Here is a 134,537-nt window from a genome sequence, read left to right as displayed (position 1 = left end):
ACCATTTGTAACAACCTAAGTTCATCGAGTAGATATTGTCCTTTCTAGGCTTTTCCGAACACTTAGTTCCAGACACGATCTCACAGTATTTATTAAATATATTTTTTCAATTTATTTTACCTTTTCATGAATTTAAAACTACTTGGAAAGATATTTTTAAATAGTCATAATCAATTTCAATAAAAATAATTTAAAAAAAAAACTGAGCTAAAATCACTTACTTGTCCTCAACTGTTTAGTTTCTTCATCAAGGGGTTCTTCAATGTCCACGGTTTGGGTGTCGGCCGTGGCGCAGTGGCTATTGATCTGATCGGCAGTGACTTCCAATTGAAAGTCGTCACCGATAGACGCTGCAAGAATGAGGTTGCGTTCGACAACCACCTCGACTTTCTCACTCAACGAAGAACCATGTTCAAGTTTACGTTCTTGTTCTTGTTCTTGTTCTTGTAGGCTAAATTTGGCTCGAGAATCAATCGAATTGGAACCAGCTTCTGGGTCTTTTTCACTCTCCTTCCCTGGAATTGAAGCCACAATTTCCACTTCTTTTGTGCTGTTCATTCTCCTGAGCTCAAAGAAGGAGAAAATGGCGAAACTAAGGTAAGTTAATGTCTGAAGTTCAAGCTTTTAATGTGTTATAAAAAAGAGCTGAAAGCGGTGTGTGCATTGCATTTCATCCATAATCATCCATTGATCCAACACCTTATGTTTCTCTTTTCAATTCTGACCCACCAAACAGCTACCACGGTAGAAAACCTCCAATGTTGTGTTAATAGTAGACCCTACGAGACTGAAGTTAGTGTAGATGCATTCATGTTTAATAGCGTCTCTAAATTTTTAGAGCCTACGAAACTGAAGTAAGAATAGATGCATTCATGTTTAATAGCGTTTCTAAACTTTTAGAGCATGCAAGACTGGAGTAAAGATAAATGCATTCATGTTTAATAGTGTTTCTAAACTTTTTAGAGCCTATGGGGATTGTGGGATTAATTTCTTGATACAGATGCTTGTGAAAATAAAACGTAAATTCTATACGTTGATGGGAACAAATATTCATTATAAAGGGGTGGAAGCCTCTCCTTAGTATACACATTTAAAATCGTGAGGTTGACGAAGATATGTAATGGACCAAAGTGGACAATATCTGCTAGCAGTGGGCTTGGACGGTTACAAACGGTATTAGAGTAGCTAGGCACCGAGCGGTGTGCCAGCGAGAATACTAGGCCCTCAATGAGGTGGATGGTGAGATTTCACATCGGTTAGAGAGGAAACAAAGTATTCCTTCCAAGAGCATGGAAACCTATCCCTAATTGACCCATTTTATACGTAATAGGCCGAAACATACCACATTTACTAGGAGTGGGCTTGGACTGTTACAAAAATGCTCATTTGAGTTCTTATACTTTTAATAAGCGATCAACTCGGTCCACTTTTACAAATTTAAACGTAAATTTACACACAATACATGGATTTTTATTTCAAGAATATGGATACAATTTGTCGATGAAAAAAATCATCTCATTTTCATCGTCTTTAAAGATTTCACATTCAAACTTTTAAAGATGTGGCTACACTTCACGAACAAAAAGAAAAGGTCATCTCATTCTTTTCACGCTAATTATTGACCTAAATTTTAATTATAATAATTAAATTAATACTTTATTAAATTTTATAAATTTTGCATATCGAAAAAATTCATGTTAATTTATAAAAATAATATTTAATTTATTTATAATTGAATTAATTGACGATGGAATGTGTCTCACGTGGTGTGGTGTATTGGGATGGGATAAAGTAGAGGTAGACCTCGCCCACGTTTGAAGTAACACGTGGCGAAAAGTGATTAGCCAAGTGTCAAGGACTTGTAAATGATTGCCGTTCAGCTGGAACTCGACTTTCCACGTCATATCCCACTCATTTAAAAATGATAAATTTAGGTATTAACAACAAAAATTGCAAATTATAATTAAGTTATGATTTTATTAATTTTTAAAACGTGGATTAATAATTTGTGATTTCTTTTTTAAAGCAATAAAAATTATATATTTGTTTTTTTTTTTTTGCTTTTTTACTTTTTTTTTTTGTTGCTTAGTACACGTCAGCATCCACTTATGACTTTCGTGGCATTTTCCGGCTCCACCGTGTGTGACATATATTGTCCTTTTTTAAAACTATTTTAATAAATATTTAAAATTCTATCTAAATTCTAAAATGTATATAAAATTAGAAATAATATTTTGGAGTTTAAAATTAAATAAAACCATAGACTAAAAATAGGTGAAGCGTTCAATGTTCGACCGACACTACCTTATTGTTATCTCGTCTCTCGATCTTAACAAATTGCTCCATGTTTAAAACAATTACTGTCTCCATTATTATCTCCTTTACATTTATTGTTATCTCGTCTCTCGTTCTTTGCAACGAAATCATGTGATTCATCGATGCATTTCTTGCTTCTTTTCAAAAACTATCACTTTTCAACTAGATCAATTTTAAGCAACATAAAATTAGGGTTTTGCTCGGTATAAGACTTGACCAAATATCTCACGACACGTGCTGACGACAGTCATGGAACACTTGTATGAAATTACCATCTCGTTAAGGACAAATTTTATTGTTTATATGTCAAGGGCTGATAAAGTTTTGCGTGTTCCACGAACTCTTAATGTTTTCAGTAGTAAATTTGTATTTTTCTGGAAAAAAAACGTTGTCTAACAAAACAACAGCGTCTTAACCTATAGAATATGATTTAAGCCACTTTAAACGACAATTTTATAATCTTTTTATATGAGCATTGACCTCGAGATTTCTTTTCCTTCTTCCCAATAAGTTTAGTAAAAAGATGAACCAAGAAGCGGAAAGCTTCATTAGGCCATAGGTCCACCATGTCCATAGCCACATGTGCTCGACCCATCTAGACTGAACCTTATTCAACTCGACCCAACTATATCCGACGCACGCTTTTAGGTTTTTTGGCCCATTTTTGTATTTTGGCTTAACATAGGCAAACTTAATTGGCCCTATTTCTAATGTATTCATACAAATTTAAAATTTAAAAATGAAAATCCCATTAAAAAAAAAAACTTTAATAAATTTAGTATAATATAATTTATGTATAGTAACATAATAATAATAATAATAATAATAATACAAAATTAAAACATGTTGACAAATTGTTTAAGATTAGTTGACTTTCAATCTAATGTTGTGGACTTAGTTAATTAGAGAGGTAAACGCTGACGTGGACAATTGTATCCACTCCGTCGGTCAAATGTTGACTCTCCCGACGGCGGAGGTTCTCAATCACCGCAAACCCACCAGCCTTCTCATACTTTCCGGTCCCACCAACCACCGCAATTGGGGACTCCGGCGACCCTCTCCGGTGGACCCCAAAGAAGCTTATTGTGTCCTGGTCATCGTCGTCGTCGTTATGTCTACGTAAGATCACCGTGAATGCAACGGTATGGCTAGAACCATCCAAGCTGCTAACAAAGTAGAAGCCTTGAGCTCTACCAACAACAGCCGATCCCAGCTCCTCACCGTCAGTCACCTCGTCGTCGATGGCCGTGAGCGACCCAAACACGACAAACTCCGGCTTCTTGATGGTGGTTATCAGCGGGACACCGCCGGGGATAGGGAAATTGTTGTTTTTGGGCTTGGAGAATGGGAGGCCGGAGGAGGGCTCCGCCGCCTTGGACTTGGGTGTTGCTCCGGTGACCGTTCTTGCTGATGGGTGTGATCCACCCATAATATCATGCATGAAGAAAGACAGTGTAGGAGTAGGAGATTGTGGGGCCGACAGGTGGAGGGTTGTTGCTGAGTCAGCAGAGGATAGAGCTGTGAGAAAGAGGAAGAGAGAGAGTGGAAGTTTGGCCATTAATTTAGGGTTTAGGGGAAATGATATGAGAGAGAATGGTTATATATATGAAGTTTAGAATGTAAATGAAGTGGATAAGATGGAGTTGGTTGTTTTTTTTATGTTTTTTTCCCCCTAATGTGATTTAGTTGAATTACCTAAACCATTTCAACAAAACTATTAATCGGTATACGGTCAAAAAGTTATTCGAAAAACGTTATGTGAACCTCTTCCTAGTAGACACGTTTTCAAATCGTGAGGCTGACAACGATATGTGATGGGCCAAAATGGACATTATATGCTAGAGGTAGGTTTGGACTGTTACAACCGGTATAGAGCCAAATATCAAGTAGTGTGCTAGTGAGGACGCTGGACCCCTAAGGAGGTGGATTGTGAGATCCCATGTTGGTTGGAGAGGGGAACGAAGTAGACACGTTTTAAAATCGTGAGGCTGATAGTGAGGCGTAACGAGCCAAAACGGACAATATTTGCTAGCGGTGGGCTTGGGCTGTTACACGAGTCAGACATCGTGCGATGTGCCAGCGAGGATGTTAGGCCCCCAAGGGAGTGGATTGTGAGATCTCACATTGGTTGGAGAGGGGAACGAAGCAGACATGTTTTATAATCGTGAGGTTGACGACGATATGTAACGAGCCAAAGTGGACAATATTTGTTAGTGGTGGGCTTAGGTTGTTACACGAGTCAGACATCGTGCGATGTGCCAGCGAGGATGTTGGGTCTCCAAGGGGGTGGATTGTGAGATCTCACATTGGTTGGAGAGGGGAACAAAGCAGACACGTTTTATAACTGTGAGGTGGACGACGATACGTAACGAATCAAAGTGGACAATATCTACTAGCAGTGGACTTAGGTTGTTACGTCACGTTCTATTTCATTTCTTTCTTAATTAATATTGATAATCGTTTACCTAAACATTAATATCAAATTTACCGTAAGTTCTTGAGGATTGTTAGAGTCTCATGTTGGTTAATGTGAGGTCCCACATCGGTTGTAGAGGGGAACAAAACATTCCTTGTAAGAGTATGAAAACCTTTCCCTAATAAATGCGTTTTAAAATTGTAAGACTAACAGCGATACGTAACAGACCAAAATAGATAATATCTATTAGCAGTGAACTTAGACTATTATAATTAGTCAGAGAAAGAACATAACTTTACGATGAAACTTAAATAATTCATATAATGTTTCAAGTCAAAGTCACGTCATTTCAAGTAACAGTTATGTTGACTTTTGAACCGTAAGTCCAATAAAAAAATATTAAATTGGAAAACAAAGGGTAACCTACTAAATTATTATACATGAAAAAAAAAAGAAAAAATATTAAATATAAAATTAAATATTAATTAAAGTTGCATCAACTTGACCTTCGTTTTCAATGAATTATAACGAAACAGCCATTTTCAAGTTGCATATCGTGATCCTTAACAACTACTTGAAACGTCCAAGCCTAGATAATCCTATCTAATAGATATTCTAAATCTTTTTAATAAAAATTAGATTAAAAGCGTTTTTGAGACGAGTAGTTCAGGCAACTTCCTTTGAAATGGGTCTTTCAAGGACAATACCGAAGACAAGGGTGTATCGATATTGCACTCCAGCTCATGTGTTGGAAGTTGGATTATGTAATCCCATCTGAAACTTATGCCATAAATGGTTTAACATGGACATAGGAGAGTCCGAACCAGGATGGATAGATGTTCGGGATGTCTTAATGAGATGACAACACATGAGTCAGTTTCCGATAGATGTGTTTGAACAAGCCAAGATGGTTGATATGCCCCGAGACATGGAGACGACATTACGATGCATGAATCATGTTGTTGAGAGCCAATATGACAATGAAATGAGACGAGACGTTGTTGTATCGCATGCAAATGTTCGCCATTTATAAATCACAACATATACACTAACATAAAACATTTATAAATCATTTGATTTGAATTGAAGATCATCACATTCAGTCTTGAGCTGTTGTTCAATCCTTGAATTTCCCAAAGCACATCTTTCATCCAACCAACCAATTATGTCTGCAAACACAATATCAATGTTTTCAACTGTCTCTCCATACAGCAATCCATGCCACATCTCTGGATATTTCTTCAAGCTCTTGTCCCAGCTCGACGCCTTCTCGTGGAGTTGCTCGCTCACCGATATATCGGTCACTCGATCGGCTTCCCCATGGAGAATCATGAACGGAAACGAAACCTACTTATTCATAACATATCAATCGTTAAACCACCACTGAACCCAAAAGCTTAAATGATCAATTAAAACAATGAAAAATGGCGAACCTCTTCGAGTCGTTGCTCGAGATCTAAGCTGATTCTGAGAAGTTCATGGCCAGTGTTCAAGCGAGGCCGTCCTTTGTAGCAGTAAGGATTGGTTCTTATCTGTTGGTGGATTAACATGCTTGAGTTCTAATGAACATGTAACGGACCCAGACCCACCGCCAGTAGATATTGTCTTATTTGAACTTCTCCTTTCGAGTTTTTCCTCAAGGCTCTAAAACGGGTCTGTTAGGGAGAGGTTTCCACACCTTTCTAAAGGGTGTTTCGTTCTCCTCCCCAACCGACGTGGGACATCACATAACACTTATGTGCTAAAAAAACAGAGGAGATTAAGAAATATTACCTGATGTCGGATCTCAGGAGCTTTGAAGGCAACATCAATGATATCTTGGGTTGGGATTATCTTCCATGTGGGTATCAAATTGCAAAGCTTTGTCAATATACTTACAACTATTGGGCTTGGCTTTACATCCTCTGCTATCTACCAAAAACAGGGGAATTTTCAAAAACAGGGGAATTTCTTACCTTTAAATTCAAGAATCATTCAAAGTTCTAAACATAAATTCAGCTAATTTTGAATGAGAAAAAGAATGTTCATACCTTACACATAGGTGCAACCAAGACAGCACCATCCCAATAATCTGGTTTCTTTCTGTGCAAAAACAGAGCCACTGCACCTCCCATGGACTCCCCTAATAGATATCTCATTTTCATCTTGTTCTCTTTCATTTCTGAGCATTCAAAAACATGTTTTTAATGAAACCCATATGATAATTTTGGATTAAAATCATAAAGATGGAAGATTTTGGATGAAGAAGAGACCAGAAATGGCTGTGAAGTGATTGGAGCAATCATCCACTACATGATCAAAGCTTGTAATGTAGCCTTGTAAGCCGTCTGACTTTCCATGGCCTTCGTAATCGATCCCATGAACTGCAAAACCTGCCTTTGCCAGACGAACTGCGGTGCCTATGATTCAAATTGAAGTTTATAATTTAGTCTCAGTTTTTGGGTGTTTTGTGGAAGGAGATAAGTTTATGAGTTGTTACTGTTCATGGTGATGCTGCATTCCATTGCGTAGCCATGACAGATGAAGATCAAACCCTTTGGTTCCTGATTCTTTGGAACCCATTTGCACGTGAAAAGCTTCAACCCTCGTGTGTTCAATATATATTCCTGCAAATCCAAGCCAAAATTTAACCCGAAAACTACCACAACCCAAACACACAGCTAATAGATATTGTCTGTTTTGGCCGGTTATGTATTCAAAGTCCACCGTTGGTAGATATCGTCTGTTTTGGCCCTTTAGGTATCACCGTTAGTCTTACGATTTTAAAATATGTCTATTAGGGAGAGGTTTCCACACCTTTATAAAGAATGTTTCGTTTTCCTCTCCATCCGACACTACCAGCCTCATGGATTGTCAGTTTTGGCCCGTTACGTATAGCCGTAAGCTTCACGATTTTAAAATGCATCTGTTAGGGAGAGGTTTCTACATCTTAATAAGAAATGCTTTGTTCCTCTCTCCAACCAATGTCGTCAGCCTCACAGTTTTAAAAGACGTCGGCTAGGGGGAGCTCTCCACACTGTTATTACGAACGTTTCGTTCCCTTTCCCAACCGAGCCGTGAGCCTCACAAGTTATCCGTTTTGGCCCGTTACGTATAGTCGTCAACCTCACGATTTCAAAACGCGGCTGTTAGAGAGAAGTTTTCACACCCTTATAAGGAATGTTTCGTTCCCCTTTTCAACCGACACCATCAACCTCACAGTTTTAAAAACGTGTCTGTTAGGAAGAAATTTCTACACCCTTATAAAGAATGTTTTATTCCCCTCTCCAACTGATATCATCAGCCTCACGGTTTTAAAATGACACCCTTGTAAAGAATGCTTCGTTCCCCTCTCCAACCGATATTATCAGCCTCCTGCTTTAAAACGTTTTCACTAGGGAGAGGTCTCCACACCCTTATAAGTAATGCTTCGTTCCACTCTCCAACCGATATGTACTTTCACAAAACCCGTAAACCAATAAACATCCTAATCTTAACACAAAAAACAACAACAAACTTAAGGGCTAACCTCTTCATAAGCAATACCATCAAGTGTTTGAGCAGCCTACAAGACATTCAAGAACATGTCAGAGAAAGAGAGAGAAAGACACAGCACAGAACAAGAGACAGAGACAGAGAAGGGACAACCATGGAGAAGAATCTGTCAGAAGAAGAGGAAGAAGATGATTGAAAACTTTTGAGCTGAAAAGCGCAGAAGATTAGATATTTTTAAAGGCAGCCATTGAAGAACAAGAAGTGTTGAATGTGAAAGCATTTAATGCATCAAACATTCAAAAAGAGCAGGCGAGTTCGTCCACATGTCAACTTGTCCGTGACAACTTTTCCTTGTCAGCTTCAAATGGGTTTGGATTCATTAGCCTTAACATAACCAAAGTGACAAATATCTCACCATGAAAGATTGCTCTGTTTACGTATACCTTAAGGGACTGCATTTCTTTTGGCAGTGACCGGTCGCGACAGTTTAGAGAGCGGGTGTAACAGTTCAAGTTCACTACTAGCAGATATTATCATTTGGGCTTCCCTCAAGGTTTTTGAAACGCGTCTAGGATTCCACACCCTTATAAGGAATGTTTCTAGTATCTCACAATCCCCCGTCCATTACTAGTAGATATTATTTTCTTTGAGCTTTTCCTTTCGTACTTCTCTGATTTTTAAAAAACGTCTACTAGAGAGATATTTCCACAATACAGAGTTCGAAAGGAAAGTTAGGAATAGGATATTTGGTAATGAATTTGAGATTATCCAAAAAAAAAAGGACGATATTTGTGGGGGATGCTGACTTTGTAGCTGCCCGCCAGCATTGACTATCACTGATTAATTAGGCATTTATTGTGGCTAGAAAGTAAGGATGATCCAACCGTGTATGAATTATTATCTCCATGTTGATATGATTCATGTTTTGCTTGAGCCTTCCTAGAAAAGGTGATGGATAGGCACGTTTAAGTTTCTTATGAACACTCCACCGACGTCTTTCTTCTTCTTCTACCCAAATTCGACTGTGGATTAAAAGTGTGTGAGATTTCACATCGGTTGGAGAGGAGAATGGAGCATTGTTTTTATAAGGGTATGGAAACTTCTCTCTAGTAGACACGTTTTAAAGTCGTGAGACTGATAGCCATATCTTTGTGTCTCTTTGTTTAATTTCTGCTTGTGAGTGTGTGAGTGTGATCGATTTTGCTTCCGTTTCCGCTACAACAATTGGATATCATAACATTTTTTGTTGTGACATTCTGCTACAACAATTGGATATCAGACCATTTTAATGGTTGTGGCATTTCGACACAACAAGTGGTATTAGAGCATTTTGGTTGTGACATCTAGATACAACAAGTGGTATCAGAGTATTAAAGGTTGTGGCATTACGACGCATAACAGGTGGTATTAGAGCATTGAAAGTTGTGGCATGTACAACACAACAGGCGGTACAAGAGCTTTGCGTACAACAATTAGTATCATAGCATGGGTATCAGCTTCCGCTACAACAATTGGGTATCAGCTTTTTGGTTGTGGCATTACGCACAACAGCTGGGCCTCTAAGGGGGGTGGATTATGAAATCTAACATTGGTTGGAGAGGGAAACGAAACATTCCTTATAAGGGGTGGATTATGATATCCCATATCAGTTGGAGAGGAGAACAGAACATTCATACGGTGGGTGGATTGTGAGGTCTCACATCAGTTGGAGAAGAGAACGTAACATTCCTTATGAAGGTGTGGAAACCTCTATCAAGTAGATGTATTTTAAAACGGCCAAGGTTGACGATTGACGACGATACGTAACATCCTTATAATAGTGTGGAAAACTCTTTTTAGTAGACGCGTTTTAAAACCGTAAAACTTACCGACGATAAATATTTTAGATATTTTGGAATCAATCCAATCCATTTTAAGGATTTTTATTCAATAATTGCTTGGAGCTGCTAGTATCATGGCTCATGAGCGTCATCATTGAGGAGGCTCTTAGCATGTGAGATCAACACCAATACATCGTACCAAATGATGATTTCCTTAGAACAACAACTTCTCACCATGATAGAAACTATGAGATGCATCTTGTGGCAGAAAATGAGGGAGATAGATGTCCTTAACTTAACCAAAGAAGTGGACCGAAATGTCGTGGACGACACTACAGCGCTACAGAAAGATATGAGCAGCAAGGAAGAGGCACAACGTGCACAACACAAACAGTACCAGCTCAAGCCCACCGCTAATAGATATTGTTCGCTTTAGCCTGTTACGTATGGTCATTAGTCTCACAGTTTTAAAACGTGTGTGTTAGGGAGAGGTTTCCACACCCTTATAAGGGATGTTTCGTTCACATTTCCAACCGACGTGGGATCTCACAATCTACTCTCTGGAGGGCCAACATCTTCGCTGCACACCGTCCAGTGTCTGGCTCTGATACCATTTTTAACAACCCAAATCCACCACTACAAGATATTGTCCACTTTGGCTCGTTACGTATCGCCGTCAACCTCACATATTTAAAACGTGTCTGCTAAAGACAAGTTCCCACACCCTTTTAAGGAATGTTTCGTTTCCCTCTCCAACTGATGTGAGATCTCATAACAACAAAACAGTCCACACAGCCCTCCAATGTTAGAATAGTTTCGCTTGGTTGCTCTACCAAGCGGAAGATGTACCTCAAGCTGTAGCTGCTCTAACACTAAATGGACAACTTTGAAAGTGCTTTGGTTGCAAATATTTTCGTTATCTAAGAAACTCGTGTGTTCTTACGTTATAGTCTCATCTCTCTTTTCAATAGAGCTTATCTTTATTTCATTTGTCCTTTAGTTCTACAATCGATCGAAGGAACCAAGTTGCCTTTAACCTTGATAAGATAAGGAATCAACTACAAGGGGAATAAGATTCGGATTACCTTGTTGATCGAATATCTCAAGGCAAGAACATTGTTTGAGATTCGAATCACTCCAGAAGCAAGATCGATCATGTCTAGCTTCAATGATTCTTGTTGATCAAATATCNAGGATCATTCTTGTTTCGTCTTGACTTTCCCTTCTTTCACTGTATAAGGATAGGTTCATGAGCTGCAAGGAATTTACTCTCATGTTCAGGTTCAAGTTTTCGGTTTCGTCGTGACTTCCGAAAAAGAAGATGAATCCACAGGTGTAGGATTGAATGAATAAGGTCATATCGGCTCAGGTTCAGGAGATTGCTAAAGGAAGGTTCCGGTTCCGGTTTCACTATATCTAAACACTGTAAACTCGTTCAAGAAGGTTCCTTCAGTAAGTAATTCAGGATCATGAATTGAATATGCTTTACCTTGTTCAATCAATCAGGGACAGGCAATGCAATTGTGAGACCGATAGGTTCATGGGACGGAAGGGAAGGTAATTGAGTATAAGGGTTTGGTTTCTTCTTCTTGCATTCTCTTCTGATTCTGATTTATTCTCTACTCGTCAGGTTACGGAGTTCAGGATAAGGTTCATGAGCAGCAAATCTTTCTTTCATTTGTTTTCCCTTCCTGTAATTCATCTTCTCTTTCATTTTCTTGTTTACAGGATTGAATGAATAATCAGGTTCAGGTTCAGGCAATGGAATTAGGCAATGGAATTGTGAAACTCATAGGGATCAGAGAACAATAAATAGGTTCAAGAAGAAGACGCTTTACCTTACTGTGAAAGAATAATAGTTCAACCCTACCTAGTTCAAGCAAGATGAATCGTACAGGATAGAAGATTGATCTTGTTTGAGATTCGAATCACTCTACAAGCAAGATTGATCATGTCGAGCTTGAATGATTCTACATGCAATCTAAACTACATAGAATTGCAAAGAAACTTAGCCATTAGCTAAAGAAAAGCACAAATGCTTCTTTTACTACATTTTCCAAGTCTACCTTACAAATACAACATACATGGCTTTATATAGCCTCAAAATGAAACTATTAAAGACATTCCAAAAGTTGTAACATTCACACTTTATGGCCATAATTAGCCATTATGTAAATGTAACCGAAATTAAATAAAAAGTCTTAAAATACAATAACTCTAAATTACTCTAAATTATAACCCACCCAAAATTTACAACAATCAAACTTTATTCTTCTTCAATGTAGCATGAATTGAAACATATTTTGATAATTTTGACAACCTTTTCTTCACATCTTCATTGAAGTATATTGTATGATTGATGTCTCTTGGTTCATATCATTCTCCACTTCTTCAAGAGGATTCGTCCTCGAATCTATTTGTGTAACTTTGCTGCAAAAAATAAGTTATGGAAATACGAAGGACCTCACAACACTCTCTCACGAGTATATGCTCAAGGAATTTTAGGCCACTCTTTTTACACTCATTTACACAAATGAAGCTCTCATTCTCACCTCTCAAAATTTTAAATAGAGCAAAGATTGAATTTTGAACTCTGGGTCGATTAAAAACTAAAAAGATGAAAATAAATAAAAATCAAATTGAAAAGAAACGCAAAGGAAACATATATCCGATCTTGAGCCTGAAGCTCTGATACCAAATGATAAGATAAGGAATCAACTACAAGGGGAATAAGATTCGGATTACCTTGTTGATCGAATATCTCAAGGCAAGAACACTTGATTGAGATTCGAATCACTCCACAAGCAAGATCGATCATGTCTAGCTTGAATGACTCTTGTTGATCAAATATCTCAAACACTTGTTTGAGATTCGAATCACTCCACAAGCAAGATTGATCATGTCGAGCTTGAATGATTCTACATGCAATCTAAACTACATAGAATTGCAAAGAAACTTAGCCATTGGCTAAAGAAAAGCACAAATGCTTCTTTTACTATATTTTCCAAGTCTACCTTACAAATACAACATACATGGCTTTATATAGCCTCAAAATGAAACTATTAAAGGCATTCCAAAAGTTGTAACATTCATACTTTATGGCCATAATTAGCCATTATGTAAATGTAACCGAAATTAAATAAAAAGTCTTAAAATACAATAACTCTAAATTACTCTAAATTATAACCCACCCAAAATTTACAACAATCAAACTTTATTCTTCTTCAATGTAGCATGAATTGAAACATATTTTGATAATTTTGACAACCTTTTCTTCACATCTTCATTGAAGTATATTGTATGATTGATGTCTCTTGGTTCATATCAAACCTTGTTTAACGAATCATACCCAGAATTCAGATAAGGTTTTAGAATCAAAATTTGACACCTGATAGCTCCAGTATTCCTTTACGACACGGTCACGATACTTACTCTTCTCTATGAAGAACAAAAACTTTCCCCACATACCAACACAAATATTTTTAGTATGGTATGTCCTCACTCACATGTATCTTAGGAGGTCATCTAACATAAAATAGCTCCAAGTAAAACACGCTTCACTATGAAGTTTCTATGATTGAGCCAACGAAAAAAAAAAGTGCACCTTGTTAGTATAGACAGTGACTTTCAATTTTTTTTAAGTCTTTCTTCTCATTCAGACATAGTCTCGGTTCATTTATATACCTGAAACCGAAAAAAACAAAAGAAAAAAGAGGTGGATAGTGTATGAGAGACGTAGGTGAAAGCATTACAACTTGAACCTTGAAGAAGCAGTTTGTTTTGGATTTGAATTGAATGAAGAGAGTCTTAGCCCATTGGAGAATGAAAGTGCTTTTAGAACCAATTTTAGCCCTACCCATTGCCTAACTCTTGAATATATCCTTCATTCCATGTACTTACCTATATTATTTGCTATGCCTTCTAAGCTCTTCTTTTCTAAGTTTGCAAGAAATCACATGGTTTTATATGGACAAACAACCAAGTAATTAACCGTGTTAAGAAACCTAAATGACTCAAAAAATCGATCGATTCAACTCAACCTATACATGGGTTGAAATTTGTCCGTTGAACTAGTTAGGGCTGAGAAAGAAACGGATATATGGGTAACTATATATCTAATTGATTGTTTTATGATTTAGGGTCAGAGTAAGAAAAACGTGGAGTTTTTTAGTAAGTAAAATAAAATTTACGAATGTATGGTAAGATTGAACCCTATCGAAAGCTAGCTAAGCTCAAACAATAGAGATAAAATATAGAACTTTTAGAACTACGACGACTTTGATGAAGCTTAGCAAACTATGGACACGAAATTGGAACTTTCAAACCCGTAAAAACCTAAATTAAAAAACAAAACAATTTTACTTCGATTAAAAATCCAATTAGTAGGTTCCCTTCAATCATTTAGTGTTAATCAAATCAAGACTTCTTGACCACTAATTTTCTGAACCTTGCATTTTTTTATGATTGTGAGATCTCACGTCAGTTAGAGAGGAAAACGAAACATTTCTCATAGGGGTGTGGTAAAATCGTGAGGATAATGGTGTTACGTAACGAGCCAAAACAGATAATATCTATTAGTAGTGAGCTTATGTTATTACAACGATCGGTATTAAATCTTCTCCTCCTCCAAACTTTGAGGCAAAAAGGGCCAAATATAATAGGCCATTTAGATGCAAAAGTAAAAGAAAAAAGGTGCATTGAGTTGAAACGTGGCATACAACACATAAAACCATAGACATAATTAACCCAACGTTAAAAGTTATTGTCTTGTTTCTTTGCCTCAAATTTCAAACATTATAAAACTAAAAGGTCAATCAAAAAGCTAAATGCTTTGCTTTTCCAATTGCCTTTCCGTTGACCCTTAAATAACACATCCCAATATGGCAACATTTAACCCTACCTCAAACTAGGGTATTTAAAAAAATTCGATCACCCGAAAAATTTCGACCATGGTCGATTGGGTTTAAGTAAATAAATGACTCGGACAATCTGAATCAACCCAACCCAAAAAATTTATGGTTGGATTTGAGTTGGGTTAATACGGGTTGTTTGGGTTGATCGAACAACTGGGTTTGGTTGAAAAACTATCCCAACCCGACCCAGTTCAACACACGAACATTGCCACCTCTGCTAATTAGTTATTAACTGATCTTCGCCTCATAATTATGTTGTTTAATACATACAAGATCGTGTTAGCACGAAGAGAAGAAGAATTGGGATATGAATGTGGATCATGACCAAACCTTTCTCCAAACTCCCAAAGTCTATACATATCTCTAACTCTTTGGAATTTCTAACTTAGTCAAAAACCTAACTCGTTTTACCTTCCATTTCTTATAGTTGCTGATTTAGACCATTCCACTATTATTCCACCTTATAAATATCGTCCTTCATGCATCCATTTTCACCATCCCAAACCCTTCTCTTCTTTGATATCTTTGTGTTCATAAAATGAAGCTCTCAAAGCTATTCCTTCTCATAGTTTTGATACTCATCTCTTATTCCACAACCCATGGATCCAAAGTTGAACCAAACAACAAAGACAACGACGAGCGTTTCGATCATCTTCCTTCAACAGATAGCGACAATTCTCCGCTCCGTGGCCTTCTCTTTAACTTCCAATCTCTACAAAAGGCTCGATTGACATGCAACATGTATCCAAGAGTGTGTCGAGCCAAGGGTAGCCCAGGGCCGGATTGCTGCAAGAAGAAGTGTGTGAATGTCGAGACCGATAGGAACAACTGCGGGATGTGTGGGAATAAATGTAAGTATTCAAGGATATGTTGCAATGGAAGGTGTGTGAATCCGATGTTCAATAAGAAGCATTGTGGAGGTTGTGGCAATGAGTGCAGCAAAGGAAGCTCTTGCGCGTATGGGATGTGTGACTATGCGTAGTTGAGCTGCAGCCCTTTGCATGGCTACGTATAGATGTGTATCATTTGTTAAGATTATGGATTAGGGTTGATATCATTTGATAGGGTTTGTGCATGCATGGCCATTCTCAGTTTGGTGTTTAATATTTTATGGAACATTTGAAAAGTTTGTATTGATTATTTTTAAGTTAATTGATATTGTATCATACCGTCATATATGAATGAAAATCGTTTATCTACGTTCTATAGACTATCATAAGTTCTATCAATTTCAACTTACGATTCAACGATTTCTCATTTCTCTTAATTTCTTTTGTTCTTCCTCAATCTCTACAATTTTTTTTTTCAAAATATCATAACTTTAAATAGAAAAATATTTTATAGTTCAAGCTAAATTTTCAAAATAAATCCAACGTTATATAGGCTTCTAATAACGCTACTAAAAAGTATAATTTCTCTTTGTATCGAAATGTGAAAATATGTCAACACATTGTGTTCGGACTTTTTAAAATAATTTCTCATCACTCATACACATGTTTTGGCTCGTTATATATCGTCATCAGCCTCACGATTTTAAAATGTGTCTACTAAGGAGAGGTTTCCACACCCAGTTTTCTCACAATCCACCCCTTGGGGGCCAGCATTCTTGCTGGCACACTGCTTGGTGTCTGACTCAGATACCACTTGTAATAGCCCAATTTCCACCTCGAGTAGATATTGTCTGTTTTGACCTATTATGTATGAGCGTCAGCCTCATGATTTTAAAACACGTCTGTTAGTGAGAACTTTCCACACCTTTATAATAAATGTTTCGTTCCTCTCTCTCCAACTGATACGAGATCACATTGAAGATAAAAATTTAAACTTTAATGCTTTATTAAGATGTATTAACAAAACTAGTTGATTTAAATCTAAGTTGAGAATGGTAGATTTGTTTAGAATGTAAATAAATGAATAATAAAACTGATGAGAAAGTCATGTTCATGTTCCTCCTTGGTGACAGGTGACTTCTGAAGCTACAAGAATTAATATCCATTTAAAAACTGGTTGACTTGACCCTAAAATCCTCCATTCCCACCGTGTAACAATTAGGAAATGGCCTCATAACCTTCCATGAAATGCCCCAAACTTCATCACTGAGTTCACCACAAAAGCAGAGAAGAAACAGAACAAACCAGCTCTGTTTATTAGCTCACAATGGTTCGAGGCATTATCAGCCCCCCAAGATCCCGATCTTCCCCCAGAGAAAGCAGACCATTCAACAACAATGGAGCCACCAATCCACCGTCCAGACCCAATTACATGTCCCCACGCCGCCGCCCGACGACACCCATCAACGCCAACGAGCTGCGAACCCATAGAAAAGAACCCCAACCCACCGTCGTGAAACGCCCAACCAAACCCACCGATAGATCTTCAAACCCTCCACGCATCGACCCATCAAGACCCAATTCAAAGCTTGTCCCCTCAAGGCCAGCAGCCCCAAGCCCAAATGAGAGGAAATTAGACACCAAAACAGCGCCTAAAACCACCACTAGATTCTCTTCCCCTCGCCCAACCAAACCAATAACTCCACCGCCGTCGAAGAGCAATGGAAAAGGAGCAAGTGGGTCTGGTTCAAGATCCGATTTTTCTCGTGCCAAACCAAGCGATTCTCAAAAGGGTACTCCCAAAAACTTGCGGAGCGGTCGGTTGAATGATCAGCAAGATGAACAAATTGTTCGTAGTTATTCGGATGGATCTTATGGTGCTCGTACTCTTAGCGACCCTGATGTTCATAAGTTACATCAGCTTTCTCTTGATGGTAAGCCTTTACCCATTTTTAGATTCAAAAGGTTTATGTATGTATTTGTGTCAAGGATTGTTGGTAGAAAGTCCCACATTCGCCAATTTAGAGAATGTTATATCTTCGTTGGTATGAACAATATCGTACCAATGTAGAGATCTGTGATTCCTAACATGGTATCAAAGTCATGCCTTTAATATAGTCATGTCAATAAAATCTTGAAGTGTCAAACAAATATATTGCTAGTCTAGAAGGTGTAGTCAAAAGTGACTCATGTGTCGAACAAGGGGAAGCTCTTCGAGGGAAGCATAGACTTCAAGGGAGGCTCTTTGGTATACTTTGTTCGAGGGGAGGATTGTTGGGAGAGAGTACCACATTGACTAGTTTAGGGAATGATCGTGGATTTATAAGTAAAAGAATATATCATACCAATGTGAAGATTCGTGATCCCTAACGTTCTTGAAAATCTTGTGTAGATAAGGATCTTGCGAACATCGTTCTTCATGCAAATTTGGTATACGAATCACTCGCCTCAGAAACAAAGGAAGAAGAATGTTCTTCCCAAGGCAATAATAGTTCAAGAATGTTTCAAATTTACAAGGAAATTGCATCCCATCATCAAGGAAACTCATCCATTACATCTTACATTACAAAGCTGAAGGCTTTATGGGATGAACTCGAGGCCTACATTGACATACCCAAATGTTCTTGCGGTTCAACACAGAAACAGAGTGAGGAAATTGAAAGGGAAAAAGTCATGCAATTTCTTATAGGATTAGACGATTCTTATTCCACCATTTGTGCTCAAATTCTTCATATGAAGCCATTTCCAACGGTGGAAAAAGCTTGTTGTGCAATACTTCGTGAAGAAAAACGCAGGGAATTGGTGTTGTCATTGGAGATTGTTGCAGCCAAAGTGATCCAAAACAATTGGCTTCTTCAAAATGGTCATTCGATCAATGGTGATAATGAAGAAGTTGATCATATGAATCTTCAGGAACTGAAAGCTGATCAAAATGAAGCTATGAGTGTTCCCATTGAGCCATTGCTCATAGACCTTGGCTCTCCTGTTCGATGTTGAATGTTTTCAGCTCAAGAGAGGTTAGCTCCATGACTGGTGAGTAGCAGCTTGTACTCATTTATTAAATGCAATAGATATCGTTGAATTAATGCAAATAACCCATATCTTGAACTGAATAGCTATTTTTTACTTTCTAAGGTAGAGGGACGTTTAGTTTATTCTTCAAAAGTATGTAATTATGTTGAAAAGTTTCAATTATCTCATCTTCTTAATCATTCGTAATCGTAAGTTGTTCCTGTCTGATCGATTATCTCATCATCTTATTATCTGATTTGGTCAATTGTCTCACAATTTTAAAATGCATTTTTCATGAGCAAACATATCTTTGCCCAAGTCCACTAATATTGTCTGTTTTGGCTCATTGTCTGACGGGAGAGGTTTCTACACGATCATAAAGAATGCTTCTTTTCCTTCTCTAACTAACGTGGGATATGAGGATCTCATAATCTACCTCTCTTGTGGCCCAGTGTCCTCGTTCGCACACAGCCCTGTGTCTGACTTTGATACCATTTGTAACAGTCCAAGCTCACCGCAAGATATAGTATGCTTTGGCTCTGTTACGTATCACCGTAAGTCTCACAGTTTTAAAACGCGCATGCTAGGGAGAGATTTTCACACCCTTATAAGGAATGCTTTGTTCCCCTCTCCAACCGATGTGGGATCTCACAATCCACCTCTTTAGGGGTCTAGTGTCCGTTGACACACTCGCTCACTAGTAGGGAATTTGACATGGGCAAGGCTGTAGAATATAGTTGATGGGAAGAAATCTATCTTCGCCCCAAACTATTTAAGTAGAAATTTTTTGCGTCGTTGAAGATAAATCTCGAGACTTAAAAGTAAATGAAAGTACAAAATTGTGGGATTGTAAAAGTCAAGAAACATTTATAATTTTTCAAAGGAAACAAACAAGTTGCACATAAACAAGCAAAATCCAAGGCTTAAGAACAAAATAATTGTTTATAGGCAATGAAGCCACATGATCAAGCAAGGTTAAAGGGTTAGGTGAAGCGAGGAAGGCACGTAGTTTACTGGCTCTCACATGTCGAACCCAATTCCAATTAATACTTTATGATAACACAGAGTCAGTAACCTTTTTTGCACACAATACTATAGAACAATGTCACATGCATAATCTTATACTTGATAATATTTAATCACTTAATTAATTAGTACAGATGATACAGATGCATTAAAATAATGTATGTTTTTTTTGTAAGTTTTTATTTCTTAGTTGTCAATAACCCCCTTTTGCAGGAGCGTTCATACGATTTGATAATCTAATCGGCTCGAACTATTCAACCAAAACCATAAAGGTTAGATTGGGTTGGGTTAGATTTTTTTTCGAGTTTGAGTTGAGTTGAATTTTTGAAAAAACTGAAATTTTGGGTCAATTCGCACATTGTTTTTGTCCGGTCAAACGGATCAATGGCCCTAGGAAGGGTTATAATGTCCTGATAATGTTGTAGTCAACGGTAAGCTTCGGTTGAGCACTTTAAGATTGTTTTGACCCCATAAAAGGTATGAACACGTCCGAATGAAGTTCCAAATTGATATAGAAATATGTTAGTCCGAATGAAGTTCCAAATTGATATAGAAACATGTTAGTCGTATTGTTAAGATAGAGTATAGGCAAGGTTAAACTTTAGAACTTAACCTAGATTGGAGGCAAGTGGTTTAGAGTTGCAATGGAGGAAAATACCTAGATCGGAGGCAAGTGGTTTAGAGTTGCAATGGAGGAAAATACATGTACGAGTGTAACAGCCCAAACCCAAACTCACCGCTAGCCGATATTGTCCACTTTGACCCATTATGTATCGTCATCAACCTCACGGTTTTAAGAGTGTCTTCTGGGGAGAGGTTTCCACACCCTTAAATAGAGTGTTTCGTTCTCTCTTCAACTCATGGAAAATCTTACAACGAGTTATGTATATGGTGGAAGGATACTTAGCTCCACATGGGTGATCAAGTTCAGTCGAGGAAGGAAGAACCTCACCTAACGTCTGACAAAGCCACAAANAAAAAAAAAAAAAAAAAAAAAAAAAAAAAAAAAAAAAGTACGTGATCATAACTGAATGTAAGTCATGATGCCGCCCACACGGTTTGAAAAGTACGTGACACTACCCATAGTAATTCAATCTTTCTAATCATCTCACCCCCGTTCAATGGTAGTTTGTGCCGGCACGGTTCATACATGCATACACCCAACTTCATAAATGATACAAGAAAAACTTTGAGATCCAAATTATGTTCATGAAACTACATACATCATTACATCAAACGTTTGATAATCAACATTAAATGTTCATAAAATGTTAGTAAAATTACCCGTTGATGGGCATTGACAAGCCACCCATTGCACTAAAACAGCCTTTTCTCACGCTGCCTCAAAGAGAACTTAGACCAATAAGCTGATCGCATTATGTCCACTACAAGTTTAGAATGAAACACACAAAAACACCCCACTGGAAGGATCGCCACAGCTCCAATGCCCAATGGAATCTTCGCCTTTGTCTTATCATATGCAATAAAGAAGGCTGCACTGAAAGCCACCACCATGCATGCAATAGAAACGAATAGCGTCAATAGCCCAAACAATAGCTTGCTCGGCAACGACACTAAGAAATCTTCTTCTGCATAGCGGGACGTCAAGATCGATAAGAACGTGAGTATAGAAGTTGTAGACAACACTAGAGCTGCAACATCGGATATTACAAACACCGTAAACGCTTGATTCTGTCGAAATATAGGTATCCCTTCCTTGTCATCGTTGCCTCCTGGAACTGTGAACGCTGCTGCGAAAACTACCGTCGCTATCAGCGTCGCTACTAGCATGCATGAGTTTGCTGTGTTTTTCATCCATTCCTCGCCTTGTTTTCGTAGTTGTTCGTGTTCTTTTGTAAAGAGCTCGCGAGGTGTTAGTTTATCAACTGGGTCTTGTGTTATCTTTACCTGGGAAAGCTCTGGAATTCGATCACATCTCATTTGAAGATGGGAGGATACTACGATCTTCTCTACTTCCTTCAAGTTCACAAAAGTTTAATTTTTAAATAATGTGACCAATGAAACAAGTAAAAGAACAATAATAACAAGAGAATTGAAAAGTTAAGGGTTTAAGGTTTCTTTGTTTCAAAAGATTCCTTCCCCCAGGTTGTCATTTATTGTTGTGACTTCTAATCCGGTGACTTTGTATGGTGACAGTATTTGTTTTGACATACTGACTCTAATACCAAATGTTGGATATGGCTCACGATCGAAATATGTCGAAACAAATAAAAGAAACAACAACAACAAAGAGAATTGAAGAGCTAAGTGTTTAACTGTGAGATCTCACATGGGTTGAGGAGGAGAATGAAACATTCTCTCAAGCATACGTGTTTTAAAAACCTTGAGGGGAAGTCTGAAAGAAAAAGCCCAAAGAAGACAATATCTGCTAGCGGTGGGGCTTTGGTGGTTACAAATGGTATCAGAGCCAGACACTGAGCGATGTGCCAGCGAGGAGGCTGAGCCCTGAAGGGGGGTGGGCACGAGGCGGTGTGCCAGCAAGGACGCTTGGTCCCGAAGGGGGTTGGATTTGGAGGTCTCATATCGATTGAAGAAGGGAACGAGTATCAACGAGAACGCTGGACCCCGAAGAGAGGTGGATTGTGAGATCTCACATTGGTTGGGGAGGAGAACGAAACCTTCCTTAAGGGTGTGGAAACCTCATATGCGTTTTAAAAACCTTGAGGGGAAGCCCAAAGAGACAGACACGTTTTAAAAATCTTGAGAGGAAGCTCAAACGGGAAAGCCCAAAGAAGACAATATCGGGTAGCAGTGGACTTGGGCTGTTACAAATGGAATCAGAGCCAAACACTGGACGATGTGCCAGTGAGGACGCTGGGCACCGAAGGGGGGTGGACACGAGCCGGTATGCCAGCAAGGACGCTGGGACCCGAAGGGGGTGGATTGAGGGGTCCCACATCAATGAGGAGAACGGAACGAGTGCCAACGAGGACTCCAAAGGAGATGGATTGTGAGATCCCACATCAGTGAGGAGAAGTGTGGAAACCTCTCCCTAACGTCAAGGTTTCTTTGTTTCAAAATATCCCTCCCCTCAAATTGTCTTTTTTGCTTGTTTTCGATCGTGGACTATATCCAACAAACAATAATATAACGGTGTAAATTTAAACCAAGAACCAAAAACAAAAAAAAACAAAAAAAAAAAAAATCATACCTTGAACCATAGAAGCTCACGTTGCATTTGTAAAGCTGCTCCTGAAACTCTACTCAAGTGATCTGGAGCTGCTAGTAATCCAGCTAAGTGTAGCATGTTGAATTGTTTTTTTCTATCATGAAAGTTGGCAAGAAAGTCCTTGAGTCCTCCTATCTCATATATTAAACTGAACACACTTTCTTGTCGATTTTCAACTGCTATATGAAATATGCTCTTGTCGTCATCATCAACTTTCCATAGCAAATCAGGATATGAACGAATGAGTATTATCAAGAACTCGGCGTTTCCAACTCTTGCAGCATCGTGCAATAACCTTGAAGGGTTTTTTATAAAACTATATAGCTCTCGTTTTGTAAGTTCCTTGACAACAAAATTCCATAGACGTTCCACTGTTTGATGGGCTAATGTCTGCATCAGAGCTTTGTTGTAAAGTCCGTGAAAGCCTAGCAAGCACACAAAGATATAATCATGTCATTATATACGTAACAGCGTAGCTCAGACTCGCTGCTAATAGATATAGTCTGTTTTGGCCCATTAAATATAGCCATCAGGCTCACAGTTTTAAAACATGTCTGCTAAGGAGAGGTTTCCCCGCCATAACAAGAAATGCTTCTCCAACAAATGTGGGATCTCACAATCTACCCCTTGAGGGCCTAACGTCCTCGCTAGCACACCATCTAGTGACTGACTCTGATACCATTTGTAACAATTTAAGCCCACCGCTAGCAAATATTGTCCACTTTGATTCTCTCTTGAACTAACGTGAGATCTCACGATATATATATTCTTATACATTCAAAAGAAAGCAAAGTTGATGCCTTACGAGAGTTTATGGATGTCTTCCAAAAGCTAAGCTCGGCGTGGCTACCAATAGCAGATGGTTTTCTAGCAAGTACATGCAAAGCTGTGTCGCCATTCTCCATTTTCTCCTTTGCTAATTCAGGTTTCTTTTTCAGAATTTCTAATGCTATATCTGAAAGGAAGAAAGAAAGAGTAAGAAATATATTAACAACATTTGCGAGTAATTTAGAATGAAACTCTAATATCCCATCACTGGCGGATATTGTCTGCAAGGCTGGGTACGTATCACCGTCAGCCTTGCAGTTTTAAAACATGTCTATTAAGAAGAGGTTTACACATCTTTATAAAAAAAAATGTTTCGTTCCCTTCTCCAATCATTGTGGGGCTCACAATCCACCCCTCTTAAGGGCCCAGCGTTCTCGCTAGCACAATGCTCGGTGCCTGGTTCTGATACCATTTGTAACAGTCCAAGCCCACAGCTGGCAGATATTGTTTGCTTTGGCCCATTACGTATCGCCGTCAGCCTCACGGTTTTAAAACGCGTCTACTAGGGAGAGGTTTTCACACCTTTATAAAGAATGTTTCGTTTCTCTCTCCAACCAATGTGGGATCTCACAATCCACTCCCTTTAGGGGTCCAACGTCCACACTGACATATCACTCGGTGACTGACTTTGATACCCTTTGTAACAGGCCAAACACACCACTAGCAGACATTGTCCACTTTAGCCCGTTATATATCACCATCAGCCTAACGTTTTAAAACGCGTCTACTAGGGAGAGGTTTCCACACCCTTATAAAGAATGTTTCATTCCCCTCTCCAACCAACATGGAATCTCACAATCCACCCTTCTTCGAGGCCCTACATTCTCGCTGGCACACCACTCAGTCCCAGCTCTGATACCATCTGTAACAACTCAAGCCCACCACTAGTAGATATTGTCCGCTTTGCCCCATTACGTATCGTCGTCAGCCTCATAATTTTAAAATGTGTCTATTAGAGAGAAATTTCCACACCTTTATAAAGAATGTTTCGTTCCCCTCTCTAACCAACGTGGGATATCACAATCCACTCCCTCAAGAACCCAACATCCTTGGTGACTAGTTATGATACCATTTATAACAACTCAAGCTCACCGCTAGCAAATATCGTCATCAGTTTCACAGGTTTAAAACGCGTCTACAAGGAAGAAGTTTCCACACTCTTATAAAGAATGTTACGTTTCCATCTCCAACCAACCTAAAATCTTACAAAAACAAAACTTAACATGAATAAGGATAGAAGATCAACCGTAATAGTCAGTGGAAATGGTTTCAATAAGAAGCTCAATCTGTTCAGAAGTATCCAAAGCTTCAAATTTAGTCTTGGAGAATAGAAAAGAAGCCATGTCTTTGCGTTTGTAAGCTACCGCCATTAGAACAGGGGTTGGTTTATAAAGATCATGAAGATCTGGAAGATCAGGATTCTTGTCAACCATTACTTTAGCAATCCTTACAACTCCTGATGCAGCTGCAAAAGCAAGAGCAGTGTTTCCCTTCTCATTTTTAGCAGCTAAGTCAGCTGAAGAGGTAAGTTCAACCAAATTTTCAACAAAATGAATATGCTTTGCAGCAGCAGCAATATGAAGAGCAGTTTCATCAGCATCAGTAATCTTCATAGTAATAGTTGATGAATCTATGTCAAATATAGATTTGGCTATCTTCCAATCACCCTTTAAAGCTGCTTGATATAACCCAACTTTTAATGGAAGGTATGCTCTCTTCTTTTTGGCTGCACATACAAACAAACCATCAATAATGGCACAGCCCAAGCTCACCGCTAACAGATATTGTCTTCTTTGGATTTTTCCTTTTGGTTTTCTTATCCTTATAAATATGTTGTGTTTACCATTTATAATAGCCTAAGCCCACCCCTAACAGATATTGTCCTCTTTGGGCTTTGCCCTTACTAGTAAATATTGTCCTCTTTGAGCTTTCCCTTTCCGGTTTTCCCTCAAGATTTTCAAAACACGTCTGCTAGGGAGAGGTTTCCACACCCTTTATAACAACCTAAGCCCACCGTTAGCAAATACTGTCCTCTTTGGGCTTTCCCTCAAGGTTTTTCAAATGTGTCTATTACGAAAAGGTTTCCACACCCTTGTAAAAAATGTTTTGTTTACCATTTATAACCGTCTAAGCCCACCGTTAGCAAATATTGTCCTCTTTGGACCTTTCCTTGCGGATTGTCCCTCGAGGTTTTTAAAACGCGTCTGCTAGGGGAGGTTTTCATACCCTTATAAAGAATGTTTCGTTTACCATTTATAACATCCTAAGCCCACCGCAGATATTGTCCTCTTTGGGCTTTCCCTTTCGGGTTTCTCCTCAATGTTTTTAAAACAAGTCTATTACGGAAAGGTTTCCACACCCTTCTAAAGAATGTTTCGTTCTCCTCTCCACTCTCCCACGGACGTGAAATCTCACAATAACCAAAACACAAGAATCTTAGATGGATGAAAATACCATTGCAAAGAATAAAATGATGGCTGGGATCTGCAGCATTGCCCTGATTTTCTTGTCCCTGTGCTCCAGTTTCAGAGCGATCGCCATCGGTCGACGGTCGAGCAGTGGCATTGTTATCGCTCTCTTCTCCTCCATCGACATCGGCATCGTCGGCCTCAGCAGCAGAAGCTTTGTCCTGAGCTGACCAAGTGATATTAGCATCAAGATATTTATGGTTGGAAGAACCCCATTCATCGCTAACAAGAGGCCTATGAGGTGGTGGCGTTGCTGGTTCTTCTCCATTTGGATTGGATTCATAAGTGGGATTTGAAGTTGGAGAAGGAACATCGTCTTCTTTAAAGAGAACCCTCACTGAATTTTTCATATCCTTCTGCACTACTTTGCTCATCTCTCAGATCTTTCAAACACCTTCAAATTTTAAATTTTTACATCAAAATGAAGAACTTGGATGCCATAAAAATGGAGTCTTTTCTTGGTGTAACGGTCAATAAGGTTTTTTTTTTTTTTTTTGAATAAAGTACATGGTAGGTGATATATGTTTAATAAATATACTGGCTAGTTGTTTAACTCCAAATATATATTCATCTCGTGACACTCTAAGATTACATCTAAATGAAAGCGATTCTGAAGATAGGATAATTAAAAAATGTTTAAAAAAATTGAGTCACTGTATATATCAACAAGGTGTTCCTTTCTTTTCGGTGGCTCAATCATCGAAATTTCATGGTTAAACGTGTTTTACTTAGAGCAATACTATGTTGGGTGACATCTTGAAAATGTCCTAGGATAAAGCATGCTAGAGAAATTCGTGTTGGTCTGTGAGGATAGATTTTATTCTTAAGAAGCGAGGAATAGGTAACGTGTATGAGAGAAAGGCTTCTCCTAATAAGATGTGGTTTGGGGACGGAGCTGGTGGGCATGTGACACCTGAGTAAAGGAATGGTACGTGACAAAAATGTTGGAATGACTTATGTTGGTTTGTGGGGATAGTTTTTGCTCTTAGGAATCAAGAAATAGTTAACTTGACCATGTCATAAGGGATGTAACAAGTGCTGGATTTAGATTCTGAATCTTGAGCATGAGTCGTTACAAACTAGCTAAGGTGGTATATTTTTTAACAATAGGCCTAAAGAGGTCTATTTGACTTGAATTCTCGACCAATAATGAGGAGAGAGTGTATAGAGATTTTTTTCTAATTAGCTAAAAAGGGTCAGAGACGGGAATTACGGGAATTACATTTATCGTCTTCGTTCCCGCTCCCAACCTCACTCGCTATATATATATATATAAAGGCTTATGGATAAACATGAAAATATATGAACATAAAAAAATGACTAAGAACGAATCTCGAAAAGCAACGGTAACATCCATAAATTAAATAGTACAATACGCTTAGGATTTACGAGGAGGGAAGCTCCCCGACAAATTGGTTAAGAAATAAAAATAAATAATAAATAAATGAGAGNTTTTTTTTTTTTTTTTTTTTGTTCAAATTTGTTTTTCATTTTCTTCGGACCTTTCCAACCAATTCAATTCATTTCATTGACTTATTTTTATATATTTTTTTATAATAAAAAAAAAGATGATTTGAAAATGAAACTGAGAAATATTTATTCTTTAACTAAATAAAATGATAGATTTGGTAGAGATATATAGAATCTTTGAAACTATATTTAGTAAACTGAAACCATATATATATATCTATCTATTGGACAGTACAGTTAAAATTTACTTTCTCATGTATTCTGTGGTGTACCTACCTCATCAATATAAAACATTTAGCCAATATTCCCCTTGTATTTTCTCTCTCATGTTCTTTGTGTTCATCTTAATCGAGTGTGTGCGTTGTTGAGCGATCCTAATAATTGGTATCAGAGCTAACAATTGAGATATCATGGAATGAACAAACTAATAATAAGCTTGTCATAATAGTCACATGAGGTCACTGTTTGATATAACCTAAGTCGTACGATTATGGACCAACCCAATTCAACGGTCTTCTTTTTTCTAACTTAAGAAGAACCGTTGAAACCCCTAATTGAAAGTATATTCTCTTGGGCTTGCTTTAACGATGGTTCATGTAGGCTTGGGTCATGGATAGTTCAATGTGCTCATCAATGTCGGACCCTGAAATGTGGATCATCCAAGGCACATTAGCATGACGTACTTCACCTATTTGTATCGGGGAGCCAAAATTGTACAACGAACCTTTTTTTTCCAGGCGTGCGATTGTAGAGGCCCAACTGAAAGAAAGGGTCGTTCAAAAAACGCCCGAACGGAGTGTCCTTTTGAGTTTTTCACTGTACTTGCGTTACCAAACAATTGGTAATGACGTAATCCAATGTGTATGAATAAAAAAATCTCTAATGCATACAATTATTATTTGTATATGGTTCATTGCCTAGCTGTATAGCTTACTATGCTGTATTTGAAGGCTACTACCAATCTCCATTCCAAAGCAAAGATGATGAAGTTGACTTCAATGTGTCAACCCCTCACGATGCCTAGGCCTTTCGGTGGTCGGAGCCGATTACGAGCAGTGATGCATATACTAAAAAGGACGGCAATGGCATCGACTATGAAACGAAAACTTAGACGCACGTGGGTTGCCCGTGCAAGGGGATCAGTGACCATTAAACTCTAACAAACACCACAACTGAACTTGACCATTTTAAACTCATGCACACAAGAAACTATAACGACCCATGTCTAGGATTCGAAATTTGAATTGGCTACAACATTCTCTTACATCTCTTACAACATAGTCATGTTACCTACTTCTCACTTCTTAAGAGTGAAGAATACTCCCACGGACCAACACGAGACCTTCCAACATGTTTTGTCCTCACTCACAAACATCCTGGGAAAACACAGTCACTCAACATAGAATTATTCCAAGTAAAACATGCTTAACCATGAAATTTCTATGATGGAGCCACATAAAAGAAATGGGCACTAAGACCACACCTGAATGAGAGCGATCTTGAGAATAGAACGACTAAGAAAAGTTTAAAGGAAATAAAAGTTTTATGCTTTTAGGGATCTGGGCACTGCCCCGAAGTTCTTATTATTGTTACATAGGTACTAACTTTCATTTTCTTTAAGCATTTTTTAGTTATCTTATTCTCAAGATCGCTCTCATTCAAATATGATCTCGATAACTTCATGTACCTTTCTTTTACTTGGGTGTCACAAGAACTAAACAGTCGTTTCAAAGTGATTATTTAAGCACAATAAATCCACATGCAATTACACAATTATCCACAAATGTTGGATTAGAAAATATTATTAAATTGTTTAAATATAATATTGACCCCTCAAAATTGCCTACTAAATAGGGTCTTAAAAAAGTAAAAATAATTAGAAAAAGACAAAGTTGAAACTCGCGCACTTAAAATATTATTTATAAACACATGTGACTGTGATGTCCATTTTTTTAATTATTATTTTAATTATTATTTATTTTGCGTATAGTTATGTATCATTTTTGTATTTTATTTTCTGACAAAAATGAGCCAATGACAGCTGTAATTCGGGAGGTCAATCTATTACCCATCGGATCTTGAATACACGTTGACTTCAATGCTCTCCTTTCTCTGTCTTCCACGTCATTTTTAATTTAAATTACCAATTTACTACTTTTAAATAAACTCCAGCTCACTTTAAATTTTTATTCTAAATATTGATTAATGAAGACTTAACAATAATAATTAAAACACATTTTTATAATAATTTTAAAGACTAAATTTAGAATGTCCACGATTGAGTTGAGTTAGGTTGGAAAAACTTTAGGACCAATCCTAAAGTTGGTTGGGTTGGTAACACGAGTAACCTGAATAAAGTTTACCGCCCAACCCAAGATTTGATTGGGGAGGAGAACAAAACATTCTTTATAAATGTGTGAATATCTCTCCCTAGCAGACACGTTTTGAAAATCTTGAGGAAAACCCCAAATACGACAATATCTACTAGTGGTAAGGTTGGACGGTTACATGTATAGTTTGTATCGGGTAGTTCACATGGATCAAAATGTCCACTAATGTGAAAACTCCTAAAGTAGATCTTAATTAATGTACAATTAACATGTCAATTATAGTTAAATTTGACCAAGTAAATGTATTTAAATAATAATAATAATAAAAAAAAACATGCATAAAATTATTAGTATATGGTCGGCAGGCCGCTCGAGATTATCCCATAGTCAAAAGGGTTCACTAAGATTCAATCGCTCATCATTCCAAACCAAAGATGATACCCTTTACACGCAGGCCTTCTACTTCTTCCTCCACTAAATCAACCCCCGGCCGTCACGACGGCAAGGCTGTTCGGTGGTCGGAGCCGGTCACCGGCGTTGACTCTCCTGCAGTAGAGGACCGGAATGCCGTCAACAACGATGAAGACGACGACGACTTTGAGGTCGGTGAAGATGAGTCGCCGGCGCGTGGGGATGAAGAAAATCCGCTACCGCTCGAGATTTACGGCAAACCGTTAGATCCCAAGACTAAAGATGTGAGCTGGCCTATGTCCAAATTTCACAGCTTCAGATTTTCCAGTAAGTTTTTACTCTTCCCATTTTAACCTCTAATTTACTTTAATTTACCTTTTAGTCCTTAATTTAGTATCTATAAATAAATAAATAATAATAATAAATTTCTTTTGTCCCTGCCCATGGCCCTACTACGTGTACCAATAAATGTCATCTCTGATATTAGGTAGGAATTAAAATCAATAATATCAATAAAATTCCTCAACTTTGAATTTATTCAATTTTGGGTATTGTTTTTATTTTTGTTTCTTATTTTAAAATATTTATTTTTTATATTATCAATTATTTATTCATGATATAAAAAATTTAGCTTTTATTTGATAATTATTTTATTATTTCTTATCTACTTTATATATATATATATATATATATATATATATATATATTTAAACATTAATCCAATTTTTGAGAACTAAAAAAAATTATATATATATTTTTAAAAGTAAGTAAATAGGAGTCTTATTTACCTCAAATGCCCTCAAAATAATAATAATAATAATAATAGCTTTAAGATAGTGAATATTTGCAAGAAGAGGGCTACTGATGGACTCGATGATCAAAGATTTATTTGATCTCTAGGAAAGAAGCCAACATCATATATAAAGCTCATCGCAAGACTTAAAAAATACGTTAGTGTAAAGGAATTACTCCGTTCAAAGAGAGTACTTGATTAGAACATATATGATTTAGATAGACCACGTGAGAAGGTGAAGAGACATAAGAGGGATCACTCATCGTCAGATTTGTCTAGTCGACCTGTAATGAAATAAGTTGTGTTTATGGGTATAATAATTACATGCAAGTCGCTCATTTACGAGTTATTTGTACATACAATTGAGTTAAGTTGCTCAATGTAGTAAGAAGGTGAACACCCATGGTTCAAGTTTTAAAATAAACAATTACCTCCCCTAGAAGTGAATTTCATCCTGTGAAATTATGTTCTCTAGTTTGGTCAAGTCCCTAAAATGATAGACTTATTGAATCAGTTACAAAAGTAGTCAGTCTCACTCATGCAAATCAAAAAACAAACCCAACATGCAGAAATTCATAGGTCAAGTCACGTGGGATAATCCTGTGAAATATCAAATTTCTCGATTAGTAGATTTATAAAGAAATATTAAATATTTTTTTGTATCGATCTTTTAGACTATTTTTTAAACATGATCCTCTTATATGTCAACCGCAGATTATTTAATAAATCACGAGAGATCGTCCTCGTATAAATACATCGTTAAAATTTAATTAGTGATAACTTGGACTCAAATGCTCGAACTCTTAACTTGTTACACTTTAACCCGTTACATTTTACAGAGAGTCGAAGAATGGACAATCGTCCACTCCGTGTTCAACTATACCAAGCTGCACAAAATGGCGACTGGAAGACTGCAGAGTACATGAATAATCTGCATCCAGGAGTCCTCACTATGGTCATAAGCGACCGATGTGAAACCGTTCTTCACATAGCAACTCGAGCCAAGAAGGCTTCTTTTGTGAAGGAATTGGTGAACTTCCTCGACCGACATGACTTGGGCTTGAAAAACAAATATGGAAACACAGCCCTTTGCATCGCTGCAGCCTCAGGCGCGGTCGACATCGCCAAGCTAATGGTCTCCAAGTTCGAAGCTTTGCCGCTCATTCGTGGGTCCGGAAATTCAACCCCAGTTTTGATTGCCGCTAGATACAAACACAAGCACATGGTCTCCTATCTCCTCTCCAAAACCCCCGTCTATGGCTCCGCCATTCAAGAGCAAATGGAGCTTCTCGTTGGCGCCATCTCGGCCGATTATTATGGTTTGTTTTGAACTTTTGTTAGGAATCACGACTGTCCATAATGGTATGATATTGTCCACTTTGAGTGTAAGCTCTCGTGGCTTTTCTTTGGGGCTTCCCCAAAAGGCTCATACCAATGAAGAGAGTCATCTAACACCTCCACTTAATCTAGGTTCGACTCCTTTTTCTTTTGGAGTCCTAACACCTCCCCTTAATCGAGGCTCGACTCCTTTTTCTTTTGGAGTCCTAACACCTCCCCTTAATCGAGACTCGACTCCTTTTTCTTTTGGAGTCCTGTTCGACATTTGAGGAGATTCTATTGGCATGACTAAGTTTAGGGTATGACTCTGATACCATGTTAGAAATCACAACTCTCCACAATGGTGATATTGTCCACCTCGAGCATAAGCTCTCATGGCTTTGTTTTGGGTTTCCCCAAAAGATCTCGTACCAATGGAGAGAGTATTCTTTGATTATACTTTCATCCAATATTGTCCGCCTTTGAGTATAAGCTCTAGTGGCTTTGCTTTTGGGCTCCTCAAAAGGCATTATACCAAGGGAGATGTATTCTTTACTTATAAATTCATGATTGCTTTCTTCTACAGATATAGCTTTGCTTATTTTAAAGTGGAACCCGTTGTTAGTTCTCGAGCGAGACTTCAATGACGATACGCCGTTGCATATCATGGCTCGTAGGTCGAATGCAATTGGTAAGAAAAACAAGCCAACCCGGTTGCAATCGTACATTATTGATTGCGAAGAACAAACATCTAATCTCTTGGTCAAAGGTATATATTGTAATCAATTGAGCTAGCTTGTTTTTTTTTACTGGATTCGTTTTTTAATTTGATCTATCTTTAGGAATCAAGCGTATGCACAAACATAAACTCATGCAAATTCAAGCTCATCAAATGGTTGAATTGATGTGGAGTGTTGTTTTGGATGAGATACCTGAAGATGAGATATTGCAGTTCATCATGTTTCCCACGAGTATCTTGCATGATGCTGCAAGAGTTGGAAATGTTGAGTTTTTGAGATTGATCATCAATTCATACCCTGATCTTGCTTGGAAAGTTGATAGCGATCGAAAGAGTATATTTCATGTAGCGGTTGAAAATCGTCAAGAGAGTGTTTTTAGTTTAATTTATGAAATGGGTGAGTTCTTGGATTACTTACCATTCTATTTTGATGAGGAAAATATCAGCTTGCTTGAACTAGCGGCGAAAAAGGCGGATCTAAATCATCTCAATCGAGTGTCGGGAGCTGCCTTTCAAATGCATAAAGAGCTTCTATGGTTTAAGGTACTTTTTTTGTTGTTGTCTTTTTTAATATGATGTGAGCGTATTGTTTATTAAGGGAAAGATCGTGAGTTTATAAGTAATGAATGTTACCTCTATTGGTATAAGGTTTTTGGGAAACCAAAAACAAATCCATGAGAGCTTATTGTCTAAGCCGACCGCTAGTAGATATTGTCTTCTTTGGGATTTCCCTTTTGGATTTCTCCCTCAACGCTTTTAAAACGAATCTGTTATGTAAAGGTTTCTACACCCTTATAAAGAATGCTTCGTTCTCCTCCCCAACTCCCCAACCAATGTGGAATCTCACAATCCACCCTCTTTGGGGCTCAGTGTCCTCGTTGGCACTCGTTCCCTTCTCCAATCGATGTGGGACTCCCCAATCCACCGGGGCCTACCGTCCTTGTTGGCATACCGCCTCGTGTTCACCCCCACCGGGGCTCAGCCTCCTCGTTGCACGTTGCCCGATGTCTGACTCTGATACTATTTGTAATAACTCAATCCCACCGGTAGAAGATATTGTTCTTTTTGAGCTTTCCCTTTTGCGCTTCCCCTCAAGGTTTTTAAAACGCGTCTACTAGGTAGAGGTTTCCACACCCTTTTAAAGAATGCTTTGTTCTTCTCTCCAACCGATGTGAGATCTCACAACCACCCTCCTTCCGTGCACAACGTCCTCACTGACACACTGTTCGATGTCTGACTTTGATAGCATTTGTAACGGCCTAAATCCACCGCTAGCAGATATTGTCCTCTTTGAATTTTTACTTTTGAACTTCCCCTCAAGGTTTTTAGAACACATCTGCTAGAGAGAGGTTTTCACACCCTTGTAAACAAATGTTCTGTTCTCCTCCCTAACCAATATGAGATCTCACAATCCACCTCCTTTCGGGGCCCAAAATCCTCACTGGCACTCGTTCCCTTGTCCAATCAATGTAGAACCTCCCAATTCACCTCCTTCGGGGCCCAACGTCCTTACTGACACACCACCTCGTGTTAGGTTAGCAGAAATCTAGCATATGTTTCTACTAGCGGTGAGCTGGGGCTATTACACTTACACTCAAAATGAATAATATCGTACCATTACAGAGTAACGGGTAGCTTTTAAACTATCTCTTTAATGCTGAGTAGTGATTCAATACATGTGTTTCTAAACTAAAGTTATGCAATTGAAGGAAGTGGAGAAGATCGTAGAGCTTACAATGAGGAGAAAGAAAGGAAAGCGCAACCCACGTGAATTATTCACCAAAGAGCACCAAAACCTAGTGGAAGAAGGAGAAAAATGGATGAAGAAAACAGCAAATTCATGCATGTTGGTTGCAACTCTAATAGCCACCGTAGTTTTTGCCGCAATCTTCACCGTACCAGGCGGCAACAACAACAACCACGACATCAACACAGGCTCGCCTCTCTTTCTCCGCCACAAATGGTTCACAGTGTTCGTGATATCAGATGCAACCGCTTTGATATCATCTTCAACATCGATACTATTGTTCTTGTCGATCCTCACGTCGCGTTGTGCCGAAGAAGACTTCCTAATTTGGTTGCCATTAAAGTTGGTGTGCGGGCTTGGAACACTGTTCTTGTCAGTGCTGAGCATGGTGCTAGCTTTCAGTGCTACGTTCTTCCTGTTCTATGGGAAAGATACGGATTGGGTTCCTTTGCTTGTTGCTGGGATGGCGATTGTTCCAGTTTATTGCTTTGGTGTGCTTCAGTTTAGGCTTTGGGCTGATGCGGTAGCTGCTTTGCAGGCTTCTTATTACTTGTATTTCAAGAATTGGAAGTTCATGTTGTTCTGATCTCTTAATCATTTGTTCTTTCCATAAAATCTTCCCATAAAGGTGGAACTCGAGTATTTATATGAGAACCCTTTTAGCGTTTTTGTGTTCTGTTTGTAAATTAGGTTAAAGAGGGAACAAAACCGAATCGAATAGAGGTCGGTTTGCTTTTCCCTCCTTTGCTCTATGGTTTGATCTTTTATTGCACATTAGTTGGGGAGGAGAACGAAACACCTTTATAAGAGTGTGGAAACCTGTCTCGAGCATACGCGTTTTAAAGCGTTGAGGAGAAGCCCGAGAAGGAAAGCCCAAAGAAGACAATATCTCCTAGTCGTAGGTGCCCGCTAGCGGTGGGCTAAAGGGTGTGGAAAGCCCAAATAGGACAATATCTGTTAGCGGTCGCGCAAACACAAATAGGACAATATCTGCCAGTAGTGGGTCTAGGCTATTATATTTATTTTTCTAGTAGACACATTTTTAAGCTTGAGTGAAAGTCTAAAGATAACAATATCTACTAGCGTGGGCTGTTATATTTATGTTAGCTCAAATTTGTCTCATACTATATTTTTTTCTATTAACTTGGTGTCAAAAGAGTACATCGGTCGGAGAACAGAACAAAACATTATTTTTCTCTATCAAATGCATTTTAAAACTTTGAAGTAAAACCCATAATGGAAAATCCAACCACGACAATATTTGTTAACGGTGGGCTTGAACTATTACAAATAGTATCAGAACCAGACATTGAGCAGTATGCCAACAAGGACGTTGGACCCTCGAAGGGGGTGGATTGTGAGATCCTACCTCGATTGGAGATGAGAACCACAAGCATTTCTTATAAGAGGGTGGAAACCTCTCCCTAACAAACACGTTTTAAAACCGTGAGGCTGATGACGATACTTAATGGGCCAATAGGTGACCTTAGAATTACCCATCGAACCTCATAGGGATTGAGTTTTCGGGTTATCTTTCTTTTAATTATTTAAGTTATCACGGACATATGTTAAATCATCTTAATTTTTCATAATAATTTGGAAGGTAAAATATGTTTTGGTTGGATAAAAATGTCAACCAGCTCCTCGAATCAAATTTTAAATTTTAAAAAAATTCAATCTTTATTCGAGTTGGATAAGTTACCCTACCAAAAATGCTTTCTTTTCGGATCCCAAATTCGAATCAGAATCGTAGACGGCTCTACAGAAATCCCGGGAGGAAACACAACGTGACCCCACACAACGGACGGCTCAGATCGAATCATTTCTTACGGTTGTTGAATTGGGTTTGCCTTATTTGTTTCTCCTTCGTTTATAAAGAGGCAGCGAGAGAAATTTGCGTGCCAACTCCCCAATTTTCTCCACCGTTTGAAATCCTTCGCTGTTGGTGCGTTTTCTCTTCGTTTGTTCACAGATTTTTGTGCCATGATCCTTTTAGTTTTTGGGTTTTCATTTTTGGATTCCATTGTTTGCTTCATCGACAATTTGGTAACTGGGTTTTGTTTGTTCTTTTCATAATGTGATCATGATCTTGATGGGTTGTTCTGCTGATCATGTTTCCCTTCTGATCTTTAAGTTTCTGGATGCTTACGGGTCTGTAATCCCATTTGATCGTATGATATTTAGGGTTTGTTCTTTCTTTTGTCCTGCAATTTGGGGAAGTTTGAATGATTATGTAGGAAATCTCATTGTTCATGATTTCTAAATTGGATCATCTCTTTAAACTTGTAGGTTACCAATGGCGTTGCCCCACTTCAAAGCGGCTTTCTTATGTTTGTTCTTGTTGGTTTCATTTAATATTGTATCATCTGCATCTGGGTTGCTTAGAGTTGGACTGAAGAAGATTAAATTAGACTCAAAAAGCCAGCTAGCCGCCCGGCTGCAGTCCAAGGATCCAGAGATTTTGAAAGCTACGTTCAGGAAGTATAATCCCAATAGTAATCTTGGAGTATCATCTGATACTGATATTGTTGTGTTAAAGAACTACCTGGATGCTCAATACTATGGTGAGATTGCCATTGGTACACCCCCACAAAAGTTCACTGTGATTTTCGACACTGGCAGCTCGAATCTATGGGTGCCTTCTGCAAAATGCTTGTTTTCTGTAAGGCTCTATCATGTTGATTATAACAGAAAGTTAATCATTCAAGTAGAAATGATATGTTTTTGGAGTATACTATGATTATAGGCCACATACTCTCACATTTCTTTGTATGTTTTCGTGTAGTTGGCTTGTCATTTCCATGCCAAATACAAGTCGAGCCACTCTAGTTCATACAAGAAAAACGGTACTTCTCGATTTCCATAAGCCAGACTGAATTGTAATTATTAGTACTTATTTTGATGTGCGGATGTTTGTAGATTGTACTTGTGTGAAGTGATATAGCAATTATACAATCGCAGCCCGAAATAATTCGGTTTATTGACTTCGTGCAGGGACATCTGCTTCGATTCGGTATGGCACTGGAGCAGTCTCTGGTTTCTTTAGTAATGACAATGTCCGGGTTGGAGATCTAGTGGTGAAGAATCAGGTAACTTTTTTCATTCACTATTTTTCTATCGAATTAAATCGTCGGAATGTCAACGGTTTGATAGTTCTAGCTATTGTCTCGTTTAGGATTTCATTGAGGCAACGAGAGAACCGAGTCTTACGTTTCTGGTGGCCAAGTTTGACGGGTTGTTGGGACTTGGTTTTCAAGAGATCTCTGTTGGTAATGCTGTCCCAGTATGGTAGGACATGTTCATCCAATATTACTGATTATTGTTTAAGATTTCTTGGCTCGTAGAGGCTCGTATGAGGTGTTTGTAATTTTCTTCTCAGGTATAACATGGTTGATCAAGATCTTGTTAAGGAACCAGTCTTTTCGTTTTGGCTCAACCGCAACGTTGAGGAGGAAGAAGGTGGTGAAATTGTGTTTGGTGGAGTCGACCCAAAGCACTATAAGGGCGAGCATACTTACGTTCCTGTCACACAGAAAGGTTATTGGCAGGTTGGTTGACATGCTTTCATCTCGTATCCTCCCGGTTCATGTCGCTATTACTTACCATGTTTGAATTATTCTGATTTGTAGTTTGACATGGGCGATGTTCTCATAGACGATGAACCTACTGGTATGCTTCCATGAATCGCATATTAATTATAATGTATCGGAAAAACTCGAATCTAAAATGATCTCGGCATGAAGTTTTCTTTTCTAATTCTTATATGGGGATTGAGTTTTGCATTCATGTTCTTCAATTGTTATTTCAGGATATTGTGGTGGTGGTTGTTCAGCCATAGCTGATTCTGGAACTTCACTGTTGGCTGGTCCAACTGTGCGTACAAAAACTTAACCTTTTCCTTGTCAATTGTAACTTCATTGGCTTCACATACGTGTTTTAAAGCCTACAGTACGTAACGGGTCAAAGCAGACAATATTTGCTAGAGCTAGACACTAGGTGGTGTGTCAGCGAGGACGCTGGACCCCAAGGGGGTGTGGTGTGTCAGCGAGGACGCTGGACTCCAAGGGGGTGGATTGTGAAATCTCATATCGGTTGGAGAGGGGAATGAAACATTTCTTATAAGAGTGTGGAAACCTAACGGTAGACTTGGGCTGTTACAAATAGTATCAAAGATAGACAATGGGCTGTGTGCCAGTGAGGACGCTGGCCCCCAAGGGAGTGGATTGTGAGATCTCATGTCGATTGGAGGGGGGAACGAAACATTTCTTTTTAGAGTGTGGAAACCTCTCCCTAACAAACGCGTTTTAAAACCGTGAGGTTGACGATGGTATGTAACGGGCCAAAGCGGACAATATTTGCTAGCCGTGGACTTGAGCGGTTACAAAATGTCTCAAGCATATGGAAGCATGTTAACCTAAGATTTTGGGCTTTAACTTGGAGCGTGTGTGTATATATATAAAATTCACTTCTTCGTCTTACGATTAAGTAGAACGGCGGGACTTTGTCTTTTAAGTTGGGTCGAATGGCTACTTACTACAATGTTTGTCTATTTCTTATAGCCCATTATAACCATGATCAACCATGCCATTGGAGCTAAAGGAGTCATTAGCGAGGAATGCAAGGCAGTTGTTGCACAATATGGGCAAACCATTATGGATTTGCTTTCATCCGAGGCAAGTTAATGTTATCCTTTTTAACTCCCTGATTCTTGACATTATGATTTCTTTATAGACTCTGCCTAAGACACCCAATCTTTAAACCTTTTATACATTATTGACCTCTTGCTTTTTCGCTATCTTCAACAGGCAGATCCGAAGAAGATCTGTTCTCAAATTAAGTTGTGTACTTTCGACGGGGCCCGAGGAGTGAGGTGAATCCTTTTTTTGGTACCACAATAGTCCTGCTATACGAAATCGTCCTCACTAATTTACTTGGTGAATCGCTGATCCATGAAATTGTGTTGTTCGTGTAGCATGGGGATTGCGAGTGTGGTGGATGAGAATGCTGGCAAATCATCTGATGGTCTACGCGATGCCATGTGCCCTGCATGTGAGATGATGGTCGTCTGGATGCAAAATCAACTTCGTCAGAATCAAACTAAAGAACGAATAATGAACTACATCAACGAGGTGAAAAAATGTCTTACTTGAAGAATGTTACAGGTTCTTTAGAATATTTGTGTGACATCCCACCTCGGTTGGAGAGAGGAACAAAGCATTGATTATAAGGGTGTGGAAACCTCTCCATACCGGACTGTTACAAATGGTATCAGAGCCAGACACGGGGCGGTGTGCCAGCGTGGACGCTGGGCCCCCAAGGGGGGTGGACTGTTGTGACATCCCACATCGGTTGGAGGGGGAAACGAAGCTTTTGCTTATAAGGGTGTGGAAACCTCTCCCCAACAGACCGTTTTAAAACCGTGAGGCTGACGGTGATACGTAACGGTCAAAACAAACAATATTTGCTAGCGATGGGCTTGGATTGTTACAATTTGGTTCTTGATGACTGAATTAGTTAACTCCTCTTGCAGCTATGTGATCATATGCCTAGTCCAATGGGACAATCGGCCGTCGACTGTGGAAGCCTTTCTTCCATGCCTATTGTTTCCTTCACCATTGGTGACAAAGTTTTTGACCTTACCCCACAAGAGGTAAAATACTTGTTTCTTTGATATTACACTTGTTTTTACCAACTTTCTCTAACACGGTGAGCAATGTGAACAGTACGTCCTCAAGGTAGGCGAAGGTCGTGCAGCTCAGTGCATCAGTGGATTTACTGCGTTAGATGTTCCTCCTCCTCGTGGACCCCTCTGGTATAAGTTTTTACCATTCATTTTGCTCTCAGATTCAATCAAAATAACCTGTTTTTGTTGGCCACAGGATCCTGGGAGACGTCTTCATGGGTCGATACCACACAGTGTTCGATTTTGGCAAGCTGAGAGTCGGGTTTGCAGAGGCAGCATGAAGAAAGAAACTTCTTGTTTGGTGGCTTTGTTTGGTATGCCTTTAAAGCCTTATTATGCATATGAGCCATTTAAGTTGAAGTTTATGAACTTATGGAATGTTAAGAAGGGAAACCCCCAAATTTGTAAATGCTTGCTACTGTGTCGTCTTTTATTGATACAGCTTTTGTATAGTAGCTTGAGTATCTCTGCTGATTTATATACTAACAGAAGAGCTGATATATGTTTGGATATAAGTTGTGTTATCTCGATTTATAAAACAACCTTAAAAAACAGGAACTTGAGGCCTTTTGCCTTAATCTTGAACAATCTTTGTTCTGTTGTTGAGCATGTTGGGATGGTTGTAACTTGTTCATCACCACGGTCATTCCCGTGACTGCTGAATATAGCAATGTCGATGACATTTAGGCCGTTCCAACAATGCTTAACTCTAATCTATTGATGTGTAACCGTCCAAACTTACCACTAGCAAATATTGTCTGCTTAGGCTCGTTACATATCATTGTCGGAAATGTATCTGCTAGAGAGAGATTTTCACACTACTATATGGAATGCTCATAAGGAGAGGAGAGGTTTTCACACCCTTGTAACGAGTGTTTTTTCCCTCTTCACCTTTTGTGGGATCTCACGACTTCGCCCTTTGTGGGATCTCACGACTTCGCCCTTTGTGGGATCTCACGATTTCGCCCTTTGTGGGATCTCACGACTTCGCCTTTGTGGGATCGCACGAATTCACCCTTCTGATTCGTGGGATCTCACGAATTCACCCTTCTGATTTGTGGGATCTCACGAATTCACCCTTCTGATTTGTGGGATTTCACGAATTCACCCATCGGATTCATGGGATCTCATGAATCCACCCATCCGATCCGTGGGATCTCACGAATCCACCCATCCGATCCGTGGGATCTCACGAATCCACCCATCCGATCCGCGGGATCTCACGAATCCACCCATCTGATCCGCGGGGTCTCACGAATCCACCCATCTGATCCGCGGGATCTCACGAATCCACCCATCTGATCCGCGGGATCTCACGATTCAATGTTTAGCTCTGATACCATTTATAACAGTCTAAGCTCACTGCTAGCAGATATTGTCCGCTTTAACCTGTTAAGTATCGTTGTTAGCCTCACGATTTTAAAACGAGTCTGTTAAAAAGAAGTTTCCACACAATACTTCGATTATCTCCGACTGACGTAGGATCTCAAATTATGGCTATGGATTGAGTCTCCAAAGGCATCTCTCCCTAGGCATCCAAAGGCCCAAGTAGGACTTCAATTTCCAAACTTAAGTATTCTTTTATTATTCAATTCTTTTGAAAACTATTTGTTTAAATATATTATCCAAGTGTTGTTTTTATTAAGCATCAATTCCTTTATCGAAAAAGGTAAACATGGAATATTTAAAGTCCCCAAACGATAATCAAGAATACCAATGGTCAATTTTACGCTCTACATTCCTCCATTTTTTTTCCACAAAACACATTCCAATCCATCCTCAATTCTTTCGTTCATTTACGATCAGAGTTTTAGATATATTGAAAGTATTTAAGTTTTGTATCTAGTCTAATAAGATATAGCGTTGTAAAGAATAGGTCAATAAGCTACTAAATACATTGTCGAAACTCGTCAACTTCATACTTTTCAAGACGGGTAATGTAAACGGGTTCAATGCAAGATTACATTTTTATGATCAAGGAAGTTCTGAGAAAAATGTTGTGGACAGGACAACATAGTAAACATGAAGAACAATTATGTCGGCTTGTAGTATTTTGTTGGAACAAATGGCATTTTAGTGACAGCACCATCGTAGGTCTTTCCTCTGATAACAATCTTCACTTTGGTGCCACCCTTGTGTGATCCAGATTTCACATAACCCATAGCAATGTTCTTCTTCAGGCATGGACTAAATCCTCCACTCGTGATTTCCCCAATGTTTTTCCCTTCCTCATTCTGAATCTCACTGTGGCTTCTTGCAGGAGGTCCCGACGAGACGAAACCGACACGCCTTACTGCTGGACCCTCTTCGAGCTGTTTCAGAATCACCTCGGCACCGAGAAAACCGCCTTCTGCTCTCCTTCTTTTTCCTATAGCCCATGTTAGCCCCGCCTCGACTGGCGTTGTGTGTTGTTCCATGTCATTGCCATATAAACACAGGCCTGCTTCGAGTCGAAGACTGTCTCGTGCACCTAGTCCTGTCAATCTCACCTTCCCTTCTGATTTCTCCAGGATTGCTTTGGCAAGATCCAGTGCGTGCTCTGATGGCACTGAAATCTCAAACCCATCTTCACCTGTGTACCTGAGTATTTCAGGAGTATAAGAAGTGTAAGGTGTTCCATTTTCGATACCACTCGCAAAGTCGGAATGCCTTGAAGCAAAACGATTCATAAATAGACTTCAACCAGTTTTCTCAAGAACAGTTGATAAATGATGTTATGATAAATCGACATGGCTCGTTCAGAGTGGAAAGGAAGCATACCCTGTCCTGGTGAGGAAGCAATGAGCTCCATTGATATCCAATATGCGAAACTCGCCGAAGTAAAGCTTGCTCAGATCGTCTTTCGTCAAATGTTGTAGAACTGGTGCAGCAAGAGGGCCCTAGGTATACAATCAAATCAAGCAAACATGTAAAGAACAGAACAAAGCAATCGACCTGAACCGAATGGTTCGATGAGTTCAACAATTTAATATAAACCTGGAGTGCTAGAAGAGATCTCTCATCATGAATATGCCACGAGACGTCTCCACCTTTCGCCTTGAAGGCCTTCATATGCTCCTCGATGTGAGCTAAATCCTTGTCTCTGCACCCCGCATTCACAACCAAGTATAAGTGGTCATCGGTCACCTTCGTGATCACCGAATCGTCGATAGCTCCACCCTTTTCATTGGTAAAGACAGTAAGTGTTCCAGTTCCAGGAGCAAGCCCAGCAACATCAGCAATAACAAGTGTTTCAAGGAAAGGGATAGAGTCCTTCCCCTTGAGGCTCAGTCCACACATATGAGAAACATCAAACAGTCCACCATTTTGCCTGCAGTTCACAGTCGAATCCATAATCGAGTCCTTGTACTGAATAGGCATACTCCACCCAGCAAATGGAACCATCTTTCCACCATGAGCAACATGGAAATCAAATAGAGCAGTTTTTTTTAGCTCAGACTCTGCAGCAAAGAATCGACGCCCCACGGATTTCTTATCAGCCTGAGCAAGACGGCGGGTTATCGATTGCCCCAGTTGCCACAGACCTCCCCTCATCTTGCTAGTCTATAAATGAAACCACAGCATGAACCCTTAATGAAGATATAACTAAAAGCCTAAAAGTAGAAGCAAAATCAGTATGAACACTACAAAACTCAGATATATCATCGTTATGGATCATACACGAATTAAGAACAAGAACAGTTCGATTTACAAGCTGCTAATGATTTGCAAGTTCCTCTAGATTAACAAAACTATTTAGTCGAAGGGTCTGACATGGGAGCCTCAGCTCATGCATCGATTTATCGAAAGAACCAATGCTATCTCACTTCCTAAAATTAAAAAAGGCGAGCTGCCCTTAAACAAAAAGGCCGTCATGGATCATACACAATTAAGAACAAGAACAGTTCGATTTTCAAGCTGCTAATGATATGCAAATTCCTCCAGATGAACAAAACTATTTAGCATAAGTCGTAGATCTTAAGCAGATAGCATGAAGAACCCATATGGCACATTGCAGATGCAAGACATCAAGCGCATTAAATTTTGAAACACCGTTTGGAACAATTATAAACTGACCATCTAAAGAACAATCCAACCAGACAAGATTACAGACAGAATTCCAAATTCCCTTTCATGAACACCAAATTTCATCAAGCACATTTATGAATGCGATTCAACATCGATTTCCAAGATCCCATCAAACAATCCCAAAAACTCACAAAACCAATCGAACAATCCCAAGAAGAACAGAGAAGTTACGAGAAAAGATAAGAACACAGATGGGAAAACGCAATGTAAGCAGATAAAAAGACATGAAATCAAGAGGGAATCACTTACAGAAATGGGTTATTTTCAAATTTAGTTCTTCAATCAAACAAATCTGAGAGGCTACAAGAGCATTTGTGGATCAGTGTTGAGCTATCAGGAGGAGAAAAAGGCTTGAAGCTTTATATATAGAACAAAAGAATGATAATCAAAAGAAAATGGATGGTGGTGGCACAGTCTCACACATACCCCAATCTCTTTAAACTCCCAGCCCATTCATCCGTTGCTTCGATCGTGTTTATACCCAAAATGTAAAACCAAATCCATCAACGGAGAATCTCCACCGCTTATGACAAAGTGGTGGGATCCTATGGCTGACCGACGGAGATCAGTTGAAAGTCTAGGATCGTTCCCATGAAGCTCCGTACAGGGTATCAGAATGCCTCACCCAAGTTCGGTGGGCGATCGCTTAAGATCTAGGAAATGGAAATGAAGATCAAGATCTTAACTTGGTTGTGTTTAGTATAATTTCCATTGGTATTGAAACAATATTGTGCATTAATTAGGGTTTAGGGTGTTTATAGTAATGGTGTGAATTAGCAAAAATTGAGTTTTTTTTTAGTGAATTACGCGGTTTACGATTGGGTCGTTCATGTTTTTGGAGGCTAGGTGATCAGGGTCTCTATGGCTCGTTTAGGTTTAAACGAGATGATCATATATCTAAGGTATGTTACAGATATTTGATCTAGTTTTGAACGATTTTAGGTCTCTCTCGATTTTACGACATACATATCTAACTTTTATTTAGAGTTATTTACTGAGTATGAGTAATATTCATCCTTTCAAAAAATTGTTTTTTTTTAAGTAAAGTGTGACTGGAGTCGTTGTTGGTTGTGTCATTAGTTGTAATAGCCCAAGCCCATTGCTAGCAGATATTGTTCACTTTTGCGGGTTGGGTATCATTGTCAGCCTCATGGTTTTTAAAATGGCGTCTACTATGAAAAGAGTCTAGCCCTATTCCAACTAGTGGCTCGCATTGTCTGGTGACTGATTCTGATACCATTTGTAACAGTCCAAGTTCACCACTAGTAGAAATTGTCCGTTTTGGCCCATGGTATCAGAGCCAGGTTCTGGGTAGTGTGCCAGCGAGGACACCAAGCCCCCAATGGGTGTGGGTTGTGAGATCCAACATCGGTTGGAGCGGGGAATAAAACATTTCTTAGAAAGGCGAGGAAACCTTTTCCTGAGAGACGCGTTTTAAAAACCTTGAGGAGAAGGTCGAAAGGAAAAATCCAAAGAGAACAATATCGGTTAGTCGTGGGCTTGGGCTATTACAAATGGTATCAAATCCAGCCACCGGACGGTGCGAGCCACTAGTCGGAATAGGGCTAGACCCTTTCTATAGTAGACACGTTTTAAAATCGTGAGGCTGACGACAATACGTAACGAGCCAAAGTGGACAATATCTGCTACCGATAGACTTAGACTGTTATAGTGATTTTGACGGGTTGATTTCTTGTGCACGAAATTTTTTTCTATAGTATGGTGAATATGGATATTGCTCTCGTTAATCATCGGTTGTCGTATCAACATCTTTTAAGAGTAATATAGACTCGAGACGTACTTTGTCATACTTTATAATAAAAACCAAATCCATTTACTTGAAGACATAATTATAACATGAAATCACACAAATGAAGAAAACAAACAAACACTTGAACAGAACAACACCAAATTTGGTAACTTCACTGTCACTTTCAGACACAATTTTGAACTCAAGGCAGTCCACCTCCAAATCCACCACCAGCTCCTCCTCCACCTCCAGCTCCGCCACCTAAAACGCCACTGCCACTGCCACCACCACCGCCGAACCCTCCACCTCCACCACCGCCGAGCCCCCCAATTCCAGACCCAAATCCCCCTCCACCTCCACTACCAAAGCCCGAACCACCACCTAATCCACCGCCGCCACCACCACCACCAAACCCTCCACCACCGCCGAGCCCACTGCCATAACCAGGAAAGAACTGGAAATAGCCTGTCTTTTCACTTCCAAACCCTCCCCCAGTGCCAACAAGCCTTCTGGGCTCCGAGGCACAGATTAGTGCAAACAGAACCAGCAGCCAGAGGAATTTCAAAGCCAAAAAAGAACCCATAATTTGGTTTCAAATGAAGAATTGTTTGATGGGAATTGGGAGTTATTGAACGTGGGAATTTATAGAACTCTTTGAAGTGAAAAAGGGAAAAGAAATGGATCATTGAGTACCCGTGGGTGAGCAGTTCACAGAGCTCAGACTTCCTTTTAGTTGACACTTTCCCAAGAACAATGCAGTTTTCCCATTACATCATTTAAATTCTTGTTCAACCAAACATGTCTTTTTGAAACAGTCACAAACATAAAACTCTGTTCAACCTATTTTTGGTGAAGCCCATTAAGAATTTCGATAAAATTTAGCTAAGAATTCAAATGTTTTCGTAAAAATAGCTCAAGATGAGCATTTGATCAAAAGGAACACGAATCTAAGCACCTAGAAACCAGTTAGAACGGTGTCACCCACTCGTGACAAGAAATGTAAGATTTTGAAACTTAGAGAGGCCTCGTGTGACGACCACTGGCCCGACCACAAAGGAGAGCGTTTCGGGGGATCGGTAGCTCATCTCGTAAGGAGGTTGATGAGGTATAAACCCTGAGATAGAACTGCTGTCCCAAGTATTGCCTTGCCCAACTCTCAGATCTCACATTCCAAATTCCTACATTATCAAGTGCCATATAGATTGCTGTCCATGACTTTGGATACACCTGCAGTTCATAAAAACAATGAACATCAGCAACAGGTCCTGTCTAGGTCTAGAGACACGAGGTGAGATCCCACGTCAGTTGGAGAGGTGAACCAAACATTCTTTATAAGGGTATGGAAACCTTGAGTGGAAGCCCAAAAGAAAAGGCCCAAATAGGACAAATATATGCTAACGATGGGCTTGGGTCGTTAGAAGAGAAGTACAGGTACCTGAGTCGTGCAATGAGCGACCGTGTCTCTGAGATTGTATCGATCTCGGCTGGCAGGCGTCCATTGGCCTCCATCCATCCTGATCAATCCAGCTCCATGTTAGTGAGACACAAACTGATTCTTGGTTTCATTGAAAAGATAAACTAACAAGTGAAATAAGTCGTAGTACCCGACGACGAAGAACGAGTAGCCATTGATATGCCATGACTGCACGGTGTCTTCCCAATTTTGGAACACGATCTCGATGTATTCTCGAAAATTAGAATCCATGACAGAGGTCTGGAGGTAGGCATTGCCCCAGGTGGGAGTGGTGGGAATGCTGTTGAGGTTGAAAACTCCAGGGATCTTGAAGAAGTCAGCCAGTTTCAACGGAGTGTCAGCTTGAACAAATGAGACACTGTTGACAGCAAACCTCTGCTTTCCATTGATAACGGGGGCCGAGTTCGCTAGTATGATCGTTCGACTCGTCTTGATCAGTCCATAATGGTAGGAGCCTTGCGGATTCGGTCTCGGTCCGCTTGCAGTCAAATTCCAGCTGATTGAAGGAGAGAATGAAAACAGATTTTAATAAGCAAAGTGTAGGTAACATGTCAACAAGACTAGACTAACAAGCAACTGAAAAGCTATTGAGTTGACAAGATACCGGATAGATCTAGCCTGCTGGAGAGACCAAGCGATCTCCGTGGTCGGGCCACCCGGAACTGGACCAGAAACTTTCTCCCATGAATTGCTGTAGTGAAGTACAGCGGTCGTCGTGAGGATCGGAGAGGTAAACCGAGACGAAACAACGACGTAGTAGTCCTTAGGAGGTTGATCAGCAGTGACCAAGACAGAGTAGGATTGACCCAAATGGATGTCAATAGAGGAATATGTGTTCTGGAGAGTGTGTGATCCTTCCACCTCCACCAGTTTCATCAGATGACCCTGAATTCTGAAGTTAATGGAAGCTGAAAGTCCCACATTTGATATTCTGAACCTGTATGTCTTCCCTGTAAACAAATATGATTAACAACCTTACTATTTGCAACTCATGGTCACACCGCTATCAGATATTGTTCACTTTGGGATTTCCCTTTCGGGCTTCCTCTCAAGGTTTTTAAAACGCGTATGCTATGAAGAGGTTTTCACACCCTTATAAGGAATGCTTCGTTCCCCTCTCCATCTAATGTGGGATCTCACAATCCACCCCCTTGGGAGCCCAGCGTCCTCGCTGGCACACCGCCCCATGTCTAGCTTTCAAACCATTTGTAACTGTCGAAGCCCACTGCAAGCAAATAGCGTTCACTTTGGCCCGTTAGGTATCGCCGTCAACCAACGGTTTTACAACGCGTTTACAAGGGAGAGGTTTCCACACCCTTATAAGAAATGTTTCGTTCCCTTCTCTAACCGATGTGGAATCTCACAATCCACCCTCCTTGGGGGCCTAGCATCCTTGCCGGCACACCGCCCAATGTCTGGCTTTGACACCATTTGTAAGAGCCCAAGCCTACTGTTAGTATATAGCATCCGCTTTGGCCCGTTACGCATCGCCGTCAGTCTCACGATTTTGAAACGCGTATACTAGGGAGAGGTTTCCACATCCTTATAAGGAATGTTTCGTTCCCCTCTCCAACCGATGTGGGATCTCACAATCCACCCTCTTGGGGGCCAACATCCTCTCTGGCACACCGCCCGATGTCTAGCTAAAATACCATTTGTAACAGCTCAAGCCCACTGCTAGCAGATACTGTTCTCTTTGGGCTTTCCCTTTTGAGTTTCCCCTCAAGGTTTTTAAAACGCGTCTGCTAAAAAGAGATTTCCACGTTCTTATAAGAAATATTTCGTTCCCCTCTCCAACCAACCAATGTAAGATCTCACACCATATAACAAAAGACAACAGCAAACATTGTTGTTCACCTTGATCCACATTAAACGTAAACCCATTCCACCCTCGACCGTTGATTAGAAGCCCGTCGGGAGCGGGAAGATTCCGACCGCTTTCAAGACCTTGTCTCAAAATCTATAAAAGAATGAGAGACCAGCTTTAACAAAATATCCTCAGAGAATGGAACAACAACACCAACAAAACCAAATCTTGATGGCAGAACTTGAAAAGAGCTTAGAATGCTTACATAATGATTTGTGTTGAACCAGTCACCAGCTAGCACTGTGAAGTCCCCTGCAGGAGGAGCAAAAGGAACAGGAATTCCGGGTCGACTCCAAATTCTAATGCCTCCAAATGCTCCAGCTGCTTTGTGGAATGCTGTGGATGGGAAGTAGAAGTAAGTGCCAATTTGGTCCTTTGCCTGCAGAACATAAGTGAAGTTTCTCAATGGAGGGATAGCACAAGTAGTCCCATAAACTCCATCCTGCCATGAATTTCTTCTCTGCTGTAAGCCATTCCTGCAAAGTGACACCCACAAGAAATGCTCATATATCATTTGAATCATCTGGACCCATCAGATTTAGTGCAGTTATGATCTACAAAATCAGTAAGATGAGCAGACCAAGATTCAAAGATAAAAGCTTGGCCAAAATTTAGCCATTAATGTGATTAAATATGGGGTAACTTTACAGTGATTAATGGATCATCAACCATGTGAACACTGAGAGATCTACAACAGGTCAGATTGACTAATATAAACATCATTTATGTTGCTTTAGGAACACCCATTTCAAATAAACTGCTAACGAACAAAAATGAAACGGACAAAAGAGACTAAATAGAATGTTTACGTGAGATCCCACATAAGTTGGGGAAGAGAATGATGCATTGTTAGTAAGGGTGTGGAAACATTTCCCTAGCAGACGCGTTTTAAAAACTTTGAAAGGAAGCTCAAAAGGGAAAGTTCAAAGAAAACAATATCGGCTAGCGGTGGGTTTGGGTCAAAGCTGACACAGGGCGATGCGAGGAGGCTAGCCCCAAAGGGGGTGGATACAATGCGGTGTGCTAGCAAGGACGCTTGGCCTCGTAGGGGGTTGGTTGGGGGGTCCCACACCGATTGGATAAGGGAACGAGTGTCAGTGAGGACGCTAGGCCCCTAAGGAGGGTAGATTGTGAGATCCCACATCGGTTGGGGAGGAGAACAAAACATTTTTTTATAAGGGTGTGTAAACCTCTTCCTAGTAGACGATGAGGGGAAGCCCAAAGAAGACAATATTTGCTAGCGGTGAGCTTGGGCTGTTACAGTAGTATCAAAGCCGACATCGAGCGATGTGCCAGCAAAGAGGCTAGCCCCAAAGGAGGTGGACATGAGGCAGTGTGCCAACAAGGACGCTAGGCCCCGAAGAGCGTGGATTGGGAGGTCCCACATTGATTAGATAAGGGAACGAGTACCAAAGAGAACGCTGGGCCCCGAAGGAGGGTGGATTGTGAGATCCCACGTCGGTTGAGGAGGAGAACAAAACATTTTTTATAAGGGTGTGTAAACCTCTTCCTAGTAGACGCGTTTTAAAAACCGTGAAGGGGAAGCCCGAAAGGGAAAGCCCAAAGAAGACAATATCTGCTAGCAGTGGGTTTGGGCGGATCCAGTTTACTTCGTAAGATCATAAGATCAATTAAGAAAAGTTCCAAAAAAATCTCTAGAACTTCACTTTACTGCGCTTGAACTTAGATCTAGAAAATGGATGAGAAGTGAAAGTAGAAACTTTCCAAGTTTCCATTTTCCCAATGTTACAGAACGCAACAATCTGACCTTTGCCACTGTCAAAATGAGAATGAATGCACAACATTAGCAGAGTAACCGACAGGACATTAATGTTCGTCGGCGCTGGTCTCAGACAAGCCAACTATCCCAGGTCGAGAACTCCCACTATTTGATACTAGAAAGAAAAAACATGATTTGTGAGTGTTACCAAGAAATGAGGAACGGCTCCTTGAGATAGTTATACACATTGATAATCAAATTATCATTAGTAACAGCATCGATCTGAGGCCCTGGGAACTGTCCATTAATCAAGATTCCCTGCAAAACGCCACCAATAAGTTCCAAATTCATTCTTTTCAAGATGCCATTGAGCAAGCAACAAAGGGTTTGAAGAACAGAAGATAAAAACGCCAACTTTAAGCTTTAAAAAAGCAAACACTTTCCAAAGAAACACATAGAAATGAAAGAAGCATAGTACCTGTTGCTTAACTCCAAGCGGGTAGATATCACCGTAAGTGATTTTCCATGTGAAAAACCTATATGGGTTCTCAGCATTAACCTTAATAACAGCAAAAAGAACCATGAAAATGAAAAAACAGAGTACTCTGCTTTTCCTCATTGCCATGGGAGCTTGAAGTCAGCTGAAATGAACGAAGTGGCAGATCTAGAAGAAGAGAGAAAGGGTTCCTCTCTCTCTCACTCTACATTTGTTTTGTGGTGGTTGGCCTTTTGTAGAAGCTGAAGTCCGTCTTGGATGTTACCCAGAAGGCAGTGTGGAGGCTTGTGAGTTGTCAGTGTTACAGTTCAGAGATGGAGGATGGCTCTTCCAATCATCCACCGTCAATGGGGGTAGGCCCCATTGGCTTGAACGGCTGTGATTGGGTTGAGAAATGAAAGTCCATGGGATGACTGATAGATGAAGAACAAGGGAATTTACCTCAGGTTGGATAATTAAATACAAGATTCCCCTAGACTGTAATGCTACCATTCTATAGTAAACTCACCGTCACGAGGAGTTTAACACCGCCGCCGCCGACGCCGCCGCACCAGATATTGAAATGCTTGGACGGTTGTTCTTTTAAGTACAACGGCAGAATCTCTATCCTAAAGCTTTAAACTAGGACATATATGTTGATTTTGATTGGCTTGAGTTTTTTTTTTTATTTTCAAAGACAACGTTAATCTCTCCGAAGACTTGAAGGATGTGGAGAATCTTGTGAGAAAGAGAAGAAAGAACATGGAAATCATATACCCTTTGAATTTTAATTCAAGTAAGAAGAAAAATAAAAGCTAAATTATATATTTGTAAAATATCTTTGCTATTTGTTTTATCCTAGATTGTTTTGAGAGAGAGGAATGAAACATTTCTTGTTAGAGCTAGGGAAATTGCCCATAATAGACATGTTTTAAAAGAGACAATATCTGTTTGGACTGTTACAAATGGTATCCGAGGTGTATCAGCGAAGACGCTAGGTCCCTAAGGAGGGTGGATTGTGAGATCGCACAACAGTTGAAAACCTCTCCCTAATAGATGCGTTTTAAAACCGTGAGGCTGACGACATTATGTAACGGCCAAAGCGCTGACGACATTATGTAACGGCCAAAGCGGACAATATCTGCTATTGGTAGGCTTGGACTGTTACACAAGGTATCTGAGCCAGAAACTGGACAGTGTGTCAGTGAAGATGTTGGGATGCAAAGGAGGGTGGATGGTGAGATCAACATCGGTTGGAAACTTCTCCTTATTAAACGTGTTTTAAAACCATAAGGCTGACGACATTACGTAACAAGCCAAACTAGACAATATCTACTAGCAGTGAGCTTAGACTGTTACAAATGGTATCCAAGCCAGACACCGGGTGGTGTCCCAACGAAGACGCCGGCTCCAAAGGATGGTAGATTATGAGATCCCACATCGGTTGAAAAAGGGAACAAAACATTCCTCATAAAGTGTGAAAACCTCTCTAGACGCGTTTTAAAATCGTAAGGCTGACAACAATACGTAACGGGTCAAGGCAGACAATATCTTGAACAAATAAACATATAACGAACTCTTTCAGAAACAGAAAACAGAAAGCTTACAAAATCACATGCAATCAGAGTAAGGACCCATGTGATTGTGTCGGGTCAAATTTCACTCATTTGTTAGGCAACAATCCATATCTCAAAATGGGCAAAACGAGCAGACATGGAACAAAGGAGCAGTTCAAGATTTAGCATATGAGTTTAGATACACTGATGCTGGGAACCATCCAAGATCTTGGGAACCATTGTTTGGTTCTAAGCTACATACAAAATCGCATACCATGAAGCATGCATTTTTAAGCACTGCAAATGAACAAAAAAACGATTCCAGCAGGCTTCCACCACACAAAACTAACTAAAAAAACATCAGATTACAGGCTGCTAATTGTCAACAGCAGGCCATAATGATCACTGGGCAAAACAGGGAGCTCAAGCATCTTCATTTCTTTACCTACTTTCTTCTCCTTTGTGTATGTTAATTCAGGAATTGGATCAGTCCCAATCATTACAATGGAACTTACCTTGAAATCTTGTAACTTACAAACGAATCGATCCAGACGCCTTTGCAGCGTACGGTTCCCAGATAACATCTTGTTCGATTTGGTATCGTATGTCCAACCATTTTCACCGGGGCGTAATTCTTCCCAGGCATCAATCCAGTCGTCGGGAAAAGGAAACTGACCATCCGACTTATCGTCCCAGTTCATGTCACCGCCAAAAACGACGTTCGGATTTTCCTTGAGAAAGTCGATGGCTTCTTTGGCTTGAATTACACGCTCTTTGCTGTACATTTGATTCCACTTTGGAGGTGCAGGGCAAGGACTCTCAAGATGGCTTGTTGCTACTGTCAATGAAAGGCCATTTTGAACTTCAAGATTGGCAACGCAGAGTTCTCTCCCCATTATGGAATTGGAAAATGGTTGACAACTGAAGGATTTCACCGGCAGTTTGCTCAACTGCTCAGTAAATGGATAAATTATATCATCAGTTTATGATGCAAAACGCTGAAATGAAGCATAGTTCTAGAGAAATAACAGGTTCACCACTCTCGTATTCTACCGTTCTGTGCAGACGACATAAGAACTAGAACGAGGATAAGATTAGAAGATATGTATAACAGTACACAAAACCTATGCTTATACTCTACGGATTTTGAAAAGGGCTGCTGTGGCCGTTGAGAATGCTAGCTTTTGTAATTGTGAGATCTCACATCCGTTGGAGATGTGAACAAAGCATTCCTTATTAGGATGTGGAAACCTCTCCCTAACAGACGCGTTTTAAAACTGTGAAGCTAACGGTGATATGTAATGGGCCAAGACAGACAATATATGCTAGTAGTGGGCTTGGGCTGTTACAAATGGTATCAGAGCCGGACGTTGGGCCCCAAGAGGGGTGGATTGTGAAATCCCACATCGGTTGGAGAGGTGAACGAAGTGTTTCTTATTAGGGTGTGGAAACCTCACCCTAACAGACGCGTTTTAAAACCGTAAGGCTAACAGCGATACATAACGGGCCAAGATAGACAATATATGCTAGTGGTGCGCTTGGGCTGTTACAAATGGTATCAGAGCCAAACACCAGGTGATGTGCCAACGAGGATGCTGGCTCCAAGGGGGGAGGATTGTGAGATCCCATATCGGTTGGAGAGGTGAACGAAGTATTTCTTATTAGGGTGTGGAAACCTCTCCCTAACATACGTGTTTTAAAATTGTGAGGCTAACGGCGATACATAACGAGCCCAGACAGACAATATATGCTAGTAGTGGGCTTAGGCTATTACAAATGGTATCAGAGCCAAACATCGGGCAGTGTGCTAGCGAGAACGCTAGGCCCCAAAGGGGTTGGATTGTGAGATCCCACATCGGTTGGAGAGGTGAACGAAGCATTCGTTATTAGGATGTGGAAACTTCTCCCTAACAAATGCGTTTTAGAATCGTGAGGTTGACGACGATACGTAACGAGCTAAAAACAGACATTATTAGCTAGCGGTGGACTTGGGTTGTTGGCTGGAAGGGCTATCTTTGCTAGTTTCGTGGGGGAGTCAATTTGACATCATTTCATCAACCATATCCATTATAAAAACTATACTTCACCCAGAAGCCAAAATATGCTTTCATTTGTGTAGGAAATGAAATATCAAGCAAAGGAGGTAACAAAAAGCTCACCAGCATACAAAAGTATCCCCTTGAATGAGCATCCTTCTTGACCGAGCAGCGATAAACTTTCCACCAATTGGTAATCTGGAAGATGTTATATATATCTGGAGTAACTTCCTGCAACACATTGTAAACGTAAAAGAATGCATCACGAACCAAAATTCTAGAAACTCAAAATGTAACGGCTCAAGTCCACCGCTAGCAAATATTGTTCGTTTTGACCCGTTACGTATCGCCGTCAACCTCACGGTTTTAAAACGCGTATGCTAAGGAGAGGTTTCCACACCCTTATAAGGAATGGTTCGTTCCCCTCTCCAGGTGAGATCTCACAATCCACCCCCTCATTGGCACACCACCCGGTATCTGGCTCTGATACCATTTGTAATCGCCTAAGTCCACCACTAGCAAATATTGTCTGTTTTGGCCCGTTACGTATCGTCGTCAGTCTCACGGTTTAAAACGCATTTACTAGGGAGAGGTTTCCACACCCTTATAAGGAATGCTTCCTTCCCCCTCTCCAAGTGGGATCTCACAATCCACCCCTTGAGAGCCCAACATCTTCGTTGGCACACAATCCAGTGTCCGGGTCTGATACCATTTGTAACAGCTCAAGTGCACCGCTAGTAAATATTGTCCATTTTGGCCCGTTACGTATGGCCGTCAGCCTCACAATTTTAAAACGAGTCTACTAGAGAGAGTGTAGGAGAGTTTTCCACATTGTTATAAGGAATGGTTCCTTCCTCTCACACAACACGTGTATGAAACTGAGGGAGTACCTGGAAACAAATAACATCTGGTGAATGCCGTTGGATAAGTTGTCCAAGGGCTCTCATTCTATTACGCATCTCCAAATCTTCTCGGAACCATACATTGTAAGTCAAAATCTTTATGGGTGTCAAACTTGTCCTAGAACTAGAATCCCCTGCCACCCATCAACACAATAAGACTAACCCATTAATACAACTTCAAACTACATTGTTCTTGAAAAAACGATAATATTGACACACAAAATCAACACAATAAGACTAACCCATTTCAGCAATAGTGTTAGTCGATGCCTTAATGCCACGAAATGCGCCCAATTCAGCGAAATTGTCACCACCCACCACAGGAACAGGATCGTCTAGTTTCCTTTTCTTGCAGGGCTGCAAGGGAAAGAACACAGACCCAACAGAAGAATCCGCATCCGCATCCTCGCTGACATCGATCAAATCCTTGAAACTCGAAAGCGAGAGGGACGGAGCCCTAGTGCCACAGAGTTCGCAATCGGAATTCTTATATGGGTTCAGGAAGGTGCAGGCCTTGCAGGACCATTGAGGGGCGGAGGAAGAAGACGGTGATGGCGGTGGCGATGAAGGAGATAGACAGATTTTGCAGGCTGCCTTTTGGGAAGGTGGGTTGAGGAATGTGCATTTTTTGCAGGACCAACTAGACATCGACACAGATAGACTGCAAATCGTTCGACGATTAATCACCGAGCGATGAAGAAAGCGGGCGCTTGAGAAAGATAGTGAATGTGCTATTGATTGAAACATCAACGATTTGCTCGATTTTTGCCGCTTCGAGTTCCGATTCAATCGTCGTTTTAATCTACGTGAAACATCGGACGACATGTCGTTTGGCCGATAAGAGGAAAAATCAACGCCCATAATATATATATCTAAAATTTATAAGGAAAATTAATATAAACTCATTTTTAAAAATATTTAATCATAAATTAATAATACTGATTAATTTTAGAATTTATTAATAAAAACATCTTTTTTTTTTTTTATTTCAAAATAATATGATTCAACCCCGAACCCTTTAGAATGTAGCATATAATGGCTGTGTCCAAAATTTGATATGTATTCGAATCATAGGGACTAATAATCGATGATAGTGTTGATGTAATAAAAAAAAAAGTCGTCCCAAATGTTAGATGAAAGTCCCACATCCGCTAATTTAGGGAATGATATGTATTTATAATCAATAATATTCTCTCCATTAGAACGAGGCTTTTTATGGAAACTCAAACCGAAGTCATGAGAGCTTGTACTCAAAATGGGCAATATCATACCATTATGGAGAGTCGTGTTCGTCTAACACCAAATACACCTTTGGAAAGACTAGAAGTTCTTGTAAAGAACTCAAACGACCTTAACCCCTCGAAAGGTGTGATCACACATCAGATAGAAAGAAGAATGAAACATTCTTATAAGGTTGTGAAAACCCCTCTCCCTGGCTGACGAACGAAACGCCCTTCGTTCAATAACTGTAAGGCGACAACAAAACATAATGGGCCAAAATAGAAAACGAAAACATTCTTACAAGGGTGTGAAAGAAAACCCCTCTCCCTGGCTGACGAACGAAACGCCCTTCGTTCAATAACTGTAAGGCGACAACAAAACATAATGGGCCAAAATAGAAAACGAAAACATTCTTACAAGGGTGTGAAAGAAAACCCCTCTCCCTGGCTGACGAACGAAACGCCCTTCGTTCAATAACTGTAAGGCGACAACAAAACATAATGGGCCAAAATAGAAAACGAAAACATTCTTACAAGGGTGTGAAAGAAAACCCCTCTCCCTGGCTGACGAACGAAACGCCCTTCGTTCAATAACTGTAAGGCGACAACAAAACATAATGGGCCAAAATAGAAAACGAAAACATTCTTACAAGGGTGTGAAAGAAAACCCCTCTCCCTGGCTGACGAACGAAACGCCCTTCGTTCAATAACTGTAAGGCGACAACAAAACATAATGGGCCAAAATAGAAAACGAAAACATTCTTATAATGGTGTGAAAACCTCTCCCTGGCCTTACGGTTTGACTGATAATAACCGTAAGGCTGACGAAAACATTCTTATAAGGGTGTGAAAACCTCTCCCTGGCCTTACGGTTTGACTGATAATAACCGTAAGGCTGACGAAAACATTCTTATAAGGGTGTGAAAACCTCTCCCTGGCCTTACGGTTTGACTGATAATAACCGTAAGGCTGACGAAAACATTCTTATAAGGGTGTGAAAACCTCTCCCTGGCCTTACGGTTTGACTGATAATAACCGTAAGGCTGACGAAAACATTCTTACAATAGTGGCAAAACATAATGGACCAATTCTTACAAGAGTGGCAAAACAGAATGGGCCAAAACAGACAATATGACAAAATATAATGGGCCAAAACAGACAATATTTAAAAACATAAAATATTTGTATAACCGTGACGAAAACATTCTTATAAGAGTGGCAAAACATAATAGGCCAAAACAGACAATATTTGTTATCGATAAACTTGAATGGTTACAAATGGGGCAGTGTACCAATAAGGACGCGAGCTCCAAGAGAAACATAGTTAGTGTCGGTCCAAAATATGGCATAAAATCTATAAACTCTTTTTATGTTTTTCTTTATTCACCCTGTAATTCCTTTGAAAAAGGTTCTACCATATGACAAAATATAAAAATCCAATAAAAATTAAAAAACATTTTTTTTTTATATAATAACAATAAATAAATAAAATCTCTTAAGCTTCCCATGTGCAAACTTAGCTCTTCATTCCCTTTAAGATATGCATATTTGAACTTTAGGCCATATTCAACAAAAAGCCCTTTACTACCAAAAAAAAACACTTTTCAACCTCCACTTTCCTCATAAAAAAAAAAATATTACATTTCAAAAAATATATATATATTATATATATAAATAAACTCTTTAATTTTCTACATCAGCCTCCTCACCATGGAGCCATCAAAGGAATGAACAGAAAGAATGAGCAAAGTGCAAGCAGAAAAACATGGAGTCCCTTCTGAGCTGCTGCTGCTGCTGCTCTTCCTCCACTGGCTTCAGGGATTTGTGTTGTGTTCTTCCCTGTCTCTTTAGCTTTATTGCCTACTTTCTTACTGCAAAACACCAAATGCATAATTAAGCACTCAAAAAACTATGTGTTCTTTGCTTCGGAATTCAAGGAACACTCGGTTATGGAGTTTCTATTACCTTCCTGGAAATATGCAGCTCCCATGGCCTGCAAAACACAACCACATTCCCCATATAAGTTGGTCATGATGCCACAAATCACAGGTTACTAGATATACTAATGCTGCACAAACCGACCATAGGGTGCCCCCATGTTGCCACCAAAATCGCTAGTGCATTGCAGATATTGTTCGCTTTGGCCTATTATGTATCGAAAATGCATATGCTAGGGAGAGGTTCCCACACCCTTGTAAGGAATGTTTTGTTCCTCTCTCCAAACCAATGTGAGATCTCACAATCTACCCCTTGAGACCTAGTGTCATCGTTAGCATTTGTAACAGCTCAAGCCCACCACTAGCATATATTGTCCGCTTTGGCCTGTTATGTATCGCCATCAACCTCACGGTTTTAAAACACGTCTACTAGAGAGAGGCTTCCACACCCTTATAAGAAATGTTTCGTTCCCCTCTCCAACCAATGTAGGATCTCACAATCTACTCCCTTGAGACCCAGTGTTCTCACTGGCACACTACTCGGTGTCTGGCTCTGATACCATTTGTAACAGTCCAAACCCACCACTAGCAGATATTGTCCGCTTTGCCTCGTGACGTATCGCCATAAACCTCACAATTTTAAAACACGTATGCTAAGGAGAGGTTTCCACACCCTTATAAGAAATGTTTCGTTTCTCTCTCCAACAAAGGTGAGATCTAGAATGGTGCAATATTAGATATGTTGGCTTTTACTTGTATGTTCCATATTCTTTCGTGGTGGGTGATGATTCGAACCTTAGATCTTTTGGTCGAAGATAAGTGAGCCTAATGTGTATCATTCAGTTGTGGTGTTTTGTTTAATGGCTTCACAGTATCAAACCATTTGAAAATAGGCATAATTTCAAGAGCAAAGTAAGTGAAACAATAGCAACCCAGAAACCAGTGTTCATTGAAAGTTAAAGCAAAGAGATGAAACTCACTTGGGTCAGTGGTGGTGATCATAGCCACGCCCTTGAAATCACAAGATCCAGCACTTTTCCCTTCCTTCTGGTAATAGCTATCAAATGCATAAGAAGCATGGTTCTTCACATTGTTAGGCTGATAACAAGCTTCACCAGGCTGAATCTCTGTACAATTAGCTTTCCCAGGTCCACAAGCCCAATCTAAAGCTGTCTGCAATGTCTTAGTATCAAACTCATCCATGGCAATACAATACGTCTGGTTCGTCGTATCATTAGCCAAAAACGTCCCACTTCCCGACACATGAAGCAAATAAACCGGCGTGGAGTTTCCATAAAACAGCCCCCAATTCGCCTCCGACACCGGCGGCGACCGTAAATCCTCATTGAACAGCTCGTAGATGTAAACACTGGAAGTGATTTCAGGGTGAAATGGGGAACCACTCCGGTCGAGAATATGCTTGATTAGATTCGAATTGAACGTGTCGGCGTTGTCGATTGTGGCGTATGGCTCTTTCGAATCGCCCTTTGAAGGCCACCCACTTTCAGTGACAAGAACTACAACATCAGTGATATTGAGATTCTTCATCGAGAAATAAGCAGAATCAATCATGGCGTCAAGAACATTAGTGTAGTGAAGCAGAGTATTGGGATCGACCATTTCTTTAGAAGGAATCAAGGGCTTAAACAGCGCATTATCAAGAGGAACAACCCCTTTGTTTTGCATAAAAACATAATAAGGGTAAAGGTTCATCATCAATGGCGACCCAGTTCTTGAAAGGAACCGAAGCAGAGGAAGCATGAACTGAACCAAGCTCTGGTTGAAGAAAGCCTGCGACGGCGGAAATGGGTCGAGGATAATCGAAGCAGCATGGGGAGTAGAAATGGTGATTTGGGTTTGAAGATTTGCAGAAACTAAACCACTGTAAAGGGATTCAATAGCAGGAAGTAACAAAGGGGAAACAGAGGGGATAGTGGTTAAAACCTCATCGCCGACGGAAATGCCGGAAATTAGGGTCTGGGGATAGTACGCCACCACATTCCGGGCGATCCACGCGGCGGCGGTAGCATTGGAAGATCCAATTGCAAGAAGCTGATTGTTGGGTACACTGATAATGACACGAATTTTCGACCCATTTAGGGCTTTGAGGATATCAGGATTCGCATCGTAAAGCCTAATATGAGTGATTTTCTGAAAATGCAAGAACGAAACCAAGTCTGAAGGCGACATTAGATTCGAAACGTCACTCCCAATATTAACCCCAACAAATGGCTGATTATCGTCCTTCTCCATGTTCTTCCCGTCCATCAATGGCGGAAATCGACCTGCAAAAAATCCCCAAATAAGAAAGAACAGAACAGAACAGAACAGAACAGAATGTTCTTCAACTTTTTAGCGAATTTCATGTGGGTTTCAAGACATCATTACCTCTACAAACTGTAAGAAACCCAAAAAGGAAGAGAAAGAACAGAGAAGATTTAGATTCTGCCATTGAAGCTTGAGCTCAGCTACATCATTCTTCGCCTCTGTTTCAGCTAAAGATCCTCGCATCATCTAATCTTCATCAATTTATACTGATCTACAAATTGGAAAGGCCAACAACAAAAAACCCAAATGGATTGGGATTTTTTGATTTGATTACAGAAATTACAATGAACCATAATAATCAAGATGATGAAGTTACTGAAAAGCCCTCGTGGGCCAATAAAGAACTGTTCTTTTTGGTGGACTTAGTGCTTAAGTTTTTGGTATTCTTTCAATGGCTATGATTCCTTTCCCTTCCGACACGATGGTTGGCTGAAAAAGGGAGAAAAAGGGAGGACTCTTTTGGAAGTTTTCAGTGTTTGTTGAGGAGAGGATTGTAAATTCACATGGGATTCGAAAAAGTGTCCGTTCTAGACATGTTAGATTGTTCTTGAGGAAAACCAGGCTGTCCCTTACACAACATAGAGACATTACTGCGTTTGTTTTTATTTATGGCGACTTGTTTTAATCCACACCATATTCACTCTGCTTAATTTACTCCAACATTTAATGTTTCTAACTAACAATCCCATACCCGACACGAATTCTTTTAACATGTTTTATCTCCTCGTTCTACATGTTTTCTAAGATGTTTCTTAGGAGGTCACTCAACATGGAACTGTTTCAAGCCATACGTGTTTAACTTTGTAGTGTCAACATACAACTATTCGAGTTTGGTGCCTACTGTCTGTGGCCACATGTCGGATGTCTCAGTCATACTTGTCCAAGACGTGTTGTCGAGAGTCGTATACCCATTCCAAACCCTTTTTACTTACTTCCATGTGCAATCAGGTCTTTACTATTCATATCGTGTCAATACAGGGTTATGTATGACTATTAACTAAAATCATGTCTACACCCATCTGAATAAAAAATGCCCCAAAATGTACTATAACAAGAGAACGTGACTAGTCGTTAATTCTTCCCATTCAACATCGAACTGTTTCAAGCCAAACATGTTTAACTTTGGTAGTGTCAATATACAACTATTCGAGTTTGGTGGCTATTGTCTATGGCCGCATGTCGAATGTCTCAGTCATACTCGTCCAAGACATACTGTCCATGGTCATATACCCATTCCAAACCCCTTTTACTTACTTCACGTGCAATCACGTCTTTACTATTCATATCGTGTCAATACAGGGTTATATATGACTATTCACTAAAATCATGTCTACATCCATCATAATAAAAATGCCCCAAAATGTACTAACAAGAGAACGTGACTAGTCGTTAATTCTTCCCATCCGAATTATATGCTATCAAAGCTATAGTTATTGCCTATTTACTTTTAGCATATAACATTACTTTCTTACAAATTGTTTTCAACCCATTTCCTCCCTCATGTTTTCTAAAACACTTTTGTCCTTGTTCATCGGGATAGAATAAGTGTTGCACAACCGATATCTCGTCCTATGTTGAGCCACTGAAAAAGAAGATATACATCATAACTATCAATTCTTTTAAGCCGTTATTAACCGTCTCGTCTAGTTCGATTAGTATAAGAAAGTGATGGTTTTGTTTTACTAAAAAAGGACAAACAAAGGTGTGTGGGTTTGTACATAGCAGAGAGTCACAAGTGGGTGTAAGAAAATCACGTGAGTCCGTGAGTCAGAGTTCCTGAGATGGGTTCATGAGTTCTTCGAATTTCAAGATCAAGTTTCTGAATGAGTGCCAGAAACAGGCATTGGATACCTTTTACCAAAAGTAGGTACGATTCTGAACCCAACTCAATTATATTATTCAATGCTGTCACCAGAAATGAGCAACCAAGCTTCTTAATTGGTCTAATAATTAGGCAAGATGTGGTTTAGAGACGAAACAAGGTAAAAGTTGGTAAGGCTAGTTCGGAAGATATGAAATTATAGTTAAGAAAGATAGAAAAAGCTCATACTAACGAAGAAGGAATAGTCCTTTTAGAGGTTGGACTTAGGCATGCAACTTTTAAGGGTGTGGAAACCTCGTACTAAAGATCTTACATTGGTTGGAGAGGTGAACAAAGCATTTCTTATAAGGGTGTGGAAACTTTTCCCTAATAGATGTGTTTTAAAATCGTGAAGATGAAGGTGATACATAATGGGCTAAAACGGACATCATCTATTAGTGATGGGCTTGGGTAAACAAATGGTATCAGAGCCAGACACTGGACGGTATGCAAGTGAGTATGCTGGGCCCTAGGGGGTAGATTATAAGATGTCACATTAGTTGGAGAGGGGAATGAAACATTTCTGGTAAGGGTGTAGAAACCTCTCCTTAGTAGAGACGTTTTAAAATCGTGAGGCTGATGACAATATGTAATGGGTCAAAGCGGACAATATCTGTTAGTGGTGGGTTTAGGTTGTTATAAGATCGGTATGCATACATACCGAGCTCAACCATTAGAATTAGAGTATCATTCATCTCCTAACTTGTGTAGCACGTTTTAAGTAAAAAAAAAAGGGAGTTTTAAGTGAATTTTGGTCCAACCACCTGCCTGCCTCACAGTTTTCTTTTACTTGTTGGTGGTGGTGGCTCTCTAAGTCTAAACATGGCAACAAAAAAACACAAAAAGAAATGGTTTGAGAAATAGTTGGTTGAGAAATTGAAAAGAGAAGACGAACTTTTGAATCAATAATTATGATATGGAAATCCCAAAAGAGTTTCTACTTTTTAATCATTCAAGGGGAACATAAAAACATGGGAGATTCTCCCTACCTTATGCCATTCTTTGTCACTAACACATGTATTTGGTGGGTGGGTCTTGGCTGCTGCTGCCTTTTCGGTCTTTCCTTCGTACCTTCGTGTGTGGGCGCTACCGCTTACGTCTTCCCTGGGAAGATTAAATATCAAATCATCTGGGTTTGACATCCCATATTGGTTGGGGAAGAGGCAGAAAGATTTCTTATAAGAATGTGAAAACATTTTGGACCCGCATGTTATAAAATCTTGAGTGAAAACCTCAATAGACACATAAGTTTTAAAACCTTAGAGGAAGCCCGAAAGAGAAAGCCTAAAGAGGACAATAAATGTTAGCGGTGGACTTAGGCTGTTACAAATGGTATTAGAGTAGACATCAGGCAATGCCACGAGGACGCTGGCCACCAATGGGAGTGGATTGTGAGGTCCCATTGGTTCGAGAGGGGGAATGAAACATTTTTTGTAAAGGTCTAGAAACCTCTCTCTACTCTTATAAAACCTTAAAAGAGAAGCCCGAAAAAAAAAGTTCAAAAACCTTAAAAGAGAAGCCCAAAAGAAAACGTTCAAAAAGTATAATATCGGCTAACAGTGGGTTTGAGCTGGGAATGAAACATTTCTTGTAAGGGTGTGAAAACCTCCCCTACATTTTAAAACTTTGAGGAGAAGCCGAGAAGGAAAACCTCCCCTACGTTTTAAAACTTTGAGGAGAAGCCCAGAAGGGAAAGCTCAAATAGGACACTATCGACTAGAGCTGTTACAATTCTCTTGAGTCTAGGTTAATGAGAGGTCGTTTGATGGCTCCATAGGCCTCAAGTCTCTTGAGCCTGGGTTAATGAGAGGTTGTTTGAGGGCTCCATAGGCCTCAAGGGAGGTTTCATAACACAGAAAGCCGGAAAAAGAGAATAATATTTGCTTGCGGTGAGCTTGAGCCATTACAATTCTCTAGAGATTAAGAGAGGGTTGTTCGAGGGCTCCATAAGCCTCAAGAAGGCTCTATGGTATACTTTGTTCATCGGCTAATCGAATATATCTTCATTGGTATGGAGCCTTTTACTCCAGAGTAAAAGGCCAAAATAATTAAAAGTACTTTTAAGTCCTTTGTATCATCAAAATATATAGAAGCCTATGTGTATATTATTAAACTCAGATAAAATATGATTACTACAAGGGTCTCAAGATCAAACAAATCCTCACACACAAAACAAATTTATAATCTCGTTGTGCTTATGCCTTGGACCATTATTACTACATCATGGTCCTGGGAGCCCTACGGGAAAATTGATATCTATACAAACACATAATCGGATGATTTCAGGACCGGATTCTCTAAAAGCTCCGAAAAGATCCCCAAGCGTTGATTTTGATCTCAACAGCTTCCATCGCAGTCGACATATTATTATCCTTCCTCAGAAATATATATATATAAAATCCAACAAAAGATTGGAACCTCTGTGAATTTCCTTTGTTAATGGCTATCACACTGTATCATCGAAGGGCATTCACAAAAGCCATCAACGAGTCAACATCCCTCTTCTCAGATGGGTACTTCACTGCTTTAGACGAGTGTTTGGGGAAAAACAGTACTGTGGGGAAGGATCCTAGCTGCAGCTCTTGTTTGGCGAACTCCTTCTGCTCACCGTCGCCTCTGAACTTCCCAACTTTCACTCCATTTCCTGCCAATTTCTCAGCCAATTCCACATATGACCCTTCCATAGCCTGTAGAAATTCATCAAACATTAGCCCTTTAAGTAGGATTATATAAAGGCACGGGCCACCGCTAGCAGATATTGTTTCTTTGGACTTTTCCTTTCGGGCTTTCCCTCAAGGTTTTTAAAACGCTGTCTGCTAGGAAGAGGTTTCCACACCTTTAAGGTGTTTCGATTCTCCTCCCCAACCGATGTAGGATCTCACAATCCACCCTCTTCAGGGCCTAGCGTCCTTACGGGCACACTGCCTCGTGTCTACCCCCTTAGGGGAACAGACTCCTATCCGGTGTCTGGCCCTGATATCATTTGTGACGGCCCAAGTCCACCATTAGCAGATATTATCCTCTTTAGGAGAGGTTTAATTTCAAGGAAAACTGTCTGCTAGGAGAGGTTTCTACACCTTGATAAAGGGTGTTTTGTTCTCCTCCCCAACTGATGTGGGATCTTGCAGATTATTATCAGCTGAAATGCTTTTGTGCAAAATGGTTCTTACCTGACAGAATTGGCACCAAGGTGCATAAACAACCACAAGCCAAGGCTCTTTCCTGTTCTCCAGTCTGGCCAAGTTTTCGATTCCGATTCTGTTCAGGTTGACCAAATTTTCGGAGACGAAGATGTCGTTAACTTGGGGAGTTGCATTTACGTGGAGAGCTCCATTTACGTGGAGAGCTCCATTTCCATTGCCATTGAGATGTTTAAGATTTCCTTTGTGAAGGCCGCATTCCTTGGCTTTGGAATCCTCCCACCACCATCTTCCTTCTCTTTCGTGCTGCCCAGGGAGGATAGGCCTTGTGCAGGGATCACAGCCAATTGAGACGTATCCTTGAGAATGCAGGGAGTTTACAGGTACATTCATGGTCCGCAAGAAGTTCCATATGTATTTACTATCAAAGTTGGCTACTGGGTTCCACTTAATCAGGCTCCCAATGCCACCATCCAATCCCTCAAAAATAGGATCAACTTGGACAATGGGAATCTCAGACCTAGTTCCAGGAGATTGGTCTTTTCTTTGTCCGGTGATCCATGCTCGGAGCCCCTTTAGAGCCCTCCTCAAAGGCCTCACCTTCCTTACTCGGCAGCACTCCTGGTGGCCATCCTCGTAGAATGAAAACAGCCCTTTGTTCCGAACTAAACCCTGAACTTCAACAGCATCTGGGAACATGTACTCAATGTGGATGCCATAATGTTTCTCCACTGTATCAAAGAATTTGTATGTTTCTGAATTCAGCCTCCCTGTGTCTAGGCTGAATACCCTAAATGGTCGACCAGTCAATCGAGCATATTCAATCAATGCAACATCTTCCGCACCACTGCAGTGTATAATTTTTGTTAGATGTTTTTTTTTTCTAAATTTCCTATTGTCCAAGAATCAGAAACCAAATGCTTCACTAGCAAATTCTTGTCAAGGATGAAAATTATTGTCACCCTTGCATCTATAATTCAGTGTTCAGAAAGAACATCAGAAACATACTTTTAAAATATTGAAAGAAAACAATCCCGAAAGCTAATATTATTTGTTTATCATTATGAATGTTGATTATGAGTTTCAACAAAAATTATCCAATCTTTACTCAGTTGACACTTTTCTTCCACATTTCCATTGTGTTCGATTATTCTCTACTATCTACAGTTGATCGTAGCCAAAAGCTTGAGGAACATGATAGAAATGGGAACAGGACGCGGCAGAGAGAATATAAAGAGACTAGCGCAATCCGAAGCAATTATGACAACAGAAAATCAACAAACTCTAGTAATTCGAATCTCAATGGTACTTGAAACTTTATGGAAATGCATGAAAAAGGCAGTTTCCTTGAACGACAATGGCATATGTGATTAAAGAGGCACCTTACAGATCACAGATTCAACAGCATTACAATTTGGAAGTTTTAAACATTAGACACATGATGTTGGATAACGAAAGCTCAAGACACAAATTAATCAAATGATAGAATAAAAACCTACCTGAACGCGATCGCAATGTCGTTGCCAAATCTCTCCAGGGCCGTGTCCATTATTTCCAGAGGAGAAGCATTTTCAAAGTCTTTGGCTAATCCATCATAGTCTACCGTCTCCACTTTCTCCTCCACCTCTACAGATCCAACCCGAAAACATCATCATTATCCACACAAGAAACATTTTAACACAGATTTCCAGAAATGAACTCCAAATCGAGGAGATAGGATTAATGAGAAATCAAAATTACCAGCACCAAGAGTATTCGCCGAGAGAGGGACAATCAAATCATTCCGTTTGGATTTCACGTTAATAGGCTTCACCGAGCATCCCTTTCGTGAATAATCGACTCCAGATGATAAACCGTGCGGCCGATTCAACAGCTGAACAGAAACAATTCGTGGAGCTGCAAATCGAAATGAAATCCACAATTCAGAATTAACATGCAAACGAGAATGAAACTCTTCAAAACATCATTCAAACACAAATAAATTCTAACAAATATCTTCAACTTCGCTTCCTAATGTAAACAAGAAAACAAATTCCTGAACAATACCTTTAACCTCAAAGGAAGCGGCAAAATGCTGCAAATTAGAAGCAGAAATTGCAGAAGAAGAAGAAGAAGAAACAGCAATCGCCATGAAGGACAAAGAATTATTGCTCTCTCTTTCGGTAAATTGTAATTCTTGTCTGCGTTTTTCTTCAACTCCGTAGGTTTAAATAAAAAGAGGTGAAAGATGAAATATGAACCTGGATGAAATACGGGAACAGTGGAATTCTCAACCTTCATCCTACGTGGCATACTCTTATTGGTGAGTCAACTCCCCAAGCTCCATCACTCCGCCACGTAGCAATCTTTAACCGAACAGAATGACATCTTACGTGGCGCTGTTTCTATTTTTCTGGGTACAGTTTCTACGGAATTTACGCCTCTAAAATATATTTAATTTTAGATTTGGTAAATAATAGTTTTGTGTAAAAATACCATTGCAAAATTGATTTTTTTTTTTTTTTTAAGAAATTCCGAATTTAGTTTATGAAATATAAATTTTTAAAAATATCAAATAAATCCTAATCCTTAAATATTTAATATTTCTATGTCTCAACATTTTAAAAATTTACAAAATTAGAAGTTTATAATTTTATTAGAGGATGAAATTAAATTTTATATTTAATAAATCGATTAATTTATAAAATATTTAAATAGCCAGGAGTTCTTATAATTGAGCCACCACAAACCAAAGTGTTAGTTACTATAGATAGTAACTTTCATTTTCTTAAACTCTTTCTTAGTCATCATATCTTAAAAATCTTGTCTCTATTCATTCTCTATTCACACAAATTAAAACTTTTAAAATTATAGGGACTAAATTGAAATTAAATTTTAAGTGGAACCTTTTTATGTNAAAAAAAAAAAAAATACAAAATATACCGACTAAATTTGTAACTTGTCTGCTTTAGTTAGTTCGTCATTACAACAAATATTGTCATCTTTGGCCCGTCGTTACAGTAAATATTGTCTATTTTGACCCGTGGTTACAACAAATATTATCCGCATTGGCCCGTTGGTACTCAATCTGATCATAAAAGAACTTGGAGGAAAGATAACCCAACAACCCAGTTTGGATCCTCAATTCAAAGCCAAGATTACAACGTTTCTGGATCCTGATGAGTGGTAGATTGTGAGTTTTCTTTGGTCAAGATCTTCAAATTTATATTGAATTTGTTTATCAAACCAAGTTCTTCATTTCTAGGTTCTTGTCGATAATGAAGATTATCTAAAGGAATTGCAGTGAAGGGTATTGATAGTGTAAGGCTAGGCAATAAGAGCATAAAGGGTTTCATCAAATCTCTATACGGAGCGCTATGAAATTGTGTGTGTGTGTGTGTATTTGTAATAAGAAGAATGTTTGAGTGGTGTACCTGAAATGAAACTCGACTATGGCGGCGCCGTCTGTATGAGAAGGTAAAGCATCGGTTGTAGCGAGGGGCCCTGCAATGAATTCTAGCAATCAATCTTATACTCGGTGGTTCAAAAATCAATTTAAGAGGATCGTTTGTTGGGATTGTGTGTCGTTGTGCAATAAATCTCACGAAAAATTCGAAAATTTGGGTTAAGAGTTTTTTTTAGCTCAACAATATTAATTGTGATATATGTATTCGAAAATTTGGGTTAAGAGTTTTTTTTAGCTCAACAATATTAATTGTGATATATGTATAATGTTGTGTTAACGATACAATGTGTAGGGAGGGGATACGTTATATCTTCATCTTTGTTGTGCATTTGGACAGACAAAGCTCTCGGGGAGGGAAGCGAAGCATTGGTGTGAAAACCTCTCTCTAGTAGAAGTGTTTTAAAACCATGCTTACGGTTCAAAGCGCATAGTATCTGAAAACGGCGGGTTTAGGACGTTATAAATGATATTAGAGCTAAGCATCAAGCGGTGTACCAACAAGGACATTGGACCCCAAATGAGGTAGAATGAAGTATTATCAAAGTTGGGCACCGAGCTATATGCTAGCAAAGACATTGGGATCTGAAGGGGTGAACTGTGAGATCCCAACATCACTTAACAACCGCGTTTCTGAGACTGACGAGATACATAACAGGTCAAGGCGAACAATATCGGATTTAGGTTATTACACTCCCTCTGATCAAAACTAAACCTCGAATGGATTTGGAAACTATGAAAAAGTATTCCAAGCATTTCTATAAGATTTCAATTAGAGGGATTTTCTTTTTAATGATTGATTAGGCCTTAAACTAGAGATTGAGTGTTTATTTAAACAAGTACACATGCCAAAGAGAGACCTAATAAGATACCCCCTGCTCTTTCTTGTGAATTATCCTTAACTGAACATTAAAACGAGGCAAACGTGGAAATTAATAGCCAGAAACATCTGATGCTTACATGAAATAGACATTAGAATAGGGGAATGGAAACCATGGATTCTCACCACACAAACACCCACATTTCTTTTCACAGTTTGGGCGGGGAAGAACACCATGAAATCCAGAGCCCAACACTTAATGAAGTTCTTAATGAGCAACAGGTACTAACACTACTAGTGCCAGTGGAAAGATAGGCCTAAGGTAATCGGAAATAGACAAGAAGCTGAGATAGCTGACATGGGGAAGCAAGCAAGGAGAATTTACAGCTTTTTAAGTTTCATTTACAGACGAAGTGTGATTTGAAGTCATCAGAATCCAAAGGTGTTCTCTCCACTGTAAGTCATGTAAAGAAAACCATCTTCATCCTTGTTATCTTCATAGATGGATGACATCAAAGCAGCTGTGACAATACATATATTAGGCAAACACAAACGCGATTCTTCATGCTTCACTATGTGAAATGTACATATTAAAAGAACAAGAAATTCAACTAACCAGTTGGAGGTAGTGTGTTTTGGATAAAGATGAAAATAGCCTTCTCGGAACTAAGCTTAATCCTTTTCCGGACAACATAAACAAACTGCCCAACCGTGAGGTCAGCTGGGACAAGGTACCTGAAATCATGAAAAGGGTACAAATATTAGTATATACAAACTGCCCATCTGATTGCATACAATCCAATGTAGTACGAGAATTAAACTCCTTTCAAATATGGCCTCCATTATTGGCAAACAGAGCTAGGTATTGTTGCCATCGTGTATGTTCTTCCTATCAGCACTAGATTTAAAAGAAACCACAGCAAAATATCTGACAATCAGGACTTCAGCATCGACAATTCGTATATTTTGTGGAGATTAAAGAATAAGCCAGCAGCTAATCATAGAAACCAAGTTCTGGAGTTGTAACACAATGAAATGCCTCCCCTCAGCTGATTTCGATTAAGAAGTCCAATTTTAACTGGTTTATACATGATCAAGTCGTTATGGAACTTACTTCTTCTTATCAATGTCAGGAATGTCACTCCTTTCAGCTTTCTCCACAATCACCTGCATTTGAATCATATTAACAGAGAAAAATTGGAGTGCACTAGGTGATAAACACTGATATGAAAGTTTAATATTCTTACGGGAATTCTATCCGGATATTTCTCCCTGATGCGAGCAGCTTCTGCTTGTCTCCTTTCTATAACATTGGAGGAATAGTTTAAAACAAAGTAAAGACCATGCAAGAATATCAAAAGGAGGCTGAGAGAAAGCGCAGAAATCAATTGACTGGTTTTCAATTAATCCAGGAGACCAAATGTACACGGGAACATGTTTTCACCAGAAAAAAACCCTCTCACATCAAGGTTCCAGCGAAAAGAGACGAAATGAACTTAAAATTGCCCCCAATTACACAGTTCAAAGAAGCTCATTCGCAATCATAAGAACAGACCCTAATTAATACCCGACGTGAGTGGCACTAATCACAAAAAACGAATAAAACATCAAAGATTAACCACCCAAAAAGTTAAATTAGAATATCAGAAGGCCAATTAAGTATAAAAAGTACGCGAAAACTGACACGATTCGTCACATAAATTAAATAAACAATAAAGTTCAAGAAATGATCAAAATGGTCAAAATTGTGAAAAGAAAAACCTAGAGGATGTTCGAGCTTGAACGAGCTTTTAGCCATGGGGAATCTCAAACGATATCTGCGAATTCAAGCATCAGATCATTACAACAGCACAAAATCCAGGCCCAGAAGTTCAATGGAAACAGAATCGAAAACAACAACTGAAAAAACAAAAGAAATTACGAATACATAAGAACAGCAGTTCTGAAAAAAACCAAGGAAAAATCGATGAAGTTAGTGCCTACAATATCAATTGGTAGAGCTAATTAAACGAAAATGACCAAAGAGACAGGAAGATCAAGCTGTGAGAGGTCGATCGTAAAATAAAGGCCGAACACTTGGAGACGACGAAACGTACCAGAGTTTTCTTCTCGATTCCCCCACGTTAACCCAACACACCCTCTTATCACAGATCAAATTACTTGTATACCAAGCTATGCCAGTTAACCGGGCCCGTCTAAATCGGTACTAGGCCCACTCTTTTCAGACCCAATTATAAAGCCCAAATTCTTAACCCAGGCCCAACACTATATAAAGTAGCCCGGCCCAAAAACAACTAAGCCTACAATTAAAGGAAGATGACAAACGACATTATGTTAAGCAAAGCCCATTACAGGCCCAAAAGAAGCCCCACATGACCACTTCTTCCAAATTAGTACAAAAAAGAAGTGGGGTGAGAGAGGTTCGAACTCTCGACCTCAGGATAACTCGAAGCTATGAGACCTACGCGCTAGCCAACTGCGCCACCACCCCTTGATGCCTGGTTCCTTGGATACTATTGTATATATTATTTATAATATTTATTGTTAGAAAAACAAAGAAAATAAATTAAAAAAACATTAATTTTACTTCTTTTCAATTTTTTCTTAAAACTCACTAATTTAACAAAAATTTAATTCTCGCACAAAATTAAGCTTGATTAATTCGACATTAAATTTTTTTTTCATAACATAAAAATTTATAAATAATTTTTTTTTTATATTTTCTCATAAATTTTAAGATTTTTTTCCGAGAACAGACAATTTTAAGGTTTAGGGTAAAGTTAATCTAGTTTAAGAGCATGAAAATACAGCATCGTCAGAGTCTCACTAAATAGTTTTTCCATGAAATAGTTAGTTTAATACCGCAGCAAACGGACTCTAACATTAGAATTCAAGCAAGAAGCACTTTCACACTCTCAAGTAGTAAGCGGTTGAGCGGGATGAGTCGCCTTGTTTTTCAAAAGAGGTCGAGGAACAGGTTCTCCTGAGCCTCTCCCAAGGGGTGAGTCTTAATTCGAAATCGAGAAAGAACCCCTTTTCTGATTCTTAAGAATGTACAAATTCACGATATGAATTCAAGCAAAAAGCACTTTCACGCTCTCAAGTGGTAAACATTTGAGCGATATGAGCCATCTTGTTTTTCGAAAGAGATTGGAAGACAGGTTCCCCGGAGCCTCCGCCAAAATGGTGAGTCCCAATTCGAAATCGAAAGAGATCCTTACGAATGTACAGATTCGCGATATGAATCTGAATCGAATAACATTTTGATTACTTATTACATTACATCGCAAACACGAACATGAAAGCTCTGAAGAATTCTAATATCTAACGGCTCGAACAATACATTATGAAGTAAAAGTATATCTCTTCCCTACAAAGCTGTTAACATATGAATCTAAACCTATATCATATCAATTTCAACATGATTCAAAAGCTTGAACTCCACAAAGATGTCTCATTTTCAGCACACTTTTGGTGAACTTCACTCATCCTTTCCACTGAGTTGCATATCCCACTGCATCTCCAATCAAATGAAGCCACACAAACTTCACCTCCCAAAGCTTTTCTCTCACAATCTACACAAACAAAACCACCATTACTTGCTAAATCTGCCTGTTTGATTCGAAAAAAAACGCTCATTTAACGTAATAGGTCAAGACGGAGAATGTCTGCTAGCGGTGGGCTTGGGCTGTTACACCAACTGATGTAGGATCTCACAATCCACCTCCCTTGGGGACCCAAAGTTCTTGCTAGCACACCGCCTCATGACTGGCTCTGATACCATTTGTAACCGCTCAAGCCCACTGTTAACAGATATTGTCCGCTTTGGCCCGTATGTATCGTCGTCAGCCTCACGATTTTAAAACGCGTCTACTATGGAGAGGGTTTAGCCTTACTTTGACCATTCGTAACAATCTAAATCCACCACTAGCAGATATTGTCCTCTTTGGGCTTTCCCTCAAGGTTTTAAAACGCGTCTACTAGGGAGAGGTTTCCACACTCTAATAAGGAATGTTTCCCCTCTCCAACGGAGGTGGGATCTCACATGAATAGAGCTTAACAACTTACCGGGTGGGGTGCTACAACATAGCTTCTTGTCATCCACTTGCTCCACATCTAAACCAACGAACCAAGATCCTAATGAAACATCTTCATTGGCATACTTGTGCAGCACATCCCTGAAAGAATGAATCAGTTCGAGTCGTTTAATCACGAGCGAAGCTACTTCGAAACGATTTTATAAGAACTTAACTGGTTTTGTAAGATGTAAGTAGCTAAATCTTTCGAGATTCCATATAGCTGTCCCGTAGCATGACGGAAATATTTATTCCCCTCGTCACCGAATCTCAAATACTCCGGTTCGTGATACTTTACTCCCCTGTATCAAAACAGCAGATCAAATGGTAAGAATGTTTGTTTTCATATCTTAAACGAACAAGTTACTCTTACTTCTTGGAGAGGACGGGTCCGGACTTCATACAACCAATGTAAACCCGAGGTTTATTCCGATGTCGAACCAAGGTCGTTCCGAGCGCAGCTGTGGTAGATGAAAGGATATAAGCTTAAATATTTGAAGAAACATGAGAACTTCTTAATGATAACTCACCTAAGTTCACATGAATGTCGTCGTCGACTTTGACGTAAAACTCGGCATCCCACAACGAAACAGCTGTAGCAAAGTAAGTCTTCGTCTTGGCCGATAACTCGAGGTAGCCCTCAACATGATTCTGCTTATAAGACATGAACAAACATGAGCAAACTTCATCAAGTATCATAAGAACTAACAACTCAAGCCTTCTGCTAGCAAGATATTGTACTCTGTGGGCTTTTCATTTCGGGTTTCCACTCAAAGTTTTTAAAATGCGTCTGTTAGGGAGAGGTTTTCACACCCCTTATAAGGAATGTTTCGTTCTCCTCTCCAACCGATGTGAGATCTCACAATCCACCCCCTTGGGAGACCAGTGTCCTCGTTGGTACACCACCCAGTGTCTCCTTCCCACAATCCACCCCCTTGGGAACCCAGTGTCCTCGCTGACACACATCCCAGTGTCTCCCTCCAACCGATGTGAGATCTCAGAATCCACCCCCTTGGGAGCCCAGTGTCCTCGCTAGCACACCGCCTAGTGTCTACATCGGGATCTCACAATCTACCCTCTTGGGAGACCAGTGTCCTCGTTGGCACACCACCCAATGTCTCCTCTCCAACCAATATGGGATCTCACAATCTACCCTCTTGGGAGACCGGTGTCCTCGTTGGCACACCACCCAATGTCTCCTCTCCAACCAATATGGGATCTCACAATCTACCCTCTTGGGAGACCAGTGTCCTCGTTGGCACACCACCCAATGTCTCCTCTCCAACCAATATGGGATCTCACAATCTACCCTCTTGGGAGACCGGTGTCCTCGTTGGCACACCACCCAATGTCTCCTCTCCAACCAATATGGGATCTCACAATCCACCCCCTTGGGAGCCCAGTGTCCTTGTTGGCACACCGCCCAGTGTCCTCGCTAGCACACCGCCCAGTGTCTAGCTCTTATACCATTTGTAATAGCTCAAGCCCACCGCTAACAGATATTGTTCTCTACAGGCTTTTCATTTCAAGTTTCCCCTCAAGGCTTTTAAAACGCGTCTATTAGAGAGAGATTTCCACTCTTATAAGGAATGTTTCGTTCCCCTCTCCAACCAATATAGGATCTCACGTAAAGAAAACATGGCTTGAAACAAGAACAATAGTAGCAATAGTAGCAATGTTGATGGCTTGATGGTATTACCAGCCTAAGGAAGTCTCCATGTTCACGCTCCTCATCATCAAGCATCTTGTTGAGTTTACTACCAGGATTTGCGCTATCAACCAACACAAAGTAATAGTTGATATCAATTCATCATAGTAGTATACAACTTAACAAGAACGAACTTCGTGTTCTTCGTTTACCTTCGACCGATAACGAAACGAATGATTATGCCTTTCTCTTCCTCCAACTTCTTTCCTTTCTCACCTAATATGAACACATTATGAACATCACTACCAAATTAAGCAATCAAAGGAAGAACTCAGGACTTGTGACATAGCAGACCTTGTGGCATCCATGTTGCACGAACCGAATCGCGTCGTTTTTGGCTCGTAAAAGCTGTATTAATTCCTACAACCACTAAATATTTTCTTTTCGAAGTTGAATCATTTGATGCAGATGTGTGACTAATCGTTACAGCTTCAAGTTTCTTCTCTAGATCTATGATGTTCTTAGCAAGTGTCCTGCAGGTAATGTTTTAGCAGAAAATTTGGTCTTAGAACACTCATTTTTGTGACATGTTAAGAAAGTAAATTCAATTTGATTCAAACATTAGCATTTTACTTACTGAATACTAAGCTGAGACCTTGAAAACTCCTCTGGCCTTGCACCAAATGCCTTAGTTTTCGCCTTGATAAAGAACAGACAAGGTAGAAAAGTTCGTCACAAATCAAGAGCACAAATTTTTAAAACGCGTCTAGTAGGGAAAGGTTTCCACACCCCTATAAAGGGTGTTTTGTTCTCCTCTCCAACCGATGTGGGATCTCATAATTCATCCCCCTTCAGGGCCCAGCTTTCTCGCTGGCACTCGTTCATTTCTCCGATCGATGTGGGATCCTACCAAATCCACCCCGAGCCCAGTGTTCTTACTGGCACACCGCCTCGTGTCTACCCCTTTTGGGGAACAACCTCCTCACTGGCACATTGTCCAGTGTCTAACACTGATACCATTTGTAGCGGCTCAAGCCACCGCTAGCAGATGTTGTCCTCTTTGGGTTTTTCCTTTCGGGCTTTCCCTCAAGGTTTTTTAAAACGTGTCTGCTAGAGAAAGGTTTCCACACCCTTATAAAGAGTGTTTTGTCTCCTCCCCAACCGATACGGGATCTCACAATCCACCCCCCTTCAAGGCCCAGCGTCCTCACTGACACTCATTCCTTTCTCCAATCGATGTTTACCGAGTTCAAGAAGAAATATGTGCACCAGCAAAGCAACTCGACACCCTTATAAAGGGTGTTTGGTTCTCCTCCCCAACCGTTCAAGGCCCAGCGTCCTCGCTGACACTTGTTCCTTTCTCCAATCGATGTGAGACCCCTACCAAATCCACCCCCCTCGGAGCCCAGCGTTCTTACTGGCACACCGTCTCGTGTCTACCCTTTTGGGGAACAACCTCCTCACTAGCACATTATCCGGTGTCTGGCTCTGATACCATTTGTAACGGCCCAAGTCACCACTAGCAGATATTGTCCTCTTTAGGCTTTTCCTTTCGGGCTTTCCCTCAAGGTTTTTTAAAACGTGTCTGCTAGGGAAAGGTCACACCCTTATAAAGGGTGTTTCGTTCTCCTCCCCAACCAACGTGGGAATCGATGAAAAAACTTCAGTTTCATTAAGAAAATGAATCACTCACAAATTCTGGATCATAAGACTCAGATTTTAACTCCATTCTTTGATGGGAGATTGTAGACTTCAGTGCAACACCATTAGCCATGGGCACTATCCCCATCCTGACAAAGTTAAGTTCGAACGAACGAACGAACAAACGAATCGAACGCAATCTCGATCGAGTTAGAATCGAATACAGAACTATATTCTTAACAACAGCAGATCAATAGGGTGTAAAAACCAGTTCATCAAGCAGATGAAGCAATTAAAGAGTACCTGTTTGTAAAAAGCATGGCAGCAGAAAAGCACACAAAACAAAGGAAAAAGGCCCACTTCTTTAATAACACATATCTTGAAGCAAAATCCAAGCCAGTTCCTCCAACTTTGTTCTTCATAGACATTTTTGGTTGCTTTCTTCACCTAAATTTGCTCTTAGCAGTAACGTAACGATGAGGAGAACAACGTCGAAAGGGTTGGACCTGGTCTGCTTAAGAACAAGCAAATGAAATTCTTGATATCTAAATGGCTATGGCTTAGAGCTGAAAGTGAAAATCTAAATTCACTTTCAGCTCAAAGGATTAGCTTATGTCTGAGAGCTAGAACATGGAGCATTTTAATAAGTTTTAATTAGTAGAACTGAATACCATTAATTTCTGAAATTTAATTGATAGATTGACCAATTGAATCAGTTGAAACTTTGAACCGTTCTAAAATAAATGCAAATAAAAACTGTCCGTTGTAGAACAGTCCTCCTTTACCTCGCTGAAAATGGCTCTTCTTGAATCCATGAATGCTACAAATCTCCAAGCTCAGCTCTTACAGAACTTTTCCAGACCAAGCAACCTTAATCCCCTCGAAAGAGTCCACCAACAGAGGGGACACAAAGAAAATGGAGTAAAAGTTGCTGGTTTATGCTTTCTAATTCCAAACCCACCAAGAAAGCTAGCAAATTTTTGGATCTGTTGCCGTCATCGGATCTCACGCGGTATACTCCAACGCTAAGGGCTGTGGACACTAGTCCTTCTTCGCCTACTGCCCATGACCCAACTTCCTACTTGGAATGGACAGACCAGAGAATATGTGAGATCCCACAAGAAAGGGGCGAATTATTTTTTATTAAGGTGTGAAAACCTCTCCTTACATACTTTAGAGAAGTCTGAAAGGAAAAGCTCGTGAGAGACAATATCTATTAGCGGTGGGCTTAGGCGGTTACGGAATAACTCCAGCAACCCTAATCAATGGGCTGAGCCTACCACTTTGTTGTTATTTCAAGCGGTCACGAGGATGCTGACCCATAAGGGGTATTATAAGAGTGTGGAAACATCTCCCCAACAAATACATTTTAAAGCCAACCACTTTGTTTTAGAGAAGCCTGAGAGAGAAAGCCCAAGAAAGACAATATCTACTAGCGGTGGGCTTGGGCGGTTACAGAATAACTCCAGCTACCCTAACTAATGGGCTGAGCCAACCACTTTGTTGTTGTTTCAAATCCAAATCCAACGAAGATGCTGACCCATAAGCGGTTGGATTGTGAGATCCCACATTGGCTTATTAAGAGTGTGAAAACCTCTCCTTAACAAATGCATTTTAAAATCGTGAGTCTTACAGATTTATGTAATGAGTCAAAGCGGACCTAGGGAGCGGCGAAAGATGTTACATTAAAAACAGCAAAGATTTGGTTGGATTTGGATTCCGTTTTCCAGATTCTTTGAGGTGTAGACGACAATGACAAGAGCAACACAGCAGCACATTTTCCCCAAGGCTTTGATCTATCACAATGAGTGTTCTTTCAGCATCATATCTGAATCCATGTGGATGCGCAATATCAAAAATCTAGTGAAGATGAACCTTCCTTTTAAGGCTTTGCATCAAAACACAGAATAAAGAGACAGACAGATAGAATATAGAAATAAGATATGGCTCGGCCCCGCTACTAGATATTGTCTTGGCTTCCTCTCTCGGACTTCTACTCAAAAGTTTTACAACGCGTTTGTCGGTAAAGATTTCCACACCTTACAAAAAATGTTTTGTTCTCCTCCCCAACCGACGTGACATCTCACAATCCACCCCCTTCGAAGCTCTCAGCCTCATCGGTGACACTCGTTCCCTTATTCAATCGATGTGGGACTCCACAATCCACTTTCTTTTGGGGTACAACGTTGCTGGCACACCGCTATCAATATTGTGCACGAAACATAAATCTGTCGAGTGGAAGAGGAGCAGGATGATTGTTCTTCTTCTTCTTTATTGTGGAGCTGTTAAAGGATGTGATATTTGATTTGATGGGTTTGATGCCACTGTCATATCTCACAGATACTCATTTCCCACAGCCTTATAGACAAAGGTAAACAGCTTTTAGCCTTTTACGACCAAACATTGAACACTAATGCTGTTTTTAGAGCTGGTGATTTGTTTGCTGAGTAATGTGGATAAACAAAAAAAAGTTTGCACTTTTTTGAGATGGCTTTGAGTTCATAGAAAATTTTGTTTCTAAACTCGTCAATTATATACGTTAGTGGGATCCAACAGATATATAATGGACCAAAGTAGACAATATTAGTTAGTAGTAGGCTAGCACTGTCACAAACGGTATTAGAACCAGGCATCAGGAGATGTGCAGTGAGGACGATGCTCCTCCAAGTACGGTAGATTGTGAGATCCCACATCAGTTAGAGAGATGAACGAACCTCTCCCGAGCTAGACACTGGACGATGACGCTACGCAGGATGAATTGTGAGATCCCACATCGGTTGAAGAGGTGAACAAGTCTCTCCTAAGCTAGACACTGGGAGATATGTCAACGAGGGCGCTGCGCCTATAAGTGAGGTGGATTGTGAAATCCTACAACGGTTAGAGAGATGAACGCACTTCTCCCTAGTAGACTCGTTTTAAAACCGTAAGCTATGCTCAAATTTGAGGGTAAGATAAAACTAAGTTTGAATTTACCTCAAAAAAGTGCCCATTCTTCCCCTTGTTCTTCATGTAGGGAAAAGAGTGGAAGAACTGCACAGGTGGGGATGCTATCAGTTATGAGAGTGCTCCGTAAATAAGAAACCACTTAGCCATGTAAAATGAAAGACATCGAAGCCATGAACAACTAACAAGAACTTCTCCCATCGAGTTCTTGCTAGAAACTCTGTTCTAAGCTCTGACAGACCATAACAATGGCGGAAATCAAACAAAAAAACACAGAACAAAACGATCATATTCGTCTCTGCCCTTTTTAGTTTTCTAAACATCACTCTAGAAAACCAGTCTTTGACAGAACGGCGTTTCGAACTTTGCTTAAATCTCTCCCTTTGAGAGTTCTTCCAACCCCTTCAAAAACAGAGCACGACGAGATTCGGCTCCTGGCTAATTTCTGAGCAATCCATTCATGAGGAGGCACCATGTCGTCGTCTTCTTCACCGTCGACGTCTTCTTGGTCTCCGTCGTCGGGTTTTTCACCGGAAAAGTCCATCTTGCCGTAAATTTTGGACCAATCTGGAATGACCACCGGAGCAGAGGATCGATTATCCGTCATCTGGGTTTCGTGGGTCCTTGTCGAAATGGATTTCGGTATCATTTTTGGAGCAGATGGAAGTCGCCAAGTCGAGTAATCATTGGTTTTTCTAGTGATGAAATTAGACGATTCCTCATTACTCTCAACAGAACTCCAAACATCTTCTTCTTCCAAATCTTCACTGACGCCATAGCTTTTTCTCAGAACAGAGCTCCAATTCGCCATTGGTATATGGATTATGAAAAAGGTGAAATAACTTCGACCCAGTAAGTAAATAGTTCTAGTGATTACTCATCCAGGAAACCGAAAAGAAAAACACGTAGATTCTAGAATTCCACCCTCGGTTTTGTTGTAAAGTACTCGGTACAGCAAAACAAAAAAAACAGAGGTTCTTTCAAGAGTTCTGGGTTTTGTCCATAATTCCAAAAATCACGAGGAAAATGGCAGGGAAGCTGTAAAAAAATGAAGAACAGGGTAAAAGGAAACGCTAAAGGGGATCTGGGTTGGTCTGAAAATCTCCAACGAAGCTCAGAGCTTTAAAGGAGACGACAAAAACAGAGCCCAGAGGGAAAACAGAGGGATCAGAGATGGGTTTTCCTTTAAACTCAAAGAAAAATTTAAAGAACAGAGAAAGCAAAAGAAAGTGATGGGGGATAGTATAGAATCTTAGTTTCAAGATCACAAATTTTACTTAACAGGAAAAGCCATTATAGAGGAGACACAGTGAATGGTGACAGAACAAATCATGGAAACAGAGCATTTGATGCTCTGTTTCCTTTGAAGAACAAAATTTAAGCTTTAATTAAAGCCTTGGTTGTAGCAGTTAGATGAAACAAGATGAGAGAAATAAGTAAGTGATGGGTTTGATTCTGACAGAACTTCACTGATTTCAGATTTCTGTAACCTTATCCTCGAACAAAGTCAGCAGTAAATGTGCTCGATCCGCTGTAAAAGTTCTGTTTTCTTTTTTTTTACAGAGAGAAAGAGCTAGTTTTACAGAGAGACGTGGCTGTCTACGAAGCTAGTTTCTTTGTTTCTTCTTCGAGTTGCCCAACGTTGGACGTGGAGGGAGCAGCTGTTGGTTGAGGAACAAGACAACATAGTACTTGTACTTTTTCTTAAGAGATTTCATTGAGATATTGTAAATTTGTGCTTCTTTCATCGAACTAGTCGGTATTTGGTTTTGATATCATCTCTATTGTTAATAGATATTGTCCACTTCGATTCGTTACATATTATCGTTATATTCACAGTTTTAAAACGTGTTTGTTAGAGAGATTTCTACGGTTTAAGAATTTCTACACCATTTCTCTCCCATCTTTCTAATTTTCTTTCGTACAATTTGACAACTTTCATCAGTGTCCTTTTCGGATAGCCCACCACAACCAGTAGCTACTGTTGTTTGTGAGGTCAATTAGCAGCAATCTACAAGGGTCGGTATCATGAAAAAGAACATCATGGTTGGCTTACCAGCCTCACCCCAACCGGTGCACCATCATGAACAAGAAGCACGATATAGTTTGAACACAGAACAGGAAGTACATAAATACTAATTTCTTTATATAAAAGCAAGTTAATTATTGTTGGATTTGGAATAAATGAAAGTTGACTTTGCTTACAAATTTATTTTCAACCATAATTTTTAGAAATTAGCAAGTGTTTTTAAATTTAGTTAATGTGAAAATAAATTGCTATCTTCCAAAAAAAAAAATAAATAAAGGTTTATTGAGCACCTCACCGTCAGGTCTAAAAACTATCATTTCCACCACTTGAATGGCTGTCCCAGCAGAAGCAACTTCAACCATTATAGTAACAAGACTAAAAAACTAGTGAGCATTTTCAGTGGTGAACAACAAGTGACTGCATAACCACTTGGATCTTATTATCAGATTCCATTTATTGGAACATCAGAACGTACATTCATATCTATAAAAGCTGAAGCATGCTTGCATTGTAAAGAAAGATGAATCAATTATTGAACTCTAAAGCTTGTGCCACCATAGATTCCTTGGCCTATAATAACTAAGGGAAATGAAGGCAGAATTATAACAAAACCTGTACAGGACGTCGAGTTCGAGTCAGATCGACACCGATATCGCGCTCCCCGCTCCGTTTTTCGAATGTTTATCACTGTTTCTCATTTCCGGGCTGCATGGTAAAGCTCCAAGTAGTCGAGAGAAGGCCGGTTCCAAGACCAGTCTTGATCCATGACTCTCTGGCATAATGAATCAAACCAGCTCCGATCGTTATACCATGCAGAGATTGCCCTGAAATGAAAACAAACTTTGTTCAATACAAATTGTGTATAGAATCATGGGAGGAGCATGATGATTGTAGAACTGCCACCAACTCAATCAGAATCAATGAGCAATATGCAATGCTAAACGTTAGATGGTACCAACCACTCTAAAAATTCGACCCGTGTTCTAACCAGATAAAGAACAAATGGTAATCAATTAACAGGAGTAAAGGAGCAGAGTTTGTCACTTTTATTCAACTTTCCATGGAATTCCCGGATGGCCAGTTTGAGGAAAAGATCTGACCGGCAGAAAACTTGTAGTGAAGAAGAAAACTCACTCATCAGAGTTAATGTTTTAACTGACCTATTTAGAGCATAATCAACGCCAGATGGATCTGCTCCTTCAAAATTGAACCCATTTGTTTCAAGGCCTGCTGCCTGTGCTCTTTCTCTATCATGATCGACGTCAAACACAGTATCATGAAGTCCTACAAATAGTAATACACAGAAATTTAGTAATTAATTGTGGGTTCTAAAAATTCTAACACTGGATCTTAAGGTAGGTGTTACTCAGACATGGTTCTCTCAAGTATTACATACTAATGATGATAGAAATATGAACTTTAAATGCACATGTTGCCCAAACCTCCAGTTTTTCGGACAACAGGTACTGAACCATATCTCATAGCGGTGAGCTGAGTTAGACCACACGGCTCAAAAATTGAAGGGACCAGCATCAGATCTGCACCAGCATATATCTGCAATTATTGATTAGATGCGTTAGTAACAAAACTGGAAGAACTACTGTATTGAGTTCTGCATTGACATACAAGGTGTGAAAGAGGCTCGTCGTAAGTAAGACAAAGGCGAGCACGGTCAGGGTATGATGAATGCAACTCATTTGCCAAATTCACAAAATCATTTTGAATGCGTGGATCAGGAGCTGAACCAAGCAACACAACCTGCCATAGCAATAATATCTCATTAGCTACAACATCCAGGAGGAGCCAATCCTCGTAACATTTCTTAGTAAAGCAGCCCATTGGAATTAAAATGAAATATTAGCTGTAAAAACTAAGGAACCAAACTGTAATTTCAAGCAAAACAAGGAAGCAACATGGTAAGATACCTGTCCACCCCGATCGAGAGTTCGCCAGATGGCATGCTTGATGAGATGGATTCCCTTTTGATGAGTTAGGCGAGTGATGATTCCTACTAAAGGAAGATCAAACCTACTTAGGCCAAGTCTCTGTCTTAATGCTTCCTTAGCAGCTGTTTTTCCCTCAATAACATTCTCTGAAGTGTAAGGTACCTGATTATTTTATATAAATAGATATCAGAATAAACTTCATTAGTGATACAGTTCCAAAGAAAAAGCCAGTTAATCAGGTTCATAGTAGATTATTTCAAAAGCCAAGTAATAGAATATGTTGCAAATGACGAAGAGAAGTGTTACAGGAATAAAATCGTCATTATATGGATCCCATATGTCAGGGTCAATTCCATTCACTATGCCATGAAATTTATGAAGATGGGGTGCAATGACAGGATTTCCCGCGACCTCCTTTGAGTATGTAGGAGACACCTGCATATAAACACAGGAAGATTCGAATGATAATTCAAGAAAAACTACAAAACAATTGCAAGACTCCAAGTAATGCATCTAAAATCACGCAAGGTCAAGTCATTGTTTGCTTAATAACGTGATTACTGACAGTTGTAGCCTTGTCCGAGTACAACATTGCTCTCCCAATAAGCTGCGCTCCAAATTCTAAATTGTGAATAGTGAAGACAACCCGAGCTTTAGTAAGGCCATAGTGCATGTACTCTTCCTTGAATAACCAAGAAACTGGAGCACTAGACCAATCATGGCAATGGATAATATCCTGCCCAAGACAAAAACATAATTAAGAAAGTAACCATTTGCCATGTATTCTTCCTTGCATGTTCTAGAGAGAAGGAAAAATAACAATCTAAGATCTAATAAACTAAGCAGTCTCTCATAAGGTAATGCTAAAGAAAAGTTATTTTTCAACTTAATACTTGTGCCCTGACAACTAAATCCAAGTGTGCAGGGATGCTAAACATTCATACCAATATTTGCAATGAACATTTTATTGATAAAACCACTACGAGCATTCAGTTAAGTGCATACTTACAGGGTGAAATCCTCCTTGAAGTAAGAATTCAAGAGCAGCATGACAAAAGAAACCAAACCTCTCTGCATCATTATTACAACCATATATACATCCTGTCCAAAAAAGCCTAACAAGTGGGGATAAATATGTTAGATATTTCTTTGCCTACCAAGTGGGGATAAATATGTTAGATATTTCTTTGAAGTGATCCTGCAAAGATGAAGTTCCAAGTGCAAGCATAAAATAGAAGGTTTATGAAATGATAACTTCCTCTAGCAATCAAAGCCAAGGCAGAAATAAAATTCAATAATACAACCTAAGCTTGACTACTTCACGACATAAAACCTAAATATTTAAAAGACAGTCAAAATATTTACCCATTTTGAGGCTCCAGAAAGTAAACAGAGAGCCCTTCCACTTTGCCAAACCAGACTTTTATTTCTGTTCCATCCCAGAAATAATTTTGCTGATGGTGAAAATTTTCCACCTACAAGTTTTTTTTGGGTCAAATTGTCAATGTGCTCAGAATATTAAGTAAAACAAGAAGGCTCTCGCGGAGAGATCAATTGTGAAAAGGCATTTACAATGTTTGATATTCAAGCATTCATAATGTGCGTCTTTTAGAAGCCCTGAGGATGTAGTCATGCATACACCATTAAGTTTTCTTAGCAAACATCTAATGCTGAAATCATTACAATGAAACCAAGCAGGTTGCACATATTTCAAGGTTCTAATCAAATGGGTGTTCTTTGGACGATAAGAAGTGAGAAAGATTAAAAAGCAAGGAGATACGAACTAATTGGCAATAAAGCTTACATTGCTTAGGTTCAGACAGTCATATTTAGGAAGAACAATGTCCACATTATGGTTCAAATCTTGAATAGCACGGGATAAACTAGTCACAACATCACCAAGACCTCCAACCTGGATAGCATAGAAAATAAAAGAAATACAAATGTGAGTACTTACCTTGCAATATCTGCATTAACAAAAGTGGGAGAACTCCTTTTGTTGGGCTAACGTTTTGTAAGGCTTGACATATTCTTTCATTTTTCTCAACAAAAAGTGTTTCTCGTTTTAAGAAAATAATAAAAGTAATAATAAGTACAATGAATAATGAATCAACTCGAGACAAAAGTTTACCTTTGCAATAGGGGCCATTTCTACGGCAATATGCACAATGTGCAAGGGTGGCTCCTTAACTAACTGACCATCCACAGGTATATGGTAATCCATGCCATTCTTATTGTCAAACGTCCCACCATCTTCCCACTCAGAAAATACAAAATCCATCATATATGCGTCCTTTGGAACCTTAACTGCAGAAACAAATGAAACTACAAAATAAAGCATCTCCTAAATGACAAACAGAGAGAGGAGAAAAGAGAGAATTTCCCCGCATCAAATTTGCAGCAAAAAATGGGCAGTTAGAAAAAGACGCCGTTAATCTCACCCAATGATCAAAAGGTGTTAGAAATGGAGTCTCACCAGTGGCTTTCACACGGCTGCTACCATCTGCAGGCAACATTTTTTGTGGTGGCAATGGACCCTTACGGTGGGACCAACGATTAAATGAACATCTAAACCATACTTCAGGTTTTCCATTCAGAGGTGTATTGGCAGGATTGTAAAATACTGTCACTGTGCTTCCTGCTTGAACATCAACAGGATCAGTAAACACTATGTGCTTCTGTGACAATAAAAAGTTTTTCAAGGTTCTTTCCTTTATCTCAGATTTCATACGAGCTGTTCTTTCAGCCTACAATAAAGAGATACACAAATTAGTAGCTGCAAGTATGAGGGAGTCAATAAAAACTACTTAAAAGTACTAAGAATTACAAATATGAGCATGATTCAACCATTATGCATATACTCCTTCCTTTGTTGAGGTCTGGTGTACTCAAAGAATAAAGAAAAAAAGTAAGGGAGTTAAGCAATAAGTCTAAATAATATTATTCTAAGCACCTTCTCCGACAAACAATTAGAATGTGTCAACTTAAGCATACTCTTGACCAAGAGGTAAGAGGTTCAAAACCCCCTATCCCACATGTAACTCAAAATTAGACTAAACTACAGAATCAATAAATGAAATAAAGAAAATATGAAGCAATTTAGGATGCTAGATATCATCTGCATTGAAACGAGATATTCAAGGTGGCCTAAAAATTTCTGCACAATATTGTGTTCTGTTAAGATATGTGTAGAATTATTGCTGTAAATAAACAAGAAATCAAATATGGAGTCAAGTGTAAATATTTTGGTGAATTGACCTTGGTACGGGCAGCCTCCTCTCTTGATCTCCTCTCTTCCTGAAGTTTCCTATAAATCCACTGTTCTTCCTCAGCCCAGTATAGCTCCTCCGAAATGGCTTTTGGAACAATGGCATGGAAATCACGACGCTTGTTGTTATCATAAATATTGACCTTATTGGGTGGCCCATCAGCAAGAACCCAATCCAGAATAATGGCTCGATCAGGTACAATTACTGCAAAATGTATAGTTGTGCATGTGCAATGAAATTCAATACTAACTATAAAAACAAAATTTAACATCAGCCTGCAAATGAAGAGATCAGAAGACTCGATGAACGTTTGTTTTTCTCTTAAACCAAGGGTGCCTATAGATTTACAGCCTTCTTCGTTCCCCCACAAACATCTTTCTAGAGGAGATACTGGTCTCAAAACCAGCAAGTGTACGATTCTTCCCCCATTCGATAAAAATTAACAAGCTGGACCATAAGCGGAAAATTCACTTTGGTAGCTGAAGATCACACTATGTATGATCTGACTATAACGAATCTCTCAAAAGTATCTATTACGAAGGACCTATGACTTCCCCCATTCAATAATGATTAACAACCTGGACCACAAGCGGAAAATTCATTTTGGTAGCTAGAGATCACACTATGTATGATCTGACTATAACGACCGTCACGATCTTTTAAAAGTATCTATTACGAAGGACCTATGACAATTGTCTGGTACCACACTGCATCACCTGATGCTTTCCTCTACATTTTTTCTACAGGACAGGGTTTGTTATCTGTTGTCAACAGGCCTAGCATGTAACAATTCAAGCAACAAGATGGATGGTAAAAAGGAATAGAAGACATTTACACGTACCATCAGCGTACCACCAATCACAATCGTCCCTTATATCAGAAAAGACAAACATTTCAATAATGGATAATCCATCTGTCCAATTATTATGCCCACCAAGAATCCAAAGCTCTTTTGCATGAGCCAGAGGACCTGATCTTTTATTATAGTATAACCTGACTGAGTCTTCACCTTGAAACTCAGCAGGTTCAATGAACCAAACATTACTAACAGACCTCACTGCCATTTTTGAAAGCTGTTTTAACGTCTCTCTTCTTTTTTCAGTCTCTGCCTTCGCCTGGGCTCTGTCGGTTGCCCTAGCAACCTTCTCAGCTTCTATTCGCCTCAGTTCTTGTTCTTGTCTTTCCCTTTCAGCCCTCTCTTTAGCAAGTCTTTCTAGATCTTTACGTTTCTCCTCTAATAGGAAATCTTCAAATGTAGAGGCATCCATTCCACCTTCCACAGATATGCAGAAATCTTTTCCATCATTATTTTCATAGACATCTTTCCCATTAAAGAAGACGAAGTCGATATTGTAAGCCTCTTTGGGAACATGAATTTGACAAGACCACCAATCCCCACTTAGATTTGCTTTGTTTAGCCTTATAGTAAAAAATTTCCACTTCCAGTCATTCAATGCTCCCATGATCATAATTTCTGGCTCTTCACTCAGAATAGAAAAACTCCTATTAAAGAACACTTCTATATTTTGATCAGGTTTAACAACTTGCGGAAAAACAAATACTCGAATGCCTCCTATGAGATTTTCATTAGCCAGTCTCTGAATTTCCTGTCTCTTTGCATTTGCTTCCATCTTCAACTTCAATTTCAAAGAACTTTCCTTGGTTAACTTCTTTTCCATCTCAAAGAGTTTCACAGAGTTATCTAGGACATCTGATACTGTTTCACTTGGTTCACTCTCCTCTTCTTTCTCTTGTAATCCGTTGTCTATCCCACTTAACCCACCAATACCTATTGGTGCAGTACTTTTAACAACAGACGTAGCCTTGCTTGTCAAAGAGATTTTATTTTCTGCATCATTCTCAATATTTTGTGAAATTTTAGCAGACAAGTCCTCCTCATCCCCTACCTTCAACTTAAGTGCTGCCTGTTTGGGCTCTATGTGTGTACTAGATTTTAGCGTTGCAGAGCCCTCTTTCTCTTCATCTCGCCTCTGATCCTTTTTAGGGATACTTTTTCCTATAGGAACTTTGGGTTTGAATCCCTTTGATGAAGAGCTTTCAAATCTCGCTGTTGACAAATTCCTAGATCTCTTCCTTGATGAATCTACAAGGGTTCAGTTTCAATTTAATCATGAAAAATAATGTATAGAAAACTAAAACTGCGAAAGATTAACGTGAAAACCACATGAATTAACCTGACTGATTTGCACAGGCAACAATTCTGAACGACGTCCCCGCTACACGGTGCCCTCTGAACCATAATGGAGACTGATCCCATAAAGATATAGCAAGAAATGCAAAATAAGATACATCAATCCCAATTCCAAATAGTATAATGTTAACAAAGTGCAAGTCCTCAAGAACTGTGCTCTTATGGCATTGAAATTCATCGATTCCATCATGCATTTCCACAAATCTTTCAAAAAACATTACATAAACGCGACACCCTATCCTCCAAATTGATACAAAATGAATAGATTCCACTCAAGAAAGAAGCGATCCAACGACAAATACGAACCTCTTTTGAATCAAGCACCATTACAACCAAAGAAACAGAAAACAGAATCAAAACACACAAACACAATGATACCAACAACGAACAAGATCCAAATTAGTAAAAAATACCAGTGTAGTAAAAGTAGTACACGACGCTCTATTCCCCTGAAACAGTCTAAACTTCGAACTCGCCGCTTGTGCTTCACAGAAATTCCTCCTCCTCCTCCAACTCCCCGACACATGAGCCTGAAGCGCCACCTCCATTAGAAACGAATCAACCACCCCGTTTCCCACTGTTCTTCTTCGATCAACTAAAAAATACGATCATCCAAACAAGCTTCAGATCGCACTCCCGATCAATCTCCGTCTAGAATCGCGCAAATGAATCATAATTAAAGGGGAAAAAAACAAAATCCCGATGCGAGGAAAAGGACGAAAGTTTGAATAAGCACACACCATGCAAGGCTTCGCCGATAAACAGCAAAAAAATAAGGAAGTGACTTCGCTCACAGCCATCAAACTCGAGATTATGGTCGGTTAGTCTGTGATTTTTGGTTGGAAAAAGGTGAATTAAATCAACGGTCAGAAATGGTCTGTGAGCTGATTGGATTGGAACGGCTTGCCACGTCGAATGGAGATCTGCCACGTCATTAAGATATTATTCTCTCTCTCTCTCTCATTATTAATTACGTGGAGATTCGATGGATTTTATTTTCGCGCTTAAATAAATATAAAAATAAAATGGAATAATAATTCTGCTTTTATTTCGCTCCTTTTTGTTGCACTCTGACTGGGTGCTTTCTTTCAACTAAATTAGTTAATTGTTTATTATTTTCTTTTTTTGACGTCATTAAATAAATAGAATTTAATTACAAAAAAAACAAATTATTCCACAAATAGTATTTTTTTTTTCAATTGTTTTTTTTATCTCTAATTATCAATTATATACTATTTTTAGACGTTTATCCCTCAATTATGATGGAAATTTTGAGCTTAAAATTGTATCATATTTACAAATATTTTTATTATTTTGTGTTAATTTGGATTACCCCTGAAACACTATCCTTCTTACTCCAATGATGTAACAAGGCTACAATATTTGTTTGTTTTTAACGGCTTATAGAGCGAAGTAACTATCATATCTTCAAGATCACTTTCATATGGTTGTGTGATATAAGTAAAAGGTTAATTATCATGTCTTTAGGATCACTTTCATTGCCTTTAGGATCACTTTCATTTAGTTGTGATATAAGCAGAAGATTAACTATCATATCTTCAGGACCAATTTCATCCGGTTGTAATATTGATCAATTCTTGTGCTTACTTGAGCAACCCTGTGTAAGATTTTTTTTTTTTTTTTTTTTTTTGTTCATAATTGCTATTATTGTAATTGCAAATATAGAAATGAAATTTAAGTTCATTAAAATTTTCCTTTAAATGAATTTCAAAAAGAATAATATTTATTTTTTTCCATATCATAGATGGTGTAATATATAAGTAATAATATATATATATATATAATCGGAACAGGGCAAGACGAGGACGAAAAATACCATCCTAGTTTTCAACTCTCTTTATCTAATGAGACGAAATCACTATCACTCTCTCCTACATTCCCCAATCACTAAGGGGATTTCTCATATCAGACAAATTCAAATCTCGATTGCACTCTCGTCACCAACAAGTCGATTGGGAGCGAAGAATCGAACAAAGACTTCCAATATGTTCTAGATTCTATAATTGAATGATATCAAGAATATAGAGATATACAACAACAACTANAAAAAAAAAAAAAAAAAAAAAAAAAAAAAAAAAAAAAAAAAAAAAAACAATGCATTGGCACCAGCAACAATCTCCAAAATTTCTCCAGTAATCTTAGCTTGGCGTTGTCTATTATACACAATCGACAAAGTCCTCTTCAGCTCGGAAGCATTATACGTGGCATTGCTCATAGCACTCATCCTAGCTGCGAGCTCACTCGCCAGCGACTCTTGCAGAGACCTCAAAATCTGGCTGTTCAAATACAGAGGCAATAAAGCATCCAAGATCTGAACTGGGTCCTGCTCGAACTCCAAAATCGGTGAGAAATCCGCCGTGCTTGTCCTCACTGAATCCCTTTCCACCGTCAATTTCCCTTCCTTTGTTGTTCATCTGAAGAACTCATCCTCTGCCGCATCCACACAGATTCCGTTCACATCACAGAGGAAGAAGGGTATGAATTACAGGGTCGGATTTGACTAACGACACGAATTTTGTGTATAAAAGCTCTACTTTATCGACTTCTTCGCTTCCAAATAAGGAAAAAACATCATCAGCTATGGCTTGAGCTTCTTTGGCTGTCGGAAAAGTGCCGCCTTCGAGGAATTTATCCACCGGAATGTCCGGCCGGCGGAGGAAATAAGTGTTACCCTTTTTACCAACGCTGATTACAGTGTAGTCAAGACCCGAGATTCTGGCTTCGGCTTTCTTGATGATGGAATTGTTGAAGCCACCACAGAGGCCGCGGTCGCCGGTGACAACAACCAATGCGACTTTCTTGACGGGTCTAACTTTAGTTAGAGGAGTGTCAATGTCCTCTGTTTGGAGTTGTTCATTGATGTTGTAAAGGACCTCGACCAAGGCCTCTGAGAAGGGTCTTCCATTAACAACAGCTTCTTGAGCTCTGCGGACTTTAGCTGCAGCGACAAGCTTCATGGCTTCAGTGATCTTTTGGGTGTTCTTGACGGAATCGATACAGTCTCGGAGCTCCCGAAGGCCGCAGTGGACTGGGGAAACTGATATCGAACGAGCTGGGTAGCTCTGGAAAGGGAGCTGAAAAGGGAGGATGCATCAGAGACGGTGGGTTTTGGGGACACCAACATTGTGAGGTTTGAGCAGGACATGGTCTAGCTGCCGGGGAGGGAGCTGAGGTCTGGCTTGGCGGAGAAGAGGGGCTGCAAAGAAGGTTTCGAGTTATTGTTGGGGTAAAGATTTATCTTCATTCATTGGCTATGGTGGTTCTGGTTCGTAAGAAACAAGTGAGAAACGAGTGTAGTAGAGAACTGAGGGAGGATGAGGTTTAAGGATAATGATTTGGGCAGTTGAGATGGCCGGAGTCAAGTTTTTGATTCACTTAGTAATGGTAGGTCCGTGGTAAACCCATGGTTCTGGACAACAACTAAGTGTCCTGAAGTGGGTCCGTGGGTCCGTGGTAAGGAATTCTCACGAGCCATTGCCATCCTTTCTGAGAACAACCCTCTCACTGGCACAAAGGGTGAGATCAGGAAGCACTGCAATATTGCCAACAAGCTACACTGAATTATAGGCTAAACTAGAACCAAGCCCGCTCTAGATGCATGTCTAAACTTTGAGCATTTATCCTAACAGTAAGAGCCTAATCAATGCTAGGCTGCTTTCTCATTTAGGAAATCAACTGCAAGAAAGTATAAGAACATCTAAAATTGATGATTTTCATCTTGATTTTAACAAGAACTTATCAAAATGAGTGAAAGTTCATTAAAAGGAATGAAAATGCTACAAATAAACTTGGTCATCAGCTTACCCACTTTCAAAGAGAGACAAAAGTAAGGGAATAACTGATATGGAACCTTAAAATAAAGCAGTATATTATAAAGGAGACGGGTTACCGTTTACTGCTTGTCGTTGTGTCTTAATCTTTACTGCTTGAAGTAGTGTCAGAATTACTATCCGTTTCTTCTGATAAATCCTCATTCTTTGCATCTTCCATAGCTTTTGGCATGAAGGGGCTGCAGGGAAAGCTGCAATGAGGCTGATTGAAGGAGATAAAATTGCCACTATATGGAAAAGAATGATATGTATAAGCTGAAGGGTAGAGCCCTGGATTGAATGAGTTTGGAGGCGGCCAATACATCAGAGGAACGAACGCGTTTGGTGGGAAATAATTAAGGGGGTTTTGGTTTTGGTAGGAGGCCACAGCACATGAAGAAATTGGATGGTTGCTCTCAATTGGTGTCTGAGATGGAGATGGCAGTGACTGAAATGCTGCCATAGCACGAGTTTGGATCGAAGTATACCCTACTGATCCAAATTTTGTTGAAGATGATGCCAAATGGGGTGCTGTTTTATCTGAAGAACCAGGCTGTTCGCTTGTGCTAGTTTGTTTTTTCCCCCTTGATTTTGTTGAAATGGTATTTCCAGCTAGCTGCTCCTGAACAAATTTGTCATCCTGTGTTGAACAAATTGTGTCAAGGTCTTAAATTCATGATGCAATTCTAGAATCAGAGCGTCTGAACATGAGTTCAGAGACTCTGAGTTGAGGGGATATGATCTCACATTGCTGTCGGCTGTCGAGCGTGCAAGAAATAGCTCCTCGCCTACGGCATCCTTGTCTGTCCTGCAAAATAAAGTTCATAGCTGAAGTGCAGCATTGTAGTTATAAATTATGAGTGAAAGTTCATAAAATGCTTCTATGTTCTTTTTCCTGCTACTTCCATTGCAATAGCAATACCTGTAGTATTTCTGAAGCAAGTCCAAATTACGGTATTTGGTTTCTTTGCGGACAAGGTCATCTGGAAAACCAGCCATGAAGAGAAGGGTAATGCCCAATGCTTTGAAAAAAAAGCTCCCACTGCGAGGATTAGCCAGCCTAGCCATCCTGCACATGAGTGGCCCAAAAGACTTGAGCTTGTTTCTTCCCATTCGCTGTCTCACATACCTGTGCATAATCAGTGACAATCTTCAAGTTAATCAACAGCTATGAACACAGCTATTAAAGGAACCTCTTTTTCTCATGTAATAGTCCAAGCCCATCACTAATAGATATTGTCCGTTTTGGCCCGTTACGTATCGCCATCAGCCTCACGGTTTTAAAACGCGTCTACTAGGAAGAGGTTTCCACACCCTTATAAGGAATGCTTTGTTCCCCTCTTCACCCTCCTTGGGGGCCTAGCGTCCCCGCTACACCACCCGGTGTCTGCCTCTGATACCATTTGTATCAGCCCAAGCCCACTGCTAGTAGATATTGTCCGCTTTGGCCCGTTACGTATCGCTGTCAGCCTCACGATTTTAAATGCGTCTACTAGAAAGAGGTTTCCACACCCTTATAAGGAATGCTTCTTCCCCTCTTCACCCTCCTTGGGGGCCTAGCGTCATCGCTGGCACCTCACTCGGTGTCTGCCTCTGATACCATTTGTATCAGCCCAAGCCCACTGCTAGTAGATATTGTCCGCTTTGGCCCGTTACGTATCGCTGTCAGCCTCACGATTTTAAATGCGTCTACTAGAAAGAGGTTTCCACACCCTTATAAGGAATGCTTCTTCCCCTTTTCACCCTCCTTGGGGGCCTAGCGTCCTCGCTGGCACCTCACTCGGTGTCTGCCTCTGATACCATTTGTATCAGCCCAAGCCCACCGCTAGTAGATATTGTCCGCTTTGGCTCGTTACATATCGCCGTCAGCCTCACGGTTTTAAACGCGTCTACTAGAAAGAGGTTTCAACCAATGTGAGATTTCGCAATTCATGTCAATATGTTTTACATGAAATTCAAACAATGACCGGTGGTCTTCTCACAAATGATCATCTTACTCATTCTGCGGAAGATTCCTCGTCCTGCCACCATATTTGATGCAGAGAAATAAACAAGAAGGACAGTTAACATCAAATGGTCGCATTGCTTTCTCTTCTTCAAGTATTTGAACAGGACATAGTGTTGGGTGGTGCCTGTTGGGATACAAAATCTTCCTCCTCACACCAGGATTCTCATACAACACATGCTCCTAATATCAAACAAACTACAAAGTTAACGTCGTAACGAGGCGAAACACAAGATATTTCCAGAACATACAACAATAAATCTTGAGCTGCTTACCCCAGGATTTTGAGGAGAAATGAATGGCTCTCCTTTCCTTATAATACTGAAATGATTGAAGTCTAACTCATACATCTCTTCACAGCCATGCCTTATACCAAGACATGAAAACACTATTATTTTCCTCATGGTATGAGACTGGGCGTTTCTCTGCAGCAAAGCTTCTGATTCAATAATTCCCTTCACTTCTTTAGGACAGAACGCTAACTTTGGAGGCTTTCTTTGCAATGATACACTTCCAAATCCGACATCATTCCCAGATCCCAGGATGTTTTGCGTTTGCTCATACAGTTCACTGTTTTCGGTTTCGTTCCTTTCACTTTTAGGCTCCAGTTTTTTTCCAGTTTCTTTAGTTTCTGTTTGATCATCTACAAATGTTGGCTTGTTTTCAGCACCAGATTGATTCTCGATACGTTCCGAATTCGAATCATGATATATATCTTGTTTAACACCATTGACACTCCTTGAATTCCCATTAGTTTCCCACTTCTTGATGTCAAAAGGGATTTCACTCTCCTCATGATAATAATCATTTTCATTATCAGTTTCGTCTGAATCAACACAATCTACAGTATTATCACATTCCTTTAACTTTTCATAATGCACAAACTGTGTCTCATCCATACTCATCCAACTAACCAATCGATCCTCTAGATTTACCTCTTTTGGGGACAAAAACTGAGTTCCATCCTTCAGTATTGCTTCCTCTTTGCTTCTTTTAAGCCTCTTGAAGCTTCTCCGCTTGGAACAACTGCCCTGAAATGGAAGTGAAAATGGCCATTGAGCGCATGAAACAAAATGAATGAAAAAAAAAAAGAACAACGAAATTAAAACTGAGAAATCATACTAGTTCATCACCAAGTTCAGGATCCTTAACTCTTTCCTGTAACAATTTAGCTTCCAGAAACGATATTCTCTCCATTAACTTCGCATTTCTCTGTCTCTCTCTGTGTAACTCATCCGCCATTCGAGCAATAACATTCATATTCTCCCCTTTGGATTCTTGGTCTATTGCAGCACATAATGCCGACGGATTAACCAAACCAGTTGCACAAGCTTGAATCTCCACCATCGACAAAAAAAAAAAAAAAAATCCCTAAAAATCCCTAAAATGCTAAATCAAAGAAACCGATCTGCAAAAACCATCGAAATGATGGAGAAACGTCTCAGAAGATGAATTAAACTTCAAATAGAAGCAAAATGCAGTAGAAATCAATTGAATAGAGATGATTTACACTATCTCAGATCATTCAAAAGAGGAAAAAGGGGGAAAATCAGTGGTAGTGATGAGTGATGAACCGCCTACGAATCGCCTATGAATCGCCGATGAATCCTACGGAGAGGGAAGTAAATGGCATGCAACAGCATGTGCAGTGGCATTATTCTCTCGTCACAAATTGCGTATCAAAATGCCAAAAATTCATTCGCTGCCTTCGAAAAGAAAAAGAGAAAACAAAACATCGCTACTTTCCACGCCTATTAATAAAATACTTTATATTAAATTTTATATCTTATTCTAAAGTTTTTATTAGAATAAGATATTAAATTTCGTACCAATCTTATTGATCTTTATGTGTTTTTGGTATTGTACGATAAAATTTAACGAGTTGTCAAAACATCAATCAATAAATACTTCACGAATCTGCACACAGGTGGTGCATGGCTGTCATCAGCTCGTGCATAAGGTGTTGGGTTAAGTCTTGCTACGAGCGCAACCCTCATGTTTAGTTGCCAACCGCTAAGGTTAGAATCCTGAGCAGATTGTTGATGAGTCGAAGGAAGGTAAGAATCACGTCAAGTCATCGTGCCCCTTGCGCCCTGGACAACACACGTGTGACAGTGGTGGGGACAAAAGGTCATGATCCTGTGAGGGTGAGTTAACTTCAAAAACTCGTCCTCAGTTCGGATGGTAGGCTGCAACTTGCCTACATTAAGCTAAAATCACTAGTAATAGTCTATCAGTCATAAGGCGGTTTAGTATACATTTAGTGAAAAAAATAAGAAAGACAAACTGAAGAACCAGATCAACCCAACCCAACTCAAGCCATTTAGATCGAGACTTGAGACGTCTGATAATTGGATTTAATAAATTAAAATTTTTGTAGACAGAGTAAATAATAATAAATAAATAAATAAATAATTCTTATGGGATACAATTATGTATACAAATATTTATTATGATTTTATATAATTCCATAATTTTTTTTAATTGAAGATAATAATTTTTAAAACTGATGCAAAATTTAATTCAACGTTAGAAAATAATAAATAAATAAATGTTTTATATATTTACGTGGTAGTTTTATTAAAAATAAAATAAATTTTTGAATCAATAATAACTCGAGAATTATCCGATTTAATATTTATGGTTTTTTTTTAATTCGAATAATTAAATTAAATCTAAAAAATGTTTTAGTCTTTCACCGCCTAGGAAGAATATGTTCTTTGTGTAAGAGTCGTGATTACCATTAATTAATTAATTATTTATTTATTTATTTATTTATGTGAATTAAATAAGGGTTTTAAAATAAAATTAAAAGAAATGGCAAACAGCTGTAATTGCAAGGGGATTCTTATTGGAGGCGTAACTCAAAAGAGAAGGAGACAGCTCTCATTTCTAACTTCAATGCCCTTTTCTTGGATTCTTATTTTTTACTTATAATATTATTAATTTTCAAATTTATCACTCAATTATTTTTAAATCTTAAAAAATGTTAATTAAATATTCCGAGATCACGTATAAAATTACAGTGTAGAGAGAAACAAAACATTTGTTATAACGATTTGGAAACTTTTCTCTAGCAAACGTGTTTTAAAACCATGAAGTTGATGATAATTCGTAACAGATTAAAACAGACAATATTTACTACCGATAGATTTAGACTGTTACAGTAGTACATCTCCTATGTGAGCCGCTCAATCATAAGAACTTTATAGTCTAACGTACTTTGTATTTTATGTTAGATGCCTGTCTTATCATTTTTTAAAAAATAATTCATTTACTATATATCTATATATATATATATATATATATATATATATAATTAAAATTTATGTCTAACAAACTCTCAACTTTTAAATTTTTAAATTTTGGTATTTAATAGATTTTTGACATAAACTATTTATTAGATATAAAATTAAAGCTTATGTCGGGTATAACTCAAAACTTTTTCATTTTATATTAAGCGTTCGTGAATTTAAAAAAAAAAAGTCGTATTAAATATAAAATTAAAAATTCAATAATATATTAGATTATTTTTTTAAAGTTTAGGGATCAAATAAACAAAAAAAAAAAAAAATACCGAAGTTGGCATTTATGAATTTACTTTTAAATTTTAATACAAAATATTTATAACTTGTAATTCAATGTAAAATTAAATTCATTTAAAATGGTTAATTGGTAAGTAGTTATAAAAAATTTAACAAATATAGAAATAAAAAAGGCGAATAAATACTTTATTATTATTATTATTATTATTGTGCGTTGAAAATAGTACTTGAAACTATGAATAATAAAAAAATGTGTTTTATTTTTTATTTTTCATTTTATGAGTAAAATATATTAAACGTGTCAGAAGAGAAATAGCTTTTTACTTTTTGGAGCAACAGAACAGACATGAAATAATTATAGAAATAATTATAGAAAATGTGTGCACACGTGCAAATATTAAAAGTAGTGGGGGCCGATGAAAAAAAAAAAAGAAGCTCACGTGCAATGCTTAATTTATTTATTTTATTCTTTATTTATTTTTGTGTCAGGGGAATACTAAGCTTAACCTTGGGTTCCTATTCCACCTCGGATGAAAAGACAAGGCTGTTCCTTAAGTGTCCGAGTACGGTGGCTGTTTGGCATGGGTAGAATGGTACTTTCACTAACAAAATAGTTTTTAAAAGAAAATTAAAATCGGTCTTAAAAATATTTAGTTTTCTATTATAGTTTACGTATGCCCTTACCCTTTAAGTGTAATGGTTTTAACAAATATTTTCACAAATTATTATTGAATGAATAAGTTTAATTTTTAACAATAAAAAATAAAAGTCAAAGGGGTACTAAATATTTTCATTTGGATAGTTGGGTCACCTTAAACGCCGTGAAGCAAATCATCGCATTGATGGTCCAATCAATCAAAAGAGAATCCGTGGATTTTTTTTTCGAGAGATTCATCATTTCCGAGCATATCATACAACTCTTCATTGTAATAAGCTCTTCTAAGTATGCTCGTTTCCCCTTCTTCTTTACCATAACAAGTTTTTGTGAAATAACTCCGACGACAAGAAAAAAAGAAGACATAAGAAACCCTCTTGGCCCAACTTTAGACGCTAATTCTTTTCGTACCGTTCAATTTGTCCTTCAATTTTTTATTATTTACGTATGAATTTTCATTTATATATATATATATATTAAAAATAAAAAGAAAAATNAAAAAAAAAAAAAAAAAAAAAAAAGTGAATGACGACATGTCGTAGTCCAGTGATTGGGCCGGCCCACTATTGACCCAAGACGGCTGATTTTGCGCTCTCCTTGAACGCCCTTTAGCAAATTAGGGCAACAACGATACCTTCTTGGTGCGATTCCGCCGCCTCGCTGCTGTTTAAGACCCGATGGGCTCCCCGCCCACCTCACAACCATGATCTTCCTCCTCAGCAAGTGTTTACACAAATCCTCCTCGCTTCTTCTCGATGGAAGGCTGTGAGTTGTTTTTTTGACGATTTCTGGAACGATTTATCTGATTTTGCTTGAATTGTTTCTAATTTTGTACCGATTTGATGCTTCATCATCTGGCGAATGTGGATTCAATCAGTTCCCATTTGACTCGTTCCCTTGAAGCAACATCGATTGTGTTACATCCTGTTTCAATAAATTCTCTTCCAGTTCATTACTATTTGAGATCACGGGAGTAACTACATGATTTTCCATTCTTACTTCGATCTTGATGCATTTTGTTTATCTCCACACCTGTTGAAATGAATTCCGATTCGGAGTGATGTTTAAACAGTGATGAGCCTAACAGACCTGTAATGATTTGCGAATATGATCGCAATCCATTATGAACATCTAAGGGACTGAGTTTATTCCCTGTACTCCGATTACGAAAATTCTTCGATCTATCTTTCTCCCTATTCTATAAGGTTTCTTCCATTAATTTGGAATCGTTCTTTCAACGCTTGATTTGAAACAACTCCAGGAAAAACCAGAGAAATTTCTGCATCTTTCTCTCCATATTAATGGATCATATGGAATTTTAGCCTTTTCTATCTCTATCTAATCCGTTTTTTCTTGTTCAACAATCAACATAAACCCTAATTCGATTTATTTGTGTTCATCTTGACTCAACGAAACAGACATTAAATTGGTATGGGCTTAATGTCGGGGCGAAAAGACGGGTGATGGATAGCCCATGGGTCTCAATCACGTTGAAATCACCAAAAAGCCCATGAAAGAGGCCAGTTTTGGTTCATTGCTGCTAAGGTGGGATGTGCTGTCCACGTGTCACCATCTACAGTAGCCATCCATTAAAAGCATTTTTGGTTTGTTCTTCTCTAGTCTCTCGTGGATAATGTCCGTTTTACCCTTGACTCATTTCCAAAACAAAAATGTCGTTTTTAATACTTTTTTATTATAAAAATATATTCTGGTTTAAAATTATTTATTTGAAGCTAAGAAATAATATAATATTGGAAGCGTAGAGTTTGACTGAAGGAAGAATTATGTTTGGGCTCACTCGGACCGGTCGACTCGGTTTCAGTGAGTCCACTCGTCCGAATCACTGCCCAAACTACCCCAATAAAAATATTAAATTCATTTAACCATCGAACCCGGTCTGACTCCAAACCGCATCCCGAACCCTTCTCATATCTCTCCCTTTCAGAGTCCTCCCCACGCCCTCCAAAACTGACGTCGCCGCCGCAGTATTCCGGCTCCTCGCGTATTCCCTCGCCAAATACTCGTGCGGCGGCACCATATCCGCCTCATCGTTGTTGTAGTAACCTCCTCCGTCCATCTCCGGTAGTGACTCCACCGATTCCGCCCTCAGAATCTTGCTCCAGTCCGGCACGTTCATTGGAGCCGATGCCGCTAAGTGCCGTCCACGTGCCGTCCTGTTGGAGTCTTGAAAAGCAATCGAAACTCCGCCGACGTTTGGTTCATCAAGCGGCGTTGATCTCCGGCGATTTCTTACTGTCATGCTCTCATCCTCACCGTTGGTTGAATTGCTGTTGTCAATCATCGCCCACACATCTTCTTCACGAAACTCCGATGATTCATCTCCTTTATTGGAGCCTTGACCGTATCCATTTCCATAGCTCCCGAGAAATCGCTCGTTCCTGTTTATTCCCAACTTCCGTCCTTTCGCCATTCCGACGACTCTCCGGCGACGTTAAAGCATTTTTTAGTCAAAGAACTACGAAAATTAGCCCACAGGAAGGTGAGTTTTGGTTCGCGGATTTGAGAATTATTTATATAGCGTTTTTTTCGTCACTTGAATTGCATGTGAATTTGATATTCATTTCGTTTTCATTTCGATTTTATTTATAAAAAGAATTATAATTTAAATAATTTTCATTTGACTTAATTTATTTTTGAAGGTTTAAAATTTAAATTTACTGAACACTTTTTAGTTTTCATATGATAATTAATTTTTCAAAAAAATAATAAATAAGAATAGATGTGTTATTACGCTGACGCACTTCTGGAAGCGCGTGGGCTTCAAACGACGGTTCGGAGTTGGAACTTTCTAATTCTAGATATGAGATGGTAAACTTTGTGGGTTATGATCTGGTGAAGTCAGCTTCACAGTAAAGCTTCCCCACATGCATGAGAAACCTAAAAGGAAGGGAAGGGAAACGGCGTTGGAGCCGTACGATTAAACATGATCAGATTTGATCAACCATGTTGGGAAATTTGAAGACTCTTTATAGTTAGTCGAACAAACAGAATACGTGGAGGATGTGGGGCCCACATGAGACACATATATTTAATAATATCTTATAATTTTAATTTATTAACTTAATTATTACCACATCACACGCTCTTTCCCTTGTTTCGGATTTATCGATAAACATCGGGTTAATACATCCTCAGCCCGTGAAGTGGGGTCGATAGTGGACCCACAGGCCACGTGGTGAGAGGGATAGACACGTGGCGGAAGAAGGACCGGTTAAAAGGGGTGAAAAAAGTCGGGGGGTGGGGTGGGGTGGGGGGGTTGATAAAATATTAAAATATGAAAAAATGGACGTAAGCAAATAATTGGGTGGAGAAAATAAACTGTGTGTCGTTTTCAGGATGGTGGGCCCACTAAGCTCCCCCACTATTTAGGAAGTCATCATGTTTTCACCAAAAGCATACTTCTCCATCACCAATCTCAGATCTCCATCATCACCACATTCCACGGCTGAGATTCAACCGCCAACAATGGTGGAGTGTGATGGGTCCTACGACAGGCCCTTTCATTGAATAAATGGTCTACATTTAATGGTTATTAATGGGCATATAGATGGTAAACATTCCTTGAGTGATCTATGGTAAAAATGTCTAATCCACTCAAAAAGATAGTCTAGTTGGCTCGTAATACTATTCTATGGAAGGGGTCGAGTTGGTTTTTCTTACGGATGGCTAGGTTTTGAGACTGACTAGCTCAACCATGAGGGTTACTGTGAGATCCTCTCTTGGTTGGAGAGGGAAACGAAGTTTGATAAGGATGTGGAAACTCATCTTTAGCATATGGGTCTTAAGGATGGGGAAAGCCCAAAGATAACAATATCTACTTGTGGTGGGCTGGAGCCGTTACAGATGATATCAAAGCTAGACATCGAGCGGTGTGCCAAGGAGTACACTGTCCCCAAATGGTGGATTGTTAGATCCCACCTTAGTTGGGAGGGGAACAAGGAGGACAATATCTCCTAGAGGAACAAGGAGGACGGAAGTCCAAAAGGGAAAAAACTTCAAGGTAGTCCAAAAAAGGGAAGGAGGACAATATCTCTTAGAAGCTTGAGCGGTTAATTACACCAACTCATAGAGGTCTACTAGCTTGCTTATGAGGTTGACTCCTCCAAGTTGTCTAGCTCAACTAGCGTAACCATGAGGCTGATCCTAACTGGTAAGCTAGCTAACCCACGAGACAAATCCCTAATAGTCCACAAGTTCGACCATAATCCCAAGAGATTGATTGGATCAAACTCCAAGATGTTAGCTCGACCAACATAGATTAACTCCATCGGAGTTCGTTTTGAGGCCACATGCACGCTATACCCAATGTTAAATGCAAATTTTGGTAAGTAACTAATGCATCCAATAATTGGGTTCATCCCATCACCCTCCGTCATCCCAACATGTCAAATCAAATGGCTCATCTTCCTTTATCTTGGAGGGTCCAAGTAAAACTCTAGCTTTGGGAAATAAATAAATAAATAAATAAATAAATAAAAAAGAAAAGAAAAAGAAAGAACTACCTTAAAATGCAAAGTGGGACAAAGGCGAGTTTGTCTTGTGTGGAATGGGGCAGTGGTGAAGTCAGATAGGAGAGTTATAGTAGCAGTTGGAGTTGCAGCGACCGGACCTTTACTATAGGACCCATCGCAGCAATCAATCATCCCCGACCCACTCCCGCTGCCCATGGACCCATCTCCCTCCCTCTATGCTCACCATTGGTTCGTACTTTTAACCCAACCAAAGGCATCCTATGCCCCCCCTCACAACCATCTCAACTTACCTTTTTCTTACTCAATTTTAACCTATCTTTTAAGTGTTTTTAATCGAAAATTCTAGTGACAATCGACTCGATGACTCCACGCAATCTTAGCTATGAAACCGAGCAAGAGTCAATCAGCTCGATAATGCTTTTATCTACCAGACGACTCCACACCATCTTAGCTATTTCACTCTTCAAAGCAATGTAGCCGAGCAAGAGTTAATCAACTGAATAATGATTTACCTACTTGACGACTCCACGTTATGTTAGTTATTTAACCCTAAGAAAACATAAAATCGAGGAAGAGTCAATCAGTAGCCAAGCAATGTAGCCAGCTATTTAACCCTCGAAAACAATGTAGCCGAGCAAGAGTCAATCAACTGAATAATGATTTATCTAGCAGACGACTCCATGCCATCTCAGCTATTTAACCCTCGAAAACAATGTAGCCGAGCAAGAGTCAATCAACTGAATAATGATTTATCTACCAGACGACTCCATGCCATCTTAGCTATTTAACCTTCCAAAGCAATGTAGCCGAGCAAGAGTGAATCAGTCGAATAATGATTTAACTACCTGACAACTCCATGTCACCTTATCTATTTAACTCTTGAAAACAATATAACAGAGCAATAATCAATCAGCTCCACACCATCTTAACTATTTAACCCTCGAAAACAATGTAACCGGATAAGAGTCAATCAACTGAATAATGATTTATCTAGTACCCAACTTACGTCAAATCAAAAAATACTTGAATTTGAGAATCTCGAGATGGTAGCACGATGCAGGCATGTTATATGATTAATAATTTGTTGGGAACAATCAACTTTAGCTAACCACAAAATAAAATTTTTCTCAAATTAAGGAAATAGAGAGGAAGGGAATTAAGATATGTTTGTGTGATTTGTATGTTTTCGGCTGTCCAATAATGTTGNAAAAAAAAAAAAAAAAAAAAAAAAAAAAACTGTCAGATATTGAACAAATGAAGTGGAATAATTTAGTGGGTAAACAGTGGGCCCCACCATTCCCGATTGTCTTTTATCTAAACACCCCGAAATCGAGAGAGAGAGAGAAAATATCGGATCAGATCATGATAATATTACCCCTCTGTCACAGTTCCCACTCACAGCCTTCTCCTCTAAAACGACAACCCTCAGGTTCTGTCATTAACTCTCACTCACATTTAAAAAAAAAAAAAAAAAAAAAACCAAACAAAATATTAAAAAATATCTTTAAATTTTCAAAAAAATTAAAAAAATACTTTTGTCGTGTTACAAAAATACCTTAAATTTTTAAAAAATAAACCCGTGAAATTTTAAAATAAGCTTTAATGCCCTTAAATTAAACGGTTTATCGATTCCTTATATATTATCTTTATTTTTAATGTTACTACTGAAATTTAGTTAATATTTTTAAACGGTAATATTAGTTTTTTTAAAAAAAAATTCACACCTTATTTTCAAGTGTGTTTTTGAAATAAAATATTAATAATTTGTATTGAATTTTTTTAATTTTTAAAATTTGAGTATTATTGAATTGCTTAATTTTTTTTTATATGAATTATTGACATAATAATAATTTCTTTATATTAAAAGCTTTAAATTATAGAAAATTATCCATATATAGTTTTTCAATAATTGTTCCCCACTTTCAAAATTTTAATTTTGGACGCGACATTTGACAACCAAATCGTAAATTATTTGATATATTTAAATTTATTTTAATCCATTTAAATTAATTGATAATTCGACTTTAAAATTGAAATTCAGCCCTCAATTATTTGATAGTTAATATCTCTGCATCATTTTTTCTCCTCTAATTTAATATTTGATCGTCTATATACATTTGTCAAATGAGAGTTACATCGTGGAACTATATTATTTGAAAACTTAAAAATTTAATTAAACTTTAAAATATAAAAGTTAATTTTCTATTAAAATAAATTAAAATTTTAAAATTTAAGAATAATTAAAACGATTAAAATTTTATTATTATAAATTAAATTCTAGAGTTATTATTATTATTTTGATAATTGAAGGTGTCAATTTACTAAAAAAAAATGTTGAGGTGGAGAGGTATATTATTTTTATGTGGGACTTTAAATACAAAATTAGATTCATTTATTAATAAATAAAATTAAAAAAATATATATTTATAGGATTTGTTAGAGGTTGTGATGGAGAGCCACTTGTTTTGAAAGATATTCCAAACCCTTTTCTTTCTTTGTCATTTTCTTCTCCTTTTTCTCTAACTTAATGAACTAAAAAACAAACACAAAAAGCATTGCAATTTTAATAAAACATTGTTTTAAAATACCAAATAATATTCATGGTTATAAATCATTTACATATATCTTTCATAAAAAGTAGTTTTTTTTTATGAAAAAATTACGACCCGAGCCTAGGATTCATATAAGGATTTGAATCCTCGACTTTGATCCAAATGAGACCGATCTTGAGAATAAGATGGCTAAGTTTAGGGCATGTCTTTAATACCATGTTAGATGAACACGACTCTCTACAATTGTATGATATTGTCCACTTTGAGCATATCCTCTCTCATGGCCTTGCTTTGGGCTTATTAGATGAACACGACTCTCCATAATGGTATGATATTGTCCACTTTGAACATAAGCTCTCATGGCTTTGCTTTGGGCTTATTAGATGAACACGACTCTCTACAATGGTATGATATTGTCCACTTTGAGCATAACCTCTCATGGCTTTGCTTTGGGCTTATTAGATGAACACGACTCTCCACAATGGTATGATATTGTCCACTTTGAGCACAACCTCTCATGGCTTTGCTTTGAGCTTATTAAATGAGCACGACTCTTCACAATGGTATGATATTGTCCACTTTGAGCATAAGCTCTCATAGCTTTGTTTTGGGCTTATTAGATGAACACGACTCTCTATAATGGTATGATATTGTCCACTTTGAGCATGACCTCTCATGGTTTTGCTTTTGGCATATTAGATGAGCACGACTCTCCACAATGGTGTGATATTGTCCACTTTGAGCATAACCTCTCATGGCTTTGCTTTGGGCTTATTAGATGAACACGACTCTCCACAATGGTATGATATTGTCTACTTTGAACATAAGCTCTCATGGCTTTGCTTTGGGCTTATTAGATGAACACGACTCTCCACAATGGTATGATATTGTCTACTTTGAACATAAGCTCTCATGGCTTTGCTTTGGGCTTATTAGATGAACACGACTCTCCACAATGGTATGATATTGTCTACTTTGAACATAAGCTCTCATGGCTTTGCTTTGGGCTTATTAGATGAACACGACTCTCCACAATGGTATGATATTGTCTACTTTGAACATAAGCTCTCATGGCTTTGCTTTGGGCTTATTAGATGAACACGACTCTCCACAATGGTATGATATTGTCTACTTTGAACATAAGCTCTCATGGCTTTGCTTTGGGCTTATTAGATGAACACGACTCTACATAATGGTATGATATTGTCCACTTTGAGCATGACCTCTCATGGTTTTGCTTTTGACATATTAGATGAGCACGACTCTCCACAATGGTATGATATTGTCCACTTAACCTCTCATGGCTTTGTTTTGGGTTATTAGATGAACACGACTCTCCATGGTATGATATTGTCCACTTTGAGCATAAGCTCTCTGGGCTTTTATTTGAGTTTCCCAAAAAGGTCTCACACCAATGGAGAGAGTATTCTTTCATTATAAACTCATTCATCATTCCCTAAATTAGCCGAGGGACTTTCATCAAACAATAAGAACTCTATGGTTAAACGTGTTTTGCTTGAAAAATTTTATATTAGGTGACCTTCCGAGACTTTTTTGATGCACGTGAATAAAAATAAAACATGATAGAATGACTCGTGTTGGTCTGTGGGGATAGTCTTCACTCTTAAAAGCGAAGAGTAAGTAGGTGACCATGTCGTAGGAGAATGTCGAGGTCATTAAGTGTCGAATCTAGATTTCAAATCTTGAACACGAGTCGTATCCAAACTACCCGACTTTGTGTCTTATTGTTTTTTTAAGTTTAAAAAAAAATCCTAAAGTTTTTCACTTTTGGGATTGACAAGATGTGAGCAATTAAAGCTTAAACTTTGGGTTATGTCCCTTTCTCTATCACCTCTTTAAATCCCCAAACGTGAAATGCAATAGTAAACCCTAATAATTGCTTGCTTCCCTATAACCTATAACCTATGTTCTTTCCACAACTTTTACTCCGGTGTGACCTAATCTACATTTTTTTGGTTACGCACGTTATCAAGGCTCCTCAAAGTTCGTACCCAACATTTGATGGCCCCGACATTCTCCAGCGACATGACCATGTTACTCATTTCTCGCTTCTAAGAGCAAAGAACATCTTCACAGACCAAACACGAGTTATTCCAACATGTCTTGTCCTCACTCACATGCATCTTAAGAAAATTTCAAGAAGGTCACCCGACAATAAATTGCTCCGAGAAAAGCGTGCTTAACCATGGAATTTCAATGTATAGGTAGACCTTTCTTTTTTAAATTCTTCTTAGTCATTCTATTTTCAGGATTGCTCTCATTCAGATAGGGTTTTGGATAATTCATGCACTTCTTATTTACTCGAGAATCACAGGTATAACTAAATTATGTTTCGACTAAATAGGTCAAAACTCGGACTCGTCAAAATTATTTAAAATAAAAATAAAAAAATAAAAAAATAAAAAAATTGAGCCACAATAACCAAGACGTCATGTGATCTTGTGGGGTTGGTTTAGAAAGGAGGTTTGGTTGATGACCGAATGTTTTGACCTTTTCAATATACCATTATTCTCATCCATTATTGCCACTTCAATTTTCTAAAAGCAATGAACAATATTTTTTTGCAAAATTTATTCAATATTCCTTCCAATCTCTACCCATCATAATAAACCATAAATATTTTTTTAGTTTCTATTTTCCAAAATAATTGTAATAGCCGAAGCCCGAGGTTGATGGTGATATGTAATGGGCCAAAGCAAACAATATCGGCTAGTGGTGGGCTTCGGCTGTTACAAACGGTATCAGAGTCAAACACCTGGCGGTGTGTCAACGAGGATGCTGAGCTCCAAAGGGGGTGAATTGTGAGATCTCACATTGGTTAGAGAAGAGAACAAAACATTCGTGTATGGTGTGGAAACATTGAGGAACAAAGCATTTGTACATGAGTGTGGAAACCTCTTCCTAGTAGAGCGTTTTAAAACCGTGAGGCTGACGACGATACATAACGGGCCAAAGCGGACAAGATCTGCTAGCGGTGGGTTAGGGCTGTTATGTATGATTCATTCCTCTCCAATCGATGGGGGATCTCACAATCCACCCCCTTGAGGGCCCATCGTCCTCGCTGGCACATCGTTCGATGCCTAGCTCTGATACCATTTATAACAGCCCAAGTTCACCGTTAACAAATATTGTCTGCTTTGGCCTATTACGCATAGCCGTCAGCCTCAAAATTTTAAAATGCGTCTACTACGGAGAGGTTTTCACATCAAGGAATGTTTCGTTCTCCTCTCCAACCGACCTGAGATCTCACAATAAATTCACATGTGTGACGTGGAAATAGGGTTTATAAAATACATTTTTTTAAAAAAACTTAGAAAACCTAAATTAAATTTAAAGCATTTTTGTTTTTATAATTTAAAGGCAGTACGAAATGGTTATTGATGGGCTTAAATGTGGGTATGGGCCGTCGTATAAAATCCGGCCCATTTTAAACTGGGCCCATTCGGCCCAGTTCACTTTGCTTGGCCCAATTAGAACAACAACAAAATAGATTTGGGCCTTGTGAATCCCAATAATAAAATATGATAACATGAATAATATAAATAAATCATCTAATCTAATTTGCAACACTCCGCAACACTCCAATGTGTCACAGTCGAACAACGATTGCAGCAGAACAACGATTGTGCGATGATTATTCTAACCCAGCGAACAAGTCAGCCATGAGAAATTCAGACTTCGCGGACAACATCAGCATATACTCGAGCCTCGAGTCACGTTTGTGAAAAATATTATAGAAAACGTGAGCGAAGAAATACATTTGAAAACAATCCGAAAGAATTGAAGAAATAAACACAACTTAACTAAATAACATATAACTTAAGGTACGAAGTATTGACGACTAGTCGCATCCACTATAATACATTTTGGGGCATTTTAGCGTTGATGGGTGTAGACATGATTTTGGTGAACGATCATACACCCCTATATTGAAACAACATGAAATAGTAAAAACTTATCCAAAATAAAAGCATGTAAAAGGGGTTTGGAACGGATATACGACCATAGACAACACGTCCTGTACAAGAATGACCGAGACATTTAACATGCGACCATAGACAACACGCCTTGAACAAGTATGACCGTGACACAACGCACGTGTGTTGCTATTAAGGTTTCAGATTGATATCAATATAAGTAGGACAAATGGGGGAAGTAAGATTGTAACTCTTTTAAGTGACCAAAGAAGGAAAGGGCAAAGCTTCCACCTTGGGTTGTCGCCGCAGCGCGCTCTTACAAGTTCTAAGCTGTTGAAATTGGTTGCAGAGCCCAATTCTTGCTGTGGACAAACACATTGACATGCCCTTCTTCAGCTTCTTCAACCTCCTTCCAATCCTTAGCTTAAGCTTTCGTGTTCTGATTCTGAGACAAGAAGGCCTCCTCCTGTTGCCATTGCCATTGCCATTGCCATTGCCATTGCCATTGCTTGCCTGCTCCATTATCTTGTAAATCAAGAACAGAGCTTGTCTGTGCCTTTTCTCCTCTGGGTCTTCCTTCTCCATTCTTGAGTACCCATTTAGCTTACGTTTCATCATAAGACTCATCTCCTCTGTTAAACAGAGAAGTTCTTAGACAAAATGGAATCAAGTTAGAATCAACAATGACAAATCTTTATAGAGAGAGATAGAGAGAAAGAGTCTTGCAATGATGTGATTTGTTGAATTAAAAGGTTTTAATTTTTTAAGAAATCTCACCTACCGGACCCGGAGAGGGTGTTGGTGAAGTGTGTCGTTCGTAATGCAAAGAAAGAGACCACTACTTCGCTTCTTTATTGGATCGCAGACGCGAACACCGTGTTCTCTGACTAGGACCAGAAACCCATTCAAATTTGGATTTTTATATGTCGGTGCTTTTTAACGGTATACATCTTGCTAGGAAGTTGGTGGGCTCATTATGAATTAGGTCGAGGTGGCTGGTGGTTTCGGGATCCTATTGAAAATGTTTCTTTTATGCCTAAATTGGATTAATAGCGAGAGAATTAGTTCAAGCTATGATGACCAAGAGAAATATTCATTTAACCATGAAATAGTGAGAGCTTTCTAGTCGTTGGATAAACGTGGATGGAGACAAGGTAACCTTTTCGTGCATGTTTTGGGTCACAGTTATGCTTGTCCAAGGAGTGTTGCATATGGCCGCATGTCAGATGTCCCGATCATACTTGTCTAGGACGTGTTGTCCATGGCGGCATGCTTATTCCAAACCCTTTCTACATGCTTTCATCTTAAATAGGCCTTTACTATTTCATGTTGTTTCAATAAGAGGGTGTATGACTAGTCACCAAAATCATGTCTACACTCGCTAAAGCTAAAGTGCCCCAAAATGTATTTGTAGGGAGATGCAACTAGTTGTCAATTCTTCATACCCGAGTATATGATATTTAAACTTAGATGTTTCTTTCTTTACTTATAGTCATATAATGACTTTCAAACCTTCCTGTAACGTCGTTTTCTTCATCACTTACGGCTAACTTGTTCGCAAATCGTTTTTATGGCGGTTGAAGAATTTATTATATTTAATAAGGTTGAGCTTCCATGAGATATTAGAATATGAAAATATTTTAATGCCAAAACCAAAAGCATTATTTATGGAGCCGTCTGGGTATGAATCTTTGCTATTTTAATCCAAAGTGTCATACTTTATGCAACATAAATTATTGCATTATTGCATATAACCTATGGTTTCGAATTGAAAATAAACATATAATAAACCTGTGTAGCAGGCCATCCGGATGAACAATGAGCCTATTTCTTGGATCCATGTGGCATTATTTAATTAGTTGCGTAGGTCACCAGTTGGCAAGATGCAAAGTCAAAAGATCCAACGTGTGAAGAGCAGCCAAAGACCTTGGCTATGCCTAAACGTTTCTTCAAGAGTCAGCTTCCCGGTAGCTGAATGGTCAATAGAATTATTGTGCCCACATTAGCTCCATTCGGGTCACTTTCAAGTCCCATAGACTTTGCATTAGTCGTTTGTCTTTACAATGGTTTGTTTATTTAGAGGTGAGGGTTAAGATGAAGACCTACTTAACCGAGCCTCTATTGTATCTATATCTAATTTCCTTTAGTTGCATCTAGTCTCAGTTCTATTTCCAACTATTGAAAGGTTTGGACGTATAACAAGGCAACGAGGGTGCTAACCCGGCCACCCAACTGAGTAGGTTGGAGGCAGGCCAACCATAGGTTCGAATCTTGGCGACCTATAAAGATGAACATTCTCATTCGACCCGTTCTTTATATTCGTATTCTTCATTTCAACGGGGAGGAGCATAGGATCCTCATTCATTAATATCCTTTACTTTTTCCGTAATGAATGGTTATGAATTAGCTCACAAGGAACAGTTGTTTGAGCTTTCAGCGTCCTATCCCAACTCTTGGGTTCTGTTTTATTCTGTATTCGCTTTCTTCTTCAAAATCAACAAGCAAAGTAAATGATGATGTCTGCTTGATGTTTTAGTGTCTAACGGCTCGATATGTTCATCAGCAGGCATTGACTTTGGAGGATGTTGATGTTTGCAATGACAATTGGACAAGATTTGGAAGGGCCACGTTAGCTAGCAGATATTGTCCGCTTTGATTTGTTGCCTATCGCGTCTGTTAGAGAGAGAGGTTTCTACACCCTTATACCTTTATAGGGAATGTTTTCCCCTCTCCAACTAATATGGGATCCACCCCTCTTGGTTGCCCAACGTCCGTCCTGGCACACCGCTCGATGTTTGTCTCATATAACATTTGTAAAAGCTCAAGCCCACCGCTAGCATATATTATCCCGTTTTTTAGGGAGAAGTTTCCACACCCTTAAAAGGAATACTTTCCCCTCTCCAACCGATATGAGATCTCACAATCCACCCCTCTTGGGTGCCCAACGTCCTCGCTGGCATACCGTTCGTTGTCTATCTCTGATACCATTTGTAACAGCCCAAGCCTACTACTAGCATATATTGTCCCATTTTTTAGGGAGAGATTTCCACACCCTTAAAAGTAATGTTTTCCCCTCTTCAACCGATGTAAGATCTCACAATCCACCTCCTTGGGTATCCAACGTCCTCGCCGGCACACCACTCAGTGACTGGCTCTGATACCATTTGTAACCGTCCAAATCCACCACTAACAGATATTGTCCCGTTTTTAAGAGAGAGATTTCCACACCCTTGTAAGAAATGTTTTTCCCTCTCCAACCGACACCCAGAATTGTTTGGATGCAAAAATTTCTACTCTGTTTATGATCTCAGATAAATATGAACGAAAACCATTCGATTTCTAAGTGGACTTTTCAGTAAAAGTTATGTTATCAGGCAAACAATCAGAGACTTATTTAAGCATAGAAAGTCAATTAATAAGTGAAACGATGGGACACACGAACAGATATTAATAAGTGAAAATTTTTATGTATGAACAGCAAGTCTGTCTGCGAGATCATGATCTACAAGTTGATTGAACATTCAAAACTATTTACATTCTGTTCATGTTCCTAATAGAGAGCAGTATTTAGTCCAAGCAGGAAGATCTAAATGATTTAGGATGATCAAACATTTAAATATTTACCAGTTTCCGCCTTAACCCACTGATCCTTCAAGCTTCAAGCTCATGAGTTGGTTCACCTCAGCACCAAACTCATCAGGCAGCTCGTTGAAGACGTCACGACAGAACCCGGATATCATGGCAGCCATAGCCTTCTCATAGTCTATTCCTCTCTGCTGAAAATAAAACAACTGGTCTTCACCGATCTTGGAGGTACTGGCTTCGTGTTCGATGCGAGCTGAGGGATTCTTCACCTGTTCGAATACAAAACGTAGTTTAGTGGTGAAATCCTTAAAGAAAAAGAAACCTGACTTCCCAAGTATCTCATCTTCCAGACAGGTCTTGGCTTAATCCTTACACGTGTTCTAGATCGGAAAACAAGTAGAATACTTTAAATCCGAAATAGTTGTCACTATGACATTAGAAAACGTGACATTAGAACAGAAGTAAAATACTTAATCCTAAACAGTTTCCACTATGGATTGAAGCTAGAACTTCCTCTAGACCAACCTATTGTCGTTTCCCGATTGTAGAAGTCAAAATCGAGAGATGACGCCATTATTCCCCTCCATTGAATTAGCTATTTTGATATTTTCCCCTCTTCCCCCGCTGGCTATGTTTATGTAAGACCCACGTTGGTTGGAGAGGGAAACGAATCATTCCTTATAAGGGTGTGGAAACTTCTCCCTAGTAGATGCGTTTTAAAACCATGAGGCTGACGGCGATACGTAATGGACCAAAACAGACAATATCTACTAGTGGGTTTGGGCGGTTACAAATGGTATTAGAGCTAGACACCGGATAGTGTGCCAGCATGGACACCGGGCTCCCAAAGGGGGTGGATTGATAGATCCCACATTGACTGGAGAGGGGAACGAAACATTCCTAATATGGGTGTGGAAACCTCTTCCTAGTAGACGCGTTTTAAAACTGTGAGGCTGACGACAATACGTAACGAGCCAAAGCGAACAATATCTACTAGCGGTGGGTTTGGGTGGTTACAATCTATTACCAATTTTTTCATTGATTCTAATGTTTCCCCCACCCCACAAGTGGCAAGGATGTTTCTGCTGTATTGAAAAAGAGTTAAAGATGCCCCCTTGGTGTCAAACTTTGAAGTCTTGAAATTTAAAGGAGCCCTTTATTACTTTCAAATTGTTCTCCCATAAAAATAATAATAACAAAAATAACAATAAAAAACATTGTTTATACAACGATAAATAGTTACTTCTTGAGTACCAGTAGAATTAGGCCTAGTGATGTGAGATCCCACGTTGGTTGGGGAGGAGAATGAAGCATTCTTTATAAGGGTGTGGAAACCTCTCCCTAGCAGACGCATTTTAAAACCCTCGAGAGAAAATCCGAAAGAGAAAACCCAAAGAGGACAGTATCTGCTAGCAGTAGGTTTGAGCTGTTACAAATAGTATCAGAGCCAGACACCGGACGATGTACCAATGAGTAGGTTGAGCCCTGAAGAGGGATGGACATGAGGCGGTGTGCCAGCAAGGACGCTGGGCCCCGAAGGGGGTGGGTTGGGGGGTCCTACATGGATTGGAAAAGGGAATGAGTGCCAGCGAGGACGCTGGACCTGAATGAGGGTGGATTGTGAGATCCCACATCGGTTTGGGAGAAGAACGAAGACTTAAGAGTGTGGAAACCTCTCCCTAACAGAAGCATTTTAAAAACTTTGAGGGAAAGCCCGAAAGAGAAAGCTCAAAGGCTAGCGGTGGTCTTGAGCTATTACATTACCACATGCAAACCGACCAAAGATAGAAGATAGGTAACCATCTACTTTCAACTATCTAACCATAATTGTAAACAAACAAATCATTCCATCAAAGAATATTACCTGGATGTATGGATAAGTGTTGGCCGCAGCATTGTCACCAATGAGCATTGAATCACATTGCGATGAGTTCTTAGCATTGTCTGCTTTGGATTGAACCTGAACAAGCCCCCGATAACAGTTCCTCGAGTTTCCAGCAGAAATACCCTTCGAGATAATTCTACTCCGTGTGTTCTTTCCTTTATGTATCATCTTCGTACCAGTGTCTGCCTGCTGATAGTTATTAGTCAGCGCTACCGAATAGAACTCACCGACAGTATCGTCTCCCTCCAAAACAACACTGGGATACTTCCAAGTAATGGCCGAACCAGTTTCAACTTGTGTCCAAGAAATCTTAGAACGATCCCCAGCACAAAGTCCACGCTTCGTTACAAAATTATACACCCCTCCTTTTCCTTCTTCATCACCAGCATACCAATTCTGAACCGTGGAGTACTTTATCTCTGCACCTTCAGCACAATACAATTCAACCACAGCAGCATGAAGCTGATTCCTATCATAGGAAGGTGCTGTACATCCCTCCAAATACTCTACAAAACTCCTATCATCAGCAACAATCAAAGTTCTCTCAAATTGTCCAGTTTCCAAAGCATTGATTCGGAAATACGTCGATATCTGCATCGGACACTTCGTGTCCTTAGGTATATAACAAAACGATCCATCGCTAAACACGGCCGAGTTCAATGCAGCATAAAAGTTGTCCTCGCTAGGCACAACTCTCCCCAAGTAATTTCTAACTAAATCAGGATATTCCCTAATAGCCTCAGATATCGAACAGAAAATAACACCAGCCTTTTCTAGCGTCTTCCTATGAGTAGTAGCAATTGAAACACTATCAAGAACAGCATCAACAGCAACATTAGCTAAGCGATTTCGTTCATTTAATGGAACACCAAGCCTATCAAAATACATAAGCAGCTCTGGGTCTGCCTCCTCAAGGCTATTCAAAGTGGGTTTCTTCTTAGGGGCAGAATAATAACAAACATCTTGAAAATCAATTGGTGGGTATCGATTATCAGACCATTTGGGTTCTTTCATCTTTAGGAATTTCTCAAAAGCATTCAAACGAAATTCAAGCATCCAATCGGGTTCTTCTTTTAGGGAAGAAATCAATCGAATTGTTTCCTTGGAAAGCCCTTTCGGAATTGAAAACGAATCGATATCCATAGTGAATCCAAATTTCTTATCGTAATCGCGGTTACGAAGAATATCCTGAATTTTCTCATCGGTACTAGTAGATGACGGCGAGGGCTTACCTGTAGAAATCGGACCGGAGTTGGCAGTTTTGGGATCGTATCCGACATCAGCTCGGACCCTGAAGGGTTTGGGCTTCAAAATCTTCAAGTTAGAGGTTCGGGGATTGTGCAGCTTGGGGATTAGGTCTTTTTGTAATTCCCGAGTGGGTTGGTGAGGAAACCGTGAAATTCCATTAGCTAGCAGAGAAGCCATGGATGAAAGATGGAGATTCTTGAGAGATGGGTTAGGAGGAAAAACAGCGTTATTTTGTGGCCATAATTTTGGTGTCCTTATACATCTTCGACAAGCATCAGATGGCAGCGATGGTCATGTGGCCGACACGAGCTTCGAAGAGGTGATGGGACATCCTAACCCAAACGAAAATGGGGGAAAAACATAAAACATAAATTTTGTATTTTACCTCAAAANAAACTTTTAAACGTTCTTACCTTTTAGACAAAAAAAAAATAATATTATTATTATTATTTAAAAAATACTCGAACTTTTTATACTTTTTCAAATATATAACAATTTTAAAAAATTTCATTAATACCATACTATATTTAAAATTATCCATGAAATTTTAAAAAATTTAAAAAAATTTGAATTATTTCTACTTTCTATATATAGAGATAGACAAAAACAATATATCTACCTTTCATGTATTATATCCATCGATTTTTAAACCTAGTTAAGAGAAAAAGGTATTTTTTTAATTTAAAAAAAAAATTAAGAAGTTTTTGAAGTTTTTTAAAAAAAATTAAAAACATTTTTGAAGGGTATAATATTTTTTAGACAATGTGGAATGTTGAAACGTATTATCCCCATATAAATTATATAATATATGATAAAAAAGTTCCACAACCAAAAAATCTGAAAATTTCCCAAATAATAATGCTTTTTTTAAAACATAGAAACAATACTGGTTGAATATTTTATTATTTTACTTTAAATTTTGTGTCCTTAATAATTAAAACCACAAATTTCAAAGAATACATTTTCATGAATAACCATTCAAGTAATTTTTTCCAATTACTAGTCGAACTTTTATTATGATCAACAAGAATTATTCAATAAAAGCATTAAATATTGTTCAAAGGATGGAACTAATAATCATTAAAAAGTATGTAAGAAATAACCTTGAACTAACCATTAATGTCATGATAATGCTCTAAATCCAAATCCAAATAAGGTTCAACAATTAAATGAACTCAAGATGATAGATAATGTCTCAAAACGAGAAGCCATATGAAAATAAGCTGTTAAAACATTCAAGAGAAAGAAGATTGACCCAATCAAAGAGACCGAGAAAATCACCCAACTCTTGATCTTCTACAAATTTCTCAGCCAAAGGAGTCACGAGACCGAATGAAATTACTCGTGCTGCACCCTTCAAGAAGTACTAAAAAGACGGTAAAACAAAGCCAAACCCACAGCAGCCATACATACAGTCGCTAGAAGTGAAACTTCAAATTCAAGCTACATTCATTGATAATCTACTAGCCAGTATGTAAATCAGTAGCTCACTCGCTCTTCTTAAAAAGATACACACGAAGTACACAATCAAACATAATAAAAAGAAAGGGGAAAGAAGGGTTTTTTTTAATGTCATCAAAGAGTAATGGTAGAATAGAGAACAGGAAGGAAGAGAGTTACTGTGGATGAGAAGGTTGAAATAGCGTTTTCAAAATTTTTAACCAAAAATCACATAACAGGGGGAGGGCAGGGCAGAGAACAAAACATCAAATCTACATGTACCCTCCTTGCTGTTGCTGCGGTTGCTGCGGTTGCTGTGGTGGTGGCTGCTGGTAACTACCATAGCCGCCATAGCCACCGTAGAACATATTAGGGTCCTGCGGGGCTGGCGCATAGCTATAGTTTTCATATCCTTGCCCATATCCGTGATAGCTGCCTCCGTTCCATTGGTTGGGATCCGCCTGAGGCTAAAAGGAGAGGAAACAAAACAACTTATTCTGAAAGAACTATAATAACAAACCATCTTTGGACGTTTATTTGAAGGATTACGTCCCAATGAATGTTCCCATGGAAGTCATCTGAAAAAACTATTTATTACCTGTTTATTTGAAGAACTACGTCCCCATGAAAGTCTAATGTTCTGCCCACCAAGTTGTGATCCATTCAACATACGTAATGCTTCCTCAGCACAGTTTCTAACATACCACACAATCAAAATAATCATTGAATGTGTCATGAGCAATTCATGGGAGATTAAAATGTTTGGTTACATCTTTTAAATTACTTACCTGTCGGAAAATTGCACAAAACCACATCGTTTGCCTACAGGTATCTTTACATGCACCAATTCCCCATACTGACCAAAAACTTGTCTCAAGTGATCGTCTGTGATATTAGAATCCAAATTCCCCACAAATAGCTGCAAGATAGCAAATTAAGAAATTAAAATATGAAAATAAAATTGCATGGCAAAAGAAAAATAGTAAAGAACCCACAGTCGTATTATTTGGATCATTCTCATCTTGAGCCCCTTGAGGATTCTGGTATGAAGCTGCATACGCAAAAATTGAACCAACATGAATTTTCTTTTAAACTTGAACTAAAAACAGTTCAAAAGTTGTTGCCTTATTTTATAAACATTGTTCAAGAACACATTGAAACATTATTTTGTTACAACCTAAGGCCATTCCAAATTGCATAATCATATAAAGTATGTTTAAAGGCCTAAAGCAACCTAAAGGCTTTTTCTTACGGAGAGGCATGTCAGTTAATTTTAAGACCACATCATCTTTTTAACTAGAACAACAAAGAATACCAAAAAATTAAGGAAATCAAGAATGACTAGAGAAAATAAAAATAAAAACAAAGACAAAATCTGTGGAAAAAAACACATTGGTCAAACGAAGATAAAACATTGATCAAATGAAGGCCAGAATATAAAATAGATAGCACATGCGGACCAAACATCGATTGTAAAATGGGTGAATGTAAGTGATTGAACACCCTATCGGATGAGAAAAAATCCACAAAATAACACAGGGTAATTCAAAAAGACGGATATTACAAAACATCACATCCTAAAATACTACACATAACAAATAGCCTGCCTAACTTTTGATTCAAGCACTATATTATTCCATATTGAAAATTCAGAGTAAACTTGGCCAAGCTTAAAACAAAAATTAGGAAAGATGAAAGTAGCCAACCGTTACATCAGCAAGACACAATTGATACAATAATATTACAAAAGAGGCACATACGTATTATACCACCATGTAACCAAAACGTTAAAGAAGAATAGATTAGTCCAAAGGAATGACAGTACGGAATACCGAGCTACAGAATAGAAATACCTGTAAGAAATAAGAACAGAGTAAAACTAGAAACGTGCCAAAATTCTATTATGCCTAGGTAAGGGTTTCGTTTGCATAAACAGGATACGATCATCTAACACTGAGAAGAAAACATAGGAACGTAAATCCTGTAAACCCTAAATATTAGGGGGTGAAGGGCAAGCACAACCTATGTGTCCTGCTATAGCTGTTGTATAAAGGAAGTACAGAATCAAACTACCCTGCTATCCCAGTTATTGGAAACTGCAATATTTCATCTACCTAAAGAACCTAAGTGGCATAAGCTTCAAAAAAAACTCTAATGGAATTAGACTGATATGCCAGGGAGAGAAAAAAATTACTCCATGCAAATGAAAGGAAAAACTAAACGTTGCAGAACTGAAGGTGAATTTAAAAAAAAAGTAGCATATATATGCCACAAAAATGTAAGAGGTAAGACATTTGCGTTAAAAAACTGACCTAAATGGAACAACGTACTAAAGGGTAAGCATGTCAGCTGAAATCGGTAGCAGACCCCAAGCTGACAGAGCCTTTTGACACCCTGCTTAAAGAGAAGATGAGTTTTATAAGTTTATGAATCTCTTTAAAGTAGTTATAGTGACCAAAGTTCGAATTGGAAGTACACTGAAGGAAAAGGCATGAAAGGCTACTAACTTCCAAGGTATGACGGGAAAATTTAAATACTTGTAACTAAAACTAAAAGTATCCGAGAGGAGCTAGATCCAAACAGAAAATAAAGGTCGGACTTCATCTGGGTGTATTGAAAGCAAAATGCATGCCAAAACTATAAACATAACCGCATACATACAACAAATTAATGATGGAGAATATATTCAACAGAAAATTGAAGTTCCGTCTTTCCCCTTAGGAGGGAGAGTGGTAATTACTTTTCGCATATTGCTGACTCCCAGAAGTGTTCTTGTTAGCAGCAGGTCCAATTCGCATGGGCCTGGTTGAACAGAGGACACCATTCATCTCAGTCATCGCCCGCATTTGTTCAGTCTCGTCTCCAAACTTAACAAACCCATAACCTTTAGTGCGTCCAGTGATCCTATCAATCACAACTTTGGCACTCTTAACGGAGGTAAAACGTGCCCTAAACGTCTCTTGTAACACATAATCAGTAACATCACCAGCTAAATCCCCTACAAAAATTGTGTAATCAGGAGAATCGTCCTGTCGCTTCTCCCCAGCTGATGCCCAGTTCAATCTAAAATTTTGTGCCCCATTGGGCATCGGGGTACCGTTATAGGTTTGAAGTACTCTTTCTGCAGCTGGACGCGTCAAAAATTCAATGAAGCCGTAACCCTCAGACTGGCCGGTTTGCTTGTTCCGAATGACTTTCACGGATGAAATCTGAGGATATAAAATAAACCTCCTTAATTCATGCAAGAACTAAATTTTAAAAAAGAAAATTGTAACCACTTCTTATCCACTAAGATCACATTGTAATAACATGTGTTCGTTCAAATCTTGATAGAATACAACTAATAATCCTAAAACTCCAACATTATCCACTATCAAATACGAAAACAAATACATATCCAGATATGACCTCAAAAAGGTTGACGTTCTTTAACGTACCTCGCCTGTATGAGCCAAGCAATTAAAAATATAGTTCTCGTCCATCCAGTATTGCAAGTCTCCGATCCAGAGCGTACGGACCTCATCGGCGTTGGCTGGTTGAGATGGCTGGCCCTGAGGCGAAGAAGCCTGCGGCTGTTGAGGCCACATCTGAGGAGCAGGCTGCACTTGAGGCGGTTGAGGAGGCATCATCATGTAAGGAGGTTGCTGTTGCTGATACTGAGGGGCTTGGTGAGGCATACTGTGAGGGGCAACACCAGGTACAGGCTGCATCGTTTCGGCGAATCGGAACAAGATCTCGTTATTGTACAGAAAAGCCGAAAGAAGGAAGAGAGCTTGGGTGCTTCGCCTGAACAGAGAGAAACCCTAACCCTAGAAGTCGAAAGCAGGCGAAATGAAAAGGTAAAAGAAGAAGCGGTCGCGGGAAGAATTAGAATTATCGTTTTAAAAGGAAAGAAATAAAATAAAATAAAATAAAACAAAAGGAAGAGGTCTGGATCGTATTGACTCGCCAATCCAACCAATCAAAAAGCGAGCTTACGGAAGTCAAGATGGTACCGACCGCACGCGAATATTTAGTTTTTTTTTTCTTTTTTTCTTTCCTNGTACCGACCGCACGCGAATATTTAGTTTTTTTTTTCTTTTTTTCTTTCCTATATTTTCCTTCTATTTTCAGCTGGCGAGTAATAATTTAATATCATAAGCTGACTTATTCCAAGGATGTCCAATATGAGGCCTTACATAGTTCAATAAGGTCCTCTCATCTTGGCCCTCACCTCGTGTTGTGCAAACCCGAGTAGTGCTACGTAAATTTGAGTATAGAGTGAACAAGTTCGAGTATAGAGTGAACAAGTAGTGGTACTCAACATTTTGTTTATTCGGATTCGATTGTGTCATAGCTCTATAATTCGATGAACTGCATTGCTGATATTGACCCTAAAATCGTTAGATTCGATAAACTGCAATGCTGATACTGATCGTTAGACAACGTATTGCTGATAATGACCCTAAAATTGTTGGATGAACGGAATTACTGATATTGACCCTAAAAAAAACGATAAGTACAACTATACAACTACTCCGATAAATATAGGATAAGTTCTATCAATAGTCCTTTATTCCTCAATTATTAATGAAATTCCTTGTCAAGCAAGAGGCATTTGCCTGACTACCTTTCCACCTTGATATGGACTCGAGAATCGTCGTGGAACAGCAAGCCAAGTCTATGTAAAGTTTAATAAAAAAAGAACCAGTGAAATTAGGTCTATTGTCAATTGTCAATTGCCCTGTGAATACTGCAACTACGAGTGTAAATCAAACAATTTGATGGCGGAATAAGAAAAGGAGTAGCAGCACTTCACCCACGCAGGAGCTTTTTCAGCAAGGATTTTTCAGAAAATTACAATCCGATAATTCAGCTCGCTTCTTGGATAGATATGATCCTACAATAGAACAAATAACACGACACGCAAAACCTTCTAACACCAAATACAACACACAAGTGACAACATGTCATCAGAGTCACATACAGAATGTTCAGAATAGATGAGTAGTAACATCCCCAAAATCTTCTACTAATGCCAAGTAGAAGTTCAAGGGGTCTTGTGTTCGAGCAGAGGCGGGACACAAGAATATTACAGCTTCGTCATCTACATATATCCTCCTTGTTGCTGCGACGGCTGCTGTGGTGCTGGTTGCTGGTAGTTCCCATACCCGCCGCCATAGCCACTGTAGAACATGTTAGGGTCCTGGGCAGCTGGAGCATAACTATAATTTTCATACCCTTGTCCATACCCATAGTATCCTCCACCTCCATTCCACTGATTAGGATCAGCTTGAGGCTGCAAATTTGCATTACAGGATCATAACTATTTGTTTCAATATAAATCAATCCTTGATGATGAGTGAAATACAACAATACTACTACCTGCTTGTTAGAAGGACTGCGGCCCCATGAAAGTCTAATGTTTTGCCCACCAATTTGGGTTCCATTCAACATGCGTAAAGCTTCCTCGGCGCAGCTTCTAAAATAGGCATTAAGGAAAACAAAATAACTACTTGTCAGCAAACACCAAGAATTTGGGAGGGGGTTGGTTCATAAAAGTGTTCGAAAATGCCAACCTGTCTGAAAATTGAACGAAGCCACATCGCTTGCCTGCAGGTATCTTAACGTGCACCAACTCTCCGTACTGGCTGAATACTTGTCTCAAGTGTTCATCTGTGACATTAGAATCCAAATTTCCCACGAATATCTGCAATAAGACCAAATAACAACTCACAAACATGTCCATGAGATTATATTGCTATAGAAAATTACTGAAGTACCCACAGTTGTATTATTTGGATCGTTCTCATTCTGAGTCCCTTGAGGATTCTGGTATGAAGCTGCATTCGCAAATATTAAACTAAAATGACACCTTTTAACAAATATTGAACTGAGATATTCCAGAGCAGTGTCATTTTTCCTAAAAAAACACTGTTTCCTAAGACATGTAAACTAAATGGAGTCATATCAAATCATCACTATGGTGAATAATAGCGCTATAAAAATAAAAGCTACGATACATGCAATACCAAAACAAAATAAATTCAAACGAATAGAAAACCAAGATACATGGAAAAACAACACAAACATTATTTAATTGGAAGTAGAACACATCCCACACCTTAAAATTGCTTTAATTAATTTGTCTTACACCTAGCTTTCACTGAGGCTTACATGTTCTAAAACACACACGCGGAAACACACAGGCGCAAGCCTCTGTCATTAAAAGCATAGGCTTTCTATTATTTGACAAGAGACATGCATACCGAACATAATGAATGCAAAATAGGAAATAAAGTGATTCCATATTATGCCCACAGAAGATGAGAAAAAATCCATAGAATAATACACGAGTAATACAAAAAAAAAGGGGATATAATAAAGCTTCACAACCTAAAGAACTAAATATCACAAATAGCCTCCCTAACTTTTGACTCGAGGCAACCCTATTATGCCATATTGAAAATCCTGCCCACTAAAAAACTACAGGAGGTTAAGGTAGCCCCCTATTAAATCAGTGAAGATCAATGAATAGAATCCTATTCACATAAGAGGCACATACAAAGTATACCTGAAAATAAATAAGTTCAATACAATGAATTAAGTAGAGAATATTCCAAACAATATCAATACAAAGTATCAAGCCACAGAATGAAAAGCTAATAAGAAATGAGGATCCATGCAGATCGAGAAACGTATCAAAATTCTTTGGTAGGTAGTGGATTCGTCTAAATATATGGAACCCAACCACCACATACTGAGATGAAAACATAGGACAGTAAATCCCATAAACCCTAAATACTAGGAGGTGAAGAACAAACACAGCCTATGCGGCCTGCTGCAGCTGTTGTAGAAGGAAAGTTCAGAATCAAACTAGCCTGCTAACTAGCCTGCTATCCCAGTTATTGGAAATTTCGATAATTCATCTAGCTAAAGAACCTAAGTGACCTAAACTTGGAAAAAAAAAATCTAATGGAGTTAGCCATAGTGAAAAATGCCAGGGACAGGGAAAAAAAATACCTACGCAAATGAAAGGAAAAACTCAACATTGCAGAACTAAAGGTGAATTAAAAAAGGTAGCATAAATATGCTACATAGAAAGTAAAGGGTAAGACATTTGCGGGAAAAAAACTGACCTAAATGGAACAACGTACTAAAGGGTAAGCATGTCAGCTGAAATCAGTAGCGGACCCCAAGCTGACAGAGCCTTTTGACACCCTGCTTAGAGAAAAGAGGAGTTCTATAAGTTTACGAATCTTTTTTACAGTAGTTACAGTGACCAAAGTTCGAATTGGAAGTACACTGAAGGAAAAGGCATGAAAGGCTACTAATCTTCCAAGGTATAACGAGAGGGAAATTTAAATGCTAGGAAACTAAAAAATAAAAGTAACGGAGAGGAGAAGAGTCCAACAGAAAATAAGAAGGTTGGAATTCATCTTGACATATTGAAAGCAAGATGCAGACCCAAGCTCTAAACACAATCGGAAACATACAATGAGTGAATAGTGCAGAATATAATCCATACAAAATCGAACTTCTGTTTTTCATTAAAAAGAAAAAAAGAAAATTTCCCCTTTGGGGGGCAGAGTGGTATTTACTTTTCGCATATTGCTGACCGCCAGAAGTGTTCTTGTTAGCGGCAGGTCCAATTCGCATGGGCCTGGATGAACAGAGAACACCGTTCATCTCAGTCATTGCCCGCATTTGCTCCGTCTCGTCTCCGAACTTAACAAACCCATAACCCTTAGTGCGTCCAGTGAGCCTATCAATCACAACTTTAGCACCCTTAAGGGAGGTATAACGCGCCCTAAATGTCTCTTGTAGCACGTAATCAGTAACATCGCCAGCTAAATCCCCTACAAAAATTGTGTAATCAGGAGAGTCATCCTGTCGCTTCTCTCCAGCTGATGCCCAGTTCAATCTAAAATTTTGTGCCCCATTGGGCATCGGGGTACCATTATACGTTTGAAGTACTCTTTCTGCAGCTGGACGCGTTAAAAACTCAATAAATCCATAGCCCTCGGACTGGCCAGTTTGCTTATTCCGTATAACTTTCACGGAGGAAACCTGGGGATACAAACCTCATTAGTTCTATATACGAAATTAAAAACAAAAATTGTATCCCATTCTTATCCACAAAGATTACATTGCAATAACAAACGTTCCCACAAATAATAATACAAGAAACTCCAACATATTCCGCTAACAAAGAAGAAAAATAAAGCATGCATGCATGATCTCAAATAGGGGAGGGTGAGGCGTTCTTTAACATACCTCGCCTGTATGAGCAAAGCAATTGAAGAGATAGTTTTCATCCATCCAATACTGCAAGTCACCGATCCAGAGCGTACGGACCTCATCGGCGTTAGCTGGTTGAGGCGGTTGACCCTGAGGCGAAACGGCCTGCGGCTGCTGAGGCCACATCTGAGGGACAGGCTGGGCTTGAGGCGGCATCATCATGTAAGGGGGTTGCTGTTGCTGGTACTGAGGGGCTTGGTGAGGCATGTTGTGAAGGGCAACACCAGGAGCAGGCTGCATCGTCGGTTCAACGAAAGAATTTGGTTAAATGTGGGGAATTTGGGGATCTCGTTGATATCGGAGAAACCCTAACCCTAGCAGTCTGAAGCAGGCAAGCCGCGAGCGAAAGAGAAGCGAAAAGGAAAGGGGTTATTGGGATTATATATCTCTCGAAAATTGAGACACGTTATCCGAAAGGACGTTGAGGCCGCGATTTTTAGACTTTGGGCCCCGCGTTTTTCTGTCCATCAACTAGTTCTTTTTAAATCCACCAATCAAAAATCGAGCTCATGCAAGTCCAAATGATTTCGACCACACAGGATCTTTTATTCAGTTTTATTCTAGTTAGCTATCAAAATTTGAATCTTTCAATCAACCAATTAATAACAATATAATTAAATTATTTTTTTATTTAGCACACCTTTTCCATTAACCAATCACCTCAATTAGTTTTTTTGGTATCTCCATAATAAAAAAGATTGATGAGATTTTTGACCCAGACCCACTTTAATTTTTTCGTGCAAGCGAAGTGTCAAGTGTCAGCGTTCCCTTGACGAGATAGATATCGTACTCCTACCCTTTTGGTTAGACGATAGGAAAGTACGAGGTAAAAGATTGAATCGCACGGAGTAAGAAAGACAGGCTAGTAGCAGCTCCAAAAGGCGAGGCCTACTTGTACAACTATTATTTTTCATGCAAGCAAAGAGTCCACGTTCCCTTGACGAGGCAGACGAAGTGTAGATGTGTATTGACCAAGAACTCTTACCCTTTTCGTTAGACGATATGAAAGTATGAGGTAAAGGATTGAATCACACTGGGTAAGAAAGACAGGCAAGAAACAGCTCCAAAAGGCAAAACCTACTTCCATATTCGCTTTCGATTGTTTATTTAGTACAACTATTCCATATTCGCTTTCGATTGTTTATTTAGTACAACTATTATTTTTCTGTGCTTTCGATTGTTTATTTAGTACAACTGTTATTTTTCTGTGCTTTCGATTGTTTATTTAGTACAACTATTATTTTTCTGTACAGGCAAAGTGTCTGCGTTCCATTGACAAGGCAGATGTGCAGATGTGCATTGACCAAGAAAGGAAAACATATCGTACTCTTACCCTTTTCGTTAGACGATAGGAAAAGATCGAATCACACTTAGTAAGAAAGATAGGCTAGAAGCAGCTCCAAAAGGCGAGACCTACTTCCAAATTAGCTTTCGATTGTGAAGATACAATCAAGACCCATTGCATATAAAGGCGAGACCTATGGATTGTGAAGATACGATCAAGACACATTGCATATAAGTTCACTTAACGTCTAGTTTTCTTACTATTCCAAAGAAATGTTTATTCCCAAAACAATAATAGTACTATATTTTAGTTTTAACCTCAAAACGAAGTAAAATTCTCATCCCTAGCTTAATAAAATGACTATCTTAGTTGCTAAGCTTAATAAAATTGAATTATTTTAGTCAACCATACGTGACATAGAGAAGAACACCTAGCATACCACTGTTCAAATAGAGAACAAAATTACAGGACAAGAACAACAAAGCGGATCGAAACACAACACTAATCTTACAGAAATCTATAAAATTTGTGCACATTTAGATCCAAATAGAATGGGTTGTTCGAATCAGACAACCCCAAGAGAAGAGTTACAGATTGCTGTCAGCCAGCAGCAAACACAGCTTGGTTATTCTGGCATCACATGCAACAGCAGATGCCACATTACACCCAAATTTCATGCCTTGTTTCTTCCAGTAAGGATTCTCAATTCCAAGATAATTAAAAACCAACCCCAAGTTGGGGAAGTGTTTTGCATGCAACATGGATATTAACTAGCGAATGGGGTGGTATTGAGCTGATATTCTCTTAGGAGGCAACTTGCGTAATATGTAAAGAACTAATGCTGAAGGCAGAATTTCGACCAACTGTAAGTTCAGCAAAATGGTTTGTATCAGACAAAAATAAGAGGAATCTAACAAAATCAGAACTAAGTTGTATGAACAAGTTTAGGACGTGTTTGAGAGTGAATCGAAAATGATTTAAATCATTTTTGTCAGCCTGAACAATGTTGTTAATCATTCAAAATCTATGAAGACCGTGTTTGGGGTGAAAATTGTTTTTAATAAATAACTTTATAAACAAATCATTTTCACTAAAACCACTCACGAACATGCCCGAAGTGAAGTGACGTACCAAATAGTAGATGAAATTCAGGAGGGGGTGATCTAAAACGTCGAGTGATGCATCAGCGTCGAAAGCAGATAGAGCAACCTGCACTCAACAGTGAAAAAGAACATCAGGTGAATCCCATGTATTGTCAGAAACCCATTCATAATGTTGGCCACCCTATGATTAAAATTAGCATTCCCTAAAGAAGACGGTTCTTTCATTACTAGCAGCAGAAGGATTGAACTATACCACAAAGCATCGAATGAGGAAGCAGGTAAAGCATATGGCGGTCACAGATCCAACCTGCAATTATTTATTTAAAACAAAAAAGTATTAAAAAGCACAGTAAGCATGATTACGTGGATCCATAATATACATGAAAACCCACAAAGTACATCTAACAAGCCTAAAAATAACATCACGGATCCTACTTTAGACGATTGATGGAGCTTAACTTATCAATCGTTTTCTATTATCTTCATTCATGTCAAATTTTAATATAGGAGGAACAGATTGGAATGAATAAGCTTGGGTATTATGTATAAACATACACATGTTGCAGAACCCAAATAAGTCTTCTAAACCTACTGCCCTCTTTTAACTATGGTATCATAGCGACAAATTTCCGCAGAAAAAATAATGGAGTTTGACCATATAATTTGTTCGTGTAAATTAAATTCGTACTATCAGTTATCAGAATATTGCACGCAGATATGGAGGATAGAAATTTTGATAAATAACAAAACTCTTTCCATATAATAGGAGGAAAAGGGCGTTTGTGGTCACAACATGATAGAAGAATAATAAACAATGGACGCATACCTCATGAAGTTTCTTCCTTCTCCCTTTAGATTCAATTGGAAAACGTCTGAGCATGAAAAATAATCTAAAAAGTTTCATACGAAATAAGTAATCAGCACAAGTAATCAGAAATTATAAGATCTAGATGCATTGAATGATATATCCACCAGACATGAAGGAGATACTCACCTTCCACCATATATCAAGAAGCCTATTGCAGCTATGAAAGACACCACTGGGACAATGAAATAAGGAAGCAGTGGTTAGAAAGGGAAACAATTGATTAGTAATATAAAACTGTCTTCTTCGCAAAGCGAAAATGAAGATCAAATCTGCAAAACTTGGCCTCTTGTAGGCTGGAAATGACTCACTGGGTACAAAGACTAACCTGCAATGTAAATTTTTCCAACCAATTCCACCACACTGTTGTCATCCACCCCGATGTATATCCAAATGCAAACCTGTCCACAGATTACTATTTAACTTTGAGTTGAGTTCAACATATATAATAACATGGTTCAGCAAAACCTCTCCTCAGGAATTTGGTTAATCAGAACCTCAATGACAAAATAATAATAACAATAAATCATGACCAATTTCTCGCATTAGAAACAATAATGCACCAAAAAACTTGTGATAATTAATTGAATATGTAGATGAAGACGATCTATTGACGCAAGAGGGGAATTAAAATTTCACTTTGAGAATATAACTAAGATGGCCATCTTAGAGAGTCCTACTAATCAATAGCATCACCTCAATTTACTTTACAACAAAATAACATATGAACAGGCGGGATGAAAGTCACGGATATCAACGATAGGATGGTAAAAATCAGTATTTATAAATGGATAGCAGCTTAAGTATTATATTACAACCGTCCAGTAGCAGGAAACATATTTCTCTGCTTCATACATATAAGCAAGGCTGAATTTCACAAAGACACAACCAATACCAGGAATTCCCTCTCATCCTTCCAAATAAGATTCTGAATTCAGTCAAGGATTTTAAACTATTAGTTGGCTAGTGATTGAATTTTGAACAAGGGTAGCCAAGAGTAAGTGGTGTTAAAAATACCTGTATGAGATATACCACACTGTTGATTGAAATGTAAACTATTCTGAGTTTATCCGTTGGCAGACTTCTAGCCTGTTCATGACGACCCAATCAACAAAAAAATTAGCAATACTCATTGTGCCCAAAGCGATTGCAATATCAATGACTTCAGCCACTAGAAAAAGAAGACAGCCTTGATTGCAAGAAAAAAAAAATTGATAAAGAAAATAGATAGCAAAACATTAAATAACACTTGCCTGGTGGTATATCTCTGCCCAGAAGAGGACCAGGAGCGTGTAAGTAGAGAAAAAAAGTAGACCAGGGAGTTCCAATAATAACGATAGCAGAACCTGATTCAAAATTAGTTGACATACCTCAGTATACAAGCTTTAATCTTCATGACACCTTTTTAAGATTTTCAGAGGAGATAAAACTAGGGACAAATTTATAATATTATGAAAAAACCATATAAGAAGAAAGAAACTCAGGTGCCATTTGGAAATAGTGTTAAAAAATTGTTTAAGTTTTGTTTTGTTTTGTTTTAAAAGTTGTTTCCCGTCGAATTGTTTACAAAATAGCTCTTAATTTGAGAATAGCTCTCGAGTGTCTCAAGAACAACTGAAGGCACAGGCCATAAACAATAGGGAAAAGTTCAAAATAACCTACAAAAACTGCAAGAACGATGTGCAATCTCCTATAGTTTTCACTATCCGCAATATTTTGAGTAAGCTATGCAGTCTTTTTTCTCGTAGAACCGCTGAGTTTCAAGATTTTCCTTAGTGTGGAAAAAATAAGAACTGAAAATCCGAGTCCAGACCAATCCCAAATAATGTTAAAGCTTTGGATATTTCAAAGGTAAATTATCACAAATGACATCAAAGGTTCAGACACTGCACGAGTATATTTACCTTTGGTTGCAAAAGAAACACTTGCATGTGGATCCCAAACACAATTGCGCGAACTGAATCACAGAGTAAGAATTGAAACTATCAATCAAAACTTCAAATGCCTCCACTGAAAATAAAGTCGAACAGTCTACTTATATTACCTCCATTCACAATGAAGTTCATGAGATGGAAAACTTTCTGTGTTGTCCAGCCATATTCAGGGACTCTCAGTTCGATCCTTATCAATTGAATCTGCACGCACAAACACAAATTAAGAGCTGTACACCCAAAATCTAAATCTAAATCTCTACTCTACAGGTCTACTTTTCTTCCCCCTTCTTGCTGATTTGAACACGAATTTTTGCCATTGAAAGCTTATAAAAGGTCTGCGAACTTCGAGATAGCGTTTAAACCCCAAAAATTAAAGGAATCAAATATTGAAAAACGCAAACTATACTTGAAGTAACATGAATTTTTCATTCTCCTAGAGTTTCATTGAACAAACCAGAGCCAGTGGCACCCATCGGAAGGTAAAAGAACCAATTCTATAATAGAAAACGCACTCAAACCTACCAATTAGCGATCAATTACCACTCTAACACATCAATTTAAAACAGAGAAATAACAGGCTCTCGAACACAGCATAGCAGATAGTTTTAGATAAGTGAGGTAGGGAAGCAAGAGAGAGACCAGAGCAACGGCGGAGACTAGAGCATATACAGCACAGAGAGAGTAAAAAATCCGATCCTGCCAGAAAGTAGATTCGTTGATGTCATTCCACCAGCTGGATGCCGTAACTCCC

General features: G+C 39.0%; 24 protein-coding genes, 2 non-coding genes and 1 pseudogene across 42 annotated transcripts in view; 4 read left to right on the top strand and 23 right to left on the bottom strand.

The window, feature by feature from the left end:
- Positions 1 to 687, bottom strand: part of LOC111802454 (ankyrin repeat-containing protein NPR4-like) — a 4,618-nt gene extending 3,931 nt beyond the window's left edge. Inside the window, exon 1 of one of the 2 annotated variants that reach the window (XM_023686830.1) lies at positions 222 to 687. In XM_023686830.1, the coding sequence (XP_023542598.1) occupies positions 222 to 558 (337 nt within the window). In that variant the 5' untranslated portion in view covers positions 559 to 687. The remainder of the gene's footprint in view (positions 1 to 221) is intronic. The other variant, XM_023686829.1, reaches the window with a different exon arrangement.
- Positions 688 to 3,214: 2,527 nt separating this feature from the next.
- Positions 3,215 to 3,874, bottom strand: LOC111802157 (dirigent protein 24-like). The gene has a single exon (XM_023686421.1). It carries the CDS (start codon positions 3,872 to 3,874, stop codon positions 3,215 to 3,217), a length of 660 nt encoding a protein of 219 aa, XP_023542189.1.
- Positions 3,875 to 5,730: 1,856 nt separating this feature from the next.
- Positions 5,731 to 8,458, bottom strand: LOC111802541 (caffeoylshikimate esterase-like). The gene is made up of 8 exons (XM_023686948.1): positions 8,360 to 8,458; positions 8,241 to 8,276; positions 7,212 to 7,338; positions 6,985 to 7,131; positions 6,763 to 6,893; positions 6,506 to 6,643; positions 6,166 to 6,264; positions 5,731 to 6,079 (listed from the first exon to the last, which is right to left on the bottom strand). Exons 1-8 carry the CDS (start codon positions 8,360 to 8,362, stop codon positions 5,795 to 5,797), a joined length of 966 nt encoding a protein of 321 aa, XP_023542716.1. The 5' UTR covers positions 8,363 to 8,458; the 3' UTR covers positions 5,731 to 5,794.
- Positions 8,459 to 16,908: 8,450 nt separating this feature from the next.
- On the top strand, positions 16,909 to 18,872 carry LOC111802521. The gene is made up of 2 exons (XM_023686926.1): positions 16,909 to 17,703; positions 18,162 to 18,872. The coding sequence occupies exons 1-2, from the start codon at positions 17,097 to 17,099 to the stop codon at positions 18,764 to 18,766; spliced, it is 1,212 nt and encodes a 403-aa protein (XP_023542694.1). The 5' UTR covers positions 16,909 to 17,096; the 3' UTR covers positions 18,767 to 18,872.
- Positions 18,873 to 21,026: 2,154 nt separating this feature from the next.
- LOC111802453 (ankyrin repeat-containing protein ITN1-like) lies at positions 21,027 to 26,677 on the bottom strand. The gene is made up of 5 exons (XM_023686828.1): positions 26,280 to 26,677; positions 25,072 to 25,551; positions 23,803 to 23,952; positions 22,980 to 23,422; positions 21,027 to 21,784 (listed from the first exon to the last, which is right to left on the bottom strand). The coding sequence occupies exons 1-5, from the start codon at positions 26,665 to 26,667 to the stop codon at positions 21,125 to 21,127; spliced, it is 2,121 nt and encodes a 706-aa protein (XP_023542596.1). The 5' UTR covers positions 26,668 to 26,677; the 3' UTR covers positions 21,027 to 21,124.
- A 3,816-nt stretch (positions 26,678 to 30,493) lies between these two features.
- Positions 30,494 to 35,744, top strand: LOC111802456 (ankyrin repeat-containing protein ITN1-like). Its single transcript, XM_023686831.1, has 5 exons — positions 30,494 to 30,831; positions 32,137 to 32,616; positions 33,201 to 33,383; positions 33,457 to 33,896; positions 35,063 to 35,744. Exons 1-5 carry the CDS (start codon positions 30,528 to 30,530, stop codon positions 35,684 to 35,686), a joined length of 2,031 nt encoding a protein of 676 aa, XP_023542599.1. The 5' UTR covers positions 30,494 to 30,527; the 3' UTR covers positions 35,687 to 35,744.
- A 1,152-nt stretch (positions 35,745 to 36,896) lies between these two features.
- Positions 36,897 to 41,307, top strand: LOC111802486 (aspartic proteinase-like). The gene is made up of 14 exons (XM_023686875.1): positions 36,897 to 37,045; positions 37,390 to 37,762; positions 37,886 to 37,946; positions 38,095 to 38,189; positions 38,276 to 38,388; positions 38,480 to 38,648; positions 38,730 to 38,769; positions 38,909 to 38,973; positions 39,660 to 39,773; positions 39,906 to 39,970; positions 40,073 to 40,229; positions 40,631 to 40,750; positions 40,824 to 40,912; positions 40,980 to 41,307. Exons 2-14 carry the CDS (start codon positions 37,397 to 37,399, stop codon positions 41,062 to 41,064), a joined length of 1,539 nt encoding a protein of 512 aa, XP_023542643.1. The 5' UTR covers positions 36,897 to 37,045; positions 37,390 to 37,396; the 3' UTR covers positions 41,065 to 41,307.
- A 1,365-nt stretch (positions 41,308 to 42,672) lies between these two features.
- On the bottom strand, positions 42,673 to 45,517 carry LOC111802514 (aminomethyltransferase, mitochondrial). 2 transcript variants are annotated; one of them, XM_023686914.1, is made up of 5 exons: positions 45,278 to 45,517; positions 45,101 to 45,181; positions 43,760 to 44,326; positions 43,544 to 43,662; positions 42,673 to 43,363 (listed from the first exon to the last, which is right to left on the bottom strand). In XM_023686914.1, exons 3-5 carry the CDS (start codon positions 44,315 to 44,317, stop codon positions 42,817 to 42,819), a joined length of 1,224 nt encoding a protein of 407 aa, XP_023542682.1. In that variant the 5' UTR covers positions 44,318 to 44,326; positions 45,101 to 45,181; positions 45,278 to 45,517; the 3' UTR covers positions 42,673 to 42,816. The 2 variants fall into 2 exon arrangements, with proteins under 2 accessions (XP_023542682.1, XP_023542681.1); XM_023686913.1 differs by having other exon boundaries at positions 45,101 to 45,517.
- A 1,286-nt stretch (positions 45,518 to 46,803) lies between these two features.
- On the bottom strand, positions 46,804 to 47,184 carry LOC111802156 (glycine-rich protein 23). The gene has a single exon (XM_023686420.1). The coding sequence runs from the start codon at positions 47,182 to 47,184 to the stop codon at positions 46,804 to 46,806; it is 381 nt and encodes a 126-aa protein (XP_023542188.1).
- A 164-nt stretch (positions 47,185 to 47,348) lies between these two features.
- On the bottom strand, positions 47,349 to 65,439 carry LOC111802481 (L-ascorbate oxidase homolog). Of its 2 annotated transcripts, XM_023686868.1 has the most exons (9): positions 65,427 to 65,439; positions 52,141 to 52,363; positions 51,871 to 51,980; positions 50,148 to 50,418; positions 49,933 to 50,035; positions 48,680 to 49,025; positions 48,206 to 48,571; positions 48,037 to 48,115; positions 47,349 to 47,828 (listed from the first exon to the last, which is right to left on the bottom strand). In XM_023686868.1, the coding sequence occupies exons 2-9, from the start codon at positions 52,285 to 52,287 to the stop codon at positions 47,616 to 47,618; spliced, it is 1,635 nt and encodes a 544-aa protein (XP_023542636.1). In that variant the 5' UTR covers positions 52,288 to 52,363; positions 65,427 to 65,439; the 3' UTR covers positions 47,349 to 47,615. The 2 variants fall into 2 exon arrangements, with proteins under 2 accessions (XP_023542636.1, XP_023542635.1); XM_023686867.1 differs by lacking the exon at positions 65,427 to 65,439 and having other exon boundaries at positions 52,141 to 52,544.
- Positions 53,848 to 57,456, bottom strand: LOC111802155. Its single transcript, XM_023686419.1, has 4 exons — positions 56,874 to 57,456; positions 56,620 to 56,765; positions 55,853 to 55,960; positions 53,848 to 54,643 (listed from the first exon to the last, which is right to left on the bottom strand). Exons 1-4 carry the CDS (start codon positions 57,454 to 57,456, stop codon positions 54,059 to 54,061), a joined length of 1,422 nt encoding a protein of 473 aa, XP_023542187.1. The 3' UTR covers positions 53,848 to 54,058.
- On the bottom strand, positions 59,359 to 62,419 carry LOC111802485 (glucan endo-1,3-beta-glucosidase 1). Of its 2 annotated transcripts, XR_002816257.1 has the most exons (5): positions 62,177 to 62,419; positions 60,769 to 62,073; positions 59,817 to 59,844; positions 59,504 to 59,722; positions 59,359 to 59,448 (listed from the first exon to the last, which is right to left on the bottom strand). XR_002816257.1 is itself a non-coding variant. In XM_023686874.1 (4 exons), exons 1-4 carry the CDS (start codon positions 62,238 to 62,240, stop codon positions 59,557 to 59,559), a joined length of 1,563 nt encoding a protein of 520 aa, XP_023542642.1. In that variant the 5' UTR covers positions 62,241 to 62,419; the 3' UTR covers positions 59,489 to 59,556. The 2 variants fall into 2 exon arrangements, 1 of the variants encoding a protein (XP_023542642.1); XM_023686874.1 differs by lacking the exon at positions 59,359 to 59,448 and having other exon boundaries at positions 59,489 to 59,722.
- Positions 65,440 to 66,060: 621 nt separating the features above from the next.
- LOC111802499 (5'-adenylylsulfate reductase 3, chloroplastic-like) lies at positions 66,061 to 69,308 on the bottom strand. The gene is made up of 5 exons (XM_023686894.1): positions 69,164 to 69,308; positions 68,858 to 69,013; positions 68,617 to 68,743; positions 67,148 to 67,964; positions 66,061 to 66,664 (listed from the first exon to the last, which is right to left on the bottom strand). The coding sequence occupies exons 1-5, from the start codon at positions 69,246 to 69,248 to the stop codon at positions 66,434 to 66,436; spliced, it is 1,416 nt and encodes a 471-aa protein (XP_023542662.1). The 5' UTR covers positions 69,249 to 69,308; the 3' UTR covers positions 66,061 to 66,433.
- Positions 69,309 to 71,462: 2,154 nt separating this feature from the next.
- LOC111802602 (autophagy-related protein 8C) lies at positions 71,463 to 73,523 on the bottom strand. 5 transcript variants are annotated; one of them, XM_023687032.1, is made up of 6 exons: positions 73,476 to 73,523; positions 73,141 to 73,196; positions 72,627 to 72,682; positions 72,494 to 72,546; positions 71,996 to 72,114; positions 71,463 to 71,900 (listed from the first exon to the last, which is right to left on the bottom strand). In XM_023687032.1, the coding sequence occupies exons 2-6, from the start codon at positions 73,175 to 73,177 to the stop codon at positions 71,809 to 71,811; spliced, it is 357 nt and encodes a 118-aa protein (XP_023542800.1). In that variant the 5' UTR covers positions 73,178 to 73,196; positions 73,476 to 73,523; the 3' UTR covers positions 71,463 to 71,808. The 5 variants fall into 5 exon arrangements, with proteins under 5 accessions (XP_023542800.1, XP_023542802.1, XP_023542803.1 ...); XM_023687034.1 differs by having other exon boundaries at positions 73,363 to 73,482; XM_023687035.1 differs by having other exon boundaries at positions 73,368 to 73,482.
- Positions 73,524 to 73,786: 263 nt separating this feature from the next.
- Positions 73,787 to 73,870, bottom strand: TRNAM-CAU. Its single transcript is given in 2 exon segments — positions 73,787 to 73,822; positions 73,833 to 73,870. It is a non-coding gene; the product is annotated as a tRNA-Met (tRNA).
- A 750-nt stretch (positions 73,871 to 74,620) lies between these two features.
- On the bottom strand, positions 74,621 to 79,830 carry LOC111802523 (probable beta-1,3-galactosyltransferase 2). Its single transcript, XM_023686927.1, has 12 exons — positions 79,530 to 79,830; positions 79,048 to 79,255; positions 78,797 to 78,893; positions 77,741 to 77,802; positions 77,458 to 77,636; positions 77,316 to 77,379; positions 77,155 to 77,227; positions 75,986 to 76,106; positions 75,829 to 75,916; positions 75,632 to 75,757; positions 75,448 to 75,557; positions 74,621 to 74,954 (listed from the first exon to the last, which is right to left on the bottom strand). Exons 2-12 carry the CDS (start codon positions 79,170 to 79,172, stop codon positions 74,806 to 74,808), a joined length of 1,194 nt encoding a protein of 397 aa, XP_023542695.1. The 5' UTR covers positions 79,173 to 79,255; positions 79,530 to 79,830; the 3' UTR covers positions 74,621 to 74,805.
- A 1,858-nt stretch (positions 79,831 to 81,688) lies between these two features.
- On the bottom strand, positions 81,689 to 83,407 carry LOC111802596. The gene has a single exon (XM_023687023.1). The coding sequence runs from the start codon at positions 82,496 to 82,498 to the stop codon at positions 82,010 to 82,012; it is 489 nt and encodes a 162-aa protein (XP_023542791.1). The 5' UTR covers positions 82,499 to 83,407; the 3' UTR covers positions 81,689 to 82,009.
- Positions 83,408 to 84,116: 709 nt separating this feature from the next.
- LOC111802437 (starch synthase 3, chloroplastic/amyloplastic-like) lies at positions 84,117 to 91,971 on the bottom strand. Of its 2 annotated transcripts, XM_023686802.1 has the most exons (17): positions 91,884 to 91,971; positions 91,557 to 91,794; positions 91,127 to 91,199; positions 89,773 to 91,035; positions 88,921 to 89,135; positions 88,139 to 88,409; positions 87,794 to 87,969; positions 87,467 to 87,574; positions 87,028 to 87,137; positions 86,672 to 86,777; positions 86,228 to 86,398; positions 85,969 to 86,097; positions 85,642 to 85,824; positions 85,343 to 85,474; positions 85,159 to 85,270; positions 84,877 to 85,000; positions 84,117 to 84,540 (listed from the first exon to the last, which is right to left on the bottom strand). In XM_023686802.1, exons 2-17 carry the CDS (start codon positions 91,689 to 91,691, stop codon positions 84,411 to 84,413), a joined length of 3,438 nt encoding a protein of 1,145 aa, XP_023542570.1. In that variant the 5' UTR covers positions 91,692 to 91,794; positions 91,884 to 91,971; the 3' UTR covers positions 84,117 to 84,410. The 2 variants fall into 2 exon arrangements, with proteins under 2 accessions (XP_023542570.1, XP_023542569.1); XM_023686801.1 differs by having other exon boundaries at positions 91,557 to 91,958.
- A 1,183-nt stretch (positions 91,972 to 93,154) lies between these two features.
- On the bottom strand, positions 93,155 to 94,309 carry LOC111802153 (annotated as a pseudogene).
- On the bottom strand, positions 93,282 to 98,705 carry LOC111802457. Of its 5 annotated transcripts, none has more exons than XM_023686836.1 (8): positions 98,101 to 98,705; positions 97,254 to 98,009; positions 96,971 to 97,161; positions 95,896 to 96,102; positions 95,721 to 95,781; positions 95,487 to 95,613; positions 95,054 to 95,438; positions 93,282 to 94,839 (listed from the first exon to the last, which is right to left on the bottom strand). In XM_023686836.1, exons 1-7 carry the CDS (start codon positions 98,323 to 98,325, stop codon positions 95,077 to 95,079), a joined length of 1,929 nt encoding a protein of 642 aa, XP_023542604.1. In that variant the 5' UTR covers positions 98,326 to 98,705; the 3' UTR covers positions 93,282 to 94,839; positions 95,054 to 95,076. The 5 variants fall into 5 exon arrangements, with proteins under 5 accessions (XP_023542604.1, XP_023542601.1, XP_023542602.1 ...); XM_023686833.1 differs by having other exon boundaries at positions 95,054 to 95,613; positions 98,101 to 98,386; positions 98,489 to 98,705; XM_023686834.1 differs by having other exon boundaries at positions 93,282 to 94,715; positions 95,054 to 95,613.
- Positions 98,706 to 102,242: 3,537 nt separating this feature from the next.
- Positions 102,243 to 102,327, top strand: LOC111802776. Its single transcript, XR_002816311.1, has one exon. It is a non-coding gene; the product is annotated as a small nucleolar RNA SNORD25 (small nucleolar RNA).
- Positions 102,328 to 102,887: 560 nt separating this feature from the next.
- LOC111802588 lies at positions 102,888 to 103,697 on the bottom strand. The gene has a single exon (XM_023687012.1). The coding sequence runs from the start codon at positions 103,607 to 103,609 to the stop codon at positions 103,058 to 103,060; it is 552 nt and encodes a 183-aa protein (XP_023542780.1). The 5' UTR covers positions 103,610 to 103,697; the 3' UTR covers positions 102,888 to 103,057.
- Positions 103,698 to 112,416: 8,719 nt separating this feature from the next.
- Positions 112,417 to 112,746, bottom strand: LOC111802152. Its single transcript, XM_023686418.1, has one exon. It carries the CDS (start codon positions 112,744 to 112,746, stop codon positions 112,417 to 112,419), a length of 330 nt encoding a protein of 109 aa, XP_023542186.1.
- A 2,845-nt stretch (positions 112,747 to 115,591) lies between these two features.
- LOC111802476 (UPF0051 protein ABCI8, chloroplastic-like) lies at positions 115,592 to 119,192 on the bottom strand. Its single transcript, XM_023686861.1, has 2 exons — positions 117,611 to 119,192; positions 115,592 to 116,015 (listed from the first exon to the last, which is right to left on the bottom strand). Exons 1-2 carry the CDS (start codon positions 119,054 to 119,056, stop codon positions 115,797 to 115,799), a joined length of 1,665 nt encoding a protein of 554 aa, XP_023542629.1. The 5' UTR covers positions 119,057 to 119,192; the 3' UTR covers positions 115,592 to 115,796.
- A 1,108-nt stretch (positions 119,193 to 120,300) lies between these two features.
- LOC111802516 (polyadenylate-binding protein RBP45-like) lies at positions 120,301 to 124,185 on the bottom strand. 3 transcript variants are annotated; one of them, XM_023686915.1, is made up of 6 exons: positions 123,757 to 124,183; positions 123,060 to 123,528; positions 121,315 to 121,370; positions 121,108 to 121,238; positions 120,918 to 121,014; positions 120,301 to 120,786 (listed from the first exon to the last, which is right to left on the bottom strand). In XM_023686915.1, the coding sequence occupies exons 1-6, from the start codon at positions 124,027 to 124,029 to the stop codon at positions 120,592 to 120,594; spliced, it is 1,221 nt and encodes a 406-aa protein (XP_023542683.1). In that variant the 5' UTR covers positions 124,030 to 124,183; the 3' UTR covers positions 120,301 to 120,591. The 3 variants fall into 3 exon arrangements, 2 of the variants coding, with proteins under 2 accessions (XP_023542683.1, XP_023542684.1); XR_002816258.1 differs by lacking the exons at positions 120,301 to 120,786; positions 120,918 to 121,014 and adding an exon at positions 122,632 to 122,713 and having other exon boundaries at positions 121,171 to 121,238; positions 123,757 to 124,185; XM_023686916.1 differs by lacking the exons at positions 120,301 to 120,786; positions 120,918 to 121,014 and having other exon boundaries at positions 121,104 to 121,238; positions 123,757 to 124,184.
- An 877-nt stretch (positions 124,186 to 125,062) lies between these two features.
- Positions 125,063 to 128,969, bottom strand: LOC111802520 (polyadenylate-binding protein RBP45-like). 2 transcript variants are annotated; one of them, XM_023686924.1, is made up of 6 exons: positions 128,576 to 128,969; positions 127,900 to 128,368; positions 126,086 to 126,141; positions 125,878 to 126,008; positions 125,681 to 125,780; positions 125,063 to 125,597 (listed from the first exon to the last, which is right to left on the bottom strand). In XM_023686924.1, the coding sequence occupies exons 1-6, from the start codon at positions 128,837 to 128,839 to the stop codon at positions 125,406 to 125,408; spliced, it is 1,212 nt and encodes a 403-aa protein (XP_023542692.1). In that variant the 5' UTR covers positions 128,840 to 128,969; the 3' UTR covers positions 125,063 to 125,405. The 2 variants fall into 2 exon arrangements, with proteins under 2 accessions (XP_023542692.1, XP_023542693.1); XM_023686925.1 differs by having other exon boundaries at positions 125,684 to 125,780; positions 128,576 to 128,839.
- A 1,333-nt stretch (positions 128,970 to 130,302) lies between these two features.
- The window catches only part of LOC111802555 (tobamovirus multiplication protein 1-like), a 4,481-nt gene continuing 246 nt past the window's right edge, over positions 130,303 to 134,537 (bottom strand). Inside the window, exons 1-11 of the mRNA XM_023686962.1 lie at positions 134,426 to 134,537; positions 133,897 to 133,987; positions 133,757 to 133,809; positions 133,106 to 133,198; positions 132,870 to 132,941; positions 132,181 to 132,253; positions 131,982 to 132,027; positions 131,814 to 131,877; positions 131,241 to 131,294; positions 131,016 to 131,093; positions 130,303 to 130,747 (exon numbers count right to left, since the gene is read on the bottom strand). The exon at positions 134,426 to 134,537 is cut by the window's right edge and continues 246 nt beyond it. Of these exons, the coding sequence (XP_023542730.1) occupies positions 130,655 to 130,747; positions 131,016 to 131,093; positions 131,241 to 131,294; positions 131,814 to 131,877; positions 131,982 to 132,027; positions 132,181 to 132,253; positions 132,870 to 132,941; positions 133,106 to 133,198; positions 133,757 to 133,809; positions 133,897 to 133,987; positions 134,426 to 134,537 (829 nt within the window). The 3' untranslated portion in view covers positions 130,303 to 130,654. The remainder of the gene's footprint in view (positions 130,748 to 131,015; positions 131,094 to 131,240; positions 131,295 to 131,813; positions 131,878 to 131,981; positions 132,028 to 132,180; positions 132,254 to 132,869; positions 132,942 to 133,105; positions 133,199 to 133,756; positions 133,810 to 133,896; positions 133,988 to 134,425) is intronic.

The sequence above is a fragment of the Cucurbita pepo genome, chromosome LG09 (assembly GCF_002806865.2).
Source record: "Cucurbita pepo subsp. pepo cultivar mu-cu-16 chromosome LG09, ASM280686v2, whole genome shotgun sequence".
NCBI lineage: Eukaryota > Viridiplantae > Streptophyta > Magnoliopsida > Cucurbitales > Cucurbitaceae > Cucurbita > Cucurbita pepo.
Note: the sequence above shows the minus strand (reverse complement) of the source record. Positions and strands in the feature narration are given on the sequence as shown.

Bases quoted from the DNA above. Each gene is read 5' to 3' on its own strand.
- LOC111802485 (XM_023686874.1), bottom strand. From the start codon at position 62,240: ATGGCAGAATCTAAATCTTCTCTGTTCTTTCTCTTCCTTTTTGGGTTT. The intron at 62,074-62,176 runs GTAATGATGTCT...GATTTTTTGCAG, and splicing joins GTTTCTTACAGTTTGTAGAG to GTCGATTTCCGCCATTGATG. The intron at 59,723-59,816 runs GTAATAGAAACT...GGTGTTTTGCAG, and splicing joins AGCTGCATATTTCCAGGAAG to TAAGAAAGTAGGCAATAAAG.
- LOC111802456 (XM_023686831.1), top strand. From the start codon at position 30,528: ATGATACCCTTTACACGCAGGCCTTCTACTTCTTCCTCCACTAAATCA. The intron at 32,617-33,200 runs GTTTGTTTTGAA...TTTCTTCTACAG, and splicing joins CATCTCGGCCGATTATTATG to ATATAGCTTTGCTTATTTTA. The intron at 33,384-33,456 runs GTATATATTGTA...ATCTATCTTTAG, and splicing joins ATCTAATCTCTTGGTCAAAG to GAATCAAGCGTATGCACAAA.
- LOC111802476 (XM_023686861.1), bottom strand. From the start codon at position 119,056: ATGGCTTCTCTGCTAGCTAATGGAATTTCACGGTTTCCTCACCAACCC. The intron at 116,016-117,610 runs GTAATATTCTTT...GTATTCGAACAG, and splicing joins ACACTTATCCATACATCCAG to GTGAAGAATCCCTCAGCTCG.
- LOC111802156 (XM_023686420.1), bottom strand. From the start codon at position 47,184: ATGGGTTCTTTTTTGGCTTTGAAATTCCTCTGGCTGCTGGTTCTGTTT.
- LOC111802486 (XM_023686875.1), top strand. From the start codon at position 37,397: ATGGCGTTGCCCCACTTCAAAGCGGCTTTCTTATGTTTGTTCTTGTTG. The intron at 37,763-37,885 runs GTAAGGCTCTAT...GTTTTCGTGTAG, and splicing joins CTGCAAAATGCTTGTTTTCT to TTGGCTTGTCATTTCCATGC. The intron at 40,751-40,823 runs GTAAAATACTTG...CAATGTGAACAG, and splicing joins TTGACCTTACCCCACAAGAG to TACGTCCTCAAGGTAGGCGA.
- LOC111802453 (XM_023686828.1), bottom strand. From the start codon at position 26,667: ATGAGCAAAGTAGTGCAGAAGGATATGAAAAATTCAGTGAGGGTTCTC. The intron at 23,953-25,071 runs GTTGATCTTCTA...TCTTCCTTTCAG, and splicing joins CATTTCCACTGACTATTACG to ATATAGCATTAGAAATTCTG. The intron at 21,785-22,979 runs GTATGATTTTTT...GTGAACTTGAAG, and splicing joins GTGAGCTTCTATGGTTCAAG to GAAGTAGAGAAGATCGTAGT.
- LOC111802157 (XM_023686421.1), bottom strand. From the start codon at position 3,874: ATGGCCAAACTTCCACTCTCTCTCTTCCTCTTTCTCACAGCTCTATCC.
- LOC111802520 (XM_023686924.1), bottom strand. From the start codon at position 128,839: ATGCAGCCTGCTCCTGGTGTTGCCCTTCACAACATGCCTCACCAAGCC. The intron at 126,142-127,899 runs GTAAATACCACT...TTGCGAATGCAG, and splicing joins CGGTCAGCAATATGCGAAAA to CTTCATACCAGAATCCTCAA. The intron at 125,781-125,877 runs GTTGGCATTTTC...TGCCTATTTTAG, and splicing joins TTCGTTCAATTTTCAGACAG to AAGCTGCGCCGAGGAAGCTT.
- LOC111802499 (XM_023686894.1), bottom strand. From the start codon at position 69,248: ATGGCGATTGCTGTTTCTTCTTCTTCTTCTTCTGCAATTTCTGCTTCT. The intron at 69,014-69,163 runs GTATTGTTCAGG...TTCGATTTGCAG, and splicing joins CGCTTCCTTTGAGGTTAAAG to CTCCACGAATTGTTTCTGTT. The intron at 68,744-68,857 runs GTAATTTTGATT...TTGGATCTGTAG, and splicing joins GGCGAATACTCTTGGTGCTG to AGGTGGAGGAGAAAGTGGAG.
- LOC111802588 (XM_023687012.1), bottom strand. From the start codon at position 103,609: ATGGCGAAAGGACGGAAGTTGGGAATAAACAGGAACGAGCGATTTCTC.
- LOC111802457 (XM_023686834.1), bottom strand. From the start codon at position 98,325: ATGGTGGAGATTCAAGCTTGTGCAACTGGTTTGGTTAATCCGTCGGCA. The intron at 98,010-98,100 runs GTATGATTTCTC...CTTCCATTTCAG, and splicing joins CTGAACTTGGTGATGAACTA to GGCAGTTGTTCCAAGCGGAG. The intron at 95,614-95,720 runs GTGAGATCATAT...TGTTCAACACAG, and splicing joins GCTCGACAGCCGACAGCAAT to GATGACAAATTTGTTCAGGA.
- LOC111802514 (XM_023686913.1), bottom strand. From the start codon at position 44,317: ATGAGGGGAGGTCTGTGGCAACTGGGGCAATCGATAACCCGCCGTCTT. The intron at 43,663-43,759 runs GTTTATATTAAA...TTGTATACCTAG, and splicing joins GATCTCTTCTAGCACTCCAG to GGCCCTCTTGCTGCACCAGT. The intron at 43,364-43,543 runs GTATGCTTCCTT...TGAAATACTCAG, and splicing joins TGCTTCCTCACCAGGACAGG to GTACACAGGTGAAGATGGGT.
- LOC111802152 (XM_023686418.1), bottom strand. From the start codon at position 112,746: ATGGAGAAGGAAGACCCAGAGGAGAAAAGGCACAGACAAGCTCTGTTC.
- LOC111802155 (XM_023686419.1), bottom strand. From the start codon at position 57,456: ATGTCGTCCGATGTTTCACGTAGATTAAAACGACGATTGAATCGGAAC. The intron at 55,961-56,619 runs GTACTCCCTCAG...AATGTGTTGCAG, and splicing joins CAGATGTTATTTGTTTCCAG to GAAGTTACTCCAGATATATA. The intron at 54,644-55,852 runs GTGAGCTTTTTG...TTTACTGAGCAG, and splicing joins GGGGATACTTTTGTATGCTG to TTGAGCAAACTGCCGGTGAA.
- LOC111802437 (XM_023686802.1), bottom strand. From the start codon at position 91,691: ATGGAGGTGGCGCTTCAGGCTCATGTGTCGGGGAGTTGGAGGAGGAGG. The intron at 91,036-91,126 runs GTTAATTCATGT...GAACCCTTGTAG, and splicing joins TGCCTGTGCAAATCAGTCAG to ATTCATCAAGGAAGAGATCT. The intron at 84,541-84,876 runs GTCAGTTAAAAC...TTTTCATTTCAG, and splicing joins GTTGATTATGCTCTAAATAG to GGCAATCTCTGCATGGTATA.
- LOC111802521 (XM_023686926.1), top strand. From the start codon at position 17,097: ATGGTTCGAGGCATTATCAGCCCCCCAAGATCCCGATCTTCCCCCAGA. The intron at 17,704-18,161 runs GTAAGCCTTTAC...AATCTTGTGTAG, and splicing joins ACATCAGCTTTCTCTTGATG to ATAAGGATCTTGCGAACATC.
- LOC111802516 (XM_023686915.1), bottom strand. From the start codon at position 124,029: ATGCAGCCTGTACCTGGTGTTGCCCCTCACAGTATGCCTCACCAAGCC. The intron at 121,015-121,107 runs GTAAGTAATTTA...GTGGTATGTTAG, and splicing joins TTTGTGCAATTTTCCGACAG to AAACTGTGCTGAGGAAGCAT. The intron at 120,787-120,917 runs GTAATAAATAGT...CTCTCCTTTTAG, and splicing joins GTAGTTCTTCAAATAAACAG to CCTCAGGCGGATCCCAACCA.
- LOC111802523 (XM_023686927.1), bottom strand. From the start codon at position 79,172: ATGTCTATGAAGAACAAAGTTGGAGGAACTGGCTTGGATTTTGCTTCA. The intron at 77,380-77,457 runs GTCTGCTATGTC...TGTTCATATTAG, and splicing joins TGCAACATGGATGCCACAAG to GTGAGAAAGGAAAGAAGTTG. The intron at 74,955-75,447 runs GTAAGTTGTTAA...TTGTTTGTGTAG, and splicing joins ATGTTGTAGCACCCCACCCG to ATTGTGAGAGAAAAGCTTTG.
- LOC111802481 (XM_023686868.1), bottom strand. From the start codon at position 52,287: ATGGCAATGAGGAAAAGCAGAGTACTCTGTTTTTTCATTTTCATGGTT. The intron at 51,981-52,140 runs GTACTATGCTTC...GGCGTTTTGCAG, and splicing joins CGCTTGGAGTTAAGCAACAG to GGAATCTTGATTAATGGACA. The intron at 48,116-48,205 runs GTACTACGACTT...TGGATTGATCAG, and splicing joins TACTCGTTCTTCGTCGTCGG to GATGGATGGAGGCCAATGGA.
- LOC111802541 (XM_023686948.1), bottom strand. The intron at 7,339-8,240 runs GTTAGCCCTTAA...TTGGATTTGCAG, and splicing joins ATGGTATTGCTTATGAAGAG to GAATATATATTGAACACACG. The intron at 6,265-6,505 runs GTAATATTTCTT...ATCCACCAACAG, and splicing joins CTCCTGAGATCCGACATCAG to ATAAGAACCAATCCTTACTG.
- LOC111802602 (XM_023687032.1), bottom strand. From the start codon at position 73,177: ATGGCTAAAAGCTCGTTCAAGCTCGAACATCCTCTAG. The intron at 72,683-73,140 runs GTTTTTCTTTTC...CCAATGTTATAG, and splicing joins CAAGCTCGAACATCCTCTAG to AAAGGAGACAAGCAGAAGCT. The intron at 71,901-71,995 runs GTTAGTTGAATT...GTATTGTCACAG, and splicing joins AAACACACTACCTCCAACTG to CTGCTTTGATGTCATCCATC.
- LOC111802596 (XM_023687023.1), bottom strand. From the start codon at position 82,498: ATGGCGAATTGGAGCTCTGTTCTGAGAAAAAGCTATGGCGTCAGTGAA.